Source organism: Microcaecilia unicolor, chromosome 1 (assembly GCF_901765095.1).
Source record: "Microcaecilia unicolor chromosome 1, aMicUni1.1, whole genome shotgun sequence".
Taxonomy (NCBI): domain Eukaryota; kingdom Metazoa; phylum Chordata; class Amphibia; order Gymnophiona; family Siphonopidae; genus Microcaecilia; species Microcaecilia unicolor.
In genome coordinates, this window is record NC_044031.1 from 11142801 (window position 1) to 11286979 (window position 144179).

General features: G+C 45.6%; 2 protein-coding genes and 1 long non-coding RNA gene across 3 annotated transcripts in view; all 3 read right to left on the reverse strand.

The window, feature by feature from the left end:
• Nucleotides 1-26904: 26904 nt before the first annotated feature.
• LOC115462955 (oocyte zinc finger protein XlCOF6-like) lies at nt 26905-29368 on the reverse strand (the record flags this gene model as incomplete). The annotated part of the gene is made up of 2 exons (XM_030193075.1): nt 26905-28845; nt 28927-29368. Coding segments are annotated over 2 exons (1305 nt in total), but the record flags the coding sequence as incomplete, so codon positions are not given.
• Nucleotides 29369-30337: 969 nt separating this feature from the next.
• On the reverse strand, nt 30338-101920 carry LOC115462969. Its single transcript, XR_003940978.1, has 3 exons — nt 101882-101920; nt 100337-100447; nt 30338-30465 (listed from the first exon to the last, which is right to left on the reverse strand). It is a non-coding gene; the product is annotated as an uncharacterized LOC115462969 (long non-coding RNA).
• Nucleotides 101921-143619: 41699 nt separating this feature from the next.
• The window catches only part of LOC115460749 (oocyte zinc finger protein XlCOF6-like), a 19686-nt gene continuing 19126 nt past the window's right edge, over nt 143620-144179 (reverse strand). Inside the window, exon 4 of the mRNA XM_030190499.1 lies at nt 143620-143834. Within this exon, the coding sequence (XP_030046359.1) occupies nt 143620-143834 (215 nt within the window). The remainder of the gene's footprint in view (nt 143835-144179) is intronic.

Genomic DNA, 144179 nt, shown 5'->3' on the forward strand with positions numbered 1-144179 from the left:
ACGGATTGAAAGGGGGGACAGATGGCTAAGTGGGAGGCCGGTGAGGAGTAAGGTGCAGTAGTCAAGGCGAGAGGTAATGAGAGCGTGGACGAGAGTTCGGGTGGTGTGTTCAGAGAGGAAAGGGCGAATTTTGCTGATGTTAAAGAGGAAGAAGCGACAGGTCTTGGCTATCTGATGGATATGCGCAGAGAAGGAGAGGGAGGAGTCAAAGATGACTCCAAGTTTGCGGGCAGATGAGACGGGGAGGATGAGGGTGTTATCAACTGAGATAGAAAGTGGAGGAAGAGGAGAAGTGGGTTTTGGTGGAAAAACGATGAGCTCGGTCTTGGACATGTTCAGTTTCAGGTGGCGGTTGGACATCCAGGCAGCAATGTCGGATAAGCAGGCCAAGACCTGTCTCTTCTTCCTCTATAACATTAGCAAAATTCGCCCCTTCCTCTCTGAGCACACCACCCGAACTCTCATCCACTCTCTCATTACCTCTCGCCTTGACTACTGCAACCTACTCCTCACCGGCCTCCCACTTAGCCATCTATCCCCCCTTCAGTCCGTTCAGAACTCTGCTGCACGTCTTATCTTCCGCCTTGACCGATATACTCATATCACCCCTCTCCTCAAGTCACTTGACTGGCTTCCGATCAGATACTGCATACAGTTCAAGCTTCTCCTACTAACCTACAAATGCACTCGATTTGCAGCCCCTCCTTACCGCTCTACCCTCATCTCCCCTTACATTCCTACCCGTAACCTCCGCTCTCAAGACAAATCCCTCCTTTTAGTACCCTTCTCCACCTCCGCCAACTCCAGGCTCCGCCCTTTCTGCCTCGCCTCACCCCATGCTTGGAACAAACTCCCTGAGCCCATACGCCAGGCCCCCTCCCTGCACATCTTCAAATCATTGCTCAAAGCCCACCTCTTCTATGTCGCCTTCGGCACCTAACCACTACACCTCTACTCAGGAAATCTAGACTATCTGAACTTGACATTTCGCCCTTTAGATTGTAAGCTCCTTGAAGCAGGGACCGTCCTTCTTTGTTAATTTGTACAGCGCTGCGTAACACTAGTAGCGCTCTAGAAATGTTAAGTAGTAGTAGTATGATTTACTTTTCCAAAAGGAGACACCTATCCTAAATACTGGTCAGTTTCATACCTTCCTTAGCCTCTCTTATTTAAAGGCCTTAGGCCTTTCTTTGTCAATATAAAGAGGCCTGCAGTAAACAATTACTTTTATTTATTACTATTAACATTTATATCCCACATTAGCCTGAGTAGAACTCAGATTCAATGTGGCTTACGTAACAATTAGAAAATCATGAACATGTTCAAAATATATAAACAGAACGTAAAATACATCGTATGTTATTTTTATTATTTTATTTATTGCATTTGTATTCCACCTCTTTGCAGGCTCAAAGAGCCTTACAATACATCATGAGTAGTGGAGGAATGTTAATTGATAAGCATTTGTTATTGCAGGATCTTGGTCAGCATGATGATAGTAAAACAAACATAATAAACAAAATCATAGTGTACAAGCAGATATTATGAAACAAGTTCTGAATATAGGTATTCACAATTGTTGATCTTTGTGGTATGCTTTATTAAAGAGATGTGTCTTCAATAGTATGCGGAAGTTTGTTCTTTCGAATGTCGATTTCAAGCTGCGTGGCAGTGCGTTCCATAACTGTGTGCTCAGGTAGGTAAAGTTTGACGCATGCATTATTTGTAAACCATGAATTAGAAACAGATGTCATTGAATACTTAGTGATTGGTACATTCTGCCCTTCTTTTTACAATATAAAGTGGAATCTGCTAAACTAGCATTTGTCAGTAACTCGCTTAAGACAATCTTAAAATTAAAATGTTAACTCTTCCAGTCCCAAGGTAGCAAGATTTAGTGGCTTCCCCCATGTCTATCTCAATAGCAGACTTTGGACTTTTCCTCCAGGAACTTGTCTAAACCTTTCTGAAACCCCAGATATCCTAACTGCTGTTATTACTATTAGAAAGCTATATCTTGAGTACTAGAGGAAGCCAGTGCTGTGGGAATGCACCAGTCCAAATGCACTATGCAATGGAGACCCACTACTTATGGCCCAGGTGCAGCTCTTTTGGGGAGTGAGTGGGGGCTTTTCTCCTTTGCAAATAGTGGCTCTCAGACAATCTGTCCACCAGCACCACATACAACACTAAAGCCAATGACACTTGTGCACAACACAAACTAGACAGAAAGAAATTCAGCTTTCCTTACGGTCTTTGAATCTCTGCAGACTCCAAAAAGCCTCGGAAACAGATACAGGAAGAGAAACAAACCAGAGCGAGGCTTGGAACACAGTAAGAAAGACTATTGGACATCACAGTGAGGCTTGAAAGAAGTGAGAAAGGCTATTGGACGATCAGAGTGAGTCTTGCAACACATTGCGAAAGACAATTGGACCATCAGAGAGACGCTTGGAACACAGTAAGAAAGACTATTGGACCATCACAGTGAGGCTTGAAAGAAGTGAGAAAGGCTATTGGACCATCACAGTGAGGCTTGAAAGAAGTGCGAAAGGCTATTGGACCATCAGAATTACGCTTAGAACACAGTGAGAAAGGCTATTGGGCCGTCAGAGAGAGGCTTGCAATACACCGATGTCTATTGGTGCACGAAAATGAGGCTTGGAATCGAAGTAAGCCTCTAGTCCATTATTATGTGAGCTGAGCTGAAGCCCAACCAAGAAGGTTTAAGAAACAGGAGTGGAAGTGAGCCAGGAAGCCAATTCGGACAGTCTGAGTTTCCCTTTCCCAGCGCAGCCGTCATCCCCGTTTATTGCCTAGGCAGTGCCTTAAAAGGTGGAGGACAAAAGGTTTAGTTTATTTCAGTTTTTTTCATTGGATAGCTTTTAATTTATTTGAAATAACAATTAAATATTCGTAAACCAGCTTTACAATTATTATAGCTGCTAGAAACAGCAATTTTAAACTCTGTATTTTCTCATTTTTCTTCACTAAAATCTAAATAAATAAATAGACTGTATACAATACAGATTGCAAGATTTTAATGAGGATATCCTGCTTCCTGATGGGTTCATCTTACCTGTTGCTGTAATCTGCCTTGGGAAGCCGCCTGGTGTTATAAAGGAATACATGGAAGTAGAATTAAGCTTTCCTTTCATTGGGGCACATGAAATCACATCTTCATCTGTTTTGTAGAAGCTGACATTTTAGATACACAAATGGATTATTCTGTTTTGAACATGTTGCAGGGGCAAGTGGTTTTATACCTCCAAATAAAAATATTTTGTTTCATGTAGACCTCTTTTGTTTAAACATAGCTATAAACTCCTAATGCAGCCCATTGGTTTTCTTATATTTTGTTCTTGTGATAACTTATATTGTGCCAAAACTGAAAACTCTTCTCTCTATCTGGTCAATAATAAAAGGACTCATTCTGAACACTGTCCACCCTAAAAGGTTGTTTTGCGGCTGTACATGAGGAATTGTGCTATTGAATAAATAAGTGTATGTTTGTGGCCCTAGTCATGCATCCTACATTTATATAATCCTTTCAACAAATCCAGTTAATCTTTGAACTTATTAGTGGAACATAACCACAGAGGCATAGTATGGTCGCATTTTCAATATGGTAATACTAGGGCCCAGCTAAGGAGCAGGTTATTTTGAGTTAGTCTGCCCTGGACCAAACTTGCTTTCCTTGTGCCATCACTATCCAGCAGGTAGGCCGTGTCTTAAAAGGTGGAGGATAAAGTATTTGGGTGTTTTTTTTTTTAACATTTATATCACACATTATCCCAAGCAAAGTTGGGTTCATTACATAAGTAATGCCATACTGGGAAAAGACCAAAGGCCCATCAAGCCCAGCATCCTGTCCCCGACAGCAGCCAATCCAGGTCAAGGGCACCTGGCAGCTTCCCGATTGTCTCACTGTATACAGTGAGATAGAATAATAGAATTAAGTTATATCATGGGAACAAATAGATGGATATGTCTGAAACATTTAAAGTTGAGATTAGAATATATATCCAACTGGGCTTTTAAAAGTTTGTCCTTAATGATACCACATGTTCAGAAATCCGTAGCCATTAGTATAGGCAGTTATTCAAAGATTATCACATGCACACACCAGAACAGGCATCTATCACATTGCAAAGCAACAACTTCTACAGAGTACATCCAAAATTTAATTTTTATTTCCTTATTTCTATCTTCCAAAATTCCAGACAGATGTACAGACCCGTATATTGCACAAGCCGGCATGTTTGAAAATATAGTGAGATTAATAAAAATGCTACCAGTAATAACGAACGACAACTTGGATGCAGCAGCTCATAGGTTTACTTGCTTTGTTTTGAGTGTATGGGGATGACGACTGCTTGGGGAGGGGGAAACGTAGACAAAGTTGAAGCCACTTAGGTTATTCTCTGTTTCCCCTTACCCGCGCAGCCGTTCTTCTCTGTACACTGGCTCAACATCATCTGAAACTTAACATGGCCAAAACCAAGCTTCTCATCTTTCCCCCTAAACCCACCTCTCCTCTCCCCCCCTTTCTCTATTTCTGTGGATAGCACTCTCATTCTCCCTGTCTCATCAGCTCGTAACCTTGGGGTCATCTTCGACTCCTCTCTCTCCTTCTCTGCTCACATTCAGCAGATTGCCAAAACCTGTCGTTTCTTTCTCTATAACATCAGCAAAATCCGTCCCTTCATCTCTGAGCACTCTACCAGAACCCTTATCCACACTCTTATTACCTCTCGCCTAGATTACTGCAACCTGCTTCTCACTGGCCTCCCACTTAGCCATCTCTCTCCTCTTCAATCAGTCCAAAACTCTGCTGCGCGACTCATTTTCCGCCAAAGTCGCTATGCTCACATTAGCCCTCTCCTCAAGTCACTTCACTGGCTCCGTATCCGTTTTCACATTCAATTCAAACTTCTCTTAGTGACCTATAAGTGCATTCACTCTGCCGCTCCCCAGTACCTCTCCACTCTTGTCTCTCCCTACACCTCCCCTCAGATACTTCGCTCTGTAGATAAATCTCTCGTCTGTCCCCTTCTCATCTACTGCTAATTCCAGTCTCCGTTCCTTTTATCTCACTGCACCTCACGCCTGGAATAGACTTCCCGAGCCTGTATATCTAGCCCCGTCTTTGGCCGTTTTCAAGTCTAGGCTAAAAGCCCACCTCTTTGACACTGCTTTTGACTCCTAACCTCTAATCACTTGCCCTGTACCCCACCTCTTTAATCCATTACCTCTTAGTTGTTCTGTCTGTTTACCTGTCTTATTTAGATTGTAAGCTCTTTGAACAGGAACTGTCTTTTTGTGTATGGTGTACAGCGCTGCATATGCCTTGTAGCGCTACAGAAGTGATAAGTAGTAGTAGTACACTGAAAACAAACAAACCTATGAGCTGCTGCATCCATGTTATTTTCAGGGTCAGTCTTAGGCATGGGTGGCAGGGGCGGTCGCACAGGGCCTTGCGCTTCCAGGGACACCGCGGCACTCCCTATCCTATCCTCCCCTCTCTCTCTTCCCACCAACCTACCTATCTACTTACCTACCTATTCCAAACCTCCTCACCTGTCCCCGGAGCCGCAGGGTGCCCTCCATGCGCTAAAATTAAAAGTAATGGCCTGAACATTCCGGACTCCTGGGCAAACTCATTCCAACTGAAACTGAACACGGAAACACACACTGCCTCATCCTCTCTTCTCTTTTTTTTTTTTTTTTATTTATCAGAATTTTACATTAATTACAAGAACGTATCTTGTTTGGCAAAGATGATTTAACAAAGGAAAAATAAAATAATAGCAAATTCCCTTCTTACATTGAAATAGCAAAGGGTCAAAGGACAAAATAAGTTACAAGAAATTTATATTACAATATAAGCTGAGATTTTTAAACATATTAATTATTCATCTATAGTCCACAAAACAGGAGGCATACTAATATTTTCAGGAAATAGCAAAAGAATAACCTACAAATTCATTGCATAAGGAACTGGAGAATGAGAGGGAGTTCCGGGAGTCCTAATAATTCACAGAGTTCATGTAATTTGTCTTAACTGATCAGAGGGTAGTAAGGCTATTTTTGCATCCAAAAAGGAGCCAAATTGCATAGGGTCAAAAAATATATATTTGACCGAATGCAACTTAACTACACATTTACATGGAAAATTCAACCACCAGATAGCGCCCAACTGTTGAATTTTTGGGCGAAGTTTAAGGAATTCTTTATGCCGTTTTTGGGTAGCCCTAGAGACATCTGGAAACATTCTTATTTTATAGTTCATAAAAAGCTGTTCTCTATGACGGAAAAATTGGTTTAATATCCAGTCCCTATCCGGCTGTAGTACAAAAGAGACAATTAAAGTCATTGGTATTAATCCCAAGTTATCATCTTCCAAGGTTTGAGTCAAATTTAAATCCAAGGTATCAAATGGGATTTCATTTCCTTGTTGTGATGTTTGTTGATTCTCTTTTCTCTTATAAAGTGGTAGAAAATAAATTCTTGAAATAGGTGGGTATGCCTTTTCCGGTATGCCCAGAACTTCACCTAAGTATTTTTTAAAAGTTATTAATGGAGCTATCATTGGTTGCTTAGGAAAATTTATCAGTCGAAGAGTATTAGCTCTCTGTGCATTCTCTAAGGTTTCAACTTTGTTCTGTAGATATTGATTCTCTTTAATTAGATTGGTTTGCACTTGCTGTAAATTTCGTATTTCTTGCAAATTATTTTCTACTAAATTGTCCACAGTTTGTATTCGTCTTTCTAGGACTGGTATTTTATTCAACAACAGCTGAGATTGATCTGATAAAGGGGTAAGCTTTTGTACAAACAACGCTTCCAGTTTCTTTAGTGCCTCCCAAATGGCGTCTAACGTTATATTTTCTGGTTTCTCAACAAGTAAAAACTTACTTGATACTTCCATCTGGGTAGGGTGCTCCAACAGCCCCGCTCCCTCTGAAGAATGGTCTCGAGTCAAGTCCTTCCCGTCATTCAGTCCCAACAGCTCGTGTGTTGTTACTTTCGGCAGAATTTCAACCAGGGTGGGTCCCGCGCCGAGTTTCCCTTTCACCTCCTGGGGTTTCTCGGTCCCTTCCTGGCGTATCTGCCGGCATAGGCGGGGCAAACCGCTGCTCAGGGCTCAATGTTGTTTCACTTTCCAGACGGTGAGGCGGCTCTCCTTCTTCCGCTCTCTCCGTCAGCGGAGTAGAGGCTCCCGACATTGCTCCCGGAGTGAAATAACGCTCCAAAGTTGAAACCAACGGCAAAGCTGGAGCCGCGGGACCAACTCTTTGCCTGCCCCTCCTCTTGGGCATTGCCGAGCAGGAGTTTAAGAGGAAAATAGGTAATAGATCTGGAGCGTCTTTTCAAAGCTCCCTCTCAGACGCCATCTTGCCTCCCTGACTGGTTCTCATCCTCTCTTCTCAACATAACAAGTACAAACCCACAACTATAACTACCCCAGGACACACTCTCCCTACCTCAGACAGCTTGAAAATACTCGGCGTCGCACTCGACCGCAACCTTACTCTCGAGAGCCAAGTAAACTCTGTAATAAAGAAAATGTTCTATTCAATGTGGAAGCTCAAACGACTAAAACTTTTCTTCCCAAGGGAAACCTTTCAAAACCTAATACAATCAATGGTCCTAAGTCATGCAGATTACTGTTATGGAATCTATGCAGAATGCAAAGAAGAACTAACAAAAAAACTCCAGACCGCCCAAAATACTGCAGCCAGGTTGATATTCAGCAAAACACGCTTCGAAAATGTCAAACCCCTCCGAGAAAAATTGCATTGGCTCCCAATCAAAGAACAGATCAGTTTAAAAATCTGCCCTCTAGTCCACAAAATCATATATGGCATAGTCCCAGGATACATGATAGACCTCATAGACCTACCAATAAGAAACAGAGTCGGGTCTGCAAGATCATACCTAAACCTACACTACCCAAATTGCAAAGGATTGAAATACAAAACAACCTACACATCCGGATTCTCCTACATAAGCGCACAACTATGGAATGGCCTCCCAAAAGCTGTGAAAACAATCCATAACCACCTAAACTTCAGGAAATCACTAAAAACCAACCTCTTCAAAAAGGCCTACCCCAACGATCCTACGTAAACCTCTTCACTCAAAACACAGCATGCCTAATGATCGTACTGGACAACACACAATCTTCATCCCTTCCGACCCTCCACACATACTTCATTCAATCACTATACAACCTTGTATTTGTTAACAACCAACTGGGTAAACGCCTTAATGGTACTATGTAAGCCACATTGAGCCTGCAAATAGGTGGGAAAATGTGGGATACAAATGCAGCAAATAAATAAAATAAAAAAACGAATGTAAATGGCTTAACGACACTTATTATATGGCTCTATGAACCTCACGAGAGCGAGTGGCTGTTGTTGGTGTGATTTCGAAGGGCACGAGGAATTGGAATGCAGGTGAAAACGCTGAGGTCGGGGAAGGAGAAAAGCAGTGTATTGAAAAACAAGATGGCGTCGCCTTTCTCACCCCAACAGCAATCGGAATCGGTGCCAGTGCCACTACATAAAGACACGGTACAGGTGTCCATGAGGCACATGTCTCAGCTCCTGGACAACAAGTTAGCTGAGTTGCATGCAGGCATGGACGAAATAAAAGACTGTATTGCCAGCCATGCTACCAGAATACAGCACACGGAGGAATGATTCTCCGCCCAGGTGGATCACTTGGCGTCGGCGGAGGGGTGAATCGGAGAACTAGAATTGCGGATCCGATCACTACTAGACAGAGTAAAAGACCAGGAGAATCGGGGAGGCGAAACAACATTAGGATCATTGGTGTCCCTGAATCTGTTCCTAACGTGGAGCTGAAAGGGCTGGCGGAGGGCTGGTTCCCTGGACAACTGGGCCTCAACTAGGAGGTAGAACGGGTTCATGTGGAAAGGGTGCACTGAATTGGACCGACAAGGGAAGATCCTGGGAGACCGAGGGCAGTGATGGCAAGGTACTTGAATTATGCTGTTAAAGCTAAAATACTTGAGCTATACAAGAAGTAGCGCATGGTGGAATACAAGGGACATCAGCTAATGCTATTCCAGGACTTCTCTGTTAGAGTAATGGAGCAGAGGAAATTACTGGTGCCATATTGTTCCAAGTTGTTTGAGAATGGAATTAAATTTGCCTTTAAGTACCCAGCGAGGGTAAAGATCACCCATGATAACTGCACTTTCACTCTGACAAAGGCAGAGGAGTTGCAGGCTTTCCTGGGAAAGATCCCACCTGGCTAAGAGGAAAGGGCCGCGGAGATGCAGTGAGCGCCTGGAGGCGGAGGATCAGGAGTGTTACAGTCTACCAATCTGCTTAGACACAAAATGGATTAACATTTAGCTCACATTAAGTACAGGGGCGGCCATGTGCGCTGCTCAGACTGGACGGTGTGTTTTGCAAGTGGTCATGAACACCCAGCTGCTCAGCAGGGCAGGAGATGGGACAGCTAAGGAGTGGGCCTTGCTGGGCTGAATGGAGTGACTCGTATTTTGTGGTTGGGGGCAGTTATTGCTTTTCTTGCAGGATGGTGTGTTTGCCTGATTCAGGAGAGATTGGCGCACTGTCCTGCTTATAATCAAAAGAGAAAAATGCGTATGTTGCGACCCAAATCGGGAGATGGGCATCTTTCTCCCACGGGCGCCCAAATCGGTATAATCGAAAGCCAATTTTGGGCGTGTCCAACTGCAATCCGTCGCGGAAACAGGTAAAGTTGATGGGGGCGTGTTGGAGGCGTGGTGAAGGCGGAACTGGGGCATGGTTATCGGCCGAGGAGAGATGGGCGTCTTTAGCTGATAATCAAAAAAAAAAGGCGTTTTTACCGCCATTTTGGGTCACTTTTTTTTTCACGAACAGGTCCCAAAAAAGTGCCCCAACTGACCAGATGACCACTGGAGGGAATCGGGGATGACCTCCACGGACTCCCCCAGCGGTCACTAACCCCTTCCCACCAAAAAAAACCCACTTTAAAAACTTTTTTCCAGCCTCTATGCCAGCCTCAAATGCCGTACCCACCTCTATGACAGCAGAATGTGTTCTGTGACAGCCTTTCCCTGGTTCTGATGTGGCTCTCGGGTGAGTGTGACACCTTTTCTGTTATGCGCACTGCAGAATCACATCAGCAATGCATTGTGGTGGGTGTAGGGTATTGGGCTACGTGATTCCACTAGCTTGTGGCAAATGCTCACGATGTTGGTAGTTGGTAGGCACTACTCCCATGGTGCTTTTCCCCCTGCTTACTGGGTCAGAGTGTGCCCTGTTTTGTTTCCGGTAGTCCATGAGGTACTGGCCATTTTTGTAAGCCTGTTTTAGATCCCTTTCACGTGTTAGCCACGTTACAGAACTTAGTTCTTCCCTTGAATGTGGCTGAAAGAGGGCATTATACAGCGTTCTGCCAGCTTGGACCTACTGCTCATCTCAGTACCAGGGAGACTCGTTGCCAGTGGGGCACAACCTCTGATCTGCAGTTAACTGTGAGTAAGCGTGCTTATTCCAATAAAGGACGTTTTCGGAGAGATTAGTCTTTAGGTGTCAACTGCTGTGCCAATGTTATATAGCAACAACAAGTCCTAGAGGCCTGCGTGTATGCGGGTCCATGGAGCACTTTTAGTGGGTACTGCAGTGCACTTCAGCCAGGCGGACCCAGGCCCATCCCCCCCCCCACCTGTAACACGTACTGGTAAATGGGAGGCCTCCAAAACCTACTGTACCCACATGTAGGTGCCCCCTTCACCCCTAAGAGCTAAGGTAGTGTTGTACATTTGGGGGTAGTGGGTTTTGGGGGAGGGGGGTTGGGGGCTCAGCACCTGTGGTAAGGGAGCTATGCATGTGGGAGCGTTGTCTGAAGTCCACCGCACTGACCTCTAGGGTGCCCAGTTGATGTCCTGGCATGTCAGGGGGGGCAAGTGTACTACGAATCATGTGCTCTAGATTGATGTGTATATTCTTTGTCTAGTGGATGTAAGGTCCGCCAGCTATCAAGTAAGTCAAGCGTTGTACAAAAATCCGGCAATCCCCTAGTACCTATCCTTTTTATAGTAGTTGGAGGGTGTGATCTATCTAGTATTGGATCCCAAGTCATATTAAAATCTCCTCCAACCAATATGGGTAATGTTTCTAACTACGTAATGTGCTTAAGCAACTTCTTATAACATTTTAAATCCATTACATTAGGAGCATAAATACTGCCCAAAATTATTTTTTTGCCTATTTAGTGTAACAATACAAAGAATAAATCTGCCCTCCGGATCTTTTATTGTTTTATGCACCTGAACTGCTATCCCTTTTCTAAATAATAGTGCCACCCCTCCTTTCCGGCCAAGGGCCGCTGATGCCACGCAGTCAGCTACCCACCATTTAGCTAATTTGGTATGTTCAACATCTGACAAATGTGTTTCCTGAAGCATCACAATATCCGCCCCAATACGTTTGAGATGCCGCAAAATCTTTGATCTTTTAATTGGGGAATGTATTCCTCCTACATTCCAAGATGCTACTTTAATCTGTTACCCTCCTGTGTCCAACCATTCTGTCCGCTATCCATTACATCTAAGAGAAGCCAGCCCAGCCCCTCTCCTTTGAATACCAGTCTCTCTCTACTTTTAGCAGTAAATTTTCTGATTCATAATGAGTTAATCCCCTCCCCCGCCCCTGCTGTAGCCCTAGACCACCCTTCCCCCCCCCCCCCACCCTTCCCATTCTCCCCAACCCTATCCCTCTTGTTCCCGAAGGAATCAGGTCACTTTCAATGCCCCTCCTCCCATCATCTATAGCCTATATCTCCCTTAATCACTCACCCTCTACTATTCTGTTACTTACATATTCATTCTCCCAACACACAGCCCTCTTTCAATCTGAATCTTAATACTTTTAAACCAGTGTCCCTACCAGTAATGCAGAGCTTAATCAGTACAATCCTACATTCCCCATTCTCACTCTAAGTACGTCTCCACTTCTTTTAGCCATTCCCTGATCCATCTGCTATCAGATGCTTCTAATCACCCACACAATCTGTTATACATTTAGCAGAGTTAGTAACCTGTCACCAGTGCGTCAAGTTTATTAGGTTACCATCCACGGGAGTCTTTGCATTTATACAAGTACTTGTGAAAGCAGCGAAGTCTCTTGCAGCTACTAAAATATTATTGAAACTGTCTGTTTTCAACTTTCTCCATGTCGCTCAGCCAGCATCAGCTCGATTTGTAATCCAAAACACAGATCTCTGCTAAATGGCTCCCTTCCTGTCCACGTTGTCTCCAAGGACCATCAATAGTCAAAACGCTCAGTAGGTGTCCTCTCTGTGCAAGCCAACTGCTCTCACATCTCCACTTCTCTCTTTGTTGCTCAATTATAACGTGCCGGCATATAATGTCTCTTAGCAATCTTCCCGATGCTCGTGAGCTCATGCAAATTGAACACACCCGGTACTAGTTTAACAAGATTATTACCGGATGCTGCACATCATTAGTTTCCACATGTCCGGTATCCTTCGAAGCAATCTTTTGACAGGTAGTCCGTATCACCAAAGCATACCAGGGATATTATTGCCCCGCTTCTAGTTGTTGTATAAAAGTCTGCGCCTCCTCCACTGTATTAAACATCTTTGTACTCGATTGATGAATTACTCTCAATTTCGCCGGGTATAACAGCGCAAATGTAATTTTTCGACTGACCAGCTCAGTACACACTGGCGAAAATGTTTTCCTTTGCACTGCTACCGCCAACGAGTAATCCTGAAAACATAATACTTTTCGGTTCCCACTGTGCAGCTCTTTTCCACTTCTCAAAGCTTGCAAGATAGCGTTTTTATGTGCAAAGTTGAGGATTTTACATATAACCACCCATGGCCTGCCATCCGACACCTGCTTCTGGCCCAAGCGATGTGCTCTTTTGATTTTTAACAGCCCTAGCGTCTCCGGCAACGCCAGTTCTTCTGCCAGCCACTTTTCCAGGTACTTGCTCAGATCCCGGTCTCCTTGCCCTTCAGCCAATCCTACAATGCGAAGATTGTTTCGTCGGGACCTATTTTCTAAGTCCTCAAGCTTATCATCATAAGAGGCAATTGTCTTTTTCAGCTGTTTTATTTCAGAATCTAAGGTGCAAACCCAATCTTCTGTGTCACTGGCTCTTTGTTGATAACGTGTCATATCCAGCTGTATTTGAGCTACGCTACTATGCAGCGATTTTAATTTAGTGTCCAGTGAGCTGAGTTTGTTTTCCAAAATAGATTCCAGCGCATGGGTAACTTCGCCCACAATCTCAGTGGCCCATGTGGATCCTACCGCTAATGTTCCCGGGCTCGCCGGCGCCGCCATTTTGTCTCCAATCGGCCGACTTTTGTCTTTCTCTTTTCTAACAGATTTAGTCGTCATACTCAGTATTATCTGCGATTAGCAGGTCTGCTCTCGGTTCACACTATGATCCTCTCTCAGATAACGAGATAAACTCTCTTTCTGGGTGATTTTTTTGTAGCGATTCTTGAGGAGAAGGTAGGAGCAGTTCGTCTAGCGTCTGCTCCTGTTCATAGAGTCACGTGACCAGCGCTAGGCACACTTTTAAAGAGTTAAAAAATAAGATCGATGACAACTTGAATAAACGGGCGCTGAGGGACATTCAACTTTAAAAATACCAACTCCATAGATGGGGGAATAAAACAGGTAGGCTCTTGGCCACTCTGGTTCCTAATAGACCAGCAAAACAACTGATAACTCATCTTAAATCTATGGAGGGGAAGCTGTTAAAGAGGAATGAGGAGTTTCAAGAGGTGTTCGTGGTTTTTATAAATCTCTTTATAATTTGGGACAGTGCGAAATGAAACAGAGGGAAGCACTTTTCCAGGGACTTCGGCTCCCCTCTATGGCCCAAAAGCAATTGGACCCCTTAAATATACCTGTTCAGGGAATTGAAATGCAAACCGCCATAAAGAAACTTATAGGAATCCCACAGCGCAAATCCTGATCAATAGTGTTTTGTCCCCTTCATTCATATTGCAGAGGGGCACGAGGAAGGGATGCCTTTTATCATCTTTGTTGATTGTTCTTGCCTTAGAGCCCCTAGCCAGTAAGATTCGGCAATCGTTGGAAATCCAAGGGGTGAAAGTAGTGCAGTAAGAATATATAAAATTAATATCTTTGCAGATGATATGTTAATATTTTTGGGACACACGTCCAGAGGGATCCCCATTTTGATAGACCTCATCCAGCAGTTTGGGTCCTTTTCGGGGCTGAGAATTAACTTTGATAAATCAGAAGCAATGGCGTTGTCCGCTAACTGTGCATGCAAGAATTGGCCTAGCTTTCCTTTGACCCGGACAGTGGGTCCAATGAAGTATTTGGGGGGTTATCTGCATCTAGATTTCGCCTGCATGTACAATGATTGTGATAAACTAGAGTTGGTTAGAACTCTTTGATGTAAATGGATGGACCTACCTGTCTCATTCTTGGGGCGGGTGGCGCTTAAGATGGTTCTGTTCGCTAAGATTCTTTATCCTATTCAAATGATGCCAGTGTGGATTCATAGCAGAGATGAGAGAATGTACAGGGGAGTGATCTTGTTTTTTATTTGGGGAGATTGACGGGCTAGAATTGAGTACAAGCTTATTCGAGTTAGAAACGAAGGAGTCAACTTACCTGATCTTAGGCTTTACACCTGGCAACTTTGGCTCTAAGATGGAGGTGTGCAGAGAAAGAAGAAGAAGAAACAAAGGCAGCCCAGCAGAGTCCTGTGCCCTGCGGGCTCAGAGACCAAGCGAGAAGTGCCCCCCTGTGCTCTGCTTTATACCTACTAAGAACAAAGCGCGGGAACAGGAGCAGAGAGAGAAATCAAAAACTTCTCTCCTTCCCAGTTATTTCCTTTACAGAACTCCAGATACTTTCTGAAGTCTGCAAAGGTGACAACTTTCACAGGTTGTCCTGTTTGAAGTTACTAGTCATGGAGCCTCACTGTCTGGCTTCCTTTGTTCTCAGAGCTCTGGTCAAAAGGTATGTTAATCAGGAGCAATTAAGAAAACAGGGCTAGCAGGCCCTGAGAACCATTTTGCTATCCTCTGATTCCCGAGGGAGGGGGTGGTTCTCAGAGGTCAGAAGCTGGTTTAATATTGTCAAGCTGGTTTCATATTAATATAAGTATGTCCAGCAATAATTTTGACTTCCAGCACTCCTGACAGATGACATATTAACTCAAAGGGCAGAGAGGGATATCTATTTCCAGTGGTTTAAATTATTTAAATAGGGCAACAAGGCCGGGAAACTATTAGCTAATCTGGTTAGACCTCACCGTAAGAAGCAAGTTATCACCTCCATTAAGGATGATAAGGGGAGGGTACACACTGAAGAAACTCACATTACTCAGCAATTTGTTAACTTTTATAGCTCTTTGTTTTCATTTTCATTTTTTTATTTTTATTTTCATACCCGTGTGGTCTTCTTCATTATTCTCCATCATCAAAACAATTTTTTGGGATCCCTGTCCATATATTCTATGTTTCACTTTTTTCAGTATCATTTCATTTTGTTGTATATGTATGTATGGAGAGTATGTAGTGATTTATGCCTTCACTTACATATTTATTATAGATATCGTTGTTAGCAGCTTTAGTGCTTTTTTTCATCTGATCTACAAGGTACTTTTTTCTACAGATAATACTAGGTATGTCCTCTATATTTATACTTTATTATGTTGTGTATTTTATTCCATGCCTTGTCCTCATTATCTCTATGTGGTATAATTTCATATCTTTACATAATTCAATATTCTTTATTCTTTTAAAGTCATATACTCTTATATTTTTATCATATATTTTTTATTATATATACTTTGCATCTTTCATTCTGATGTTTTATTTGTCTAAATTTGTACAAGAAATTGTATATGGATGTTCAAGTTTTTATTCATGTTTTTAATTATAATTGTATTTTTATGCATGTCTTTGTATATTATATTATTTTATAGACCCCTGACGCAGGCCTCACGGCCGAAACTTGTTACCAAAGATTCTATACCCTCTGCAAGCGACTCCCATCTGGTTCTTGAGGAGGGAAGAGCGTATGTTTCGCTCTATAATTCGATCCTTTATTTGGAATGGGAAGGGGGCAAGGATAGGACATCAAAAACTTTCTCTCATCAAGGGGAAGGGGGGATTGGACCTGCCTGAGCTTCCTTTATACAATGTGGCAGCGCTTATGCGTTTTATTTTTGAGGGTATGACTGGCCATTACCGTTTTCTGTCCAGCAGGGGGTTGGAAGACTGGAGTAACCCATGGTCCTTTATAAACTTAATACACATGAAGCCTAGTAGCGTTTTTGAAATTAAGGGGAAGTTGTTTTTTTACAGCCATTGCGGAGGGCCTGGGTCTGGTGGAGAGGGCATCAGAATCGTGTGCCAGATGTCTCTCCTTTTTTGGGCATGACAGGTAACGCGGACTTTCCAGCAGGTGTGGGGTACTCTGTGTTTGGTAAATGGAAGGAAAAGGGGTGTGTGATGCTGGGTCATCTTCTGGTGCAAGGAGAGGAGTATTTGGAATCCTTTGATCAGTTAAAAGAAAGATGGGATAATCCTAATAACCATTTGTTGCAGTATCTCCAGGTACGGCATTATTGTTCCTCTCTAAAGAAGGCTTGCAGGGATTAGTGGTTGTGGGGATCCTTAGACAAGATTTTATTGCGCACTCCATACAAGGCGAATAGCCTCTCTACATGGTATAAAATTTTAAACATGAATATGTCAGTGGGGGGGATGATCAGACTGTTGGATCAGTGGAATGGCGAGTTGAATACGAGCTATACAATCCATAAGTTTCGCAGGCTCTTCTCCACCATATATGAAATGGTTAAGGCAGCGGATCTGCAGGAAACACAATATAAGATACTGCACCAAGCATATATCACCAGGGCCAAAGGGGCCATCATGGGTCTTTGGGCAGATGGTCAGTGTACCAGATGTAAGCAGGGATGGGGGACCCTTGTTCATTCCTTCTTAGAGTGCCCAGCTCTCTTTGTGGAACATGGCATTTCAGCTGCTTAACACGGTCACAAATAGACAAATAGAGTGGGATTATGCAACTCTGTTCTTGGGGGACCAAACACTTAGCTCAGGGTCTTACTCAGCCATACAGGAAATTTATATACATCTCATTATTGCTGATAAAGAAAACAATACTACAATTCTGGACATCCTCTGAGAGTGTTCCTAGCGATGTGTGCTATACAAAGATGAGAACAGTAGGCAAGCATGAATATCGGACCTACTCCAACTCTGTAAAACTTGAAAGTAAGCAGTATCTCAACTTGTGGACAGGCTGTTTAAATGTGTTATCCTAATGGGGAAGGGTTGGGGGGGGTGGGAAGGGGTGGTAGGGTCATGGAAGGGAAGTGTGGGGGAGAATGGGGTATGGATGTTGTGTCTATGGTATGGATAGAGAATGGTCTGATAGGGAGTATGAATGGATGGGGCTCAAAGGGAGGGAGAGGATAAACAAAATGAAAATACAATACGAAATGTGTTCCACATATTTGAGCTCAAAGAGACTCCATTTGTTGTCTGTGTTTAAGATTGTGTATTTGAGATTGCCACGGGCTGTTGCATGTGGCCACAGTTCTATTGTGTTTATAAAAATAAATAAATAAACAAACAAAACAAAGATAAAGTACAAAAAGAAAGTGTAAACAGAATTAAAGTTCTAAGACAGATTTATAAGTCCCTAATACAAACACTTACATAGTAACATAGTAGATGACGGCAGAAAAAGACCTGCACGGTCCACCCAGTCTGCCCAACAAGATAAACTCACGTGTCATTTTTTGTGTATTCCTTACCTTGATTTGTACCTGTCTTTTTCAGGGCATAGACCGTATAAGTCTGCCCAGCACTATCCCCACCTCCCAACCACCCGCCCCGCCTCCCACCACCGGCTCTGGCACAGACCGTATAAGTCTGCCCAGCACTATCCCCACCTCCCACCGTCGGCTAAGATTCTGGGGATCCCTTCCTTCTGAAGAGGATTCCTTTATGTTTATCCCACGCATGTTTGAATTCCGTTACCATTTTCCTCTCCACCACCTCCCGCGGGAGGGCATTCCAAGCATCCACCACTCTCTCCGTGAAACAATACTTCCTGACATTTTTCTTGAGTCTGCCCCCCATCAATCTCATGTCCTCTCGTTCTACCGCCTTCCCCTCTTCCAGAAAAGGTTTGTTTGCAGATTAATACCTTTCAAATATTTGAACGTCTGTATCATATCACCCCTGTTTCTCCTTTCCTCCAGGGTATACATGTTCAGGTCCGCAAGTCTCTCCTCATACGTCTTGTAACGCAAATCCCATACCATTCTCGTAGCTTTTCTTTGCACCCCTTCCATTTTTTTCACATCCTTCACAAGATACGGCCTCCAAAACTGAACACAATACTCCAGGTGGGGCTTAGAATAATAAAGTAAACAGAAGTTGGATGGAATAGTAACACACACTCCCTAAGGCCAGTAGCCACCTGTAACCCATAATAAATAAATAAATAAATAAATAAATAAGAACATAAGAATAGCCATAACGAGCTAGACCAGTATCCTGTTTCCAATAGTGGCCAATCCAGGTCACAAAAACCTAGCAGTAACTCAAATAGTAGAATAATTTCATGCTACCAATCCCAGGGAAAGCAGAGGCTTCTCGAAGTCTGACTCAATAGCTGACTATGGACTTTTATTTATTTTTATTTGTTACATTTGTACCCCACATTTTCCCACCTATTTGCAGGCTCAATGTGGCTTACATGATACCGTAAAGGCCAGTCGGTTGATAACAAATACAAGGTTGAATTGTGGTCGAATGAGGCAGGTGTGTGTCAGGCTCTGTGAAGGTTGAAGGGAATGAAGATTGAATACTGTCCAGTACGATCATTGGTTGTGCTGTGTTGCTGGGTGTGGGAACTTGTCCAAACCTTTTTTAAACCCAGATAAGCTAACAGCTTTTGCAACAGCTGCCGGCAGACAGTTCCAGAACTATGCATTGAGTGAAAAATTATTTCCTCCTATTTATTTTAAAAGTATTTCCGTATAATTTACCTGAGTGTCCCCTGGTCTTTGTACTTTTTGAAAGAGTAAAAAATTGATTCACGTTTACATATCGTTCTAAACCACTCAGGATTTTGTAGATCTCAATCATATCTCCCCTTAGCTTTCTCTTTTCCAAGCCAAAGAGCCCTAACGTATTTAGCCTTTCCTCAAAGAGGAGGAGTTCCATCCCCTTTATCATTTTGGTCAATCTTCTTTGAACCTTTTCTTTTCTTTTTTTATTGAAGTTTTTAAACCATTGCATATTGACAACCTCCACATAACAGTCATATATCACATATAGAATGTTTAAACATCAAAAACAGAAAGCAGTGTATCCCCCCTTCATCCCCTCCCCCCTATCCCTTGCCGCAAACCCCCCTCCCCCCTTGTTACTAGTGAAATATCATAATATGAAGACTGTGTTATAGCAGTCATAGTCTTGGTATAATCAATTTAGGTGCATCTAAATCTATCCCATTTTGTAATCGCCAGGCTCGATATTGTTCCCATTGCAAATTAAATTTTGTTACATGTCCCAATCGTAAAGCTGTCATCTTGGACATTTGATATAGATAGTCCATCTTGTGCATCACCTTTATCGCTTGTGGAGCCAACTGGCTTTTCCATGCTGATGCCAGTGTGATTTTTCCAGCTACCAGCCAAACTGTCGTGAGCCTGTGAACAGACAGCCGAACTCCTGGGGGCCGAATATGTAGCAAACAGATCTCCGGTTTAGTTGGGTATCTTACCCCAGTCACCATAGCAAATAGGTCCAACAGTTCTGTCCAGTATGATTGAATCTTAGGGCAAGACCACCAGATGTGTAGCATATCACCCACCATTGAACAGTTTCTCCAACACTGCGCAGACCCCTGTCCATACATTTTTACCAGTCTCTGTGGTGTGTAGTACCACTGATATAGTATCTTATAACTATTTTCAATCATTGAACTAGATATGGAAACCCGCAGCAAGTGTTCCAGTGCTTTTTCCCATTGTGTGTAGTCTATGGTGACCTGCAAGTTTCGTTCCCATCGTTGCAAATAATATTGTATGGGCCCCTTGTCACTAAGTAGTGCAGCATATATGCGAGAAATACATCCCCTGTGACTTCCCACTCTCACTGCTCTTTCTAGGGCCGTCTCTTCTATAAGTAATTCTGCTTTGGCTCTTTTGTTTATATAGTCTCTAATGCGAGTGTAGTGAAATAAATGTGATAGTGGTAACCCATAATCTTCCTGTAATTCTACGAATGAGAATACCTGACCCTCATCCCATAGCTGGCCTAACGTGTTCAAACCTCTCTTCTCCCATTGTCTATATATTAAGTTATCCATCCCCAGCGGACAACCTGGGGCCGTTTTTATTGCCATCTGGTGGAAACAAAGGCGGTTAGGAAGATACTTCCCCCTTATGGCCAACCATGTCTGTAAAGGGTATTGCACCGCTAGGGGGGCTCTCTTGATATATGTCTGTAGTTGGCCCTTTGGTATCCATAGTAGAGAGCCCAAATTGTTTAGTCCCATCCAATGTTGCTCTATTTGGCCCCATGCTTTTGCACTACCAGCGCTCCATCCCGCCAGCACCCTCAGCTGTGCCGCCTGATGGTATAATGTAAAATTTGGCACCCCCATACCTCCCATCTTCTTGGACTGATACATTATAGCTGCCTTCACTCTGGGTGGTTTATGTTGCCATATGTATGCGAAAACCTTCCGTTTGAGTTGCCTAAAGAACCCCTTCGGCATTGGTAGAGGCAGTGCAAGAAATAGATATAGCAATTTGGGTAGTATCATCATTTTTATCGCCGCCACTCGTCCCAGCCAAGATAATTCTAGGCCCTCCCATCTATCCAGATCTTCAAATAGTTCTTTGAGTTTCAAGGGAAAGTTAGCTTGGTATACAGTGGGGGAAATAAGTATTTGATCCCTTGCTGATTTTGTAAGTTTGCCCACTGACAAAGACATGAGCAGCCCATAATTGAAGGGTAGGTTATTGGTAACAGTGAGAGATAGCACATCACAAATTAAATCCGGAAAATCACATTGTGGAAAGTATATGAATTTATTTGCATTCTGCAGAGGGAAATAAGTATTTGATCCCCCACCAACCAGTAAGAGATCTGGCCCCTACAGACCAGGTAGATGCTCCAAATCAACTCGTTACCTGCATGACAGACAGCTGTCGGCAATGGTCACCTGTATGAAAGACACCTGTCCACAGACTCAGTGAATCAGTCAGACTCTAACCTCTACAAAATGGCCAAGAGCAAGGAGCTGTCTAAGGATGTCAGGGACAAGATCATACACCTGCACAAGGCTGGAATGGGCTACAAAACCATCAGTAAGACGCTGGGCGAGAAGGAGACAACTGTTGGTGCCATAGTAAGAAAATGGAAGAAGTACAAAATGACTGTCAATCGACAAAGATCTGGGGCTCCACGCAAAATCTCACCTCGTGGGGTATCCTTGATCATGAGGAAGGTTAGAAATCAGCCTACAACTACAAGGGGGGAACTTGTCAATGATCTCAAGGCAGCTGGGACCACTGTCACCACGAAACCATTGGTAACACATTACGACATAACGGATTGCAATCCTGCAGTGCCCGCAAGGTCCCCCTGCTCCGGAAGGCACATGTGACGGCCCGTCTGAAGTTTGCCAGTGAACACCTGGATGATGCCGAGAGTGATTGGGAGAAGGTGCTGTGGTCAGATGAGACAAAAATTGAGCTCTTTGGCATGAGATCAACTCGCCGTGTTTGGAGGAAGAGAAATGCTGCCTATGACCCAAAGAACACCGTCCCCACTGTCAAGCATGGAGGTGGAAATGTTATGTTTTGGGGGTGTTTCTCTGCTAAGGGCACAGGACTACTTCACCGCATCAATGGGAGAATGGATGGGGCCATGTACCGTACAATTCTGAGTGACAACCTCCTTCCCTCCGCCAGGGCCTTAAAAATGGGTCGTGGCTGGGTCTTCCAGCACGACAATGACCCAAAACATACAGCCAAGGCAACAAAGGAGTGGCTCAGGAAGAAGCACATTAGGGTCATGGAGTGGCCTAGCCAGTCACCAGACCTTAATCCCATTGAAAACTTATGGAGGGAGCTGAAGCTGCGAGTTGCCAAGCGACAGCCCAGAACTCTTAATGATTTAGAGATGATCTGCAAAGAGGAGTGGACCAAAATTCCTCCTGACATGTGTGCAAACCTCATCATCAACTACAGAAGACGTCTGACCGCTGTGCTTGCCAACAAGGGTTTTGCCACCAAGTATTAGGTCTTGTTTGCCAGAGGGATTAAATACTTATTTCCCTCTGCAGAATGCAAATAAATTCATATACTTTCCACAATGTGATTTTCCGGATTTAATTTGTGATGTGCTATCTCTCACTGTTACCAATAACCTACCCTTCAATTATGGGCTGCTCATGTCTTTGTCAGTGGGCAAACTTACAAAATCAGCAAGGGATCAAATACTTATTTCCCCCACTGTAAGTCTGTCAATTTGGATGTTAAGTGCACGCCTAAATATTTAAGGGATCTCGTGACCCATTTGACCGGGAATTGTTGTCGTATTGAAGCTTCATCTCCCAGTGTTAGCCCCAGTCCTAGAGCTTCTGATTTGTCCATGTTCACTCGAAACCCAGAGAATTTACCGTATCGATTTAGTTCCTGCATTATCTGGGGCATGGAGTCGCTCGGGTCGACCAAGGTTAGTAAAATATCATCGGCAAATAGCATGATTTTATACGTCACACACCCTACGGTGATACCATGAATACGTGGGTCCTGTCGAATATGCTGAGCTAGTGGCTCCATTCTCAGAGCGAACAAGAGCGGCGATAAAGCACAACCCTGACGTGTCCCGCGTTCTAATGTTATTGGGTCTGAACTTTTCCCGTTGATCCTCAAGGCAGCCATTGGTCTGGTGTAAATCAATCGAAGCCATGTTATAAAACGACCCGCAAATCCCATGTGTTCTAAGACCCTGAACATGAAACCCCAGCTAACCCGGTCAAACGCCTTTTCGGCATCCAAGGAGAGAAGCAACATGGGTTGTCGGGTGTTGACTGCCTCGTGGATCAAGTGGAGTGCCCTCCTAATGTTATCAGTTGCTTGTCTGCCTGTGATAAATCCCGCCTGATCCTCATGCACTAGCTTCGGCATTAGCTTTTGTAATCTCTTGGCTAGTATTTTAGTAAAGATTTTATAGTCAGAGCCAAGGAGGGAGATTGGGCGGTAAGAACTGCAATATTGTGGATCTTTCCCTGGTTTGCAAAGGACCACTAGATCTGCCAATCTCCAAGAATGGGATAATTCCCCCTGGAATTCCAACTCATTGAACGCCCGGACCAATAGAGGGATTAGCAACTTGCTATAACGTTTGTAAAATTTATTCGTGAACCCGTCTGGTCCCGGTGCTTTCCCATTAGGTAGATCTTTAATTGCCCATGCCACCTCCTCATATGTAATGGGGGCTGAGAGCATCTCCTCCTCTAGTGGTGATAATTTTGGGAGCTTGGCTTGAGCCAGGTACCTCCCGGATTCCTGAGGATCCGGGTCCCCCTCGGCCTGATACAACATTGTGTAGAAGCTTGTGAAGGCTGCCCTAATATCCTCTCGTGTGGTGTACATTTTCCCCTCTTTGTCACGTATAGCTGTGATATGCGTGTTGGTGGACCATTTTTTCAGCTTGAATGCCAATAGCCGAGAGGTCTTGTTCCCATACTCATAGTGTGCCTGTCTCACCCGTTGAAGTTGTTCTGCTATTTCCGCCATTTGGATTTCCCTGAGTTCCATCCTCAATGCATGCATGCGGTGATGTATGTTCTCCTTATCTCTCTGTCATGTTTCCTGTGCATTGAGGATTGTCAGCTCTGCATGTATTTGTTGGGCCCTCGCTTGCGTCTGGCGCGCAAGATGTACCTGTAAAGCTATTACTTTCCCTCTTATCACTGCCTTGCAGCCCTCCCATAAGATTCCTGAGGTCACCTCTCCATTATCATTGAGAGCGATGTACTCTTTAATGGCCGCTTCTAGACTGGCGGCGATAGCTGAATCTGCTAGTAATTTGTCATTGAAGCGCCATTGCGGCGCCTCAGGGCTCTGTACCCTCAATTTCAACTCTAGCACCATTGGTGTGTGATCCGACCATGTTCTCGGCTGTATCTGAATATCTATAATATCTGTCATTAAGGTTGGTGGGCCCATCCAATAATCTATGCGAGAGTGTGAGTTATGAACTGCCGAATAGAATGTGTAGCCTCTGGTTTGGGGATTTCTATGTCGCCAAATATCTATTAAGTGCCATTGCCTCATAAATTTGTGCAGTTGAGATCGAGCGGATTGCGAGTAGCGAACCCCCTGTGTGGTATTATCTAGTGTTGGGTGCAGCGTCAAATTGAAGTCCCCACCTATTAATAGTGTGCCTACTATGTGCTGGGGGAGGAGCGCTGACAGTTCCAAATAGAATGCACCTTGCTGGTCATTAGGCGCGTATATGTTTAGGAGTGTGAGTGTTTCCCCCTCTATTTGTACTATCATTAGCAGATATCTACCCTTTTTGTCCCTGATCACTCTCTGGACCCGCCATGGATATTTTTGGGATAGCATGATCATAACACCATTCTTTTTCTTTTCTAGCAAGTTAGATGCACAGAACACCTGTTGCAATTTTGTATTTTGACAGAGCCGCTCAGCTGACTGGAGCAAGTGGGTCTCTTGAATAAATGTTATGTCTGCTTTTAGGCGTTGCACTTCTTTGAACATGAGTTGACGTTTACCTGGGGAGTTAAGGCCCTTTACATTAAGGGTCATACATTTAACAACACTCATCTAAGCTGTAAGGTTGCTCCCCTTAGCTTTAATTCCTGCTTAGTCTTCCAGGTTATCCCTTCGTGTAGTGTTTTTATTTCCCCCTTCATGTGGTGTTTAATCATGGTCAGTCCTTTCCAACTAGTAACCCTCTTACCCTCCCTCCCCATTTGAAGACATCCTCGTGTTATATACATAAGGGTGTCAAGAAGGATAGTGACCCACCCCCCTATATATCAACTTTAAGTAACTGGTCCCCACATCATTAACTGATACATTGCTAATTGCACATCATGTATGTATCTCCTTTCAACATTGAGTAACGCACTCTTAACAACATCAACTCTACAAAATTCTGTTATATAGTCACCAAATTGCGGCCTACATCTGAAATCCGACGCCAAGGATACAGGCTCTGTTTATTTCTTTGCTCTGGCGTCTACTTTTGTTAATTGCGTGTCTGATTGCTGGCGTTGTAGTCTGCCTTTTCCCGCGGTGACTCTTTGCCAACGTGGTTTATCGCCCATCGTGGATGGATGTTTCTTTAATGTAGTGGTTTCTCCCTGTGGTCCTTCTTCTGGGAATATCTCAGCTGCTTCTGCTATGCTTCGCACTTGATACTGCTTCCCTTCTTTATAGAATCGTAGCACAAATGGGTGGCCCCATCGATATTTAATGCCCTTGTCTGTCAGGAATTTAGTGAAGGGCTTGAGCTCTGCTCTTCTTTTCAGTGTGGCTGCAGCCAAATCCTGGTAGCATTCAATGTGGTAGGAGTCCCACTGAAATCCAGGTGTTGATCGTGAGGCCCTCATGATTTGTTCCTTTAATTTAAAGTCATTGAAACAGGCAATAATATCTTTTGGACGGTTAGTTGTGGTATTTCCTAGGGCTCTATGTGCCCGTACAAGTTGAATTGTTGCTGGATCTTTAGATATCTGCAATTCCTTTAGTAGGGCGCTTGCAATACTCTGTACTGTCGTTTCACAGTCAGTGTATAGCGGCGTGTCTGGAAGGCCGCGGAACCTCACATTGCAACGTCGACTCCGATTCTCGAGATCTTCTACTTTGTCCCAAATTTGTTGTGTTTCCTGTTTGGTCTCCCGCATCTGGGAATCTATAGCCTGTATTAATTGTTTGTTCATCAATGCGATCTTCTGTCTCTGCGACTCTGATGCCCAGCGCGCCTATTTCTCCTCGGAGCTCCGCCCCCATCGCCACGAGGTCTGCTCGCACTGCGGCGATAATTTCGATTTTTACTTCTTGTAACCACCCGCGGATCTCTTGCATGCGAGTTTCCTCTGGGTTATGTCCCTCTCCCGTTACAAAAAGCGGCGGAGAGAGTAACGGAGGACTGTTTTCATGAGGGCTGGTCGGGCGTAGCTCGGGGGTCGGCGCGCTCATATTCGCGGCTGGGCCCGTGTATGCAAAAGCTTGTAAGTCGATCGGGTTGGCTTTTGAATTCGACATGGATCGCTTACCCCTGGCTTCAGATGTTGCTTTCATGCAATTAACAGTTATTTTTGTGCGATCGCGTCCCTGTGGGTGTCCTGATAGCGAGGGGCTGATCGGAGCTCGTGGCTCAGGCAGCCATTTCAGGGGATGACGTCACTTCCTCCTTCTTTGAACCTTTTCTAATTCCACTATATCTTTTTTGAGATACAGCAACCAGAACTGAAATAAGTCTGGTCCGAAGGAGCTAGGATGCCATTTTGTGCGATGACGTAGTTTCCTCTTGTCCAAACCTTTTTTAAACCCAGATAAGCTAACCGCTGTTACCACAGCTGCCAGCAGACAGTTCCAGAGCTTAACTAATTCACTTCTACATATCGTTCTAATCCACTCAGGATTTTGTAGATCTCAATCATATCTCCCCTTAGCTTTCTCTTTTCCAAGCCAAAGAGCCCTAACGTCTTTAGCCTTTCCTCAAAGAGGAGGAGTTCCATCCCCTTTATAATTTTGGTCGATCTTCTTTGAACATTTTCTAATTCCGCTATATCTTTTTTGAGATACGGCAACCAGAACTGAAATAAGTCTGCATGGATTTGAGGAATCTGAGAAAAAGGGACAAAAGCTGCAGTAAGGATTACTCCACTATACGAGCCCAACTGTATTCCCACATTAATTGGCTGTTAGATTTAGGGAATGTATAATTGTGGTCTCATAATCTTCTACCACATGCTGTAGCAGAGATTCATGGCCAAGATTAACTAAAGCTGATGTGGAGATGGACTCTGAGCCCTGGAAGCATTTGCCTGGTGAAACACAGCAGACTTTAGAGAATACGACAGTGACGACAAATTCACCTTAAGATGCTGGGGAAGTAAAATTTCAGGTACCTATTGATTTTCCATTAAAGCCAGAAAGAAAACCTATATATACAGCACAGTATAAATATTCTCCAGTAAGTAGGAGTTATTAAGGAAAAGGTGTCCCCTTTTAATTCTCTTATCTTTCCCATAATCAAGGCTGACAGTATAAATTTTAGGATACCCATAAATTTTAGAAAGATAAATGGAGAGCTCCATTTGTAATTACAGCAAAAGATAGATTGTCACAATTGAGACCGGAACATTCTGTGTTTACTGTCATAGATTAAAATTTCTGAGCAAACCAAAGAGACTACAGCATTCTCTCATAATTCCAGACAGTCTGTTTTTACACATCTCCTTCAACCTCTGAAACATAGTTCAACTGAATGTCATTGGGTAGTGGAAGCAACCCTAGGGGGACTGGACAGTGAGAAGACCCGCGTCCTCCACTATGACATTATGATTGTAGGATCCACAGAGAAGGAGGTGATTGAAAAGTCAGTGGAGACTTTACAGTGTTTGCAGAAAACACATTTAAGATAATCCCTAAAAAGGGAAACCTCAGTGCATTATTTGGTACATTTTCAGCAATGATGTAAAAGGCGTCTTTCTGCTGTGGTTTATTTGGTGAATTATCAGATATGTTGAGCGACTGAAATATTTATTACACTCAGTACATGTAAAAGATTTCTTTAAACTGGTGCAACTTCAGCTGTGATGGCTCACTCAAACGTTTACCACACTCTATACATGGAAAAGGTTTCATGACATTGTGGAGTATTTGGTGAATTTCCCACTGTGCACGTTTTGATGCATTTTAAGATCTGATAACAAAGCAAAACTTTTATTACACTCAGCGTATGTAAAGCGTTTCTTTCCACTGTGGATCATTTGATGTTTTTTCAAGTCAGATGAACGTGTGAAACTTTTATTACACTCAGAGCATGTAAAAGGTTTCTTTCCACTGTGGATCATTTGATGTTTTTTCAAATCAGATGAGCGCGTGAAACTTTTATTACACTCAGAGCATGTAAAAGGTTTCTTTCCACTGTGGATCATTTGATGAGTTTTCAGCTCAAATGAACGCGTGAAACTTTTATTACACTCAGAGCACGTAAAAGGTTTCTCTCCCCTGTGGATCATTTGATGAGTTTTAAAGTACGATGAACAAGTGAAACTTTTATTACACTCAGTACACGTAAAAGGTTTCTTTCCACTGTGGATCATTTGATGAATTTTCAGGTGTGATGAAGAAGTGAAACTTTTATTACACTCAGTGCACATAAAAGGTTTCTTTCCACTGTGGATCATTTGATGAGTTTTCAGGTGTGATGAAGAAGTGAAACTTTTATTACACTCAGTGCACATAAAAGGTTTCTTTCCACTGTGGATCAATTGATGAGATTTAAAGTATGATGAAGAGGTGAAACTTTTATTACACTCAGAGCACGTAAATGGTTTCTTTCCACTGTGGCTCATTTGATGAGCTTTCAGGGGTGATGAAGAAGAGAAACTTTTATTACACTCAGTGCATGTAAAAGGTTTCTTTCCACTGTGGATCATTTGATGAGTTTTAAAGTATGATGAAGAAGAGAAACTTTTATTACACTCAGTGCATGTAAAAGGTTTCTTTCCACTGTGGATCATTTGATGAGTTTTAAAGTATGATGAGGTGAAGCTTTTGTTACACTCAGTGCATGTAAAATGTTTCTTTCCACTGTGGATCATTTGATGAGCTTTCAGGGGTGAGGAAGAAGTGAAACTTTTATTACACTGAGTGCATGTAAAAGGTTTCTTTCCACTGTGGATCATTTCATGAGTTTTCAAGTTTGATGAACGAGAGAAACTTTTATTACACTCAGTACATGTAAAAGGTTTCTTTCCACTGTGGATCATTTGATGAGTTTTAAAGTATGAGGAGGAAGAAAAACTTTTATTACACTCAGTGCATGTAAAAGGTTTCTTTCCACTGTGGATCATTTCATGAGTTTTCAAGTTTGATGAACGAGAGAAACTTTTATTACACTCAGTACATGTAAAAGGTTTCTTTCCACTGTGGATCATTTGATGAGTTTTAAAGTATGAGGAGGAAGAAAAACTTTTATTACACTCAGTGCATGTAAAACGTTTCTTTCCACTGTGGATCATTTGATGAGTTTTAAAGTATGAGGAGGAAGAAAAACTTTTATTACACTCAGTGCATGTAAAAGGTTTCTTTCCACTGTGGATAATTTGATGAGTTTTCAGCTCAAATGAACGCGTGAAACCTTTATTACATTTAGAGCACGTAAAAGGTTTCTTTCCACTGTGGATCATTTGATGAATTTTAAAGTATGATGAACAAGTGAAACTTTTATTGCACTCAGTGCATGTAAAAGGTTTCTTTCCACTGTGGATCATTTGATGAGTTTTCAGGTGTGATGAACGAGAGAAACTTTTATTGCACTCAGTGCATGTAAAAGGTTTCTTTCCACTGTGGATCATTTGATGAGTTTTCAGGTGTGATGAACGAGAGAAACTTTTATTACATTCAGTGCACATAAAAGGTTTCTTTCCACTGTGGATCATTTGATGAGTTTTCAGGTATGATGAACAAGAGAAACTTTTATTACACTCAGTGCATGTAAAAGGTTTCTTTTCACTGTAGATCTTCAGCTGTGACAGCTCACTGAAACCTGTACCACTCTCACTACATGGAAAAGGTTTCTGTCCACTGTGGATTACATCGTTCCTTTTCAGACCTGAGGATAAACTAAAACTTTGGTCTAATTTCAAATTTATCTTCTCTCTGGAACTCTTTTCACACTGAGAGCAAGAAAAGGATCTCACCCTACTGTTGGTTCTCTTATCCAATAGGAAATTATCATTCATATTGAAGATTGTTCCACAGATGTCACACAAAAAGGATTTGTTCTCTGTCCTCTCTTCTTGGGGGAGTTTAGAAGGCTCTGGATCACTGTTACTATCTTGGAAGGGACTCTTTGTTCTCAAGTGTCTCTGATGCTCAGGGATGTTTATGAGTTCCCTGTCACTTCTCTCACTCTCAGTAATTCCAGAAGGTGTTTCTCCGGCAGGGACTCTCTGCTCCTTCTCCAACTCCTGCTGATGATTCCTTGCGTGTGTCCTCTCCATCCCTTGGGAAATGTTCTCACAGACATTTTTTGACTGTCCTGGTATTTGTTCCATTTCGACAGGAGTTTCTTCGTGATTTTGCTCTTGCTTGAGCTTCTGTAGAGCCTCATCAACTGTGGATATGAAAAGAAGACATTAGTCATGTATTACTTATATGGACAACTATTATTGATCAAGAAACAGAATTTTCTGGGCTCACAGGCAGGAAAGTGCATCAGAGGATCCAAAATTGGTAAGAATATGCAAAAGTTCACCAGGCACCATTCTGCCTGAACTTCATTTCCAAGCATTTTATTTTTTAACAGAATGGAGCTCCGAACTTCAAGAATGCAAAACAATCAAGCTTTTAATGAATGAAACTCCAGAATTAATTAAGCCAACAGCTCAGTGGCGTTCAAGACATCAGGAATGTGTCAAGGTTGAAGGACAGCACTTTGAACACAAATTATGAATTAACTAATGTATTTTCAAAGGTCATACTAAGTGTGTTCCTATAAGGGGCAGTTCTTATGTATAACTTGGCTCCTCCAGTGAGGGGCGCCAAGTTATACATAACAACTGCCCTTCACATGAAGACACAAAGTGCGACTTAGGAAATTTCAAAACACTGAGTAGGTCATTGGCAGATGTGTCAAGAGAGAAAAAAAAAACACACCTCAATGGCCCTGTCTACATTCATTTCAGGAAGATCAAGCAGCTGTTGAGAAGCATTTGGGAAAGTGCCTGCATGAACCTTAGGAACGGTAATTTGGGAGGGGGAGGGGGGGGGGACACTATTTCTGGTTCTCCAGAAGTCAGAGAACTCTTTATGTAGTACCTGGTGTTATTCTAGTAAAAACAATGAGCGGGAGTACGGCTGGATTCACCAACAGATTTCTTCCGTCATACAAACTTCCTTTGTAAATCTACAATTACTTCATGCTCATGTCACCTCTAGAATGGATTACTGTAATTGAGTTCTGCATTGTGGCCTCACAAACTATCAATTAAAGAGACTGCTGTTCCTTTATTAATGAATAAAAAAAAGTCTTTAACATATTACAGCATGAACAAATTTGATGATAACTCTGCCATTGTACTCAAACTATCAGGGAAAACTGAAGTTTTCAACCTCAATCTGGACCCTTAGTTTACTTATTTATTAACTGTCCTTATGAAGAAATTGTGAGTGCTTGTTGCAGTTCCAGCCCTGCTAGTTCTTGTCTTTAGCTTCAGTTCCCCTCCGGCTTGTATCTGCCCTGTTTGTCTTTAGCCCCAGTTCCCCTCCTGCTTGTGGCTGCCCTGTTTGTTTTCAGCTTCATTCCCACCTAGCCTGTTTCAACATCCTGAATCCTGTTCCAGCCAAGCCAAGTCCATTCCAGCACCTGGTCCCAGCCGAGCCAAGCCAAGCCTGTTACAGCCTCGTTCCAGGCAAGCCAAGCCGAGTCTGGTCCAGCATCCGGTTCAGGCCAAGCCAAGTCCGTTCTTGCATCTGCTTCCAGCCAAGCCTAGCTAAGTCCGTTCCAGCCAAGCCAAGTCCGTTCCTTCATCTGATTCTAGCCAAGCCAAGTTTGTCCCTTCCTCTGGTTCCAGCCAAGCTAAACCAAGTCCGTTCCTGCATCCAGTTCCAGCCAAGCCAAGCCCATTCTAGCCTTTGGTTCCAGCCAAGCCAAGTCCATTCTTGTATCCAGTTCCAGCCAAGCCAAGTCCGTTCCAGAATTCTGTCTAGCCAAGCCTGTTCGAGAGCCCTGAATCTTGTTCCAGCCTGTCTGTGTTTAGCTTTGCTTCCAGTTTGGGTGGTTCACCTGCTGTTGCTGGTCCCCGGCAGTGGCCCAAGGGCTCACGACTCCGCATTTCATGACAGACTGTGACAGATTGCAAAGGCCATGAGCTCGGCAAAACCACCCGCTTTGCAGAGGCTTCAGGAGCACTCTCTTCAGCTTTCACATCATTACAAACATCGAAGGTTTGTCCGCATGCATAGACCAGCTACAGAAATTTATGGAGGCATTCCAGGACTGCTACCTGAACCCAACAGATTCTGAAGCTTCAGTTACTCTGAGTTCGGATCAACTACCGGCAATAGCTCCTGTAATGTCAGGTATCCATTTTAAGGCACCACCAAGATATGACGGTAATCCCAAAGACTATAGAGGTTTTCTCAACCAGTGTGAAATAATTTTTGAGCTTCAGTCTTGAGACTTTCCCTCCGATAGAACCTGGGTAGCTTATATTATTTCTCTGCTGTCCGGTCAAGCTTTAGCATGGGCCTCTCCTGTTTGGGGAAAGGAATGACCCGGTGCTTCATGACTTCCATAGTTTCCTGGAACAATTTAAACGAGTCTGAAGAGCCTGGGAAGGTTACATCTGCAGCTTCTGCGCTCCTGAGATTAAAACAGGGAATGCGGACCCTGGGCGATTATGCCATTAGGTTTCGCACTCTGGCTTCTGAACTGGCTTGGAACAACGAGAGTCTGGTTGCAACCTTCTGGCAGGGGTTGGCACCCCAAATTAAGGATCAGTTGGCCGGACGTGAGCTTCCGACCAGACTAGACGACCTGATTGGGCTCTGTAATATGATAGATATTCGATTTCAGAAGCATAGCTGAGAAAGGCACTCCTCAGAAAAGATAGGCATTAAGAGGCCGAGTTATCGGTATATGGCACAGGATCCTATTCCTAGGGAGGCCTCTCCCCTGGAAGCTGTAAGAGCCCATGCAATTGGGTCATACTCTACATTCGATGCAAGAGAAGTAGAGGTGTCGGACCCTCAATCTATGTCTGTATTGCGGTGATACGGGACACTATGCAGGGAGGTGCCCAAATAAACCGGGGTCCTTGGATCAGGGTCTGACCGCAGGCACCATAGTAGGCTTATCTTCTGGTTTTTCGTACTCAATTTTTAATTCCAGCAGTGCTTGATCTAGGTCAAAGAAAGGAGCATACTAAAGTCTTTCTGGATTCCGGGGCTGGTGGAAACTTTATAGACGAATCCCTGGTCCATCAATTTAACATTCCTACACAAGAGTTACCTAAGACCATTCCGCTCTTTTCAGTCTATGGCCACATTCAAGGACATGTAAGCACACAAACGGTTCTGGTGCGCTTGTGTATTCGTGATCACAAGGAAGACACCATCCTATATGTTGAAGCAAGATGGCTGCCGCTTAACGGTCATAAGAACACCAGGCTCCGTGACCATTTGGCGAATCCAGGATCATTTATCGAATCAGGCCATAGAGTGGCTGCAGATCAGTCTGACCAACCTGGTCTTGTGGATGACCGTAGCAAGAAAAGAAAAAGAATAAGAATCGGAGCCCAATCTGTGTGTGGTTTGCAGTGCCGGACCGGGACATCGAAAGCATCGTGACACTGAAGACAGCAAACCATATCAACCCCGCATCCATCCCCTTACCAGAGCCACATTTATTGTCTACCGCATCCTCTGCGTCTGGGAAAGAAACTCCGATTCGGCTCGCCCACCTCCTGCAAAAATAGACCACCTACCTACCGACTGCACTCTTCTCCTGTGTTGTTAGCGTCCTGACAGAGGTGCCGCTGCTATTAAGTGCCCACCGAAGACTGGGGTTGAATCTGATGCCTGACCCGCCTAAGAACGGACGGTAAACGGTCCCAACCCGGGTGACTCAGATACTGCATTTAAGACTGAGACTGGGTGGAGATCTACGCTCATCAGTGCTTGTTCGTGCCACGAGGTAAGGCCCTAATCAACCTCCCGACAGTCAATCACCGAAGGCGACGCAGAGTACGCAAAGGCTGTCCGGTATTCTGGCACGAGTGCAGCGGATTCAACACGGACAACCCACATGTTCGACCGCGCTTTCAAACCAAGCAGTATCACTGATTAGGGTCGTCACTAATATCTCAGGAAGCTGACCAAAACTGTTACTCAGCTCAGCTCACGGCCAGCGAATCCTGCTCATCTGAACACACCAACAGGACCACAGTAGTCGAGCCCGCAGCTGAGAAACCATAAGTCTAATTCGTGGCCGGGTGTGTGGAACCCCTTCTCTGACCATCCAATCCAACCCGACGGTAAGCACCATAACAACAGACATGTCAAGACCCACAAGACCAGTTGGAGGCCAGCGCCCTGCTTTGGTCGTCTCCATCTGTGAACTGTGGAGGTAACTGACCGTTATTACCGCGGACTGATCACAACACGCCCGTGGTACTAAGTGACTGATATTCAATTCCAGCCCTCTGCTCCAGCCTGCAACTTCAAACCCAGTCCTGCAACCTCTACTCCACTGTTCCTGCATTCTATCCTCCAGCCTGCAACTTCAACCCCAGTCTTGCAACCTCTACTCCACAGTTCCAAGCCTGCATCCTCTGCTCCAGTCTGCATCCTGCGCTTAAACTCCAGTTCTGCAACCTCTGCTCCTCTGTTCCAGCCTTCAGCCTCAGCCCACTGCCTCACCTTTATTCGTGACTATTGCCTAGCCTGCATTATCTGCTCTAGCCTGTATCCTCTGCTTCAGCCTGCGCTTAAACTCCAGTCCTGCAACCTCTGCTCCTCTGTTCCAGCCTTCAGCATCAGCTCCTGCCCACTGCCTCACCTTTATTCGTGACTATTGCCTAGCGTCTGGACTGCCTGAGTCACTACGTATGGCTCCATTTCACATTCTCCTCCTAGTGCTGTCCCTTCCCAATCTACTCCTACGCACCAATCTACTCCTCCACCCGAAGCCACTGTGCACTACACATACATTTCCCCTTCGTTGATTTCATTACCTCACCATCTCTCTTGTCCTCTTCCTCCCTCCTTGCTTTCTGCCTTCAACATTTCATCCCTTCCATTGTAACTTCCCCTTTCTATCTGAGTTCATCTCGCCTTCGTCGCCTTCATCGCTAGTCCTCTCCTACTCTCCTCCACACTCTCTTACTCCTTTCTTCTTCTTTCTGCTGGTGACATCAATCCCAACCCTGGTCCCCCTCACCAACCCTCATCCTATTTGTGCAGGTCGCACCGTGACCTTTCAAATCTCATCTCTATTCCTCTCCTCCCCCCCTCTTTGCCCTTTTCAGGCGCCCTATGGAATGCCCGCTCCATCTGCAACAAACTTTCTTATATCCATGATCTTTTTATCTCTCGCAGCCTCCATCTGCTCGCCATAACAGAAACTTGGCTTTGCCCTGAAGACTCTGCTTCAGTCGCAGCTCTCTGCCATGGTGGTTATTTCTTCTCCCATACTCCTCGCCCTACTGGCCGCAGTGGTGGTATTGGACTATTACTCTCACCCTCTTCCAAATTTCAATCTCTTTTGCCACCTCAGTCTCTCTGTTTTTCCTCCTTTGAAGTTCACTCCGTCCGCCTATTCACTCCTTTGCCTCTTCGAATAGCAGTTATTTATCGTCCCCCTCATCCTCTCTCAGCGAATTTGACACTTGGCTTTCCTTCTTTCATGTTCCTTCTTCCCCCTCCCTCATCCTTGGCAACTTTAACATTCACGCTAATAATCCCTCCAACTCTATGTTCCACTTCCCCTACTCACCAAAATGGTCACTGTCTTGATCTTATCTTCTATAACTGCTCTCCCTCCAATTTCTTTGCCTCAGATCTTCCCCTCTCTGACCATCATCTAATAACCTTAACACTTAAACTTACTCCCGCCCAATCCCGTCCAATCTTAACCAATTTATCTAGGAATCTCCAGGCCATTGACCCTAATACCCTATCCTTCAATGTCTCGAACCTCTTCTCTACCACTGCACCATCTAAATCTGTCAATGAAGCCATCTCTTCCTACAATACTATCCTATCCTCTGCTTTAGACACTCTTGCACCTCTCTTGCCCCGTCCTATAAGGCGTACCAAACCCCAGCCTTGACTGACCTCTAAAATCCACTACCAACGTTCCTGTGCCCTCTCCGCCGAACACTTCTGGCTGAAATCTCATGCCCTTGCTGACTTTATACACTTCAGGTTCATGCTGACCTCCTTCCACTTTGCTCTTTTGCTTGACAAACAGGACTATTATATCCAACTGACTAATTCTCTCGGCTCTAACCCTCGACTTCTCTTCGCCACACTGAATTCTCTCCTCAAGGTGCCTCCTTCTCCAACTCCCCCCTCACTATCTCCTCAGACCCTAGCTGAGTTCTTACACGACAAGGTTCAGAAGATAAACCTCATCCAAGCCACCCCCACCTCTCCCTCCCCTTTCTCCCCAGCCCCCCCGTCCTTTTCCTCCTTTCCCGAAGTCACTGATGAAGAAACAACTCATCTTCTCTCCTCCTCAAAACAAACTACCTGTTCCTCTGATCCCATTCCGACCCAACTTCTTAACACCATCTCTCCTACTCTCACACCTTTTATCCGTCATATCCTCAATCTTTCACTTTCCACTGCGACCGTTCCTGATGCCTTCAAACATGCTGTGGTCACACCACTCCTTAAAAAGCCTTCACTTGACCCTACCTGTCCTTCCAACTATTGACCCATCTCCCTCCTCCCCTTCCTCTCCAAGATACTTGAACGCGCCGTTCATCGCCGCTGTCTTGACTTTCTTTCATCTCATGCTGTTCTTGACCCACTCCAATCTGGCTTTCTCCCTCTTCATTCTACTGAAACTGCATTTACAAAAGTTTCTAACTACCTGTTTCTGGCCAAATCCAAAGGTCTCTATTCTATCCGCAACCTTCTCAATCTATCCGCCGCTTTTGACACTGTTGATCACAGCCTACTCCTTGATATGCTGTCTTCACTTTGGATTCCAGGGCTCTGTTCTTTCCTGGTTCTACTACTACTTATCATTTCTTTCTTTCTCCTCCTACCTCTCGCTTTGCACATTTAGTGTACACTCTAGTGGATCCTCTTCCACTTCTATCCCACTACCAATCGGTGTACCTCAAGGTTCTGTTCTCGGTCCTCTCCTGTTCTCCATTTACACTTCTTCCCTTGGCTCTCTGATATCATCCCATGGCTTTCAATACCATTTCTACGCTGACGACTCCCAGATCTACCTCTCTACCCCCAAAATCTCAACCAGCATCCAGACCAATGTTTCAGCCTGCTTATCTGATATCGCTGCCTGGATGTCTCAACATCATCTGAAACTTAACATGGCCAAAACCGAGCTTCTCATCTTTCCCCCTAAACCCACCTCTCCTCTCCCCCCTTTCTCTATTTCTGTGGATAGCACTCTCATTCTCCCTGTCTCATCAGCTCATAACCTTGGGGTCATCTTTGACTCCTCTCTCTCCTTCTCTGCTCACATTCAGCAGATTGCCAAAACCTGTCATTTCTTTCTCTATAACGTCAACAAAATCCGTCCCTTCATCTCTGACCACTCTACCAGAACCCTCATCCACACTCTTATTACCTCTTGCCTAGATTACTGCAACCTGCTTCTCACCGGCCTTCCACTTAGCCATCTCTCTCCTCTTCAATCAGTCCAAAACTCTGCTGCGCGACTCATTTTCCGCCAAAGTCGCTATGCTCACATTAGCCCTCTCCTCAAGTCACTTCACTGGCTCCCAATCCGTTTTCGCATTCAATTCAAACTTCTCTTACTGACCTATAAGTGCATTCATGCTGCCGCTCCCCAGTACCTCTCCACTCTTGTCTCTCCCTACACCTCCCCTCAGATACTTCGCTCTGTAGATAAATCTCTCGTCTGTCCCCTTCTCCTCTACTGCTAATTCCAGACTCCGTTCATAGTAACATAGTAGATGACGGCAGAAAAAGACCTGCACGGTCCATCCAGTCTGCCCAAGAAGATAAATTCATATGTGCTACTTTTTTTTATTTGTACTGTCCTCTTCAGTGCACAGACCGTATAAGTCTGGCCAGCCCTATCCCCGCCTCCCAACCACCAACCCCGCCTCCCAACCACCAGCTCTGGCACAGACCGTATAAGTCTGCCCAGCACTATCCCTGCCACCCACCACCGGCTCTGGCACAGACCGTATAAGTCTGCCCAGCACTATCCCCGCCGCCCAACCACCAGCCCCGGCACAGACCGTATATGTCTGCCCACACTAGCCCCGCCTCCCAACCACCAGCTCTGCCACCCATTCTAGGCTAAGCTCCTGAGGATCCCTTTCTTTTGCACAGGATTCCTTTATGTTTATCCCACGCATGTTTGAATTCCGTTACCGTTTTCATCTCCACCACCTCCCGCGGGAGGGCATTCCAAGCATCCACCACCCTCTCCGTGAAAAAATACTTCCTGACATTCTTCTAGTCGTTCCTTTTATCTCGCTGCACCTCACGCCTGGAATAGACTTCCCGAGCCTGTATGTCTAGCCCCATCTGGCCGTTTTCAAGTCCAGGCTAAAAGCCCACCTATTTGGCACTGCTTTTGACTCCTAACCTTTACTCACTTGCCCTGTACCCCACCTCTTTAATTCCCTTGCCTCTTAATTGTTCTGTCTGTTTGCCTGTCTTATTTAGATTGTGAGCTCTTTGAGCAGGGACTGTCTTTTCGTGTATGGTGTAAAGCGCTGCGTATGCCTTGTAGTGCTATAGAAGTGATAAATAGTAATAGTAGTAGTAGTAGTAGTATATTTAGATTGTAAGCTCTTTTGAGCAGGGACTGTCTTTCTTCATGTTCAATTGTGAACCGCTGCGTACGACTGGTAGCGCTATAGAAATGATTTATAGTAGTAGTAGTAGTAGTAGCAGTATATGTCCTCCAGACAGCAGTGCAACCCATCGTACTGTGTCTAACCTTGACTACAGAGACACAATCTGATCCTAGACTGGGGAAGAGGTGAGATCACGGACTGGAGCAATTCTTGCACAGAACTTTGTCTCGCCCCCACTGCATGCAGTATGGTTGGCGAACAGCAATACCTAGATTCTGACGCTTGGACAGATATTAGTGACTCACAGTCTCAGGACTCTGATGCCTCTGCGGTTCTTCTGGCCACCGCTTGTGTTTCACCCCAGACCAGACTGCACTACATCCAAGATTAAGCTTCCCTCCAACGGAGGTTCTAAGAAGACTCCTCAAAACTTATTATCTCATACCATGTCTACAAAACAGAACCTGGGTTTTAGGGTTCAGGACATTCCTGTTACCAGGGGAGCTTATGATCTCAAGGACAGGCCACGGTCATCCATGGCTTGTAGTACTGCTCTAGCACTGTGTGCAAGATCCAGCTGTGTTGAAAAAATCCAGCCTTGTCTTCCACCTATAGGCTTGATATCAACTTCCAGTTCTGTGGTTCCTGTTCATTCACCTAAACTCACTAGAAGGTTCCACCGAAGATATCCCTGGAAGCCCAAACCTCCCGTGGGGACCAGGGGAGCCTTGAGGGGGAGGTACTGTCACGATTGTGACCGTATTCCATACCTACACTCACCTCGCCTCCGGGTGACCAGGCCCTATGGCTCATGTGGACTGTCTTCTTCCTGTTTCCCAGACATGTTCCAGAGTTCATTCCAGTCCTGATGTTCCAGTACTCCAGACTTGCCCTGGTATTTCTGCTGCCAAGTTGGCGACTCAATCATTAGGCATGTAGATAGCTGGGTGGCTGGTGGACGTGAGGATCGCCTGGTGACTTGCCTGCCTGGTGCGAAGGTGGCGGACCTTACGAGGCACCTAGACAAGATTTTAGATAGTGCTGGGGAGGAGCCGGCCGTCTTGGTACATGTGGGTACCAATGACATAGGAAAATGTGGGAGAGAGGTTTTGGAAGCTAAATTTAGGCTTTTAGGAAGGAAGCTCAAATCGAGATCCTCTAGGGTAGCATTTTCTGAAATACTACCTGTTCCACGCGCAGGGCCCAAGCGCCAGGCAGAGATCCGGAGTCTCAACGCGTGGATGAGACGATGGTGTGGGGAAGAGGGTTTTGGATTTGTCATGAACTGGTCAGCATTCTGGGGAAGGGAGAGCCTATTTCGATCTGATGGGCTTCACCTTAACCAGGGTGGGACCAGGTTGCTGGCATCAACTTTTAACAAGGAAATAGAGCAGCTTTTAAACTAGAAACGGGGGGAAGGCCGATAGTCGCTCAAAAGCGCATGGTTCAGGATAAGGTATCTTTTGAGGATATCACCCAGACAGGGAAGAAAAGGTTACTTGTAAGTAAGGATGTCAAAGAAATTGTAGTAGATCAGATGGCCTTAAATAAAATTAATAACGACCACACAGAAGATAACGTAACAATAATGCCATGTATTAAACGTAATATAAAACAGAACAACAAGCATGCATTGAAATGTCTATATGCAAATGCCAGGAGCCTGAGACACAAGATGGGAGAGCTGGAGTACATTGCACACAATGAAAAATTGGATATTATTGGCATCTCTGAGACCTGGTGGAAGGAAGATAACCAATGGGACACAGTCATACCGGGCTACAAATTATATCATAGCGATAGGGTGGATAGGATAGGAGGAGGGGTAGCACTGTATGTAAATGAGCACCTTGACTCAGATAGGCTGCAAATATTGCAGGAGACAAAACCACTATTGGAATCTTTGTGGATTGAAATTCAACGTGAAAGGGGGGAAAAGGACGGTGATAGGAGTGTACTACCATCCGCCTGGGCAGGATGCAGCAATGTCAAAGGAAATTAAGGAAGCTAATAAATTGGGCAATGTAATATTAATGGGTGATTTCAATTATCCACATATAGACTGGGTTAATGTAACATCGGTACACACTGATGAAATCAAGGACAGCTTCATGGAACAGCTGGTTCAGGAGCCCACAAGAGAAGGAAAAATATTAGACTTAGTCATTACTGGAGCTCATGATCTGGTACGGGGGGTAACAGTGCGAGGGTCGCTTAATAACAGTGATCATAATATGATCAGTTTTGATATTGGCATTGAAGTAAGTGAACTTAGGAAATCAAATACACTAGTGTTTAACTTTAGAAAAGGTGATTACGACAAAATGAGAAAAACGGTGGAAAAAAAGACTGAAAGGTGCAGATCGCAGGGTAAAAAACTTGCATCAGGCGTGGATGCTGTTTAAAAACACCATCCTGGAGGTACAGGACAAATACATTCCGCGTATTAGAAAAAGGGGAACAAAGACCAAACGTCAGCCAGAATGGCAAAACAGTAAGGTAAAGGAAGTCAATAGAACCATAAAACAATCATTCAGAAAGTGGAGAAGAGAACCGACTGAAAGTAACAAGATAAAACATAAGGAATGCCAAGCCAAATGCAAAGTGGAGATAAGGAGGGCAAAAAAGGACTTTGAAAAAAAGTTAGCGTTAGAAGTGAAAATACATAGTAAAAATTTTTTTAGATACATTAAAAGCAGGAAGCCAGCTAAAGAATCCGTTGGGCCGTTGGACGAAATGGTGTTAAAGGGGCGATCAGGGAAGACCGAGCCGTAGCGGAGAAATTAAATGAATTCTTTGCTTCGCTATTCACCGAGGAGGATTTGGGAGGGCCACCGGTGCCGGAAAGCATATTTGAAGCAGGCAAGTCGGAGAAACTAAACGAATTCTCTGTAAACTTGGAGGATGTGATAGGTCAGTTCTGCAAACTGAAGAGTAGTAAATCACCAGGACCGGATGGTATTCATCCCAGAGTATTAATAGAACTGAAAAATGAACTTGTAGAGCTACTGTTAGTAATATGCAATCTATCCCTAAAATCAAGTGTGGTACCAGAAGACTGGAGGGTAGCCAATGTTACGCCGATTTTTTAAAAAGGTTCCAGAGGTGATCGGGGAAATTATAGACCAGTGAGTCTGACGTCGGTACCGGGCAAAATGGTAGAGGCTATTATCAAGAATAAAATTACAGAGCACGTACAAAAACATGGGCTGATGAGACAAAGTCAGCACGGATTTAGTGAAGGGAAGTCTTGCCTCACCAATCTACTGCATTTTTTTGAGGGGGTGAACAAACATGTGGACAATGGGGAGCCGGTGGATATTGTGTATCTGGATTTTCAAAAGGCGTTTGACAAAGTGCCTCATGAAAAACTCCTGAGGAAACTGGAGAGCCATGGGATCGGAGATAGGGTATTACTATGGATTAAGAGCTAGTTGAAAGATAGGAAGCAAAGAGTAAGGTTGAATGGTCAGTATTCTCAGTGGAGAAGGGTAGTTAGTGAGGTCCCGCAGGGGTCTGTGTTGGGACTGCTGCTTTTTAACATATTTAAAAATGACCTAGAGATGGGAGTGAGGTAATTAAATTCGCAGATGACACAAAATTATTCAGGGTCGTCAGGTCGCAGGAGGAGTGTGAAAGAATACAGGAGGACCTCGCGAGACTGGGGGTTTGGGCGTGCAAGTGGCAGATGAAGTTCAATATTGACAAGTGCAAAGTGATGCATGTAGGTAAGAGGAACCCGAATTACAGCTATGTCATGCAAGGTTCTGCATTAGGAGTTACAGACCTAGAAAGGGATCTGGGAGTCATCGTGGATAAGACGTTAAAAACGTCTGCCCAGTGTGCTGCGGTGGCTAAGAAAGCGCACCTGAATGTGGAGTACCACAAGGATCACCCCTCTCACCAACCATTTTCAACCTAATGATGATCCCCTTGGCAAACCTCCTATCAAACCATAACCTCAACCCATATATATACACGCCGATGATGTAACAATATACATCCCTTTCAAACAAGACATTAAAGAAATCTTCAATGAAATCAACCAAAGTCTACACATCATGAACACCTGGGCAGATGCATTTGGCTTGAAACTAAATGCAGAAAAAACTCAATGCCTGATACTCACTTCCCAGTACAACACGAATGAATTCACCGCTATAAACACACCAAAACTAAACCTTCCAATCTCAGAAACGTTAAAAATCCTTGGAGTCACTATCGACCGACACCTAACACTCGAAACTCATGCAAACAACACAACCAAAAAGATGTTCTACTGCATGTGGAAACTGAAAAGAATAAGACCATTCTTCCCAAGATCCGTCTTTCGCAGCCTAGTGCAATCCCTCGTACTCTGCCATCTGGACTACTGCAACTCCCTATACGCAGGTTGCAAAGAGCAACTACTGAAGAAACTTCAAACAGCCCAGAATACAGCAGCCAGACTCATCTTTGGAAAACCAAAATATGAAAGTGCAAAACCCTTACGAGAGAAGCTACACTGGCTCCCACTCAAGGAACGCATTACTTTTAAAGTATGCACATTAGTCCACAAAATCATTCACGGTGAAGCCCCAGCCTACATGTCTGATTTAATAGACTTACCACCCAGAAACGCTAAAAGATCATCCCGAACTTTCCTCAACCTCCACTTCCCTAATTGCAAGGGCTTCAAAATACAAGGCGCTGCACGCGTCAACCTTTTCTTACATGAGCACGCAGTTCTGGAATACACTGCCGCACAACCTGAAAACGATCTACGAGCAAGCCACCTTCCGCAAACTATTGAAGACCCATCTTTTTGAGAAAATTTACGGAAAGAACCAAAACACATAAAGCCCACACTCACTGTTCAGTAATGCATCAATACAGCCACTTCTGAATTCTCATCCCCCGTAATCTCACCACACTCATACCTTTACTCACAGAAAATGTATACCAAATGTTTTCCTGTTAATATATATTGCCCCTTTTTGTTTCCGTTATTTCCTTCCAATGTTTCAGTGCTCTTTTCCATTATTATATTCCTTATCGATACTTTGACTTTGTCTCGCATAACTCATCACAATGTAATCCATAACCGAGTTGTAACAAATTGTATTTCCATGATTCATAATATATTGTAAGCCACACTGAACCCACAAAAAGGTGGGAAAATGTGGGATACAAATGCAATAAATAAATAAATAAGAAAGGGATGGAAAACAAACACGAGGATGTTATAATGCTGTTGTATTGGAGGAGACCACGTGAGGACATGAGCTGAGCAGCAGTGTCTGCTGGAGCTCCGAGACTCCCGCCCGAAATTGGTCTTAACGTGCAGTTATTTAAAAGGAAATCTTGAATCAGACCCGACAATCGAGACTGCCTCAGTATATGGACAAATATCTGCGGAAATCGACTGGCGCGATGGCACAGCAATCCGTGAAAAAAGAGAAAGCTAAGGCGAATGAAACAGAAACTAAAATGGCGGACGAACCTGACAAACAGCCCGGAGGGTTCACAGAGGCGCAGCTCATGCAACTCACATGGCGGTCACAAAAGCTTGGGACCCGAAGTAGGCAGAGATGGAACAGAGGCTAGAGGTCCTGGCCACGCAGATGGACGGCGTAGGGACGAGAGTGGGGGACCTCGAGGTGCACGTGTTGGCCCTGGAAGATGAAGGGAGAGGCTACGGCCCTGACATCGCCACCTTAACGCAACAACTGAAAGACTGCCATGAGAAGCATCCTTCTTGATCGTTCCGCTGCTTTTGACACTGTCGATCACAGCATACTCCTCGATATCCTGTCCTCACTTGGATTCCAGGGCTCTGTCCTTTCCTGATTCTCTTCCTACCTCTCCCTCCGCACCTTTAGTGTTCACTCTGGTGGATCCTCTTCTACTTCTATCCCTCTGCCTGTCGGCGTACCTCAGGGTTCTGTTCTTGGTCCCCTCCTCTTTCTATTTACACTTCTTCTCTTGGTTTATTAATCTCATCCCATGGCTTTTCCTACCATCTCTATGCTGATGACTCCCAAATCTACCTTTCTACCCCTGATATCTCACCTTGCATCCAAACCAAAGTTTCAGCGTGCTTGTCTGACATTGCTGTCTGGATGTCTCAACGCCACCTGAAATTAAACAAAACCGAGCTTCTCATTTCCCCCCCCCAAACCCACCTCCCCACTCCCCCCGTTTTCTATTGCTGTTGATGGCTCTCTCATTCTCCCTGTCTCCTCAGCTCAAAACCTTGGGGTCATCTTTGACTCTTCTCTCTCCTTCTCTGCTCATATCCAGCAGATCGCCAAGACCTGCTGTTTCTTTCTTTACAACATCCGTAAAATACACCCCTTTCTTTCCGAGCACTCTTCCAAAAGTCTCGTGCACACGCTTGTCACCTCTCGTTTAGACTACTGCAATCTGCTTCTTGCTGGCCTCCCACTTAGTCACCTCTCCCCTCTCCAATCGGTTCAAAACTCTGCTGCCTGTCTCGTCTTCTGCCAGGGTCGCTTTACTCATACTACCCCCCTCTCCTCAAGTCACTTCACTGGCTCCCTATCCGTTTTCGCATCCTGTTCAAACTTCTTCTACTAACCTATAAATGTACTCACTCTGCTGCTCCCCAGTATCTCTCCACACTCGTCCTTCCCTACACCCCTTCCCGTGCACTCCGCTCCATGGATAAATCCTTCTTATCTGTTCCCTTCTCCACTACTGCCAAATCCAGACTTCGCGCCTTCTGTCTCGCTGCACCCTACGCCTGGAATAAACTTCCTGAGCCCCTACGTCTTGCCCCATCCTTGGCCACCTTTAAATCAAGACTGAAAGCCCACCTCTTTAACATTGCTTTTGACTCGTAACCACTTGTAACCACTCGCCTCCACCTATCCTCCTCTCCTCCTTCCTGTACACATTAATTGATTTGATTACTTTATTTTTTGTCTAATAGATTGTAAGCTCTTTGAGCAGGGACTGTCTTTCTTCTATGTTTGTGCAGCGCTGCGTACGCCTTGTAGCGCTATAGAAATGCTAAATAGTAGTAGTAGTAATCTTGAGAACCACTCCCAAAGGAACAACATTCGGGTGGTGGGACTCTCTGAAAACATTCCGGAGCGAAACTTATCAACTTAGCTGGAGAATTGGCTGGGTAAAGAACTGGCGATTTCAGACGCTACAGGCCCGCTGGTGATAGAGAGGGTACATAGTGTAGGCCGCAAGCCCGAAGGCAAGGCACGCCCGAGGGTGGTAATGGCCAAAATATTTAACTATCACCACAAAATGAAAATTATGCAAGGCTTCAGAGTGCGCAGGGATACCCTGACGCATGAGGGACATAAGGTGCTAATATTTCAGGATTTCTCGGCCGAGGTACAATCACAAAGGAAGCAGTTCCACCCACTTACATAGTAGATGACAGCAGAAAAAGACCTGCATGGTCCATCCAGTCTGCCCAAGACAAACTCATATGTGTATACCTTACCTTGAATTTGTACCTGTCCTTTCAGGGCACAGACCGTATAAGTCTGTCCAGCAGTATTTCCCGCCTCCCAACCACCAGTCCCACCTCCCATCACCGGCTCTGGTACAGACCGTATAAGTCTGCCCTCCCCTATCCTAGCCTCCCAACCACCAACCCCTCTTCCCCCCACCTGCTCCGCCACCCAATTTCAGCTAACCTTCTGAGGATCCATTCCTTCTGCACAGGATTCCTTTATGCACATCCCACGCATGTTTGAACTCCGTTACCGTTTTCATCTCCACCACCTCCCGCGGGAGGGCATTCCAAGCGTCCATCACCCTCTCCGTGAAAAAATACTTCCTGACATCTTTCCTGAGAATGCCCCCCTTCAATCTCATTTCATGTCCTCTCGTTCTACCGCCTTCCCATCTCCGGAAAAGATTCGTTTGCGGATTAATACCTTTCAAATATTTGAACGTCTGTATCATATCACCCCTGTTCCTCCTTTCCTCCAGGGTATACATGTTCAGGTCAGCAAGTCTCTGTTCATACGTCTTGGAATGCAAATCCCATACCATCCTCGTAGCTTTTCTTTGCACCCTTCCATTTTTTTAACATCCTTCGCAAGATACGGCCTCCAAAACTGAACACAATACTCCAGGTGGGGCCTCACCAACGTCTTATACAGGGGCATTAAAACCTCCTTTCTTCTGCTGGTCACTCCTCTCTCTATACAGCCTAGCAATCTTCTAGCTACGGCCACCGCCTTGTCGCACTGTTTCGTCGCCTTCAGGTCCTCAGATACTATCACCCCAAGATCCCTCTCCCCGTCCGTGCCTATAAGACTCTCCCCGCCTAACACATACGTCTCCCTTGGATTTCTACTCCCTAAGTGCATCACTTTGCATTTTTTCGCATTGAATTTTAATTGCCAAATGTTACACCATTCTTCTAGCTTCTTCAGATCTTTTTTCATGTTTTCCACTCCCTCCGGGGTGTCCACTCTGTTGCAAATCTTGGTGTCATCCGCAAAAAGGCAAACTTTACCTTGTAACCCTTCGGCAATGTCACTCACAAATATATTGAACAGAATCGGCCCCAGCACCGATCCCTGAGGCACTCCACTACTCACCTTTCCCTCCTCCGAGCGAACTCCATTCACCACCACCCTCTGGCGTCTGCCCGTCAACCAGTTCCTAATCCAGTTTACCACTTCGGGTCCTATCTTCAGCCCGTCTAGTTTATTTAAGAGCCTCCTGTGGGGAACCGTGTCAAAAGCTTTGCTGAAATCTAAGTAGATTATGTCCATAGCACGTCCTTGATTTAATTCTCCTGTCACCCAGTCAAAGAATTCAATGAGATTCGTTTGGCACGATTTCCCTTTGGTGAAACCATGTTGTCTCGGATCTTGCAACTTATTGGCTTCCAGGAAATTCACTATCCTTTCCTTCAGCATGGCTTCCATTACTTTTCCAATAACTGAAGTGAGGCTTACCGGCCTGTAGTTCCAGCTTCTTCCCTATCACCACTTTTGTGAAGAGGGACCACCTCCGCCGTTCTCCAATCCCTCGGAACCTCTCCCATCTCCAAGGATTTATTAAACAAATCTTTAAGAGGACCCGCCAGAACCTCTCTGAGCTCCCTCAGTATTCTGGGGTGGATCCCGTCCGGTCCCGTGGCTTTTTCCACCTTTAGCTTTCGAAGTTGTTGATGCATACTCTCTTCCATGAACGGTGCTCTATCCACCTCATTCTCAGGTGTACTTTTGCCAGCCCCTCTCGGTCCTTCCCCAGGATTTTCTTCAGTGAAAACAGAACAAAAGTAACTATTTAGCAAATTGGCTTTTTCTTCATAATTTTCTACATAGCGTTTCGTTGTATCTTTTAGTCTCACAATTCCCTTTATAGTCTTTCTCCTTTCACTAATATACCTGAAGAAGTTTTTGTCTTCCCTCCTTACATTTCTAGCCATTTGTTCTTCCGCTTGCGCCTTCGCCAGACGTACCTCTCTCTTGGCTTCTTTCAGTTTCCTCCAGTATTCCTCCCCGTGTTCCTCCTCTTGAGATTTTCTATATTTCTGGAACACTAACTCTTTAATCTTTATTTTCTCAGCCACTTGCTTTGAGAACCATATCGGTTTCCTTTTTCTCTTGCTTTTATTTACTCTCCTTACATAAAAGTCAGCTCGCTTGAAATCCAGGACTGAGTTTAGAGTGGCCGCCATCCACATGAGCCGTTATATCAAAACAAACCGTTTGATGGTCACTGCTTCCCAGGTGTGCAGCTACTCGGACATTTGACACACTATCCCCATTCGTGAGCACCAGATCCAACGTGGCTCCCTCCCTCGTGGGTTCCGTCACCATTTGTCTGAGCAGAGCACTTTGGAAAGCATCCACAATCTCTCTACTTATTTCCGATTTCACAGACGGAACCTTCCAATCTACATCCGGCAGATTAAATCTCCCAACAACAGCACCTCTCTTTTCTTCTCCAACTTTTGAATATCAGCGATCAGATCTTTATCTAGTTCCTCCAATTGTGTCGGGGGTCTATAGACAACACCCACGTGGACCAAGGTTCTATCCTCTCTTTTTAAGGTGATCCATATCGCTTCTTCCTTTCCCCAGTTCCCTGTCATTTCAGTTGCTGCGATATCATTTCTCACATACAGAGCTACTCCTCCACCTTTACGTCCCTCTCTATCCTTCCTAAAAAGATTATAGCCTGGTATGTTTACATCCCATTCATGGGAACCATTGAGCCATGTCTCTGTGACTGCAACTATGTCCAAGTCAGCCTCCAAAATCAGGGCTTGAAGGTCATGAATTTTATTGCTTACCTTCAAGCCCTACTTTGCTTAGCATTAGCCCTGAAGGGCGTAAAGTTTTCATTGCAATTTCCAGCAACCCTGCGAATTTTGATACAAGGACAATGGAAAGCGTTTAAAGCAGTGACGGAAGCAAAGACGGCAGCACTGGAAGCGGGCCTGATAGATGCAATATAAAGAAGGTAATGCTGTGGACAGGGCAGTTATAAGTGGACTTGAACATTTCACAAGGGTTAAAGTCATGTAAACGGGCGGGGGTCCCACATGCTCGGTCTCTGTGCTTCATCTCCTGGGGTGCTGGAAGATGGAGGAAGGGTATATTTGGGTTAGGGGAAGAGATGTAAAGGTGGGGCGGAGGAGAGGGAAAGGGGGATGGGGAAGATTAAAGGAAGTTAAAATGCAGGGGAAGCAAATGCAAAAGCAGTTGGATAAATTAGGAATAACGGAAGACACTATGACACGCACACAACTACTCATGGGACACAGTAGTCAAATGGAGTACAAGGGTTTTACAAGAGAGATGGTGGGCCTGCGGGGAGCCAAGACGTTGATAAAGAGGTCAGTGGGTAAGTGCCTGTCAGAATAACGACTTGGAATGTGGGAGGGGGGTGAACTCCCCAATAAAAAGAGCAAAGATTCTCACAGCCTTGAGGAGGCACAAATCTGATATTGCGTGCCTACAAGAGACACATTTGTCAAACACAGAACACAATAAACTAAAGAGGTTGTGGGTGGGAGAAACCTTTTCAGTGCCTGCAAAGGGGCAAAAAAGGGGCAAAAAGGAGGGATAGTGATCCTTTTCCGCAAAGGGCTGACTTACAAAGCGACACAGGTGGCTATAGGGAAGGAGGGGAGGTATATTATAGTGAGGGTCTGGATGCCAGGCCTAGAGATTATTTTGGTAGTATTATATGGCTCCAATATCTATAACCCAGAATTTCTTAGATCATTAGTGGGTAAATGTGTCAGCAGTGGTAATCAGAGGCTGGTAGTGGTGGGAGATTTTAATCTGGTGCTCAACCCGGCATTGGACTGCTCTAATAACACCTCACCCCATTATTCAGGGAAGAGGGCCAAAGAAATGGCACTATTTGTTACAGAGCTCAATTTAACAGACACTTGGAGAGCCTTGCACCTGGCAGAGTGGGAATTTACTCACAGGTCCAGGGCCCACAGGACGCAATCCAGGTTGGATTATATATTAGTAGATCGAGCAATGTTTTCACAGGTGACAGCAACAGACATAGGCCCAGAAACAATATCGGACCACTCGCCGGTGTGGGTGGATCTGGAGTTGCAAGAGGATATAGGTAATTTTAATTTAATTTTTAATTACATTTGTACCCCGCGCTTTCCCCACTCATGGCAGGCTCAATGCGGCTTACATGGGGCAATGGAGGATTAAGTGACTTGTCCAGAGTCACAAGGAGCTGCCTGTGCCTGAAGTGGGAAGAGGGTGGAGGTTCCCAGCATATCTATTTCAAAAATACCTTAACCATAAATGGGCAGATTACGCTCACAACAATAGTGCCCATGCCCAGGAGCAACCCGTCTTATTTTGGTCAACTTCCAAAGCAGTCCTCAGAGGGGACATCATTGCTTTTTGCAGTAAACATAATAAATGCAGAGCGGCGGGGATCCTGTTGCTGGAATCAAGATTAAAAAGGGCACAAAACACATACTCGCGTAGGCCGACAAAGGTCAACCTAGAGAATCTGAAATCGATACAGATTGCTCTAAACTCACTGCTGCATGAATTAGAGCAGAGATTGGCGCTATTCTATAAATATAAATTGCATAGGTATGGGAATCGGGCAGGACGCATGCTGGCAAGAGAAATAAAGAAATGGGGAGGGCCTAGGACAGTACCCACCCTTAGAGACAAAAATGATACATTGACCAATGATCATCTGCAAATAGGTCAAATCTTTACGGAGTATTTTGTCACCCTATATAAAAGTCAGGGAGGGTTCCAGGGGGAAGAACTGGCCGCATACCTTCAAGAGGCGCAGCTACCACAAATGCATAAGAACCAGATAGAGCACTTAAATGCGTCATTGACAATGGGAGAACTACAAAAGGTGGTGAAGGCATTGAAACTGAGGTCAGCCCCCGGCCCAGATGGTTTTACAGGGGAATATTATAGGCTACTACCCCCTGGAGCACTGGTGAATTTGCTAAGTTATTTTGAAGAGGTGGTAGAGGAAGGTAATTTGCCACTGTATGCCAATTCAGCCCTTATAACGTTAATTCCAAAAGCGGGCAAGTCGCCAGAAAGGCCAGGGTCATATAGACCAATATCCCTGCTGAATGTGGAGATAAAGCTATTAGCCAAGATTTTAGCAGCGCGACTAGCGCAGTGCCTGCCAGATCTGATAGGTCCAGAACAGGTTGGGTTCATAAAAAAAAGGAGAGCAGTTCACAATGTTAGGAAGTTGCTGCTTGCAATGGCGACGTGTAAACTGAAAGACATACCTATGTGGATGTTAAGCCTAGATGCCGAAAAGGCATTCGATCAAGTAAACTGGGGGTATTTATTTCAAGTTATGGCGGCGGTAGGAATATCAGGGTGGTTCCTAAAGGCAGTGAAAATATTATATAAAGATCCTAGAGCTAGTGTATTTGTTAATGGAAGGCGGAGAGAGAATTCTCAATAATGCCGTTGTATCGCTCCATGGTGTGACCGCACCTCGAGTATTGTGTCCAATTCTGGTCGCCGCATCTCAAAAAAGATATAAAGGAATTAGAAAAGGTGCAGAGAAGGGCGACAAAAATGATAAAGGGAATTGAACGACTTCCCTATGAGGAAAGGCTGAGAAGGTTAGGGCTCTTCAGCTTGGAGAAAAGGCGGCTGAGGGGTGATATGATAGAAGTCTACAAGATAATAAGTGGAGTAGAGCGGACATATGCGAAGCGTTTGTTTACACTTTCAAACAACAACAAAACCAGGGGACACAAGATGAAGCTAGAATATGGTAGATTTAAAACAAACAGGAGAAAGTTTTTCTTTACTCAGCGTGTAGTTGGACTTTGGAACTCATTGCCGGAGAATGTAGTGACAGCAGCTGGCCTTACGGAATTTAAAGGGAGTTTGGACAGATTCCTGAGGGAAAAGTCCATTGAACATTATTAATTTTTTTTTTTTTGGGGGGGGGGGGGGGGGGGGTTGTCGGGTTTTTGAATCCTGGATTGGCCACTGTCGGAGACAGGATGCTGGGCTTGATGGACCCTTGGTCTTTTCCCAGTATGGCGGTGCTTGTGTACTTGTGTACCTGTGTCCTCATCTGTAATTGCCTGTATTAAGCACCTGGGAACTTTCAGACTTGCCTTTGCAACAGAAGTCTTCAGATGAGCTTTCATCTGTGAGTGCTTGTTGCAGTTCCAGCCCTGCTAGTTTTTGTCTTGTCTTTAGCTTCAGTTCTCCTCCTGCTTGTATCTGCCCTGCTTGTCTTTAGCTTCAGTTCCCCTCCTGCTTGTACCTGCCCTGCTTGTCTTTAGCTTCAGTTCCCCTCCTGCTTGTATCTGCTGCTTGTACCTGTCCTGCTTGTTTTTAGCTTCAGTTACCCTCCTGCTTGTATCTGCCCTGCTTGTCTTTAGCTTCAGTTCCCCTCCTGCTTGTATCTGCCCTGCTTGTCTTTAGCTTCAGTTCCCCTCCTGCTTGTACCTGCCCTGCTTGTCTTTAGCTTCAGTTCCCCTCCTGCTTGTACCTGCCCTGTTTGTCTTTAGCTTCAGTTCCCTTCCTGCTTGTATCTGCCCTGTTTGTCTTTAGTTTCAGATCCCTTCCTGCTTGTGGCTGCCCTGTTTGTTTTCAGCTTCATTCCTGCCTAGCCTGTTTCAGTATCCTGAATCCTGTTCCAGCCAAGCCAAGTTCATTCCAGCACCTGGTCCCAGCCAAGCCAAGCCCGTTCCAGTCTCTGGTTCCAGCCAAGCCAAGCCCGTTTCAGCCTTTGGTTCCAGCCAAACCAAGTCCGTTCCTGCATCCGGTTCCAGCCAAGCCAAGCCTGTTCCAGCCTTTGGTTCCAGCCAAGCCAAGTCCGTTCCAGCATCTGGCTCCAGCCATGCCAAGTCCGTTCCACAATCCAATTTCAGCCAAGCCAAGTCCACTCCAGAATTCTGTCCAGCCAAGCCCGTTCGAGAGTCCTGAATCTTGTTCCAGCCTGTGTTTAGCCTCACTTCCAGTTTGGGTGGTTCACCTACTGTTGTCGGTCCCCGGCAGCGGCCCAAGGGCTCACTACTCCTGATCATTCCTCACAGTTGTGACAGAAATTCATCCAAGGCGGTGTAATGCAGGTATAGCTTGAATTACTGAAAATGATTCAAGGAACAATTCTTTTAAATAGGGAAGTAAATATATATTTGTACGACTTCACTGTGCGACAAACTACAGTAAAGTCATCATGAAAGTGAAACGAGACTTAAGCAATCTATTTCCTTTGGTTTGGTAGAAATGCCCCTATCAAAATGAATATTTTTCCAAGACGGTTATGTTTGGTTCAAATGCTTTCTATTCATATAACAAGGTTTTATTCTCTCTTCAGAACACTGGCTTTACATTTTTAGGGTAAAGTGACCCACTGCATGTTTTCTGGTCAGCTGGCTCAAATAGTTACAGCTCAGGCCACTGCCTTCTCCTTTGTTGACTTTGAGCTTTGAAAACACTTCACTGAAGTTTAGAGGCTGAAGCCTTCAGGCGGCAGCTTCCAATTTTTTTTTTTTTTTTTTAACATGCAGAGGTGAAAAAATGTTAGATTTTCCAGGTTTTATGATCAGGTATGAGTTTTTATAAACGTCTACATGTGTGGTAATACTGAAGGTGTTTTTTATTCTGATTTTTGTATATTACTGTACAGTTTATCTAATATTAGAAACATAGAAACATGACGGCAGATAAAGGCCATATGACCCATCCAGTCTGCCCATCATCCTCTGTAACCCCTAATTCTCCCTGTTCCTAAGCGATCCCACATGCTTATCCCGTGCCTTTTTATAATTCTGGAACAGTCCTCGACTCCACAACCTCCACTGGGAGGCCATTCCACGCCTCCACCACCCTTTCTGTGAAATAATACTTCCTTGGGTTACTCCTAAGCCTATTCCCTCTTAACTTTGTCATATGCCCCCTCATTCCAGAGCTATTCTTCATTTGAAAAAGGCTCTCTTCCTGTTCATTATTTATTATTATTATTATTATTATTAATTATTTGTTACATTTGTATCCCACATTTCCCCACCTATTTGTAGGCTCAATGTGGCTTACATAGTACCGGAGAGGTGTTTGCGGTAAGATAAAGTTCATGTGGCATAGCCACATTATGGAATCGTACAACGGAAGAGTTGTATTATGTCCATTACGTACTTTGGTTTTGTTGTGTTGCAGAGATCAGGCATTTATGTTGGATTGGTAGGGTATGCCTTTTTAAACAGGTTAGTTTTTAGTGTTTTCCGGAAGTTTAGGTGGTCGTACGTAGTTTTCAAGGCTTTTGGTAATGTCTTCCACAGTTGTGTGCTTATGTAGGAAAAACTGGATGCGTAAGTTGATTTGTATGAGTCCTTTGCAGCTTGGGTAGTGCAGATTTAGGTACGTTCAAGTTGATTCGGATATGTTTCTGGTTGGTAGGTTGATCAAGTCTGTCATGTATCCTGGGGCTTCACCGTAGATAATTTTGTGAACCACAGTGCAGATTTTGAAAGCAATGTGTTCTTTGATCGGAAGCCAGTGTAGTTTTTTGCAGAGGAGTTTTATTTATTTTGTTACATTTGTACCCCGTGCTTTCCCACTCATGGCAGGCTCAATGCGGCTAACATATTGTATACAGGTACTTATTTGTACCTGGGGCAATAGAGGGTTAAGTGACTTGGCCAGAGTCACAAGGAGCTGCCTGTGCCTGAAGTGGGAATCAAACTCAGTTCCTCAGTTCCCCAGGACCAAAGTCCACAACCCTAACCACCATACATAAATGCCCTTGAGATATTGAAACGTCTCTATCGTGTCTCCTGTCTCCCTCCTCTCTTCCAGCGTATACATGTTGAGGTTCATAAGCCTGTCCCTATAATTTTTGCGTTTAAGACCGCTTACTAATTTTGAAGCCGCCCTCTGGACTGACTCCATCTTGTTTATATCTTTCCGTATGTGCCGTCTCCAGCACTGCACGCAGTACTCCAAATGGGGCCTCACCAGAGACTTATACAACAGCACTATCACCTCCTTTTTCCTGCTGGTCATGCCTCTCTTTATGCACCCAAGCATCATTCTGGCTTTGACCGTCGCTTTTTCTACCTATTTGGAAGCTTTAAGGTCATCAGACACAATCGCCCCAAGTCTTGCTCTTCCTTCGTACACTAAAGCACTTCACCCCCTATACTGTACCGTTTCCTCAGATTCTTGTGACCCAAGTGCATGACCCTGCATTTTTTGGGATTAAACCTTAGTTGCCAAATATCGGTACATTCCTCCAGCTTCGCTAGGTCCTTCCTCATGTCATTCAAACCCTCCAGGGTGTCCACCCTGTTGCAGAGTTTAGTATCGTCCACAAAGAGACAAACCTTACCAGACAGCCCTTCTGCAATATCGCTCACAAAGACATTAAAAAGAGCCGGCCCTAGGACCAATCCCTGCGGTACTCCACTGACGACATCCTTTTCTTCAGAGCAAGTTCCATTTACCACTACTCTCTGTCTCCTACCATTCAAACAATTTTTAACCCAATCAGTTACTCTAGGTCCCATACCGAGGGCACTCAATTTATTTATCAGTCGCCTGTGCGGAACTGTGTCAAAGACTTTGCTGAAATCCAAGTATACTACATCAAGCCCCCCTCCCACATCCAACTGTTTGGTCACCCAGTCGAAGAAGACAGTCAGATTCGTCTGACACGACCTGCCAGTAGTGAAGCCATGCTGCCTCGGGTCCCACATTCCATTTAGTTCAAAAAATCTCACAATCCTCCTCTTTAGAAGTGTTTCCATTAACTTACTCACCACCGAGGTCAGACTGACAGATCTGTAATTCCCAACCTCCTCCTTACTTTCACTCTTGTGGAAAGGAACCACATCCGCCCTTTTCCAGTCCACCGGGACCACTCCATTTTCTAAGGAAGCATTGAAGAGGTCCGTTAGCAGAGCCGACAGAACTTCTCCAAGTTCCTTAAGCAACCTCAGGTGTATCCCATCTGGCCCCATCGCTCTGTCTACTTTTAGTTTGGCAAGCTTCTAACAAACACAGTCCTCCGTAAATGGGTCTTGCTCTACCATACATCCATCCCCTTTAGCCTTTGTTTTCTGCGGCCCTACCCCTGGTCTTTCATTCGTGAACACAGAGCTAAAATAATCGTTAAGCAGTTCAGCTTTATCCTTATCATCTTCCACATATTTCTCTCCCTCAGCCTTGAGCCTCACAATGCTATTATGGCATTTCCTCTTGTCACTTACATATCTGAAAAAGGTCTTATCCCCCAATTTTACCTTATTAGCTATCTTTTCCTCCATTTGCCGCGTCGCTTTCCTGATAGCTTTTCCAGCTTCTCTTCGCTTATTTAGGTATTCTCTCCTGTCTTCATCTTTCTGAATCGTCTTATAACATGCAAAGGCTAGCCTCCTTTCCCTTATCTTTTCAGCTACTACATTCAAGTACCAGAGAGGCCTTCTTTTCCTCTTACTTTTATGTAATTTTCTAACATAAAGGTTAGTTGCCTTTAATATAGCTCCTTTCAGCCTTGTCCATTGCTGTTCTACATCCTTCAGCTGTTCCCATTACGCTAACTGTTCCTTGAGAAATTTCCCCATCTTGGCAAAGTTAGTTCCTTTGAAATCCAGGACCTTCAATCTCGAATGAGCCCTCTCTTCTGTTTTAATATTGAACCATACCATACGATGATCACTAGATGCCAAATGGTCTGCCACCTTGACATAAGAAATGTACTCTCCATTCATAAGCACCAGGTCCAGAATAGCTCTATCCCGCGTCAGTTCCATTACCCACTGCTGGAACAATTCTCCCTGTAGGGAATCTAAGATCTCTTTGCTTCTAGATGACCCCGCAGCAGGGACGCCCCAATCAACATCCGGCATACTGAAGTCACCTATCAGTAGTACTCCCCTTTCCTAGCGGATGCCTTCAATTAAGTCCCTGTCCATTTCCTCCGACTGTGAGGGAGGTCTGTATATCACTCCGATATAGATACATTTTCCTTTCCCTCTTTCCAGTTTAACCCACAGTGCTTCTTCCATACAAAACATGTCCTGCAGTTCTGTCACTTGGATATCATTCTTAGCATATAATGCCACACCTCCACCCTTTTTTCCTACTCAGTCCTTCCTGAATAGATTATAGCCATGTATAGCAACATCCCAGTCATGGTTCTCCATGAACCACATCTCTGTGACCGCCACTAAATCCAAGTCCGCTTTCATCATTGTAGCCTCAAGATCTAGAAGTTGGTTTCCCATACTACAGGCATTGGTATACAAGGCTCTCCAGATTTTACTCTTTTTATTATCTTCTTAGAGGCATTAGATGTCCTACCTTCCTTGGGGTTAATTATGGCTTTGTGGCCTTTTATACCCATCCCCATCAATTTGTTTAAAGCCCTTTTTAGTACTTTAGCCAGTCTGTTGCTGAAGACACTCCTTCCCTTCCTTCACAGATCGACACCATCGCTCAGTACCTCTTGGAAAATCATCCCATGGTCTATGAAACCAAAGCGCTCTTGTCAGCACCAACCATGCAGCCATGCATTTATCTCCAAGATGCGAGCTTCTCTCATTTGACCTTTACCTTCGACAGGGAGGATCGATGAGAACACCGCCTGCGCATCTAGATGCTTCACCCTCTGACCCAAAGCCACGAAGTCTCGTATGATATGTTCAGTAGGATATTTATATTATTAAGGTTGATTGGGAATCTGCTTCAATGAATTCTATCTACTTAAGTGGAATATAAATACTTAAAAAGTTACAAGATCAAAGCATGGACACTCAGGGGAGGACACGGATTTGGTAATCTGTTACTCTTCTGTATTCTTTACAATGTGTCCTACTTTAGTCGTTGGTGAAGCCCCACCTGGAGTATTGTGTTCAGTTCTGGAGGCCGTACCTTGCTAAGGATGTAAAAAAAATGGAAGCTGTGCAAAGAAAAGCTACGAGAATGGTATGGGATTTGCGTTACAAGACATATGAGGAGAGACTTGCGGACCTGAACATGTATACCCTGGAGGAAAGAAGAAACAGGGGTGATATGATACAGACGTTCAAATATTTGAAAGGTATTAATCTGCAAACAAACCTTTTCCGGAGATGGGAGGGCGGTAGAACGAGAGGACATGATATGAGAGTGAAGGGGGGCAGACTCAAGAAAAATGTCAGGAAGTATTTTTTCACGGAGAGAGTGGTAGATACTTGGAATGCCCTCCCGCGGAAGGTGGTGGAGATGAAAACGGTAGCAGAATTCAAGCATGTGTGGGATAAACATAAAGGAATCTTGTGCAGAAGGAATGGATCCTCAGAAGCTTAGCCGAGATTGGGAGGCGGGGCTGGTGTTTGGGTGGTGGGGCTAGTTCTGGGCAAGACTTCTACGGTCTGTGTCCTGAAAATGGGGCTAGTTCTGGGCAAGACTTCTACGGTCTGTGTCCTGAAAATGGCAGATACACAAGAAGTAGCACATATGAGTTTATCTTGTTGGGCAGACTAGATGGACCATGCAGGTCTTTTTCTGCTGTCATCTACTATGTTACTATGTTTTAGGGATGCTGCACTACTTCCCATCCCCCATCTTTCTTTTCTGTATGTGGCTGTTGGTCTTTGCTGTTAGCCATATGCAGGAATGCAGAATTTCTGGCTCATCACAAGCTCTGATAAGCTTTCGTTACTATGGCAGCCCAGTGTCTTGTTACACATAACGATTTTTCCGTTACGAGATGGTAAAGACAAAAGAACCAATGGTGTATTTGCAGGACACCTATGCAACCTTTGATTGGTGTAGGGGAGGGGAGAGGTGACGACATCATTATTACTATAATAATACCTGCAGACAAAGAAATCCTTAGAATGAGCCTTTTTGCAAGAGAGTTTTCTGTCCTGATTCAGGGCATTATCATTGCTAATTGGCTAGTCTCCAGGAAATATATTATTTTTCCATAATTTTCTTTGTCTGTTTCGGCTTGTTTCGAGTAAGAACTATTTCTTTATAACAGATAACTATGTACTATTCTCTTTTCTCTTTATATTTTATTTCCCTTCAGGATCTATGATGTCTCCTGTTAAAGGTTCCCTTCTCTCTCATTTTCTTTCTTCTCCTTACAGCTGTTCTTTATCTAATTAGTCTGATTGCTTATCATTACCAAAGCTACTGATAATAACTTCTGTGTGTTGTTATTTTTCCATAACTTCCAAACTGATATCTGAAGCTGTGCTGGTGCATAAGAATAAAAATAAACTTTTAATTCTCTGATTCCTGTAAACATTTTCTATGGTAATTTATGACATTTTGTAAAATATTGTGACTGGCATCCAAACGCAGCCATGATATCCGTTTTCTTGTTCCAAGTTTTGCATTTGCTGTTTGTAGCTATTGCAGTGGAGATCAGGAATTGTTCTTTATGAATGAATGTAAGTGAAGTGACAGCTGTCTCATCAACTCTATCCAAGCCCATTTTGTCCCCCAGTTTCACCATAATTCGTAAGTATATAATTGCTATTCTTCTGTTGAAAGTTATTATGTTTTAAGACCATCTTCTTATAAGGGTGACAACTTCTCTTTCTGAATCTATTTTACTTTAGTTTTCCAACTTCTTTATTGTATTTTGTGCTTATTCTCGCCATGCCAGAATCCCCTTTGAAAGTTGTATGTGCTCAGAATTAACTGTATAATAAAAAGTGGCACAATGCTTCCAAGAAAAATGCTACCTTCTCTTGGTCACAAGAAGGATCCCTTGATTCATGTACTCTTAAATGCCTTTGTGAATGTTTGTCATTAAAAGATGACAAAAAGAGTAAAAATAAAATTACCCATTTACAAATTTTGGATTTGTGGCTCAAAGCTGCTGATATGGCAACCCCACAAGTCACATCTATAGCAGCTCCAATACTTCTGGGTTACCACCGCCTTATAACCTCTCGAATCCTAGCTGTCCCACTGAACCTACTGAGGTTACTCCGGGACTGTATCCGGATCTACAAGCCACAGTTATCAACTCCTCATCGACTGTAGCTGTTGGCTATAAAGCCTTACCGCCAAAAACTACTGTACAGGAGAAAAAGGTTTCTATACCGGCACCGTCTGAGTCTACTCCGGTGCATCTCCCTGCTACACCCGTGCGTTGTAAGCCTAATAATCCTTTTGTGTCTCCGCCTGCTGCATCACAAAAAGAGACAACTTATAGTTACCTTTCTGGTGCTGTTGCTCTCACGCCCCTTACAGACCCTGTCAGTTATTTTTCCCAGTTGGAAACTGAAGCCCTTCACAATCCTAAGTATCATCATACGTACGGTGATCGCATCCCTTTTGAGCACCTCACCGCTCCTGGTGCGGTTTCCCGAGTACCTACAGACCTTAAACAGGGGGATCTGCTGGAAACCCTGCCTCATGCCTTATTCAATTCTTTTTCTGAGAAAGAACAAATGCCTTTAGCTAATTTACATTCTGCAATTTCTGAAGTTTCTCACCTATCTGAGGAATTCAAGAAAATCAATGAGCAAGTCCGTAGTAGTCCCGTATTTACCCAGCTCCAAGCGGCTAAACAACGTGATCTTCCACGAGATGAATTGAAAAATGATCTCCCAGAACTTGAGGCATTAATGTTACCCACAAACCTCATGCCTAAACAATATGTTGCCCAGAAGGAGGGTACTGCTTTTTACGTGGACCCTTGGGTAGATAATCTGGCCGGATGGTCAGAACAGTTTTACCCACAGGTTGATCCCTATCCCAGAATAGGATCACTTGCTTCTTCTCATATGACTCTGGCACGTAAATGTATTTGTCAAGGTTTGGGAGATCCCAAGTGGGACTATTGTTGGTGGAGGTGTACTTTGTACTTATGAAGGCCTGAACCAAGCAGTTTCAGTGCTGCTAAGTATCTAATATCTAAGAATTAATGTACAGACGATGAGAAGTGGAAATTTCTCTTTTTTCTGTAAATTACAATGATATTAAGCAGGCCAGGTGGAGCAAGTACCCCCCACCTCTTTCCCCCACCTTCCTCTGACCAAGCAAGTGAAAGACAATGAGCTCCTGCCATTTGTTGTCCATCTGCTATTCACATGAATGTGTGTATTAGCCTTTGAGAGACTTTTAGGATGCAGATCAAAGGAAGTTCCAGGTGTAGGGGGCAGGGTTGACAAAGGAGAGAGAGAGAGAAATCCTGTAATAAGGACTGGATAAGAAAACATTATTGCAGAAGGGGGAGAATCTCTCCCTTTGAATATGGCCAAGAGACAGAATTCTTTCCCATGCCCTTGGAAGTAAGGCTACTATCCAGGACAGAAGGTAAAATTATGTATCATACCTGATAATTTTCTTTCCATTAATCATAGCTGATCAATCCATAGACTGGTGGGTTGTGTCCATCTACCAGCAGGTGGAGATAGAGAGCAAACTTTGCCTCCCTATATGTGGTCATGTGCTGCCGGAAACTCCTCAGTATGTCGATATCAAAGCTCCATCCGCAGGACTCAGCACAGAGAATTACACCCACAAAGGGACACTCTGCCCAGCTCACCACCGCCGAAACGGGGGAGGGGAATTAACCCAGCTCATCCCCACACGTGGGGGAGGGGAATCCGTCCAGCTCATCCCCGTGGAGCGGGGGAGGGACACCACCCCTCCGATGCGGGGGGATCTGGCTTATCCTGCAACCGCAACCGTGGGAGGAGCTGACTGACCCTAACACCGCCGAAGCGGGAGGGGTACAAAGCTGCCCTACAGCCGCACGAAGCGGGAGGGAGTGCCGGCAGAATTTAAGTCTCAATCCAGCCCCGTAAAACGGAGGGGAGAGGAATGCAGCAGCTCACTGTAACACAAACTCGTCTCAACTCTTGAAGAATCCAAGTGAAAAAACTTGAACACGAAGTCCTCCTGAAGTAACTGAAGACTAAACTTGAACCTAAAATTCAACCAGAATATAAACAGTACAGATATCTGGGAGGGGCTATGGATTAATCAGCTATGATTAATGGAAAGAAAATTATCAGGTATGATACATAATTTTACCTTCCATATCATCAAGCTGATCAATCCATAGACTGGTGGGATGTACCGAAGCAGTACTCACCCAGGGCGGGACATAGAACTCCCTGACCGCAACACTGAAGCTCCAAACCGGGCCTCCGCCCGAGCAGCCACAGTCAAGCGGTAATGCCTGGAGAAGGTATGGGCCGAAGCCCAAGTTGCCGCCTTGCAAATCTCTTCCAAGGAGACGGACCCGGCCTCTGCCATCGAGGCCGCCTGAGCTCTAGTGGAGTGAGCCTTCAGCTGGATAGGCGGCACCTTCCCCGCGGCCACATAAGCCGCTGCAATGGCTTCCTTGACCCATCTTGCCACTGTAGGCTTAGCAGCCTGCAGACCCTTACGAGGACCTGCAAACAGGACAAACAGATGATCCGATTTCCGGAAATCGTTGGTCACTTCCAAGTATCTGATGATAACTCGTCTCACATCCAGATATTTGAGAGCAAAGTATTCCTCTGGGTAGTCCTCCCTACGAAAGGAAGGGAGACAGAGCTGCTGATTCATATGGAAGCGAGAAACAATCTTGGGCAGGAAGGAAGGCACTGTGCGAATAGTCACTCCTGCCTCAGTGAACTGCAGAAAAAAACTCTCGACAAGAGAGTGCCTGGAGCTCGGAAACTCTTCTGGCTGAAGTGATAGCCACCAAAAAGACTGCTTTCAACGTCAGGTCTTTCAGAGATGCCCTCGACAAGGGTTCAAAAGGCGGCTTTGTAAGGCTCTTAGCACCAGGTTGAGATTCCACGCAGGCACCACTGAGTGCAGAGGAAGGTGCAGGTGATTAACTCCCTTTAGGAAACGCACCACATCTGGCTGCAAAGCCAGGGAAGCACCCTTCAGGCGGCCCCTGAAGCAAGCCAGGGCCGCTACCTGGACTTTCAGGGAACTGAGCGACAGGCCTTTCTCCAGACCTTCCTGCAGGAACGCCAGCACTGAAGAAATTGGAGCAGTAAATGGAGAAAGTGAACCTGCTTCACACCACGCTGCAAAGGTACGCCAAACCCTGGCGTAAGCAGTAGAAGTAGAGCGCTTCCTCGCTCTCAGCAGAGTGGCGATGACCTTGTCTGAGAAGCCCTTCTTCCTCAGACTCTGCCGCTCAATAGCCAGGCCGTAAGACCAAAGGGGGAGGGATCCTCCATCACCACGGGACCCTGATATAACAGGCCCTGCTCCACTGGCAGTCGCAGAGGTTCGTCCACTGAGAGCCTGATCAAGTCCGCATACCAGGGTCGTCTGGGCCAATCCGGACCCACCAGGATTATCCGGCCCGGATGCTTTGCCACCCGGTCTAGCACCCTGCCCAACATGGGCCAGGGCGGGAACACATAGAGAAGCTCTTGTGTCGGCCACTGTTGGAGAAGAGCATCTACTCCCAGGGATCGAGGGTCCCGTCCTCTGCTGAAAAAGCGCGGCACTTGGCAATTGGCCGATGACGCCATCAGATCTAGGCTCGGCTGGCCCCAGCGCTTCGTGATGTCCAAGAACGCCTGAACAGATAGCTGCAACTCTCCGGGCTCCAAGGTATGGCGACTGAGAAAGTCCGCCTTGACATTCATGACTCTGGCAATGTGGGCCGCTGACAGCTGTTCCAGGTTCACTTCCGCCCACTGGCATAGATTCATGGCCTCCTTGGCTAGAGGGGCGCTCTTGGTACCTCCCTGGCAGTTGACATAGGCCACAGCCGTGGCATTGTCCGACAGGACCCGTACAGGCTTCAACGCCAGTACCGGGATGAACTCCAAAAGCGCCAACCGAATGGCTCTGAGTTCCAGGAGGTTGATAGACCACTTTACCTCAGCAGGAGACCAGAGCCCCTGCGCTGTCCTTCCCAAGCAGTGGGCTCCCCAGCCCGACAAAGAGGCGTCCGTCGTGACGACAATCCACTCCGGGGTCACCAGAGGCATTCCTGCAGACAACTTGTCTGTCTGCATCCACCAGCTCAGCGCCTTGCGCACTGCTGGGTCCAAGGGAAGGCGCACAGCATAATCCTCCGACATCGGAGTCCAGCGCTGCAGCAGAGAGTGTTGTAGTGGTCTCATATGAGCCCTGGCCCAGGGCACTACTTCCATCGTGGCCGTCATAGAGCCCAACAGCTGCACATAGTCCCAAGCCCGAAGAGGAGAGGCTACTAGGAACTGGTCCATCTGAGCCTGAAGCTTGACAATCCGATTGTCTGGCAGGAACACTCTGCCCACTTGGGTGTCGAATCGAACTCCCAGATACTCCAGGGACTGAGTTGGGCGCAGCTGGCTTTCCTCCCAGTTGATGATCCACCCCAGGGAGCTCAAAAGAGCAACCACCCGGTTCACAGCTTTGCCACACTCTGCATAAGAGGGGGCTCGGATCAACCAGTCGTCCAGATAAGGATGGACTTGTACTCCTTCCTTCCTCAGGAAGGCCGCGATGACCACCATTACTTTGGAGAAGGTCCGCGGAGCAGTAGCCAACCCGAACGGGAGGGCTCTGAACTGGAAGTGTCGGCCCAGTACTGCAAATCGCAGAAAGCGTTGATGAGGAGGCCAGATGGGAATATGCAAGTACGCTTCCTTGATGTCCAAGGATGCCAGGAACTCTCCTGCCTGCACTGCCGCTATAACAGAGCGGAGGGTCTCCATGCGAAAGAGCCTGATTGACCCCTTGAGGTCGAGGATAGGCCGTACAGAACCTCCTTTCTTTGGTACCACAAAGTAAATGGAGTAACGTCCCTTGCCAAGCTGATTTTCTGGCACCGGAACGACCGCACCCAGGCGGATCAGATTGTCCAAGGTCTGCTGCACTGCCACAGCTTTGACCGGAGACTTGCAGGGAGAGAGTACAAACCCGTCTCTTAAGGGTCGGCAGAACTCTAGCTTGTAGCCGTCTCTGATGACTTCCAGCACTCAAGTGTCTGAAGTTATTGTGATCCACTCGCCCAAAAACGAGGACAGCCGTCCTCCAATCTGCACTGGGGCGTGGACCAAGGCCCCGTCATTGGGTACGAGACCCTAGGGGAGGACCGGAGGGAGTACCTCCAGGACGGCGGTCTCTGCGAAAGGAATGCTGCTTGGGGGAGAATTTCCTCTTGAAGGAAGAGGGGGCAGAGGAGCCCGACCTGCCCGGGCGGTACCGACAGGCTTTCTGAAACCGTCCTCTGGAGGTACCGGGGCGAGCACTAGCCCGAGCCCTGACCTCTGGTAACCTCTTGCCCTTAGACGTGCCGAGATCGGTCACAATTTTGTCCAGCTCGACCCCAAAGAGCAGCTTGCCTTTAAAAGGCAATCTAGCCAGGCGGGATTTAGAGGCGTGGTCAGCAGACCTATGCTTCAGCCAAGCCACCGCCGCGCAGAGATTGTCTGAGCCATGCCTTTAGCTGAGGCCCTCAAGACATCATACAGCAAGTCTGCCAAATAGGCTAAGCCCGATTCCAGGGCCGGCCAATCAGCCCTCAAGGAATGATCCGAGGGGGAAGCCCGCTGCACCATAGTCAGGCACGCCCTGGCCACATAGGAGCCGCAAACTGAGGCCTGCAAACTTAAAGCAGCCGCCTCAAAGGACGACCTTAAGGCCGCCTCCAATCTTCTGTCTTGGGCGTCCTATAGGGCCGTGCCACCTTCCACCGGCAAAGCCGTTTTCTTAGTCACCGCAGTGATTAAAGAAACCACGGTAGGCCACAGATAGGCCTCACGTTCACTTTCAGGCAAAGGATAGAGGCGGGACATAGCCCTAACCACTGTAAGGCTCGCTTCCGGGACATCCCACTGAGCCGAAATTAAGGTGTGCATGGCATCATGCACGTGGAAGGTTCTATGCGGGCGCTTCGTCCCCAGCATAAAGGCAGAGCCAACAGGGGCTGAGGGAGAGACGTCCTCCGGAGAGGAAATCTTCAAAATGCCCATGGCCTGCATTAACAGGTTGGGCAAATCCTCTGAGCTAAAGAGCCGCGCTGCAGAGGGGTCATCCGCTCCATCCGAGCGGGGATCCGTCTCCTCCAAGGAATCCGCAAAGGACCGTTGGGAGAACACAGATACGCTGCCCTCATCTACATCGGAGGAGACAAAGTCCTCCAAGGCCTGGGAATCAACCCGAGTGCGTTTACCTCCGGGGGCCTCAACCTCTTTACCAGACGAGGGAGCAGGGGCAGCGTTTTGCATAAGGAAGGCCTGATGCAGCAGCAAAACAAACTCGGGGGAGAAACCCCGCATACTGTGCACTTCCGCAGCTTGGGCTACAGCCCTAGACGCACCCTCAACCGGCGCTCGCAAGAGCGGGGGAGAGACATGCTGCGCATCCAAGATGGCGTCCGGCGCGACACTCCGCGAAGGAGCCGCGCGGGAAGAACGGCGCTTAACTTTAGCCGCTTTTGTGCCGTCGCCCAAATTAAGGGCGTTCATGGCATCAATGTCTCCCACCTCAAGGGCGGCCCAAGAAGAAGCCGTCCGAGCCGCGTGGCCGGCCAATATGGCGGAGGCGAGCCGCGGGAGATGGGCGTTTATGGCGGGAAAAACCGCCACACCGGAGGAAGGACCGGGACACTCATCGGTCACGAAACTGTCACCCAACAAGGGCGAATCAGACTTTAAGACCCCCGCATCCCCACTGGAAGCGCACACGCGATCCGGGGAACGACTCTTTGCGCCCTCGCCCTCCGACGCCATAGGCCACGTGGAGACCAATCGGGGAACCCCCTGCCCGCTATAAAAGGTAAAAATTACCTGCTGTCCGCTCCGAGCTGTAACGACCTGGTGTCCCAGTGAGTAGCTGCAATAAACGTTTAAATAAACGTCGAAATAAACGCCTTTAAGGACGTTCAACATTTTTTTTTTTTTTTTTTTTAAACGGAGCCAGCGGGAGGGGGGAGAAAAGGAGGGACCTGGCGCCACCAGGTTTGCACTTGCTCAAGAAGAGCCCTCAACCCCAGGCACTCAACAAAACCTAAAAATTAGGCTTGGAGGCCTAGCCAGAGCTGCTGCTGTGTGTGACCACCACCTGCTGAGATAGAGAACATACTGAGGAGTTTCCGGCAGCACATGACCACATATAGGGAGGCAAAGTTTGCTCTCTATCTCCACCTGCTGGTAGATGGACACAACCCACCAGTCTATGGATTGATCAGCTTGATGATATGGAATTACCCTTTCACAACCACAATCAGGTAACACCTTATTTCCTTCTCTGCCTAGAACAATTCAAACACTATCTTCCTGACAAGAGAAACATAACACCTCTATAACAACTCTATAAGGAAGCAATAATTAACTTTTGTCTCCTCTTTTAGAATAGGAGAAATACTAATTAAAGGTTTGAGAAATGTATGTCCAAGACACTTGGACAACAGACCAAATGCATCTTCAAAAGGAAATATAATCAGATGCTGTGTATTTTATTGATACTAGAGATCCTGACTGACTGTAAGGTGCTAATTAAGGGGGTGTGACAACCCCTCCCCCTTGTGCTCCCTTTTTGTCTTGTAAGGGAAAAGAAACCCTATATAATATTTCTGTGCCAGATAGGAGGTGGGGCAGTGTACATCTCTTTTGGCTCCCAAGCCAGGGAGTTTGAAAGAATGTCCTGCTCCCACTTTCCATTGTAATTTTCCATTTCTATATATGTTCTCATTTCTGTCATATTCTAGACTATTTCTATGACTATTTTTCTTAATTTTTTTATCCTAATCTCTGGATAATTAAATAAACCAGTGTTAACCCCGAGAAGCGCTTCTCTGGTCCTTTTTTCTTTGTTTCAGTCTAAATAAGTTTTATCCGCTGTCCAGCTCTTAAGATATCGATTGGGAGGAATTGTATTGTGTAAGTAGTGCTGACCGTGATTAGAGACTCTGGAGGCTGCACGAAAAGGCACAAACACTATGCTTATATGCAGAAGCGTCTCCTGGTTTGGGAAAAATATGAACAAAAGCCCAAACCTGTTCAATGTTGTCCTCTGTTTTACGGCAAACCTGATCCCGCCAATGCAGAAGTTGTCCCTGCTAAGTATATCCCTTGGAATTTTGCAGACATTCACATCATTGTTCAGCAACTACCCCCGATTATTAAGGGTGCCGCCCCATGGATTACTATTTTTGAGAGACTTGCTGGACACTATAAACTTTGTCTTGGTGACATCAAAGCAGTTCTGGCCAAGCTGCCTGGTGTTGACGCGGACACTGTATTTGCCCGTGCAGGATTGGATCAGGTTTCTACGGAAAACTCTGATTATGATGGTATCTCCTTTGATACAATCAAAATGCTATTTGGGATACCATGAGTCTCTTGTTTCCAACCCAGAGGGATTTTTCCCGTCTTATGAGTATGTGCTGGGACCCCGCGAAGGACAGTGTTGAAGTTTATGTGTCCCAGTTTATTGACAACTGGAAGCCTGACACAGAACTTGATTATTTTGACCCGAATGTTTCACCTTTATTTTATCAAACCTTGTGAGACACTCTTCCTCCTCCTGTTAAATCTAAACTTGATTCCATCCTTGCTCTGGAACTCAAACCATGGTCAGAGATTTCCATGCACATTTATCATCTTGCCCATCTTTTTGAGAAAGAGTGTAAGAAGTCCCAAGACGACATGCTAAAAACCCAGCAAAGATTCTATGCCATGCAATTGTCTAAAGACAATATCCCTGTACCTAAAGCTCCTGCTCTTTATTGCACTGGTAGAGGACGCCCAGTTGTTAGAGGAAGAGCTGCGCCCCCTATGCGAGGCCAACCTCTCAACAGTCCTAATCGGAGAACCAATATAGAATGCTGGAACTGTGGCAAGTATGGCCATTACCAGGATGAATGTAACGCTCCCCCATTTAATCGCAATTCTACTACCTCTCGTTCTTACCTACAGTGGGACCCTTCTCAGAGAGTGCAAGAGTTTCGTTGGAGATCTGCCCAACAGCCACAACGGCTAATCTCCACATAGCTGTGGGAACCTCTAAAACCATGGTTCAAGTGAAAGTTAATGGAACTTATGTCCCTTTTCTTTTGGATACTGGAGCTACATGCTCTGTTCTTAACTCTTTGCCACCTTCTGTGACCCTCTCCTCACATACTCTTTCTACTCAGGGCTATGAGGGTATGAATAAAACTGTGCCCCTCACCCATCCTGTCACAATGTCATTTCATGGACACACGACAACAGCTTCACTGCTCTATTCTCCGTCTTGCCCTGTTAATTTACTGGGACGAGACCTCCTTTCTGATTTTCAGGTTTCCCTTTCTTTTCGTCCATCATTTATAGATACTCATCCTGAGTTCTCCTTTCTGGTCAATGCTGATTTAGAGCAGTCTTTCCCTTCTGTTCCTATTGATGTCTGGGCTACGGATGATCAGCCTTATGGTCATCTCTCCCATGTCTCTCCTCACAAAATTGAATTAAAAACCAGGATGTACAGGACCATGTGTACCCCAATATAATTTGTCCCAAGCAGCTAGAGCTGGTTTGCAGGACGAGATTGATTCCCTTCTGCAACATGGTATCATTGAGCAGAGTACTTCTTCCTATAATACCCCATTGTACCCTGTGCCTATGCCTAATGGTAAGCGGCGCTTTGTTCATGATCTTCATGCCCTTAATGACCGGGTTCAACCTCTTTATCCCTGTGTTGAGAACCCTGTAACCCTTTTATAGCATACTACCGGACTTCCGGTGGAGGCATGGAGCAGTGAGGACGTGACACAGAGCTGCTCCGGGGCACCTATTTAAATCTGCGCTCGAAAGAATCGCGCACCCACCCAAAAAAAACGGAACAATAAACCAGCAAAGGCATAGTGATCAAGAACTGGCTGTTGGTGGCAGCTAGGGTGACACGGATGGCTGCAAAAACGACCCATAAAGACCTGAAGGAAAAAGCCCGCGCGGAGAACAAAATGGCGGACAGGGCCGCTCCAGCATCGCCATCGCCTGGTCCATCGTGGGCGGCCGAGCTCACGGAAGAAGTGAGGTACGCGGTAGAGCAAGCGGTGGGTAATAAACTACAGCTAATATTGGACAAATTAGAAGGGCTGACGGAGAAGCACACACAACTGTTTAATGAACTTCAGGCGGTGCAGCAGAGAGTGGGGCAGGCTGAGGAGGATATACAAAAGGTCTCAGAGGAACAACCCAGAATGCAGGCGCGGTTAGCGGAGGTGGAGGCAAAGCTCGACGACCTTGAAAATCGCTCGAGAAGAAATAATTTACGCCTAGTAGGGCTGCCTGAAATTTTGTCTGAGCGGAACCTTTGCGTATTCCTGGAAAAATGGCTCCCAGAGGCGCTTGGCAACGCGGAGTTGGCGGTGGCATTACGGGTAGAACGAGCACATAGACTTGGCACGAGGAGGGAGGACACAGAAAGATCCCGAGTGGTGATTTTTAAGATTCTGAATTATGCCCATAAAATACTTATCTTACAAGAGCTGCGGGCAGGCAAGCAGCTGGAATATAAAGGCAAAAAAATCCTCTGTTTTCAGGATTACTCAACTGCAGTGTCTGCAGCGTGAAAGGGCTTTGCACCGCTGTGCACAAAACTTTTTGGGCTCAAGTACAGATTCAGCCTCCTTTACCCAGCCAAGCTCAAACTATTGGAAAACGGACAAGCAGTATACTTCGACAAAGTAGAAGATGCAACTAAGTATGTAGACCGAATGCTGGCAAAGGGGCGTGAGAGCTGAGACTGAGAGGGAGTTTGAGATCCCGGAGCATCGTTCACAAGTTAACAACACCAGCGGAGGTTGACTGCAGTCTACAAACGAAAGTTACTGACATGTTTTGGGTTAAGGAGTATTGATATTCAAGTTGCCAGTTGCAAGTTACAATACAGTTTGACTGGTTGATAATGGGGAATACCGCCCTCTGGGACGATGCCTACCCCTATTGATTGTTTGTTTTTTGAGAATTTGCAGTCTGCAGTGGGGCCAGTTGCTGGCAACAGTAAGGATACTGGGCATAGCAAACAGAGGCTAACAGGACAAGTCAAAGGAGCAATGGGCAAGGCTGATGTGGACTGTGATTACTTGGACCACTGGTTTGTCGTGTTTTGAGCTGCCCGGGCTAGGATATAGGATGGGTATCCGCTATTTAACCAGCCCAAATTGACGTAATGAGACATACAATACCTGAGAGCAGCATGAGGGAATGGAGTCCAAACGATGGAGACACCACTACAAAGCTTTGGGGAAAAAAGCAGTCCTGAGTACCTTACCGAGAGGAGAGCTGGTGGTCTGCAGGGACTCGACGTTGTTGTTCCAAGTAAAGTGGATAACTGTGGTTGTTAGCATCAGGAGACATGGAGTTAGTTGGGCCACATCTACCAGCTGGACAGAGAGGGGCTGGTATGACTACTAGCCTGAGGAGAACTGGGTATACCCACGATGACATGAATAGAAGGGACAATATAATGGACCTTGACTAAACACAAGAGGTTTGGTGAGCAGAGCCCTGGAGAGGGGTTGGGTGGGTGGGGATAGTTATAGATCCAGGAGGTGCCTTAGCCTTGAAAAGCTGGAAGTATGCCAACAGGCAAGGGGAGACAGATGGTGGGTATAGAGGGGGAAAGAGAGATGGTGGGTGGGGGGGAGGGGGGTGGACGGGAAGGAGGGAGGGGGGATAGGAGGGGGATATTTCTGTGTGCATGGGGCGAGAAAGAAAGAAATGTGAAAGGGAATCTAAGGGTGACCCAAAGGGGAACGATGGAGGAATCTTTGGGTGCAGGAGGGGCGAAGGCTGGGACGCTCTCTCTGCACGTAAGGAAAAAGAGTGTTTATGAAGTCTCACAATTAAAATATAGAACAGAGAGAGGAGTGACATGACTACTTTGCAGTGTATAACATGGAATGTGGGAGGTATTCACTCCCCGATTAAGAGACAAAAAATATTGAAAGTGTTGAATGATAAAAAAGTGTCTATAGCATTTTTGCAGGAAACGCATCTTACAAAGGATGAGCATGAGAAATTGAAAACTTGGTGGGTGGGGGAGCTATATGGTGCACCAGCAGTCGGAAAGAAGAGAGGAGTGGTGATATTGATACGGAAAAATCTAAATGTAGAGGTCAGGAAGGTGGTGGCCGATAGAGAGGGAAGGTATGTGCTAGCCTCAGTGGTTGTGGAGAGGCAACCACTTCTGCTGTGCAACATCTATGCTCCCAATACATATGATAAGAAGTTTGTTGATCACATCACACGTAAAATCCATATAATGGGTGATATCCCCATAGTGGTGGGAGGAGATTTGAATGACGTGTTGGATCCGGCATGGGATAGGTCTCACCCAACTGGGAGGGACCTGGCTAGAAGGGAGAGAGGTAACTCTAGAATCTGTGATATGTTAGAACTAGTGGATGTGTGGAGAACGCTACATCCGACAGACAAGGATTTCTCACACCTCTCCAGAGCACATCAAACATTGTCTAGAATAGATTACATTTGGATCTCAAAGGAGCTACTCACAAAAGTGGAGGAGGCACAGATAGGCCCCATCACGATCTCTGATCACGCTTGGGTGAGAGTACAAATTACAGTAGGAGAGGGAGGCTTTCAGATGGGGGCATGGCGTTTTCCAGCCTATCTCTACCGGGATCCCCAGTTCCTGCCTTTCTTAGTGGAGAAGTGGAGGGATTATAGTAGTACCAATGCACAACATAGGATAGACCCTGTGCTCTTTTGGGAAACGGCGAAGGCAGTGCTTCGGGGAGATATGATATCTTATCTAGCTTTCAAAAAATGGATCAGAAATAGAGAGGTGATGAGACTGGAAAGAAAAGTAGTAGAGTTGCGGAAGAAATATGGGGTACATCATGAGTTGCGATTCAAAAGACAATTATTGGAGGCGCAGCAAGCCCTAAATGAACTTTTACATGAGAAGGCACAAAAAACGAACATATACTATAAGTATCAGTTATACAGGTTTGCTAATAAAAGTGGTAGATTCCTAGCCAGGATTGCTCAAAGGCGATTCAATGCCAAAAAAATACTCGTGATGGAGGATAGTATGGGAAAGCGGGTTACTAAGGATGAAGGTATAGTAAAAATTCTGGAGGATTTTTTTGGTCGTCTGTATGCAAAACAAAAAGACCTAGTGAGACCAAGCGAGACTTATCTTCATAGTGTAGAACTGCCGCAGATCTCAGAAGAAGATGCAGAGGTGTTAAATGCCCCAATTACAGAAGAGGAGGTAGACCTAGTAATTAGATGGAGCAAATTGGGGAAGGCACCAGGGCCGGATGGTCTGAGGAACGAATTCTATAAGCTTCTGAATAGTGAGATCAGGCCCGTATTGACTGTAGTGTTTAATGACACCATACAACAGGGACAGATGCCCAGGCATCTTAATAGAGCACAAATTAGTGTACTACCAAAATCAGGTAAGCCAGCAGATAAACCAGACTCGTATAGGCCGATATCATTGCTGAATACTGAATTGAAACTATTTGCAAAGATAATGGCAAATCGGCTAGCCAGATTTTTACCATCCTTAATAATAGATTCACAAGTGGGATTTACATGTGGGAGAGTCATAGCAAAGAATATGCGTAGAATCTGGGTTGCTCTGGAGAAAATTAGACACGATAGGAACCCAGCTCTTCTTATTAGTTTCGATGCCGAAAAGGCATTTGACCGAGTAGATTGGAACTATTTATTCGCAGTGTTGAAGGCTTATGGGATCACAGGGCTATATGCGAGGGCAGTCAGAACTTTGTACACGGGCCCGCAGGCGCAGATATTTGCAAATGGTTTAAGGTCCGACTGGTTCCCAATAAAGAGAGGTACGAGGCAGGGGTGCCCATTATCGCCACTACTTTTTATATTGGCATTGGACCCCCTCCTTAGAGAAATCCAGCATAATACAGATATTCAGGGAGTTATGATACGAGACCATAGCTTTAAAACAGCAGCTTTTGCAGATGATCTGTTGGTATTAATCACTGACCCAAAGCGATCACTGCCATATCTTATGGAAAGTTTGGAGGAATATGGGGACTTCTCAGGATTCCGGCTGAACCTCATGAAATCCGAGGCCCTAGCTAGCAATGTAGAACTTGAGGGGGAGTGGAGAGATAGATTCCCGATAAGGTGGGCAAGGGGTTCCTTTAGGTATCTGGGAATACAGCTCCCTATGGATACCAGGCAAATTTATCACCTGAATATCGCCAAATTGCTAAAGGACACTCAGGAACAATTATCACGATGGTCAGGGCTACCTGTGTCACTTATGGGTCGGATACAGCTATTTCGAATGATAGTATTCCCGCGTTGGCTTTATGTACTACAAGCATTACCGTTACGCCTGGGAAGGCGGGAGCTGGTGGCATTGCGAAGCTTAGTAGTGAAATACTGCTGGGCTGGTAGGAAACCTAGGATGAAGTGGCAGTACCTTATTGGGAATTGGAGACAGGGAGGGTTGGGCATCCCAGATATAAGGACATATAATCAGGCCTGTCTCTTGAGGCATTTGAGGGATTGGATCCTTGATGCGCACACATACACAGATGTAGGTCTAGAAAGGGCATACTTTTATCCTTGGCACCTGAATTATTTACTACATGTTAGGAGAAAAGGACAAATACCTGAAAAGTTTAGAGATAGCATGTTGTTGGGACCATTATGGCATACATGGCGGGATCTGGCACATCGGTGGGGCCAGGACCCAGCGGCTAGTCGACTCCTTCCCCTGATTGGGAATAGGGATTTCACACCGGGAAGTGATAATGCAGTATTTCGCAAGCTACATGGCCAAGGTGTGGAACTATTGGGCAGTTTTCTTAAGGATGATGACACTGTAATCTCCCTAGTTGACTTTCAAAGTAAATACTCAGGGGGGTCTTTAGGAATCTTGGCTTACCACCAGCTTTCTCATTACATACATAGTATCCCCAAAGAAGGGCTGACCCATAGATTTGAGATTAAATTGCGGGAGTTTTTGGAGGGGGATGCGTTGGGACAGGTATCCATATCTTGGTTTTTTAGAGAACTAGAGAAGGGGCAACCGGAGAAGCAGGTGACAGAGGTAGCGATGAAGTGGGAAACTGAGACTCATAGGCCTATTTTTGAACGCAAATTACAACACTCACTGAGGGGCATACAGAGGGTAATATACAGTGCAGAATTGCAAGAATGCCAATACAGAATACTACATAGGGCTTACCTCTCTCCCAGAAGGGCATTCCATGCACGGGTAACAGGGACAGATGAGTGCCTAAAATGTGGGCAGGGCAATGCCAACCTAGCGCACTGCATATGGCAGTGTAAGCCCATACAGGCATTTTGGCGGAGAATAGGAAAATTCGCAAGGGAGGTTTTAGGCACACAGGTTTTCATTACATTTGATAGGATGCTGCTGAGTGTACCTGAACAGTGGGGTGTAGGGACTCAAGGAGATAGAGTGTTCCTGAGCAAATCCTGTATAGTGGGGAAAAAATGTATTATGAATCATTGGATATCGGGCACACCCCCCTCTTACTGGTACTGGAGGAATAAGATGCATCAAATAATGTTATGGGAGGCGAGAGGGGCGAGAGAGACGCCAAAACGGCAAGCAAGGTTTTTGACTGTCTGGAGACCATATATAAATATGATTTCACCGAGAGCAAGAAGTCAAGTGCTCAATGGGTTGCCTTGGGAAGTACGGAAGGTAGATTGAGTTAAGGCTGAACCATGCTAGCAGACGGGAGGGGGGAGGGGGGGAAAAGGGGAAAAAGGGAAAATGAAACATAGGATCTGGTTAATAAAATTGTGGCTATGACGTGATAAGAGATGAGGGACTGTAATAAAACTGTCATTTTCCTAGATGTATATTGACGGAGGTGGAAGGGAGGAGGGGAGAAAATGGATTAAGGTTAATCTAATCTAGATTATCATGGTGGTGACTATGTTAACATTAAGGATGGGGGAGGGGGAGGGAAAGGGGAAGGGGTGAAAAATGTTAAAATTGTTTGATGACAGATGTTATCCTTTAGTTCGATTATGGATGTTCTGATGCTAGCATTTCTGTTTAGACCAAAATTTGAATGTTCTGTAACAAGATTGTCATCAATAAAAATATTGAAAATTATAGCATACTACCTTGTCTGGCTTTTTTTCAGTCCTAGATCTCTCTAATGCTTTTTTTCCCCGTCTCACTCCATTCATCTAGTCGCCCCCTAATGTCCTTTTGCCATGAGGGCCAAGCCTATCAATGGACTCGTCTTCCCAAAGGGTTCCTTAATAGTCCAACCATGTTTTCTCGATGTCTCACTGCTGATCTGACTCAATTGCGTCCTACACTGCCCCCTTCTGTTAAGATACTACAGTATGTGGATGATCTTTTGTTGTGTGCCCCTACTGAAATTGCTTGCCGTGATGCTACTGCTTCACTTCTAAATTTCTTGCACAGAAAGGCTATAAAGTCAATGCTAAGAAAGCCCAGATTGCCCAATGGCAAGTTACCTTTTTGGGTACTACCATTGGGGATGCTGTCAGGGGTTTGCCCCCTGAGGTACATGCCCATCTGTCTTCATTCTCTGTGCCTTCTACTGTAACTGAACTCCGTGCCATTTTAGGCCTACTCAATTTTTGTCGTTTCTGGATTCCTAATTTTTCTCTCCGTTCCCATTCTTTGCACCGGCACCTTAAAGGAAATCCGGTGGGGAAAAAGTCCATCTCACTATCTTCCGAAGATAAACAGATTCTTAGTGATCTTATTAATGATGTTTCCTTGTCCTTGCCACTTGCTCTCCTAGATGTTACTCAGCCTGCCCATATTTGGGTCCAAACTTCTTCCTCCGGCCAGTCTGCTGTTGTTTCTCAAGAGCCTCACCCATTGCTTTTCTATCTGCTACTTTTAGCCTTGTTGAAGCTTCTTTTACCCCCATTGTCGCTGCTGCTCTTCAGAAATTATACTTGTTTGCTCCTCCCTGTCCTGTTCTTTTGCATGTTGACCACTCTGTTGCTTCACTTTTCAAAAATCCTTCTCTTACATTTTCTCCTCCATGTTTAAGTTCTTATGTTGGTCTTCTTCTTCGCTGTGCTGTAACTTTACCCCGTCTTACCACTGATGTTCCTTCTTTCTTTTCTGCCCTTCAATCTCAATTCCTCTCTTCACCACCCTTGTCCCATGTTTGTGAGGTCACTCCATTACCCCTGCCCGATGCTCTCACACTCTCCTTTACTCCCCCTTTCTACTGGCTCCTATTGGTTTACTGATGGTTCTTCCACTTCTAGAATTTCTGCCTTTGCAGCTGTCTCTTATTCTCAAGAGGGACAAATTTCCTCCCTACATCAGTTTCTTTTGCCTCCTGAATCGTCTGCACAACTCACTGAACTTTTTGCTGTTGATTTTATTCTCTCCCAGAACCTGAGTCTGTTACTATTTTTACTGATTCATAAGTACATAAATATTGCCATACTGGGAAAGACCAAAGGTCCATCAAGCCCAGCATCCTGTTTCCAACAGTGGCCAATCCAGGTCACAAATAAAAATCATTTTATACTGCTTACCCCAAAAATAGTGGATTTTCCCCAAGTTCATTTAATAATGATCTATGGACTTTTCCTTTAGGAAGCCATCCAAACCTTTTTTAAACTCCGCTAAGCTAACCGCCTTTACCACATTCTCTGGCAACAAATTCCAGAGTTTAATTACACGTTGAGTGAAGAAAACGTTTCTCCGATTCGTGTTAACATTTACTACATTGTAGCTTCATCGCATGCCCCCTAGTCCTAGTACTTTTGGAAAGCGTAAACAGACGCTTCACATCTACTCGTTCAACTCCACTCATTATTTTATAGACCTTTATCATATCTCCCCTCAGCCACATTTTCTCCAAGCTGAAAAGCCCTAGCCGCTTTAGCCTTTCCTCATAGGGAAGTCGTCCCATCTCCTTTATCATTTTCATCGCCCTTCTCTGCACCTTTTCTAATTCTGCTATATCTTTTTTGAGATGTGGTGACCAGAATTGAACACAATATTCGAGGTGCAGTCGCACCAAGGAGTGACACAAAGGCATTATAACATCCTCATTTTTGTTTTCCATTCCTTTCCTAATAAAACCTAACATTCTATTTGCTTTCTTAGCCATAGCAGCACACTGAGCAGAAGGTTTCATCGTATCATCATCGACGACACCTAGATCCCTTTCTTGGTCCGTGACTCCTAACGTGGAACCTTGCATGATGTAGCTATAATTCGGGTTCCTCTTTGCACTTTGCACTTGCTCACATTAAACATCATCTGCCATTTAGACGCCCAGTCTCCCAGTCTCGTAAGGTCCTCTTGTAATTTTTCACAATCATCCCGCGATTTAATGACTTTGAATAACTTTGTGTCATCAGCAAATTTAATTACCTCACTAGTTACTCCCATCTCTAGGTCATTTATAAATATGTTAAAAAGCAGCGGTCCCAGCACAGAGCCCTGGGGAACCCCACTAACTACCCTTCTCCATTGAGAATACTGAGCATTTAACCCTACTCTCTGTTTTCTATCTTTTAACCAGTTTTAAATCCAAAATAGAACACTACCTCCTATCCCATGACTCTCCAATTTCCTCTGGAGTCTTTCATGAGGTACTTTGTCAAACGCCGTCTGAAAATCCAGATACACAATATCAACCGGCTCCCCTTTATCCACGTTTGTTCACCCCTTCAAAGAAATGTAGTAGATTGGTGAAGCAAGATTTCCCTTCACTAAATCCATTAGTGACTCTGCTGTTTAGTCATCCTAATTGCTGTTAACATTTTATCCTTATTCTACTGCTAAATTCATTTGCTGTATCTCTTAACTTTTGTAATTCATGGAAGCCACATTGTGTCTGCATTTGTGGGAAAATGTGGGGTAGAAATGAACCGTAAATAAATAAATAAATAAATAAATCCATGTTGACTTTGTCTCATTAATCCATGCTTTTGAATATGCTCTATAATTTTTTTCTTAATAACACAGTCTCTACCATTTTGCCCGGCACTGACGTCAGACTCACCGGTCTATAATTTCCTGGATCTCCTCTGGATCCTTTTTAAAAAATCGGCGTTAAATTGGCCACCCTCCAATCTTCCGGTACCACGCTCGATTTTAAGGATAAATTACATATTTCTAACAGTAGCTCCGGAAGCTCATTTTTCAGTTCTATCAGTACTTTGGGATGAATACTATCCGGACCATGAGATTTGCTAGTCTTCAGTTTGTAGAACTTCCCCATTACATCCTCCAGGTTTACAGAGAATTCATTAAGTTTCTCCAACTCGTCAGCTTCGAATATCATTTCCGCCACTGGTATCCCACCCAAATCTTCCTCGGTGAAGACCGAAGCAAAGAATTCATTTAATCTCTCCGCTACGGCTCTGTCTTCCCTGATGGCTCCTTTTACTCCTCGGATTCTTTTGCCAGGTTCCTGCTTTTAATATACCTAAAAAAAATTTTACTATGTGTTTTTGCCTCCAACACAATCTTTTTTTCAAAGTCCCTCTTAGCCTTCCTTATCAGCGCTTTGCATTTGACTTGACATTCCTTATGCCGTTTCTTATTATTTTCAGTTGGTTCCTTCTTCCATTTTCTGAAGGATTTTCTTTTAGCTCTTATAGCTTCCTTCACCTCACTTTTTAATCACGCCGGCTGTTGTTTGGTCTTCCATCCTCCTTTTTTAATACGCGGAATATATTTGGCCTGGGCTTCCAGGATGGTGTTTTTGAACAGCATCCACAAATGATGTAAATTTTTGACCCTCGCAGTCGCTCCTCTAAGTTTCTTTTTCGCCGTTCTTCTCATTTTATCATAGTCTCCTTTTTTAAAGTTAAACGCTAACATATTTAATTTCCTATGTATACTTACTTCAAAGTTAATATCAAATCTGATCATATTATGATCACTGTTATCAAGTGGCCCCAGCACCATTACCTCCCACACCAGATCATGCGCTCCACTTAGGACTAGGTCTACAATTTTTCCTTCTCTCGTCGGCTCCTGTACCACCTGCTCCATAAAGCTGTCCTTGATGTCATCAAGGAATTTTACCTCCCTAGCATGCTCTGATGTTACATTTATCCAGTCAATATCGGGGTAATTGAAATCACCCATTATTATTGTGTTGCCCAGTTTGTTTGCGTCCCTAATTTCCTTTAGCATTTCTGCATCTGTCTGTTCATCCTGGCCAGGCGGACGGTAGTACACTCCTACTTCTATCCTTTTCCCCTTTACACATGGAATTTCAATCCACAGTGATTCCAAGAAGTGTTTTGTTTCCTGCAGAATTTTCAATCTATCTGATTCAAGGATCTCGTTAATATACAATGCTACCCCTCCACCAATTCGATCCACCCTATTACTTCGGTATAATTTGTATCCCGGTATGACAGTGTCCCACTGGTTATCCTCCTTCCATTAGGTCTCAGAGATGCCTGTTATATCTAATTTTTCATTTAGTGCAATATATTCTAACTGTCCCATCTTATTTCTTAGGCTCCTGGCATTCGCATATAGACATTTCAAACTATGTTTGTTGTTCCTAGTTACATCATGCTTAATACTTGACAGTATTAATTTGCAATCTTTTGTCTGATTTTTATTTTTATTTAAGGACACCTGATCTACTACAGTCTCTTTTGACACCTCACTATCTTCCCTGTTTTGGTGATATCTTTGGAAGATACCTTATCCCGAACCATGCGCTTTTGAGCGACTGTCGGCCTTCCCCGTTTCTAGTTTAAAAGCTGCTCTATCTCCTTTTTAATTGCCGATGCCAGCAGCCTGGTCCCACCCTGGTTAAGGTGGAGCCCATCCTTTTCAAATAGGCTGCCCCTTCCCCAGAATGTTGCCCAGTTCCTAACAAATCTAAAACCCTCTTCTCTGCACCATCGTCTCATCCATGCATTGAGACTCCGGAGCTCTGCCTGTCTCTTGGGCCCTGCGCGTGGAACGGGTAGCATTTCAGAAAATGCTACCCTAGAGCAGTGATGGCGAACCTATGGCACGTGTGCCATAGAGGGCACGCAGAGCCCTCTCTGTTGGCACGCGCGCTGTCGCTGGTCCGCCCACCCTTCCTCCCTCCGTCCCTCCGAGCACCGGGTCAGCCTCCCTCCCTCCCACCAAGCCGCCCGCTCACCCTCCCTCCCTCCCTCCAACCAACCAAGCACCAGGCCGCCCGCCCTCCCTCCCAGCACCAGGGCCCCCCCTCCTCCAAAATTTAAAAGGTGTACCTCGGGGTTAAGGCGGCGTCGGCAGCGAAAAGCGTGTTCTTTGCTTGGCGCGCCTTCGGCCTTCCCTTCTGTTCTCAAGCTCTGGTCCTGCCCTCATTTCCTGTTTCCGTAAGGGCGGGACCAGAGCTTGAGAGACAGAAGGGAAGGCCAAAGGCGCGCCGAGCAAAGAACATGCTTTTCGCTGCCGCTGCCGACGCCAGCTTAACCCCGAGGTCTGTCTGACCTTTCAGATTATCTGTACATTTGTCTTTTAGATTGTAAGCTCTTCGAGCAGGGACTGTCCTTCCATGTTAAATTGTACAGCGCTGCGTAACCCTAGTAGCGCTTTAGAAATGTTAAGTAGTAGTAGTAGAGAGGTTCTGGAAACCAAATTTAGGCTCAGGTAGAAAGCTCAAATCCAGATCCTCTAGGGAAGTGATGGCGAACCTTTCAGAGACTGAGTGCCCAAACAGCAACCCAAAATCTAATTATTTATCACAAAGTGCCGGTACTCATTTTGGGTGGGGTCACCACATATGACTCCACCCCTATGATAGCCACACCCCTTACACCAGCCATGGCGCATATAAACAGACATCATTGAAATTATTATACTAGTATAGGAGAAAAAAATAACATGATTTTTTTTTATTATAAATCATTTCTGTAAGCTGTTACAGCTCCAGTATACCCAGTGCAAAATAAGACAGCAGATGTAAATTCTAAAATTGGACATATTCCAAACACTAAAATGAAAATAAAATGATTTTTTCTACCTTTGTTGTCTGGTGATTTTGTTTTTCTATCCATATTGGTCCTAGTCTCTGATTCTGCTGCTCTCTATCTGTTTTCTTAACTCCGTTTCCAGGGATTCCTTTCCATTTATTTCTTTACTTTCCTCCTTTCTTCTTCATTTCTTGCCCTCCATCCATGTCCAGCAACCCTCCTCTCCCCTCCAGCCACAAATGTCCAGCCACCCTCCTCTCCCCCTGCCCTCTCCTCCAGCCACCCTCCTCTCTCACACATTTTCCTATGTCATTGGTACCCACATGTACTAAGACAGCCGGCTCCTCCCCAGCACTATCTAAAATCCTATCAAGGTGATGCGTGAGGTCCTCCATCTTCGCACCAGGCAGGCAAGTTACCAAGCGATCCTCATGGTGACTTGCCTGCCTGGTGTGAAGGTGGCGGACCTCAAGCGCCACCTAGATAGGATTCACATTGTTTTCACATCTTTTATCTTCTCACATTCGTAAATGCAATCATCGTGGTTTTGTTTCTGCTGCTGGTGAACCCATTGCTCACCATCATACATGGGATATTATTCTTTCTGGTTTAGATGATCGTCACTCCCATGACCTCCCTACTGCTTTATGTTGGGTCCGTGCACATCAGCATGTTCACACTTGGGTACAAGAGGGAAATTCCTTAGCTGATTTTCTTGCAACAGAAGCCTCTTCTATGTCCCATCCTACCTCCCGATTCCCCGTCACAACTCGTTCTACTTTGCCTATTGATGTTTCTGTTTCCCCTAATACTTCTCAAGAATCTGTCCATGATTCTCAAACTTGCTCCACTAACTTAGATTGAACACTGGATTAATTTGGGTTGCACTAAAATTCAAGATGTCTGGATGCATCCCTCAGGCCTACCTTGTTGCCCCTCCTCTCATCTCCAACTTCTGGTTCATGATTTACACTATTCCTCCCATCGTTCCTCCTCTTCTATGCAAAATGACCTAAGTCACATTCTTTGGTCCCCTCTCATTACCTCTACTTGTTCTCGGGTTGTTACTCAATGTTCTGTCTGTACTAAGAATTTGCCTTCTAAACCTCTTAAGATTCCCCCTGGACATATTCCCAAACCTACTGGACCTTTCCTTGAATGACACTGTAATTTTACTGATATGATTACTCCTTGCACTGGAAAACGTTATCTCCTCGTTTTTGTTGATCCTTTTTCTCGGTGGCTCAAGGCTCTTCCTTGCTCTCATGAAGTTGCCCGCACTATGGCCTATGCTCTTATCCCACGCTTTGGTTTTCCACAACGTATTGTTACTGACAATGGTACTCACTTCCGTAATGCTTTACTTACTTTTCTTTCTTCCTTTTTGATGTTTCATCACAGAACTATTTCTGTTTACAGGCCTACTTCTAATGGTCTGGTTGAATGCTGTAATGGTCTCTTGAAGCAACGCCTACGACTTCTGATGTCATCCACCTCCACTTCCTGGTTGGAAGTCCTGCCCACTGCCCTTCTTATGCTCCATTCCTCTCCTGTCCGTTCCATTGGACTCACTCCTTTTGAACTTTGTACAGGACGTACAATGAGTTTTCCTGTTCCTTCTCTGGACACATCCCTTTCTCATCCAGATTCTCTTTCTACTTACATCCATAACCTTAGGATTGCCCTCCAACACATTACTGCTGCCCGCTCCTCTTTAAATCACCTTGTTTCTTCTTCTTTTCCAGCATATCAAGCAGGTGACCTAGTCTACCGGAAGAACTTCACACACAAGACCTGGAAAGATCCCATCTACACTGGACCTTACCAAATTTAAGACTGCTACCCCTACTGCTACATTACTTGAAGGAGCTTTCTCATTCCCCACCTGAAGGATCTTTGACCCTGTCCATCTGACCTTTCCCCGACATCATCTGCACTTCCTGTTCCCCCTCCTCTGCTATCAGAAGACTCCACAGACTCTGTCACTCCTGAATAACTACCTTTTGGACTTTGTACATTTACATTTTTTCTGTTACTCAGCATTACTCCTTTGCCTACATTGGGACATTACTATCACCTTTCGGTTTTTTTTTTTAATGAACTGTGTACTACTTCTTTGGACATTTTTCTTTGATACGATATTCCCCTTTACTCCTGAAGATCAAGGCTCCTGTTTCAAACTTATTTTTTCTTCTTTATGACCTTTTTATTCCTCATTTTCCTTGTTCCCCTTTCTTCAGTGTTCCTATTTTGAATTTTACATTTTAATCTCACCACATTTTTACAATTTTATATCTTTTTTTGCATTACCTGATATAATGTATTCTCTGCTATTTTTATTTCTATCTTTCTGTCTCTCTTTCTCTTCACCTCTTCTACCTTGGGTTAATCTTTGGGAACAGTCTCTTCTAGATCTTTCTAAAACTCTCCGTACCTCTTCCTATCTAGTCTGCACTCCTCTCCTGTCTCATGCTACTGATATCCCTGCCAATCCTTTTCCTGTCCTTTTCCCTACTCTTTTTCGAATTCGACCCTCAGACCCTTACTATACCTCTAAGATTCCTGGAATTCCTGATTCCCTTACTTGGGCTGAATACTATGGTTTACATTACTGTAATGCTTCCCTTCCTCCTTCCCATACTGCCCCATATCCGTCTTCTGGCTATTTTTGCTTATACTCCTCTGCGACCTCTTTCCCTATCCCTTGTAATTTTACTCGTGTTACAGCTTCTCCTTCTCCTTTTTGGATTCTTGGCCCTTCTACTTTCTACCCATCCAACTTCTCTCTTCTCCTCTCCCCCTCTAATACTTCCATTGTTATTCCTTATTTTAATTGTACTCTGGTTTTTGCACCTTCTAATACACCTCCTTTTCGAGTTCTTAACTTGCCCCATCTTCAAGATGCTCCAGAGCCACGTGTTTTCCATTCTTTTCTCTCTCCTATATCTCACTAGTATTCTCCTCATCCTTGTCCTTTACCAAGATATCCACACCTTATGCCTTATCATGATCGCTTTCCTACTTTCCGTACCTTTCACTATCCCCTTGTTGGTCATTATAGAATTTGTGACAAAATGAAGATATATACCTGTAATAGGTATTCTTCCCAACTGCAAAAGACTAAAGTACAAAACCTACCCATGCATCTAACTTCCCCTACCTGGGATCCCAACTCTGGAATACTCTACTTAGATACATTCAGTCAATTAATGAATATCTTCCCTTTAGAAAAACTATTGAAAACCCATCTATTCAAACAGGTTTACCCAAGTGACTTGACCTAACATAAGCAAACCTAAGCAAACCATCTATCTACCAGTTCAAATAACCATTAACAACAATGACTCAGAAAATATCTCCTACCAACCTTCTTATCCTCCATGCTCTTCCCATCTTCTCCTTTATTGCTCCACCGCCTCACCTATCCCTCTTCTCTGACCTCTTCTATCCCATTTACTCCTTGTTCATTTATCCTATCACATACCTCCTTTGTTGATTCTGTTACTATAGATTGTATTCTCTTGTTACCATGTAAGCCGCATTGAGCCTGCGAGGAGCGGGAAAGCGCGGGGTACAAATGTAATAAATACATAAATATTCTCTGAGGACAGCAGGCTGATTGTTTTCACAACTAGGTGACATCCCCGCAGAACGGAAATCTTCCTAGCAACAAACGTTTGCTTGAGACTTCGAGCACGTGCACCGCGCATGCGCAACCATCTTTCTGCCAGTCGCGCGAGAGTCCCGCTTAGTTCAATAACAAAGCAAAGAGGAAAAGACAACTCCTAAGGGGAGGTGGGTGGGTATGTGAGAACAATCTGCCTGCTGTCCTCGGAGAATACCTGCTACAGGTATGTATCTCCATTTTCTCCGAGGACAAGCAGGCTGCTTGTTCTCATGACTGGGTATCCCTAGCCCCTAGGCTCACTCAAAACAACAAAGAGTCAATTGGGCCTCGCAACGGCGAGGACATAACAAGAATTGACCTACGAAGAAACATCTGAGAGTGCAGCCTGGAACAGAACAAAAATGGGCCTAGGGTGGTGGAGTTGGATTCTAAACCTCAAACAGATTCTGCAGCACCGACTGCCCAAACAGACTGTCGCGTCGGGTATCCTGCTGAAGGAAGTAGTGAGATGTGAATGTGTGGACTGATGACCACGTTGCAGCCTTGCAAATCTCTTCAATAGTGGCTGATTTCAAGTGGGCCACTGACGCTGCCATGGCTCGAACATTATGAGCCGTGACATGACCCTCAAGAGTCAGCCCAGCCTGGGTGAAAGTGAAGGAAGTGCAATCTGCTAGCCAATTGGAAATGGTGCGTTTCCAGACAGCAACTCCCCTTCTGTTGGGATTGAAAGAAAAAAATTTGGGCGGACTGTCTGAAGGGGCTTGTCCGCTCCACATAGAAGGCCAATGCTCTCTTGCAGTCCAATGTGTGCAACTGATGTTCCGGGGAGACACCCTCAGAAAGACCCAAGGAGGCGAAGTCTACGTCCTCAACATCCAGACCGTAAGAGCCAGAGACTGGAGGTTGGGATGCAGAAGCACCCCCTCGTTCTGAGTGATGAGGGTTGGAAAACACTCCAATCTCCACGGTTCTTCGGAGGACAACTCTGAAGAAGAGGGAACCAAATCTGATGCGGCCAAAAAGGAGCAATGAGAATCATGGTTCCGCAGTCTTGCTTGAGTTTCAGCAAAGTCTTCTCCACCAGTGGTATGGGAGGATATGCGTACAGAAGACCCTTATCCCAATGAAGGAGAAAAGCATCCGACGCAAGTCTGTCATGGGCCTGAAGCCTGGAACAGAAGTGGTTGAGCTGAGTGGCAAAAAGATCCACCGAGGGGGTGCCCCACACTCGGAAGATCTTGCGAACTACGCCCAAGTTGAGCGACCACTCGTGAGGTTGCATTATCCTGCTCAATCTGTCGGCCAGACTGTTGTTTACGCCTGCCGGATACGTGGCTTGGAGAAGCATGCCATGCTGGCGAGCCCAAAGCCACATCTGAACGGCTTCCCAACACAGGAGGTGAGATCCGGTGCCCCCCTGCTTGTTGATGTAGTACATGGCAACCTGACTGTCTGTCCGAACTTGAATAATTTGATTGGACAGCCGATCTCTGAAAGCCTTTAGAGCGTTCTAGACCGCTTGCAACTCCAGAAGATTGATCTGAAGACCTGATTCCTGGAGGGACTAAACTCCCTGGGTGTAAAGCCCTTCTACATGTGCTCCCCACCTGAGGAGGGATACGTCCATTGTCAGCACTTTTTGTGGCTGAGGAATTTGAAAAGGACGTCCCAAGGTCAAATTGGATCGAATCATCCACCACCGAAGGGAATTGTGGAAATCGGTGGACAGCAGGATCACATCCTCTAGATTCCCTACAGCTTGATACCACTGGGAAGCTAAGGTCCATTGAGCCGATCTCATATGAAGACAAGCCATGGGAGTCACATGAACTGTGGAGGCCATATGGCCTAGAAGTCTCAACATTTGTTGAGCTGTGATCTGCTGAGATGCTCTGGCCATGGAAACAAGAGACAGAAGGTTGTCTGCCCTCGCCTCGGGGAGATAGGCATGAGCCGCCTGTGAGTCCAGCAGGGCTCCTATGAATTCTAGTTTTTGAACTGGAAGTCCATAAACCACTACTAAATGGACTTGGAAAAAATCCACAATTCCAGGAATAACATGTATAGAATGTTTGTACGTTTGGGAAGCTTGCCAGGTGCCCTTGGCCTGGATTGGCCGCTGTCGTGGACAGGATGCTGGGCTCGATGGACCCTTGGTCTTTTCCCAGTGTGGCCTTACTTATGTAGTTAAGATGGGACTTTGGATAATTTAGAATAAACCCTAATAGCTCCAGGAGTTGAATAGTCATCTGCACGGACTGTAGAGCTCCTGGCTCAGAGGTGTTCTTTACCAGCCAATCGCCGAGGTAAGGGAGCACATGCACCCCCAGCCTGCATAGCGACGCTGCAACCACCGCTAGGCATTTTATAAACACCCTGGGCGCAGAGGCGAGACCAAAGGGCAGCACACAATACTGGAAGTGTTGTGTTCCCAGACAGAATCGAAGATACTTCCTGTGAGCGGAAAGTATCGGGATGTGTGTATAAGCATCCTTTAAGTCCAGAGAGCATAGCCAATCGTTTTCCTGAATCATGGGAAGAAGGGTGGGCCCAGGGAAAGCATCCTGAACTTTTCTCAAACCAGGAATTTGATCAGGGCCCTTAGGTCTAGGATGGGACGCATCCCCCCTGTTTTATTTTGCACAAGGAAGTACCTGGAATAGAATCCCAGCCCTTCTTGCCCGGGTGGAACGGGCTCGACCGCATTGGCGCTGAGAAGGGCGGAGAGTTCCTCTGCAAGTACCTGCCTGTGCTGGAAGATGAAAGACTGAGCTCCGGGTGGGCAATTTGGAGGTCTGGAGATCAAATTGAGGGAGTACCCTAAACGGACTATTTGAAGAACCCTCCGATTGAAGGTTATGAGAGGCCACCTTTGGTGAAAAAATTTTAACCTCCCCCCGACCGGTAGATCGTCTGGCACAGGTACTTTTATGGCGGCTATGCTCATCCGGAGCCAGTCAAAAGCCCGTCCCTTGCTTTTTTGGGGGAGCTGCAGGGGCCGACCTGGGCGCATGCTGTTGACGCGAACGAACGCGCTGGGGCTGAGCCTGAGAAGGCTGTCGGGAAGGTGAAGTGTACCTTTGCCTATTGTAAGTATAGGGAACACTACTCCTTCCCCGGATAAAACGAGAGGTAAATGCTGAAGGCACCCGGTGGGAGAGCTTGTCGAGGGCGGTTTCCCGCTGGTGGAGCTGTTCTACCACCTGCTCAACCTTCTCGCTGAAAATATTATCCCCCCGGCAAGGGACATCCGCAAGCCGCTGCTGGGTCTGATTGTCCAGGTCAGAGGCCATGAGAGTCTGCGCATCACTATACCTTGAGCAGCGGACCTGGATGCAACATCAAAAGTGTCATAAGCACCCTGGACAGGAATTTATGACACGCCTTCAGTTGCCTGACCACCTCCTGAAAAGGCCTGGTGTGCTCCACAGGGAGCTTGTCCACCAAGTCCGCCAGTTGCTTCACATTGTTCCGCATATGAATGCTCGTGTAGAGCTGGTAAGACTGAATTTTGGACATAAGCATAGAAGACTGGTAGGCCTTCCTCCCAAGAGTCCAGGGTACTAGATTCTCATCCCAGGGGCGCCGAGGCAAAATCCCCAGAACTCCTGGCTCTCTTGAGAGCGGAATCCACAACCATAGAGTCGTGAGGTAACTGCGTCCTCATCAACTCAGGTTCTCCATGAATCCGATACTGGGACTCAGCTTTTTGAGGAATGGTGGGATTAATTAATGGTTTCATCCAGTTCCTAAGCAATGTCTCCTTAAGGACATTATGCAAAGGAGCAGTGGACGACTCCTTAGGTGGCAAAGGATAGTCAAGGACCTCAAGCATCTCAGTCCTGGGCTCATCCTCAGTTACCACAGGGAAGGGAATGCCCACAGACATTTCCCGGACAAATGAAGAGAAAGACAGACTCTCCAGGAGGAAAAAAAAAGCTTTCTTTCTGGTGAAGGAGTGGGATCAGAGGGAACACCACAAGACTCCTCAGACGAGAAATATCTGAGATCCTCCTCTTTGCCCCACGAGGCATCCTCCTCGGTGTCGGAGAAAAGTTCTCGAACTGCAGTCCAAAGCCGGGCCCGTCTCGACTCCAAGGAACCACATCCTCGATGACAACGTCGAGAGGTCGACTCCCATGCTGGTGGCGATGAAGCTCCCTCCAACGACATCGACGGGGAGTCGACCTGGGTGGCAGCCGAAGCCGATGCTGCAAGCAGCACCGGCGTCGAAGACCTCACCACGGGCAGAGAGCCAGCCAGCCAGTGCTTCCATCAACGGTACCGAGGGTGCAAGCACCCCCAGTACCGGCACAAACTGGCGCAGCGGCCCTTCCAGAAGGCCTGGAAGGATGGCTCGTAGGCTCATCCAGAGTGTTTGCCGGGAAAGGCTGTGGAACCGGTGCAGGAGTCGGAGGCAGAATCTGCAGAGGGCGAGGAGGCAGTACCGGGCTGTCTGACGACCGACGCACCGACACCTCTTGAATGTAGGGCGAGTGGTCCTCCTGGCGTCGACGCTTCTCGGGTGCCAAATCCTTCGACGCCCCAGAGCTCCCGGTACCGTGTCTAGAAGGAGACCGATGGCGATGCTTCTTAGCCTTCGCTCGAGGTATGCCATCGGTACTCCTCAGTACCGACGAGGAAGACGTGGAATCCACGCACCTCTACGGGGTCGGGTTCGAAAGAGGTCGGTCCCGATGGGCCTGCACAGCAGGAGCCATCGAGACAGTTGGAGACCCACTCGATGGCTCACTACTCCCAGCGTGAGGTGGTCTCCAAACAGCCATTACCTGCACTCCCGATGTCGATGCCATCTCTGGTGCCGACATCGATACCGCTGTTGACATTGACGCCGAAGTGCCGGGCAAAGCTCCAAACAGACTGTCCCGCTAAGCTTTTCTCGATGCCTGTGTCCGCTTTTTAAGGCTGAGACACAACTTACATGTGTCTGGGTGATGGTCGGGCCCAAGACACTGGATACACCACGCTTGGGGATCGGTACCCGAGATTGCCCAGCTGCACCGACCGCACTTCTTGAAGCCATTGGGAGTCCTCTATGTCATGGATGGAAAAATAGTGGCGGCGAAGTCAAAGTTCTCGATGTTGCCAAAAAAGAAGGGCATAAAAATGAGAAGCGCATACGCGCGACCTAAGAGGGCTGCAGCGGCAACGAAAAGAAACTTAAGAAGGGACACAAACCTCAAAAAAATATAAGGGGTACTCTCTCTTTTTTTTTTTTTTAAACAGTTCAAACAGAGCAAAAAAAAGAAAGAAATTAAGTAAAAAGGCGGAAAAACTCGCGAAAACCGAAGGCTCTTTTACAGGGGCACATAGAGAGACCGTAAAACAGCTACTCCCTGCCGTGGAAAGAAAAAGACTAGGCGGGAAGATGGCTGCGCATGTGCACGCTCGAAGGCTCTAGCAAACTTTTGTTGCTAGGAAGATTTCCGTTCTGTGGGGCTGCCGTGGACGTCACTCAGTCGTGAGAACAAGCAGCCTGCTTGTCCTCGGAGAATCTCCTTTACCTGACTTTACCTTCCACTTATTCTTTTTGCGTACTCTCTACACTCAATTATTTTTCTGTTATTGTTCCTCTTAATACTTCTTCCTCCTTCCCCACTCGTTCTAAATGTTCCCTCTTTGTCCCTTCTGCTGTAGCCCCTGAACATGAAGCTATTAAAAAATCTTTGGAATATATTAATTCTACTTATCCCTTGACTAAAGTTAGATTTCTATTAGATTGTAAGCTCTTTGAGCAGGGACTGTCTTTCTTCTATGTTTGTGCAGCGCTGCGTATGCCTTGTAGCGCTATAGAAATGCTAAATAGTAGTAGTAGTAGTCTCTTGTAACCAGAGCTAATATTGTGATGTCATAATGCCTCAGGCCACCAATAAGAGCCAACCTCATCAGTGATGTCACAATGGCTTGATTGTCCTATACTTGGCTCACTTTTATTACATAGCTCTTTGAGCAGGGACTGTCTTTCTTCTATGTTTGTGCAGCGCTGCGTACGCCTTGTAGCGCTATAGAAATGCTAAATAGTAGTAGTAGTTGATGCCCTCTCTGCTACTTCTTGGATTCCAATTTTTGCTGCTCCTGCTTCCACAGCTGAATTTGGAATGTCTATTAGACAACTTCAACCTCTTTTACACGTATTGAATCATGAATTGAATATTGCCTTTAAGACCAAATTGACGAAATTACTATTTGTACTCGCTATAATGAGTTTAAATTACTTGCTTGCAGCACAAGGTGGCTTATGTACTGTTTTAAATAGTCCTGACTGTTGTACTATAGTTGTTAATCGGTCACATATTGTTAGAAATGCTATGGAAACAATTGTTAATTTGGCTAAAATTTCAATTTCTGATTACTTTTCTCCTCTTGATGCCTCTTCTTGGTGGTCTACTATCACTACTTGGTTTTCTAATCTTCTTCCCTCTGTTCGAGGTCTCCTTGGTTTTCTAGCTTTTCTCCTTATTCTCTTTTGCTCTCTACCCTGTTTTCTCTCTCTGTGTAAGAAATTGTTCTCACACCTTTTACTACCAAAATTTTGTTTAATGAAATTTCTGCCCCAAATTATTCTACGTCTCCATTTTTTGCTCCCTCTCGCCACTCCCACACTCTACCACCTTTTCCTGCTTAAGAACCTACTGTTAGGCTTCTCACGGACACACTGGGTTGTGAGCCCTTGGACCACTGCCAAGGAGTGGCAGCGGTAGGCAAAACCACCCCACACCAGAGACAAGGCAGAACTCTGACAGGAACAGCTAGACTTCACCTGCACTTGACCGCCGTTCCCCAGGAGTTGAGCCCCTGGGTGCAGGTGGCCGGCAGGACTTACTGGACAGGGCAGGAACTAGATACCAACAGGATACCCACAGGGTCTAGAATACACAAGGGAGACTAGGCAGGATACTAGACTAGGACTCTCAGACAAACAATACCACACTAGGTAGAAAGCAGACAATCAAGACAGAGGTGCCCACAGGCACCCAGACAAGAACAAAGCTGCAGTGCTAAGCACAAAGGATTCAGGGTTCTCAAACAGGAGGGAAAAGGAAGCCAAAAGCAGACAGGGTTGGGATCAAAACAGAGGTGCCCACAGCACGCAGACAAGACAAGGTTGAAGTGCAAATAGCTGACCAACACAGACAGAGAGCGCTCTGCGGCGTTCTCTGTCTGTGTTTGTCAGTTACTGGAGCTTCAGCCAGTGCTCTACTGGCTGAAGCTCCAGTAACTGACAAACACAGGCAGAGAACGCTGCACTGACTGAAGCTCCAGTAACTGACAAACACAGGCAGAGAGCAGAGCACTGGCTGAAGCTCCAGTAACTGACAAACACAGGCAGAGAACACCGCACTGACTGAAGCTCCAGTAACTGACAAACACAGACAGAGAGCAGAGCACTGGCTGAAGCTCCAGTAACTAACACAGGCAGAGAGCAGAGCACTGGCTGAAGCTCCAGTAACTGACAAACACGGGCAGAGAACAGAGCACTGGCTGAAGCTCCAGTAACTGACAAACACAGACAGAGAACAGAGCACTGGCTGAAGCTCCAGTAACTGACAAACACGGGCAGAGAACAGAGCACTGGCTGAAGCTCCAGTAACTGACAAACACGGGCAGAGAACGCCGCACTGGCTGAAGCTCCAGTAACTGACAAACACGGGCAGAGAACGCCGCACTGACTGAAGCTCCAATAACTAACAAACACAGGCAGAGAGCAGAGCACTGGTTGAAGCTCCAGTAACTGACAAACACGGGCAGAGAACAGAGCACTGGCTGAAGCTCCAGTAACAGACAAACACAGGCAGAGAACGCCGCACTGACTGAAGCTCCAGTAACTGACAAACACAGGCAGAGAGCAGAGCACTGGCTGAAGCTCCAGTAACTGACAAACACAGGCAGAGAGCAGAGCACTGGCTGAAGATCCAGTAACTGACAAACACAGGCAGAGAACGCCGCACTGACTGAAGCTCCAGTAACTGACAAACACAGGCAGAGAGCAGAGCACTGGCTGAAGCTCCAGTAACTAACACAGGCAGAGAGCAGAGCACTGGCTGAAGCTCCAGTAACTGACAAAACACAGGCAGAGAGCAGAGCACTGGCTGAAGCTCCAGTAACTGACAAAACACAGGCAGAGAGCAGAGCACTGGCTGAAGCTCCAGTAATTGACAAACACGGGCAGAGCACTGGCTGAAGCTCCAGTAACTGACAAAACACAGGCAGAGAGCAGAGCACTGGCTGAAGCTCCAATAATTGACAAACACGGGCAGAGCACTGGCTGAAGCTCCAGTAACTGACAAACACGGGCAGAGAACAGAGCACTGGCTGAAACTCCAGTAACTGACAAACAGACAGAGAACAGAGCACTGGCTGAAGCTCCAGTAACTGACAAACACGGGCAGAGAGCAGAGCACTGGCTGAAGCTCCAGTAACTGACAAACACAGGCAGAGAACGCCGCACTGACTGAAGCTCCAGTAACTGACAAACACAGGCAGAGAGCAGAGCACTGGCTGAAGCTCCAGTAACTGACAAACAGGCAGAGAGCAGAGCACTGGCTGAAGCTCCAGTAACTGACAAAACACAGGCAGAGAGCAGAGCACTGGCTGAAGCTCCAGTAACTGACAAAACACAGGCAGAGAGCAGAGCACTGGCTGAAGCTCCAGTAATTGACAAACACGGGCAGAGCACTGGCTGAAGCTCCAGTAACTGACAAAACACAGGCAGAGAGCAGAGCACTGGCTGAAGCTCCAATAATTGACAAACACGGGCAGAGCACTGGCTGAAGCTCCAGTAACTGACAAACACGGGCAGAGAACAGAGCACTGGCTGAAACTCCAGTAACTGACAAACAGACAGAGAACAGAACACTGGCTGAAGCTCCAGTAACTGACAAACACGGGCAGAGAGCAGAGCACTGGCTGAAGCTCCAGTAACTGACAAACACAGGCAGAGAACGCCGCACTGACTGAAGCTCCAGTAACTGACAAACACAGGCAGAGAGCAGAGCACTGGCTGAAGCTCCAGTAACTGACAAACAGGCAGAGAGCAGAGCACTGGCTGAAGCTCCAGTAACTGACAAAACACAGGCAGAGAGCAGAGCACTGGCTGAAGCTCCAGTAATTGACAAACACAGGCAGAGAGCAGAGCACTGGCTGAAGCTCCAGTAATTGACAAACACAGGCAGAGAGCAGAGCACTGGCTGAAGCTCCAGTAACTGACAAACACGGGCTGAGAACAGAGCACTGGCTGAAGCTCCAGTAACTGACAAACACAGGCAGAGAGCAGAGCACTGGCTGAAGCTCCAGTAACTGACAAACACGGGCAGAGAACAGAGCACTGGCTGAAGCTCCAGTAACTGACAAACACAGGCAGAGAACGCCGCACTGACTGAAGCTCCAGTAACTGAACACAGGCAGAGAGCAGAGCACTGGCTGAAGCTCCAGTAACTGACAAACACAGGCAGAGAGCAGAGCACTGGCTGAAGCTCCAGTAACTGACAAACACAGGCAGAGAGCAGAGCACTGGCTGAAGCTCCAGTAACTGACAAACACAGGCAGAGAACGCTGCACTGACTGAATCAAAGTAGGGTATACACAAAAAGTAGCACATATGAGTTATCTTGTTGGGCAGACTGGATGGACCGCGCAGGTCTTTTTCTGCTGTCATCTACTATGTTACTATGTAACTGACAAACACAGGCAGAGAGCAGAGCACTGGCTGAAGCTCCAGTAACTGACAAACATGGGCTGAGAACAGAGCACTGGCTGAAGCTCCAGTAACTGACAAACACAGAGAGCAGGGCAACCAAGAACTAGACAAGGAATACAGACCAGAAACAAGACTAGGAAGTAAGCAATAAAACCAAAGCTAAACTACACACAGGCAAGGAACAGGACCAGGCAGAAGTGCATATAGCACACCAACAACCCAGAGACCTTAGGCAATGCAAAGGCAAACACAGAAGGTTCCAGATGGTTAATAAAGCCCATCAGCAGCTGAGGCTCAGCTGTAGCAATCTCAAGACAGCTATGGGTGCTGTTCAGGCACAAACAAGAAAAGCAAGGCTGGCAGCCTGGAAGATCTGGACCGGACTGGGCTGAAGTCTGGAACGGGTAGGGACAGCAAGACGTCTATGGCAGTCACCGGTTCTGGCCACCAGAGGGCAAGAGGAGCACAAACCAAGGAAAAAGTCACAAACGTGACACCTATCATCGCCTAAGCTTCTGGTTTTGTCTCCCTTTTCCCTTTAACAGGAGCCAAGGGGAAAGATGTCCTACTTTAGGGATGCTGCACTACTTCCCATCCCCCATATTTCTTTTCTGTATGTGGTTGTTGGTCTTTTGCTGTTAGCCATATGCAGGAATGCAGAATTTCTGGCTCATCACAATGAATTCTATTAACGTACGTGGAATATAAATATTTTTTAAAAATCATGAATTATGTCTCCCAAAGTTATAATATCAAAGCACGGACACTCAGCGGAGGACATGGATTTGATAATCTGTTACTCTTGACTAAATACTATTCTGCCTCCTTTTCTGAAATCACTGAAGAGGAAAATACACATCTTATTTCCTCCTCGAAACTAACTACCTGTTCCTCTGATCCTATTCCCATCCATCTACTTAACACTATCTCTCCTACTGTCATCCCTTTTATCTGCCATATCCTCAATCGTTAACTGTCCGAGTGCTGCGACTGTTCCTGATGCCTTCAAACATGCCGTAGTCACACCACTCCTTAAAAAACCTTCATTGGACCCTACCTGTCCTTCCAACTATCGCCCCATCTCCCTCCTCCCTTTCCTATCCAAGATACTTGAACGTGCTGTTCACCGCCGTTGCCTTGACTTTCTTTCATCTCAAGCTATTCTTGATCCACTTCAATCTGGCTTTCACCCCCTTCATTCAACTGAAACAGCGCTCGCTAAAGTCTCCAATGATCTGTTCCTGGCCAGATCCAAAGGTCTCTATTCTAGCCTCATCCTTCTCGATCTGCTGCTTTTGACACTGTTGATCACAGCCTATGCCTTGATACGCTGTCCTCACTTGGATTTCAGGGCTCTGTTCTTTCCTGGTTTTCTTCTTATCTCTCCCAGCGTACCTTTAGTGTATACTCTAGTGGATCCTTCTTTACTTCTATGCCACTGTCAGTTGGTGTACCTCAGAGATCTGTCCTGGGACCTCTTCTTCTCTCCATCTATATTTCTTCCATTGGTACTCTGATCTCATCCCATGGTTTTCAGTATCACCTTTACGCTGATGACTCCAAGATCTACCTCTCCAGACCAGAAATCTCAGCCGAAATCCAGGCCAAAGTATCAGCCTGCCTGTCTGAAACTAAACATGAGCAAGACTGAGCTTCTCATCTTTCCCCCTAAACCAACCTCTCCTCCTCCCCCATTCTCTATTTCTGTGGATAACACTCTCATCCTTCTTGTCTCATCAGCTCGTAACCTTAGGGTCATCTTCGACTCCTCCCTCTCCTTCTCTGCACATATTCAGCAGACTGCTAAAACCTGTAATTTCTTTACCTATAATATCACCAAAATTTGCTCTTTCCTTTCTCAGCACACTACCAGAGCCCTCATCCACACTCTTATCACCTCTCGCTTAGACTACTGCAACTTGCTTCTCACAGGTCTCCCACTTAGCCATATCTCTCCTCTTCAATCTATTCAAAATTCTGCTGCAAAACTAATATTCCGCCAGTGTCATTATGCTCATATTAGCCCTCTCCTCAAGTCACTTCACTGCGTTCCTATCCATTTCTGCATACAGTTCAAACTCCTCTTACTATAAGTGCATTCACTCTGCAGCTCCTCAGTACCTCTCCACTCTCATCTCTCCCTACATTCCTCCCCAGGAACTCCGTTCACTGGGTAAATCTCTCTGATTTGCACCCTTCTCCTCCACTGCTAACTACAGATGCCATTCCTTTTATCTTGATGCACCATATGCTTGGAATAGATTTCCTGAGCCGGTACGTCAAGCTCCATCTCTGGCCGTCTTCAAATCTAAGCTAAAAGCCCACCTTTTTGATGCTGCTTTTAACTCCTAACCCTTATTCACTTGTTCAGAACCCTTATTTTATCATCTTCACTTTAATATTCCCTTATCTCTTGTTTGTCCTGTTTGTCTGTCCTAATTAGATTGTAAGCTCTGTCGAGCAGGGACTGTCTCTTCATGTTCAACTCTACAGCGCTGCGTACGTCTAGTAGCGCTATAGAATGATAAGTAGTAGTAGTACTCTTCTGCATTCTTTACAATGTTTAATTCTCACTTGTGCTCTGTAATATGTCCTCTTACTCTGTACAGTATTACTCAACTGTACTGTGTAACAAATCCTCAAGCTTGGCTTTGCTCCATAATACCTCCTTTTATTCAGTAGAATATTACTCATCAGTAGTCTGTAATTTATTTTTTAAACAAGCCATAAAGCCCGTTACAACGGGCAAGTTTTTTTGTTTCTGAAATGTAAAGAGAGAGGGAGTGAGAGTGTGTATATGTATGTGTATGTGTATGTGTGTGTGTGTGTGTGTGAGCGAGTTCAGAGAGAAAGAGAGTGTGTATATGTGTGTGTGTGTGAGAGACAGAGAAAGTGTGTGTGTGAGCGTCTGTGTGAAAGAGAGAAAGTGTGTGTGAGAGAGACAGAGAGTGTGTGTGTGTGTGTGTGTGTGAGAGAGACAGAGAGTGTGTGTGTGTGTGTGTGAGAGAGACAGAGAGTGTGTGTGTGTGTGTGAGAGAGAGACAGAGTGTGTGTGTGTGTGTGAGAGAGAGTGTGTGTGTGAGAGAGAGACAGAGAGTGTGTGTGTGTGTGTGAGAGAGTGTGTGTGTGTGTGTGAGAGAGACAGAGAGTGTGTGTGTGTGTGTGCGAGAGACAGAGTGTGTGTGTGTGTGTGTGTGAGAGAGACAGAGTGTGTGTGTGTGTATGAGAGAGACAGAGAGAGTGTGTGTGTGTGTGTGAGAGAGAGACAGAGACAGTGAGACAGAGAGAGACAGAGAGTGTGTGAGAGACAGAGAGTGTGTGTGTGTGAGAGAGACAGAGAGTGTGTGTGTGTGAGAGACAGAGAGTGTGTGTGTGTGTGTGCGAGAGAGAGAGAGAGACACACAGAGTGTGTGTGTGTGAGAGAGAGAGAGATAGTGTGTGTGTGTGAGAGAGAGAGAGAGAGACAGAGAGAGCGTGTGTGTGAGAGAGAGAGAGAGATGGAATAGGATAAAGTGTTGTGATATCAGTACTGTAATTATAACACGCAAGATTTTTTATCTCTGAGAGAGAGAGAGAGAGAGAGAGAGAGAGCCTGAAAGAGAGCGAAAGAGTGTGTATAAGTGTGAGAGAGAGAGAGAGAGCTGGTAGGAGTCCCTGTGACAGTGGAGGGTCAGTTGCTCCTTATAGGCAGTTTTTTATTGTTCTAATATGGTGTGTGTGTGTGAATGAGAGAGTGAGAGAGACAGTGTATGTGTGTGTGCGTCTGTCTGAAAGAGAGAGAGAGTGTGACAAATCATTTTCCCTCTAATCAGTACCAACCGTTCGGTAATAATTACAGTACTTGCCATCACAGGAATCAACTCTGTGGGTGCTCAAGCACCCCCCACTTCAAACTGAGCAACACTCGTTGACTGTGTCCAGGGAAGGGTGATTTCCATTTTGTTAGCACCCCCCCCCCCCCCCCCAATCGTTCAGAAAAGTTAACTGCTATGCTTACTATTGCACGAATCCCTCCTCCATAAATCAGCATATCTAATCTGTGGCTCGAACAAAGCTTCCCAAATCCGTTCCGGTGGCTATTCTCAGTGAATGAGATTAACTACATACACAGGTTGAGTAATGTATGCAGTTACCTTATGCATACCGTGACCAAAGCTTGCGACCTTCCCCCGAACAGTTGCAAAGAAGCCCTCTCCCTGCACGCAGTGCCAAGACAGCCTCTAGACAGCTGTGCTGTTCTGCGCATGCATGGCACATCAGTCACTCTTCATTTATATAGTACAATATTAGGATTTATTTACCACGTTTGAAGAAATTCACTCAAGGCTGTGTACAATAAGAATAGATCAAACATGAGCAATAGACAATTACAGCAGTAACAATATTCAAATAACAATACAAAGTATGGCATAGTATACTACTTACAATGTCAACACAATACGTAATAGAACATTTTAATCGATAGTGAAGGGTATAAGCAAAGATGGAACATATAGATAGGTAGAGAGTAAGAAGAGTTAAAAACTAAGGTGACTGATTTAAAGAAAGTTGCACATGAGGTCAGAGAGATGGCTAGATATTATCTCAGCTAGGGTAGGAGTAGACCAACATGTCCTGCTGCAGTATGTGCAGCCCGTATCACTACTGGGGTGTGCGAGTGAGACTAACAAGTTAGTTACTTCTTCCATTAAAGACCTGGTCGTAATACCTCCTCTTGCTCTGTATGGTAATTTTATTCATTTGTATTCTGTAATACCTGCTCTTACTCTGTACAGTATTATTACATACCTGTGTCTGAGTGAATAACTTCTCTCTCTCTTGACTCATGGGGATTCCAGACATATGGTTCTTCCTCCTGTTTAATCCTTGATAAAGTATCAGGACTGACCTTTTCAAAGCCTGTTTCCAGGAATAAAAAATAATATTAGCTGTATTTTCCTTATATTCACAGAAAAATAAACAGAAGTAGTTCTCAAGGGAAAAGAATATGACGGATCTATTCCTGCCACCCATCATAATGCAGAGGGATCTGGGCGTTATTATACCTCGCTTCAAGTACTCTGGTAAAGGAACAGGTCACAAGTTTTTTATTATAAAAATGTCTATCACTTAAGAATAGGGGGGGGCTGTGATTCTTTGAAATTGGCCAAGTATATTTTCAACAAGCTGGCACATTATAAAATTCCTTAATATAACTGTTTTGGGAGATCCTAGTGAGTTGTCTTAAAGGGTGACCGCTTAGCCCTTCAGCTCCCTCTCCCCTCAAATTCAAATCAACATTTTTACATTCCCATCCCTGCTGTCACAGTATAAAATTATACAAAAACTGAAGAGGAGAAATACCTGCTGATGAAAGGAGAGGTTTAGTGCAGGCAAAGGCTCATATCTCACTTCCCCCACGGACACTCCTGATGCCGGGTAAGACACGGCTATCAATTCTGTAATTATGCGCCTACGGTTACGTGCCCCTGGCACACATAAATAGAAAGATAATTTGCACTTACTCACATAAGCACCCTAAGCACGCTTCTATAAATGTGCGTATAAATATTATAGTGTAATTTCAAGGGGCCATTACACATGGTCAGAGCATGGGCAGGGCTCCCAGCTTTGTGTGTAACTTACATGTGCAGTCATATTTAGACACCTGCTAGGTCTATGGCTGGTCTAACTGTAGCTGCCTAAGGAACGATGATATAAAGTTACGCTAGTATTTCCATAATGACACCTGGGTGCCCTCCAAACAGCTGCTGGTGTGGAGGATAACAACTCACTGGCAAACACAGATGTTTCATACCTAATACTGTGGAAGACCCGCTCTATGAATGTTGAAACGAGCAGGAACAAAGACTGATCCTTGTCATGATCTGGTACACTCCTCTCTAGTTAACACATGAAATCAGCAATTAATGATGATTTCTTGTATTACTCTTATCATGTGTTGATCCTGGAGACAATTCTGCAGCTTCACAGTGTCAAAAGCTGAGGAAATGATCAATGAACACAGCATCACACTTTTGACTGGTTTCAGTAGCTATTTTAACACACTCTGTTACATCCAAGTACTGAGTGTTTGTGATGCTCTTTTTTCAGTCATGATAGAAGAACAAGAGGAAAATCTCTCTCTGATTGGAAGAGGAGGAAACTTGTAGGACACACAGGAAGGTCTTAAGATAAGTGTGAGGATCAGGACTGAGGCACCCTAAGACAATCAGCAGAGCGGAGACACATTCTGATCAGAATTCAAAGTGCAGAAGGTACAGAAAATGTGCCAAATTTCTATTAAATCAGACGTTGTTCCTCTTAAGAAAATTCAGACAAAGCAATTCTTACCTAGGGAGATCAGGATCTCATAATTCTCCTTCATCACCTCCCTGTAAAGCTCCTTTTGCCCTTCATCTAAATACTCCCACTCCTCCTGGGAGAAAGAGACAGCGATATCCTCAAATGTCACCCGCATCTGAAACACAAATCAGAAACACACTCAGGGAAACGTGGGGGTGCTCAGAAAGCATTAGATTTCAGCTACCTTTACTAGTCTAACATTTTGGGAATGATCTAGAATGTAGATGCCATGTGCAGGTGTAAGACACCCAATTGCATGTGTAAAGACCTTTATAAATTAAAAAATAATAATAATAATAATACTACAGTTTTACATATACAGATCTATCGATCTATACAGCACAGTGAAAATAAAAAGTGTATTTTTGGGGGACACACATCAGACAAAGTCATTTTCCAAAAGTACACATTCAAAAAAAAGAGCAGCATACCTCAGGGATGTGGGAAATTTCTACAGTATACAGTAGTGCCATTATATAATATAAAATACTCATGTACTGTGAAGGATCAACCAAGCCACACCCTGAACATGTCTCTCTAAAATATCTCTATGCTTCCACTTCCATGTAGAAGTAGCTGCCTTTCCTAAAATGGCTGCTTTATATTTTCACTGTGCTATATAGATTGATAGATCTGTGAATGTAAAACTGTAGTAGCATTATTATTTTAATTTATAAAGGTCTTTATTAAGCATTGAAAAAACAATACATCAGCCCATGGTACAAAACAGTAAGGGCAAAATACAATACAATGTACACACAACCTTGATCCATAAGGCATATTATTGAAAAACGCATAATCTCTCTATATAAAAGGCAACCCCAACGTCCTAATGAAGCCTCCACGGAAGTTGAGGCGCCCGAGATATCCAGTGTGCCCCTGAGTGTCTGTACCGCCTTCGCGTCAAAACGTGATGACGTCGAGGGCAGAGCAATAACACTCGAAGGCCGAAACAGAAACGGCACAGGCACGGAGGCGCAGCAAAAAAAAAAAACCCTCCCCACACAGAGCGAACAACGTCCGACGGTCACACGGAGGCAGGCAAGCAGCTTGGAGGGACGGAGAGAGGGGGCCCCTACCGTTATAGAACCTTGCTAGCGCCCGTTTCATTGCGCTGAGAAACGGGCCTTTTTTCCCAGTAAACAATAATCAATGCTGCAATGAGTATCAATTGAACCTCAATTTTTTTACCGTATTTTCAATCAACACCCCCCCAACCCCCCCCCAATCCCCTATACCTCCCCCAGCAATCCTCAAACCCCCACAACCCTTCCAAACATCCATCCATAATCAAACAAATAGACGTACCAATCACGCTGAACAGGCTGACACAAAAGGATCCCACACCATCTCCCACTTAGACAATGTTTTCTTTTTCACCACAGTCAAGCGCTCCATCTCACATATATACCAAACCTTCGATATCCAACTCACAACCGAAGGAACCTTAGACGATTTCCAACTCTTCGTCAAATTAATGCGGGCCGCATGCAAGACTCCCTTTATCAACATAAATTGAGTAGCTGTAAGTCCCTCAGGTCTCTGCCCAAGTTAAAAAGGCTGCAGGATGCCACTGCACAGATCTACCCACCCAAACTTGGATACGAGACTGCACCCCTCTCCAATAAGCCCTTGCCTTAGGACACAGCCACCAAATATGACCCACAGTCAATATTGAATCCAGACTGCCCCAATTTGACTGCCCCTATCGGACCGACCGTTCACTTGTCTATTAGATTGTAATCTCTTTGAGCAGGGACTGTCTCTCTTAGTTAAATTGTACAGCGCTGCGTAACCCTAGTAGCGCTCTAGAAATGTTAAGTAGTAGTAGTATAGTCCCCAACTCCCCACATCCTCTCCAGCCGATTTCGTGCCAAACATATGGTGTAATCTTACCGGAGTAAGATACCACCTATAAAATACCTTAATGGCATTTTCCTTCAGAGCAACCGATAAAGAAGATTTCAAAAGACTTTTTTCTAAGTGCATCCAAGAATCATCTGACAAAGTAAAATCCAACTCCTTCTCCCAATTCCTCCTATGCAAAAGACACATCACCAAATATCCATATCAAGTGCTAGTGCTCCTGTTGTCCACACACATCTCTTCCAAAAGAGTAATCTCTCGAGTCAAAGAAACTTTGCAACTCGGGAGCTGCAAAAAAAATGTTTCAGCTGTAAATAAAAAGTTTCAGCGTGCTTGTCTGACATTGCTGTCTGGATGTCTCAACGCCACCTGAAATTAAATATGACCAAAACCGAGCTTCTCATTTTCCCCCCCCGCTCCCCCCGTTTTCCATTTCTGTTGATGGCTCTCTCATTCTCCCTGTCTCCTCAGCTCGAAACCTTGGGATCATCTTTGACTCTTCTCTCTCCTTCTCTGCTCATATCCAGCAGATTGCCAAGACCTGTCGTTTCTTTCTTTACAACATCCGTAAAATCCGCCCCTTTCTTTCCGAGCACTCTACCAAAACCCTAATCCACACCCTTGTCACCTCTCGTTTAGACTACTGCAATCTGCTTTTTGTTGGCCTCCCACTTAGTCACCTCTCCCCTCTCCAGTCGGTTCAAAACTCTGCTGCCCGTCTCATCTTCCTCCAGGGTCGCTCTACTCATACTACCCCTCTCCTCAAGACCCTTCACTGGCTCCCTATCTGTTTTCGCATCCTGTTCAAACTTCTTCTACTAACCTATAAATGTACTCACTCTGCTGCTCCCCAGTATCTCTCCACACCCGTCCTTCCCTACACCCCTTCCCTTGCACTCCGCTCCATGGATAAATCCTTCTTATCTGTTCCCTTCTCCACTACTGCCAACTCCAGACTTCGCGCCTTCTGTCTCGCTGCACCCTACGCCTGGAATAAACTTCCTGAGCCCCTACGTCTTGCCCCATCCTTGGCCACCTTTAAATCTAGACTGAAAGCCCACCTCTTTAACATTGCTTTTGACTCGTAACCACTCGCCTCCACCTACCCTCCTCTCTTCCTTCCCGTTCACATTAATTGATTTGATTTGCTTACTTTATTTATTTTTTGTCTAATAGATTGTAAGCTCTTTGAGCAGGGACTGTCTTTCTTCTATGTTTGTGCAGCGCTGCGTATGCCTTGTAGCGCTATAGAAATGCTAAATAGTAGTAGTAGTAGTAGCAAATAAGCATAGCGGTCACTCGGCCGAAGCCTGTAAGATGCCACTAAAGTCTCAAAGGAGACAAACTCCTCCCCCTCATAAAGCTGCCCCACAAGTCCAATCCTAAGGTCGCCCAACGCTGAAAAGCCGTATTCCCAATACCCGGCTCAAATAAGGGATTATCTCCAATGGGCACAAGCCTAGACAACAAAGGCTGTCGAGCCGGAAACAAAAGATTCCAATAATAAAATGTGGCCTGTACTGTAGGTAGAAACCGCTCAACCCGACCCCTATATGCTTACAAGGAAGCCACATCAAGTGCCCCAATGGATGAGTACCAACCAAATCCTGTTCCATATGTACCCACAATTTATGATCTTCCTTCCGAAACCACTCTATTGTCGATCACGACTGCACCGCACAGTAGTACCCCCCATCTCGCTTACACTTATACAAAAAGGTTTGTGGCAAATGCGGACGCTTTTGATTCCAAATAAAGCAAATTAAACTATCTTGCAAGCTGGAAAGAAAAGACCGCGACAAACGCAATGGAAGCACCTGAAACAAATACAATAAACGAGGAAAGATATTCATTTTAAGCGCAGCAATCCGCCCAAACCAGGAGAGACCAATGGAAATCCAGCGATCCAAGTCCCTACAAATCGCCTGCTGAAGCGCCGGATAGTTAACTACAAACAAATCTGATAAATTCCAAGGAATCTGAACCCCAAGGTAACGAGTATCTCTTGCAGCCCACTTGAATGCAAAAAAAGTCTTCAAGGTAGCCATCAACTCAGGTGGTATCCGAACCACCATCCCTAACTCGCATTCAACTTGTAACCAGACACAACCGAATAAGCCTCAATCTCCTTCATTACATTAGGAAGCGATAACGATGGTTTAGTCAAGGACAAAAGGACATCATCAGCAAATAGGGTTATCTTGAATTCCTTGCCTCTCACCGATACGCCTGAAATATCCCCATTGTCCCGAATAGCAGCTGCCAGGGGTTCCATTGCCAAGGCAAAAAGAAGAGGTGACAACGAACACCCCTGCATAGTACCACGTTCCAAAGTAAAAAGTCCCGAGTGACCCCCATTGATTCGCACACAAGCCTTGGGAGAAATATAAAAAGCCCTTATCCAGGAAGTATAGAACGGGCCCACCCCAAATTTATTCAAGACCTTATCAAGATATCCCCAATGAACCCTATCAAAGGCCTTCTCCGCATCGAGCCCCAACAAGACAACAGGCAGATCCTTCACTTGAGATACATAAAGTAAATCCAAAGTCCTCCTGATGTTATCCATAGCCTGTCTGTTTGCTACAAACCCTACCTGGTCCGGATGAATCAATGTGGGGAGCACAAGCGCCAAACGATTGGCAAACACTTTTGCCACTATTTTAACATCCGTGTTCAAAATAGAAATAGGACAATAGGATGCATAATCAGTCTTATCTTTTTCCGGCTTCGGAATAACAGTCAACCACGTCTCCATCATAGGTGGTGGCAAAGGTGCCCCATCTCACACTGAATTATTTACCAACACCAAATCTGGAACCAACTCCCTTGCGTAAGTCTTAAAAAACTCTTTCGTAAACCCATCCAATCCAGGAACATTACCTGTCGGCAACTCCTTAATAACCCTCAAAACCTCCCCCACTGTCACCGAGGCTTCCAACTCCTCCCTCTGGTGATCAGACAACACCGGCAAACCATGTGCAGCCAAATAAGTATCAATCGCCCCATCTCGTACAGTGGTATACTCCTTATACAAATTCTGATAAAACTATGCAAAGCGCTCCAAAATTTGAGTGGAATTCTGTATCTGTGCACCCCCTATATCACGTACTCTCAAGATTTGCCTATCAGCTCTCATCTGTCTCAACTTAATTGCCAATAAACGCCTTTGTCGCTGTCGTCGTACCTCTCCTACTCTGCTCCGTACTCTCTTACTCCTTCTCCTGCTCTCCTCTGGGGACATTAATCCCAAACCGCATTGAGCCTGCCATGAGTGGGAAAGCGCGGGATACAAATGTAATAAAAAAAAATCCTGGTCCTCCACATCAGCTCTCGTCCTATCCATGCAAACAATTCCGGGATGTCTCCAATCTCATCTCTATTCCCCTCCTCCCCCCCCCTCTTCATGTGCCCTGTGGAATGCCCGCTCAATCTGCAACAAACTTCCCTTCACCCATGATCTCTTCATCTCCCATTCCCTTCAACTGCTCGCCCTAACTGAAACTTGGCTCACCCCCGACGACTCTGCCTCAGTCGCGGCCCTATGCCATGCAGGTTATCTTTTCTCCCACACTCCCCTGCCCAGTTGGCCGCGGAGAAGGCGTCGGGTTTTTACTTTCGCCCTTCTGCAGTTTTCAACCCCTCTTCCTACCGCAGTCTCACTGCTTCTCATCCTTTGAAGTTCACTCCATCCGTCTATTCTACCCGCAGCCACTCAGAGTTGCAGTCATTTACCACCCCCCTGATAAGTCCCCCTCTTCCTTCCTTACTGACTTCGATGCCTGGCTCTCCGTTTTTCTTGAACCCTCATCTCTGTCCCTCATTCTTGGAGACTTCAACATACACGCCGACAACCCATCCGATTCTTACGCTTCTCAGTTCCTCACTCTGACATCCTCCTTCAACCTCCAGCTGAGCTCCACCACCCCTACTCACCAAACTGGCCATTGTCTTGACCTCGTCCTCTCCTCTACCTGCTCACCCTCCAATTTCTGCACCTCTGCTCTTCCTCTCTCAGATCATCACCTGATCACCTTCACACTTCATCACCCTCCCCTTCAGTCCCGCCCAACACTAACCACTACTTTCAGGAATCTCCAGGCTGTCGACCCTCCCACCTTATACTCTAGTATCTGTAATCTCCTCCTGTCCATCATTTCCTCCGAGTCTGTCGAAAAGGCTGTCTCTACTTACACTGCCACTCTCTCCTCTGCTCTGGACACCCTTGCACCATCCATCTCCCGTCCGTCCCACAAGGCGTACTAATCCCCAGCCCTGGCTGACCCCTTGCATCCGCTACCTTCGTTCCTGCGCCCGATCTGTCGAACGCCTCTGGAGGAAATCTCGCACCCATACCGACTTCATTCATTACAAATTCATGCTATCCTCCTTCCAGTCCTCCCTATTCCTTGCCAAACAGGACTATTACACCAAATTGACTAACTCTCTTGGCTCCAACCCTCGTCATCTCTTCGCCACCCTTAACTCCCTCCTCAAAGTGCCCTCCGCTCCCACCCACCCCCTCACTCTCTCCTCAACCACTGGCTGACTACTTCCGCGACAAGGTGCAGAAGATCAACCTTGAATTCACTAGCAAGCCACCTCTTCTTCTTCACCCTTTAACCCACTCCCTCAACCAACCAACCCAGGCCTCCTTCTCCTCTTTTCCTGATATCACCGAGGAGGAAACCGCCCACCTTCTTTCCTCCTCGAAATGCACCACCTGTTCCTCTGATCCCATCCCCACTAACTTACTAAACACCATCTCTCCTACTGTCACCCCCCCATCTGTCATATCCTCAACCTCTCTCCACTGCAACTGTCCATGACTCCTTCAAGCATGCTGTAGTCACACCACTCCTCAAAAAAACATCACTAGACCCTACCAACTAGTTGCCCTTCCAACTACCGCCCCATCTCCCTCCTACCCTTCCTCTCCAAGATACTTGAACGCCGTTCAGAGCCGCTGCCTTTTCTCTCCTCTCATGCCATCCTCGATCCGCTTCAATCCGGTTTTTGCCCTCTACACTTGACAGAAACGGCACTCACTAAAGTATGTAATAATGGATCGGGTGGATGTGAAGCGACTGTTCACGCTATCCAAAAATACTAGGACTAGAGGGCATGAGTTGAAGCTACAGTGTGGTAAATTTAAAACGAATCGGAGAAAATTTTTCTTCACCCAACGTGTAATTAGACTCTGGAATTCGTTGCCGGAGAACGTGGTACGGGCGGTTAGCTTGACGGAGTTTAAAAAGGGGTTAGATAGATTCCTAAAGGACAAGTCCATAGACCGCTATTAAATGGACTTGGAAAAATTCCGCATTTTTAGGTATAACTTGTCTGGAATGTTTTTACGTTTGGGGAGCGTGCCAGGTGCCCTTGACCTGGATTGGCCACTGTCGGTGACAGGATGCTGGGCTAGATGGACCTTTGGTCTTTCCCAGTATGGCACTACTTATGTACTTATGTACCTGTTCCTTGCCAAATCCAAATGTCACTACTCCATCCTCATCCTCCTCGACCTATCTGCCGCTTTTGACACTGTCAATCATAATTTACTTCTTGCTATACTGTCCTCATTTGGGTTCCAGGGCTCTGTCCTCTCCTGGTTCTCCTCTTATCTCTCCCACCGTACCTTCAGAGTACATTCTCATGGATCTTCCTCCACCCCCATCCCGCTCTCTGTTGGGAGTTCCTCAGGGATCTGTCCTTGGGACCCCTTCTTTTTTCAATCTACACCTCTTCCCTGGGCTCGCTGATCTCATCTCATGGTTTCCAATATCATCTGTATGCTAACGACACCCAGCTTTATCTCTCCACACCAGACATCACTGCGGAAACCCAGGCCAAAGTATCGGCCTGCTTATCCGACATTGCTGACTGGATGTCCAATCGCCACCTGAAACTGAACATGGCCAAGACCGAGCTCATTGTCTTTCCACCCAAACCCACTTCTCCTCTCCCTCCACTCTCTATTTCAGTCGATAACACCCTCATCCTCCCCATCTCATCTGCCCGCAACCTCAGAGTCATCTTCGACTCCTCCTTCTCCTTCTCTGCCCATATCCAGCAGACAGCCAAGACCTGTCGCTTCTTTCTCTATAACATCAGCAAAATTCACCCTTTCCTCTCTGAGCACACCACCCGAACTCTCATCCACTCTCTCATTACCTCTCGCCTTGACTACTGCAACCTACTCCTCACTGGCCTCCCACTTAACCATCCCCCTTCAATCCGTTCAGAACCCTTCTGCGTGTCTTATCTTCCACCTAGACCGATGCTCACATCACCCCTCTCCTCAAGTCACTTCACTGGCTTCCAATCAGGTACCGCATACAGTTCAAGCTTCTCCTACTAACCTACAAATGCACTCAATCTGCAGCCCCTCTCTACCCTCATCTCCCCTTACGCTCCTACCCGTAACCTCCGCTCACAGGACAAATCCCTCCTCTCAGTACCCTTCTCCACCACCGCCAACTCCAGACTCCGCCCTTTCTGCCTCACCTCACCCTATGCTTGGCATAAACTCCCTGAGCCTATACGCCAAGCCCCCTCCCTACCCATCTTCAAATCCTTGCTTAAAGCCCACCTCTTCAATGTCGCTTTCGGCACCTAACCATTGTACCTCTATCCAGGAAATCTAGACTGCCTCAATCTTGATTGACTGCACTTTTTGTCCTTTAGATTGTAAGCTCCTTTGAGCAGGGACTGTCCTTCTTTGTTAATTGTACAGCACTGCGCAACCCTGGTAGCGCTTTAGAAATGTTAAATAGTAGTAGTAGTAGGTTTATTAGTGCACTCAAAATGAATTTGATTCAAACGTGCATGCACAAACTTCAAACTCTCATCATGCAGCGCGGCTAATTCCAACCTCACAGCCTGGAGCTCCCTAAGGCTAGACACAGAGCCAGAAGCCCTATATCTGTCCTCCAAAACACCCAGTCTCTCCATACATTCTTTCAAACGCACCCTTTGATCTCTATCTCGCTGACTTGCACACTTAATAAAGTGACCCCTAGAAACTGCCTTAAAAGCATCCCACACCATACCCAACGATGGCCCCAACCCCAGATTAAGGTCAAAGCACTCTTTTAAGATAGGAACAAAATTCTTAACAATCTCAGGATCTTGTAGTAAACAATTATTGAACGACCATCTCCGATCTTTAACCTCCTCTCTCAAAGATGGAATAATAGCCAAAACCGGAGCATGATCAGATATAGCAATATGACGAATAAAAGAATCACCTCCCCCATCTGACAAAGTAAAAACATAATCCAATCAGGAATGGGAAAGATGAACATGAGAGTAAAAAGTATAATCTCTAACCCTCGGGGTGTCCAACTCTCCACATATCATATAGGCTCAAGGATTCCACAAAACTCCCCGAGCCTTAGAAACCTTGTAATCAGTCGAAACAGGAGGAGCCGTTTTATCCAATCTGGGCTGCAAAGTAGCATTAAAATCCCCTGCTACCAGCAATTTACCCTGGACAAAGATCTGCAAATCCCTCTGGAGCCGAACAAAGAACTGTTCCTGATGCTCATTTGGGGTATAAACACAGACCAGAGTGAACTCCTCCTGTTCCAAAAGAACATACAAGAAGAGATAACGACCTTCAGGGTCCCTCTTTAGATGCAAAAGCTGCACCTGCACATCCCTATGAAACAAAATGGCCACCCCCCTCTTCTTAGCTCCCTGTGCATCAGAAGCACAATACACATGCGGATATTGCGCGGAGGATAAGAAACCCTCATGTTTTTTCAAAAAATGAGTCTCCTGAAAAAATACCACATGCGGTTGCACCAAACGCAACTCCGTGAATAAGGAGTGTCTTTTAAAGGGAGAATTCAAGCCCTTAACATTATAAGTCAAAATCTTAACTTCAGCCATCTAAATGTTTTCCTGCTTTGATACTTTAAGGGTATAAGGAAACAAGCCAATCCCCCAGCCCCCACCCAAGCCCTCCCTCCTCCCACCCCCAAACTAACCACCAGGCAGCACACTCCACTCTGCCTACCTGGGAACACAGAAGGAAGAATCGTCCCACCACCAAAACACTACCCAAACCTCTAACCCCCACACCACTCAGCAAACATACACACACCCCCTCTGTTACCCCCCTTATCCTAACTCCACATTCACCTAAACACACCCATCTCATCTCAAACTACCCTCATACCACCCCTCCAGCTAATCAAAACTCCTAAATAACCACCTTACCTACCTCACCCTATATTAATGGCAAGCCCCCCAAAGTCCCAAAACAGTCCAACATCTCAAGTTTTCTTAGGCTTATGCTCAACTCTCTTCCATCTCTGGAGCTGGGCTCTAGTTGTAGAACTCACACCAACTGGGGGGGGGGGGGGGGGGGGGGGCCTCAGCTGTCATCAGCCCCGCATCCTTTATGTTTTAACTTTTCTATTGATGTCACAGTTTACAACATGTAAAGGTCAATAAACATGTACTTAATACAAATCTCTGTCTTCTTTAACAAAACCTTTGACTGAAGTGTCATCAAACTTTTGCTGTAATTTTTCCTCCCTCTCCCCACCCCCCCATCCCCACTATACCCTTGCTTTAATGTTTAATCATTCTTATTAAAGCCATCACGTTGTAAAATAAACGATATCAACTATCAACTGACTCCCAGTCACATCAACAGAATTCAAAAGAGACATACAGATCGTTTTTAACTTTCCATCCCTCCCCCCCCAACCTCCTCATAATGCCCCTTAACGACTCAATACCCGTAACTCTAAATATCATAACAGCCAAGTGATACCAATCATATCGATCTTGAATCTCCACGCCCCGCATCCTTTAAAAGCTTCCACGCTTCCTCCAGGTGCTTGGTTCGTTGCCATTTCCCCCCTATAATAAAACAAAGTGCAAAAGGAAAGGCCCACCTATAAGGGATCTTATTCTTAATCAGGATTTCAATAGCAGGTCTCAGCAAACGCCTCTGAATGAGAGTGAACTGAGACACATTCTGATATACAGTAATTTTGGCCTCATTATACTCCAGAAATTACACCTGGCAATTTCTGCAGCACCTGTTCCCTCATCACATAAGAAGCAAAGCAGACGATAATGTCCTGGGGCTAATTATCCACCTGTTTGCCCAAAGCCCTGTGAGTTTTCTCTATAGCCACTTCCACCTCAGAGCCAAGCAGTTTCCCACAGAGCAATTTAACAATGGATCTCACATCCTCCTTATCTCCTGACTCAGGGATCCCCCGAAAGCGGAGATTATTCCGCCTCCCTTGATTCCCCAGGTCATCCATCTGATATCGCATATCCTCCAATGAAGGCCGCAACTGAGCTAAACGATCTTCCACCCCACTCAGCTGTTCCTCATGGGCCTCCGCACGTTGTCTCCAAATCCTCCACTCGACCCCCCAACTGACGCAGCTCCACACTAATCTCATCCATTCGCTCCAGGATCTCCTCCTTTGACTGCTTAATTTCATCTCAAATTTCCTGGAGGCAACTAGTCAGATCCGCCGGTATTCCACCAACCACTCCAGACAGCACTGAATCCAAGTCGGAGTGCAAAAGGCGCGCAGGAGAAACATGGCATCTCTGCACCTTACCAGATGGCTTAGCCGGCTGCCTCACCGACTCTCTGTGCACCACAGCCATATCCACTTGCCAGCAGGCTCCACCGGTGCTACAAACTCTCAGCACCAATTTCGCCTGACTGCAAACCGAAAACGAGGGGGATGGACGCCTATGTCACTAAAGAAAAGTAAGGGTGAAGCACAGCGAAGCGCCTAGGCGGCCATCGATGATCGTGACATCACTTCCTCCCCAACTGTAGTATTATTTTTTATATTGCTCAGTAAACACTCCTGGAGGCACAACTATCTAGTCAGGTTTTCAAGAGAGAACTGTTGATAGAATGAAAGCCTCTTGTTTCAAATTGCTCTCATATATATGCATTCTGGAAATCAGGAAAACCCAACCCATACAGAATCCGCAAGAGAAGATGCCACTCTCAAAGAGATGCAAGACTCCATGCAGAATCTCAAAATTATTAAGATTCTATGTAGAAGCTCAAAGAAGATAAATAATCTATGCAGAATCTCCAAGAGAAGCAAGATTCTATGTAGAGTAGTAAGATGCCCTGCAGAAACTCAAAGATTAGTAAGATTCTATGAAGAATCTCCAAGAGAAACAAGATTCTACGTAGAGTAGCAAGATGCCATGCAGAATCTCAAGGATTATTAAGATTCAATGTAGAATCTCAAAGAGAAAGATTCAACACAGAATTTTTGAGAAGCAAGATTCTACGTAGAGTAGCAAGATGCCATGCAGAAACTCAAAGATTAGTAAGAATCTATGAAGAAACTCCAAGATAAGCAAGATTATATGTAGAGTAGCAAGATGCCATGCAGAATCTCAAGGATTAGTAAGATTCTATGAAGAATCTCCAAGATAAGCAAGATTATATGTAGAGTAGCAAGATGCCATGCAGAATCTCAAAGATTAGTAAGATTCTATGAAGAATCTCCAAGATAAGCAAGATTCTATGTAAAATCTCCAAGAGAATCAAGATTCTACGTAGAGTAGCAAGATGCCCTGCAGAATCTCAAAGATTAGTAAGATTCTATGTAGAATCTGCAAGAGAAGCAAGATTATATGTAGAGTAGCAAGATGCCATGCAGAATCTCAAGGATTATTAAGATTCAATGTAGAATGTCAAAGAGAAAGATTCAACACAGAATTTTCGAGAAGCAAGATTCTACGTAGAGTAGCAAGTTGCCATGCAGAATCTCAAAGATTAGTAAGATTCTATGTAGACTATCTAAGAGAAATTAGATTCTACGTAGAGTAGCAAGATGCCATGCAGAATCTCAAAAGATTAGTGAGATTCTATGTAGAATCTCCAAGAGAAGCAAGATTCTACGTAGAGTAGCAAGATGCCATGCAGAATCTCAAAAGATTAGTGAGATTCTATGTAGAATCTCCAAGAGAAGCAAGATTCTACGTAGAGTAGCAAGATGCCATGCAGAATCTCAAAGATTATTAAGATTCAATGTAGAATCTCAAAGAAGAGAAAGAATCTACATAGAATCTTTGAGAAGCAAGTTTCTACATAGAGTAGCAAGATGCCATGCAGAATCTCAAAGATTATTAAGATTCAATGTAGAATCTCAAAGAAGAGAAAGAATCTACATAGAATCTTTGAGAAGCAAGATTCTACATAGAGTAGCAAGATGCCATGGAGAATCCCAAAGAATAGTGTGGAAAGTAAATACACGTTAAGAAATAGCATAGTACTACAAGAGATCAGTAAAACTTTTCTTTTATTACAACTGCATAATATATCCTGTTAACAAAGAGGGACGACTAAGAGAGAGAGATCTTCCTCTGCTTCTAAGTCCCTCTGAAGTTTGGCAACCCAAATGCTCACATTTATTGCCTCAATCACATATGAGGTAACTGATCCATCTAGACAGAATTCCATACCATCAGTAAAGTATCTTTTTAGAATTCTGAACTTAATTTAAGTAAATATGCTAAAAGTCTAAAGTATTAGGGCATAGTACAATGGAAAAAGACAATTACGTAGTATTTCTCATCTAGAGTCAGAAGACTAAAATTTATAACCTGTTCTCTTTAGTTAAACACAGAGTACGATTTACTTTTACAAAAGGAGACACCTATCCTAAATACTGGTCAGTTTCAGACCTTCTTTAACCTCTCTTATCTAAAGGCCTTTCTTTGTCAATATAGAGAGGTCTGCAGTAAACGACTTCTATTTATTATTATTATTGACATTTATATCCCATATTAGCCTGAGTTGAACTCAGATTCAATGTGGCTTACGTAACAATTAGAAAAGCATGAACATGTTCAAAATATATTAACAGAACATAAAATACATCGTATGTTAGACCAGTAAAACATGAGTTAGAAACAGATGTTATTGAATACTCAGTGATTTGTACATTCTGCCCTTCTTTTTACAATATAAAGTGGACTCTGCATTTGTCAGTTTTTCACTTACGATAATCTTAACATTTTTTCTAGAGAAAATATTAACTCTAACTTTCCCAGTCCCAAGGTAGCAAGATTTAGTGGCTTCCCCCATGTCTATCTCAATAGCAGACTCTGGACTTTTCCTCCAGGAACTTGTCTAAACCTTTCTGAAACCCCAGATATCCTAACTGCTGTTATTACTATTAGAAAGCTATATCTTGAGTACTAGAGGAAGCCAGTGCTGTGGGAATGCACCAGTCCAAATGCACTATGCAATGGAGACCCACTACTTATGGCCCAGGTGCAGCTCTTTTGGGGAGTGAGTGGGGGCTTTTCTCCTTTGCAAATAGTGGCTCTCAGAAAGTTCACTTGTTGTCTCCAAGCGAGGACTTTGTGTGGCACCAATGAAACTTGTGCATAATACAAATCTAGACAGAAAGGAATCCAGGTTAACTTACGGTCTCGGAAACGTTAGCAAAATGCATCTCTCCAGCCTCCAAAAAGCCTCGGAAATACAGGCAGGAAGAGGAACGAATGGTGAAAACCAGAGTGAGGCTTGGAACACATTAAGAAAGACTATTGGACCATCACAGTGAGGCTTGAAAGCAGTGCGAAAGGCTATTGGACCATCAGAGCGAGGCTTGAAACACATTGAGAAAAGCTATTGGACCAACAGAATGACGCTTGGAACACAGTGAGAAAGGCTATTACACCATCAGAGAGAGGCTTGGAACACACTAAGGTCTATTGGTGCATGAAAATGAGGCTTGGAGTCGAAGTGAGCTGAAGCCCAACCAAGAAGGTGGAAGTGAGCCAGGAAGCCAATTAGGACAGCCTGAGTTTCCCTTTCCCAGCGCAGCCGTCATCCCCGTTTATTGGCTAGGCAGTGCCTTAAAAGGTGGAGGACAAAAGGTTTGGTTTATTTCAGTTTTTTTCATTGGACAGCTTTTAATTTATTTGAAATAACAATTAAATATTAGTAAAACAGCTTTACAATTATTATAGCTGCTAGAAACAGCAATTTTAAACTCTGTATTTTCTCATTTTTCTTCACTAAAATCTAAATAAATAGACTGTATACAATACAGATGGCCAAATATTTGTGAGGATATCCTGCTTCCTGATGGGTTCATCTTAACTGTTGTTGTAATCTGCCAAGTTGGGAAGCCTGGTGTTATACAGATGAAGGAATATATTGAAATTAAATGGAAGTAGAATTAAGCTTTCCTTTCATTGGGGCACATGGAATCACATCTTCATCTGTTTTGTAGAAACTGACATTTTAGATACACAAATGGATTATCCTGTACTTTTGAACATGTTGCAGGGGCAAGTGGTTTTATACGTCCAAATACAAATATTTTGTTTCATTCAGATCTCTTTTGTATAAACATAAATAGGCTATAAGACCCTAATACAGCCTGTTGATTTTCTTATATTTTGTTCTTGTGATAACTTATATTGTGCCAAAACTGAAATTTCTGTCTGGTCAATAATAAAAGCTCACTGTGAACACTGTCCACCCTAAAAGGTGGTTTTGTGGCTGTACATGAGGAATTGTGATATTAAATAAATAAGTGTATGTTTGTGTCCCTAGTCATGCATCCTAAGTTTATATAATCCTTTCAAGAAAGCCACTTAATCTTTTAACTTATTAGTAGAGCATAACCACAAAGGCATGGTATGGTCGCATTTTCTATATGGTAATACTAGGGCCCAGCTAAGGAACAGGTTATTTTGAGTTAGTCTTCACTGGCCCAAACTTGCTTTTCTTGTGCCATCACTATCCAGCAGGTAGGCAGTGTCTTAAAAGGTGGGGGATGCAGGATTTAAAAAAAAAAAAAAAATCATTTATATCACACATTATCCCAAGCAAAGTCAGGTTCAATGCGCTGACCCTGTTGCTACCATATACTATCCTATCCTATCCTCCCCTCCCACCTACCTTTCTACTCCTCCCACCCACCCACCTACCCCTACCTACCTCTCACAACCTCCCACCCACCCACCTACCTACTTACCCCTACCTATTTCATACCTCCTCACCGCTCACCTGGTCCCCAGAGCATCAGGGTGCCCTCTCAGCACATACCTGAAGCCACCCTGGTGGTCAAGTGGAGTCTTTTTTCATCAAAAAGAATGTCCAAACACACCTGCATAGGCTGCCTGTACATGTTACATTTTATGAACCCCAAAGGAAGTTCTCTGTGGTATGATGGAAGTTCTAAGGCGAATGTTAGCAGTAAACTTGAGGGACTGAAATCCTTCTCCACATAGCCTGGCCTAGGAGTGAGGTCCATTCCTGTCATGGTATGTGGAAAACTAACTCATCTGGAGAAACTGCCCTGAGTGAAACTATATGTATGTACTGAGTGTGGTAAAATCTTTTGATAGAAGACAAAACTTCCATTCCACCCATAAATCTACACAAACATAAAATAATTTATGGGGTTGTTTTACTAAAGTGTACTGACAGATTTAGTGCGTGCTAAATACTGATGCCCATTATATTCCTATGGGGGGGTCTTAGCATTTAGTGTGCACTACATCCATTAGTGAGCCATAGTTAAAGGACCCCTATATCTACTAAGGGGCCTTTTTACTAAGCTATAGTAAAAAGTGGACTGTGGTAGTCTGGACGTGTGATATTGGCATGGGCTGGACCATTTTTTACTGCAGCTAGCCACCAAGCTGCCAATTACTGCTGGGAACACCCCCATGGTAGAAAAGAAGAAAAATATTTTCTACCACGGGTAACAGTGTGCGCCAACTTCAAAATTATAACTGGATGCCCGCGCTAACCCTGAAGTAGTGTCGATTTGGTGGATGGTACCCATGCATTAGCCCTATAGCATCTTACTAAAAGGCCTTTCAGTGTGGTAAAGGCTTCAGGAGTGAAACCATGTACATGCACTGAGTGTGATAAAGCTTGTCGGAATGTACAAATACAGTGGGAAAGATAAGCGTCACTAAAAGGAGCGTGCAGGACGTAAGGGGAAGACAGAGCAGGGAAGACAACGCGGTAGCGCCGGAGAACGGCACTGGACAACACTTAGCCAAGGTATTTCATGCGGCAGTGAGAGACCAAAGTGTGCCCCCCACCTCTAGCCTGCACAATATCTGAGTCTTGAGCTGAAACATCCGGCCAGAGGTGGCAGCAGCTGTTTGTGTCAGGATAAAGAGGAAATTGGTGTTGTCTCTCTCACACACACACCAATGAGCCAGGAAAAGACTCTCCGGCTCATTTTCGAAAGAGAAGGGTGTCCAAAAAGCGACACAAAAGGCACATGGGCAACTCTGTGCAAGAAGGTCATCCAAATCCAATAATCAAAACAGAGCCGTAAAGACGTCCTCAGCGCGAGGACGCCCATCTACGGTCGTCCCCGCAGAGGGCGTGTTATGGGTGGCGTTACGAGATGGGCACCTCCAACGTATAACGGATAGCAAAATGGTTTCGCATGGGAGGGAACATGGGCATCCTTAGTTAGACCTGAAATAAAAGTGACCAGGGTAAGGAGGAAGTCGTCTTTAGACCCATTAGCGATTTTGTAGAGTTGGAGAGTGGCGAGATCGTTGTTTGGAGAGAAAGCTGAGAGTTTGTTGAGTACCTGTTACCTTTGTCTGTGTGCCCTAGTCGGAACATTTTCACCCTCACCTGCCTCATTTGTGTTTTACCTTTTCAGTTTTCCCTATACCTTCTAGCCCCCAAACCCAGACACCACTACTCCTTCCTCTATCTCCCCCATTCCCTACCCCTATCCCTCTCCATTCACTGTACCCAAGTTTATATTTCATTCCCTTACCTGTTTGTAGTCTCTGTTTGTCTCTTTGTCCTGTGTACTGCCGCAGCATGTTTGTGAAGACTGTCGTTTGTGCTTGGAGAGTGAGTGGCTAGAGGGTGTGGCAGGAGAGTTTGTACTGGGTCAGAGAGTGCTTGCAGTGTGGCTCTGCTGTGTGTGACTGCATTGTCAGTGGTGGGAGAGTGAGTGTCAGCTTCTGTTTGTTGCTGCTGTGTTTCACCAGGTTGGTAGGGAGAGGTTAGCACTAGTGTCATTGTGTTGCACCTGTAGTGTGGGGAAATGGAGGCACTGAATGCACAGGTGGCTTACATGTTGGAGGAAGAGGGGAGGCACTGCAGGAGGTACTCACGCCCCAGAGTTTTCAGGCCCCATAGCAGTTTCCTAGACCTCACTGACCTGCAGTGTCTCACTAGGTACCGGCTTGATAGGGCTGCCAATCAGCACCTTTATGACCAGCTCCAACCCCTCCTACAGCCCAGGACCCGTAGGAACAACCCCATCCCTGTGCACCTAAAGATCACTGCTTCTCTATCTTTTCTGGCCACTGGGAGTTTCCAGTCTGTCCTATCTGTGAACACAGGTCTCACACAGGCTTCCATTTCTAACTGCCTCACCCAGTTCCTTGATGCCTTCCTTACCCACACCTCTGAGTATATCACCTTCCCCACCACCCCCCAGGCTCTGCAGAACAACATGGCTGACTTCTACACCGTAGCTCGCTTCCCCTCGGTCATAGGCGCCATTGACTGCACACATGTCACAGTCAGACCCCCAGGGGCACGAGAGGCCACTTATAGGAACAGGAAAGCATTCCATTCACTCAATATGCAAGTTGTGTGTGACGCCCAGGGGGAGATTCTAGATGTGTGTGCCCGATATCCAGGTTCCACCCATGACGCCTATATATTGCAGCACTCAGGAATCTTCCGTAGGTTTGACCGAGGGGAGATCACCGGCGGATGGCTCCTAGGTAAGTGCAGCATGGATCTGCCCAAACTGTACCTCCTCCACCGGGCAACCCTCACCACTGTCTCCCTTCAGCTCACTCCACAACCCACTGTTCCCCTCCCCCACCTTCACAAGGTACCCACTCCAAACAATACACACTCATCGTTCTCATCCTTTTTCTCCCCAAAGGTGACAGAGGCTACCCACAGAGCAGTTGGCTCATGACCCCCATAATGCACCCACAAACAGGGTCGGAGAAGAACTACAACAGTAGACATCGGACCACACGTGGCATCATCGAGCGCACCTTCGGACAACTTAAGAATAGGTTCCGATGTCTGGACCGTTCTGGAGGGGAGCTCCTGTACAGCCCCCAAAAGGTGGCAAAGATATTCCTGGCCTGCTGCATGCTACATAAATTGGCAATGCGCAGAGAACAGGCTCTCCCAGAAGAGCCACAGCAACCACAGCAGCAGGCCCCAGATGAAGAGGATGAGGAGCCCCATCTCCCGCCCACAGAGCAGAGCAGAGTGCACACCAGCCGGGGGTCAGAACCAGGCAAAGACTGATCGAGACAAGTTTTGTGTGAGAGTAAGTTGACATTTATTTCTACTACATACTACTTACACACCACCACCCCCCTCCCACCACCATCACCGGCTCTGTGCATATTCCCCTCCCTCCAACCCTCACACTCCCTCCTCCCCCCCCCCAACATGTCCCATCATTTTCCCCGCCTCCGTCCCCTCCTACCCCTCCCACCGTGCTCCTTTGCAGCTTGTACTGCAGGGGAACTCTGTTGAGAGTCCTCCTCTGATGAGCTCCCACTGTCCTCCTCTGTGTCCACAAGGCAGCCTGCTGCCTCGGCTGCCCTGTGGAATTCCAGCCATCTTGTGGTCTGTGGCTTGCCCTGCAACCTGGGTACAGAACCCAGAAGGGGAGCTGGTGTGGTGGCTGCTGGACCAGTGGCTAGGGGGGGGGCTGAGGATCTCAAGCTCCTCTTCTTTGTGGGTGGTTGCTGTGCAGTGGTGGAAGTAGACGACACTTGTTGCTGCATCAGGGCTGTACTAGGTGCTTTCATAGTAGATGACGGCAGAAAAAGACCTGTACGATCCATCCAGTCTGCCCACAAGATAAACTCATATGTGCTACTTTATGTGTATACATGACCTTGATTTGTATCTGCCATTTTCAGGGCACAGACCGTAGAAGTCTGCCCAGTACTAGCCCCGCCTCCCAACCACCTGGTCTGCCACCCAATCTCCGCTAAGCTTCTGAGGATCCATTCCTTCTGAACATGATTCCTTTATGTTTATACCACGTATTTTGGAATTCCCTTACGGTTTTCATCTCCACCACCTCCCGCGGGAGGGCATTCCAAGTGTCCACCACTCTCTCCGTGAAAAAATACTTCCTGACATTTTTCTTGAGTCTGCCCCCCTTCAATCTCATTTAATGTTCTCTAGTTCTACCTCCTTCCCATCTACGGAAAAGGTTCGGTTGCGGATTAATACCTTTCAAATATTTGAACGTCTCTATTATATCACCCCTGTTTCTCATTTCCTCCAGGGTATACATGTTCAGGTCAGCAAGTCTCTCCTCATACGTCTTGTAACGCAAATCCCATACCATTGTTGTAGCTTTTCTTTGCACCACTTCAATTCTTTTTACATCCTTAGCAAGATATGGCCTCCAAAACTGAACACGCAGGTGGGGCCTCACCAACGACTTATACAGGGGAATCAACACCTCCTTTCTTCTGCTGGTCACACCTCTCTCTATACAGCCTAGCAACCTTCCAGCTACGACCACCGCCTTGTTACACTGTTTCGTCACCTTCAGATCCTCAGATACCCCAAAATCCCTCTCCCCGTCCGTACATATCAGACTCTCACCTCCTAACACGTACGTCTCCCGTGGATTTCTACTCCCTAAGTGCATCACTTCAAATTTCTTCGCATTGAATTTTAATTGCCAAACCTTAGACCATTCTTCTAGCTACTGCAGATCCTTTTTCATGTTTTCCATTCCCTCCTGGATGTCCACTTTGTTACAAATCTTAGTATCATCCGCAAAATGGCAAACTTTACCTTCTAGCCCTTTGGCAATGTCACTCACAAATATATTGAACAGAATCATCCCCAGCACCGATCCCTGAGGGACTCCACTACTCACCTTTCCCTCAGCCGAGCAAATTTCATTAACCACCTCCCTCTGGCGTCTGTCCGTCAACCAGTTCCTAATCCAGTTCACCACGTTGGGTCCTATCTTTCAGTTCACGGTGTAGGCCCTCGATGCTGTTCTCCAGCCGTTGGAGCTGCTGTACCACTTCACATTGGGCCTGTACCGCTTCCTGTTGCACCTGTAGCGCTTCCCGTTGCAGCTCCAATTTCTGGCGCCGGTAATCTTCCAGGTGCACATTGTGGCCCAGCACTTGTGCCGCGAGGCGCAGTAGCTGCCTCCTCTGGCTGGATGGCCTTTGCTGAGGATGTGCCCACCCCTTCTGCATCTTCTTCCTCTGTGCCACCATCGGCAAAGGCTGAGGGTGGTGGAGGGAGAGCCTCTGCTGTTGCTGGGTCCTGTGGTTCCACCCCATGTGACTGGTCCTGCATGCATTCTTGTGCAGGCACACCTCCAGGCCCACTGGTTTGCTGCTTTGTGTCATGTTCAATTGTGAAGCGCTGCGTACGACTAGTAGCGCTATAGAAATGATTTGTAGTAGTAGTAGTGTTGTTCAGTGTGCTAGGGCTGGTGGCCACTAGGGCCAGCTTCTGACTCTGACTGGCTGTCATCACCTGCATAGCAAAAGGGGAGGAAGTATGTTGGTCAAAATAACCCACTTTTGTTTTTCAGCATTCATATACATAGCCCCACACACGAAGACCCAGCAAAGAGATGGCGAGGAATGGGATTGGCAGGCAAGCCACAGATGTCATTGTACATGGTACAGAGCTGGAGACGAGGAGCACAGTGTACTTCAGAGACTGATGTGCAAGAGAGCCACACAGGCAGGTGGGTAGACATAGAACTGTGGAAGCAGTGCAGAGGACACAGTGGCTACAGCACAGAGGTGTGGGAAGGAGATACACACAGTTTGGTGATGGGAAATGAGGGAGTGGGGAAGGCCCCCAAAGCTGTGAAACGGTGGTAACCTACACACACATAGCTGGAAACCCTCCCCCCCCCCCCCTCCACCTGGCTATTCCCTGTCATGGTCTGTAATGAATAGTGATTTGTATTGCATGTGGTGTTCTCACTCCTTCCCCTACTTAGGAGCACCACACTGTCCCCCACTTGTGTAAAACAGAGTGTAGTGCAGCACAACAGATACCCCCAGCTTCCTAATGGTCAACCTACCTGAGCCCTCAGGCTGTACTGATGTGTCCAGGGACCCAATGCCGTGGATTCCCTCCTGGGGCAAGAGCTCATGAATGATGCACTCTAGGGGGGTCCCCTCATAACATCCGTAAGGGGGAGAGAAACAAGATTTTGATCAGAAAGGAACAGAAATGGATTTATTCTCTACAATCCCTTGAACCACGTGGTTTAAATTCCCAAATAGAATTGTCTGTGTTTTTCTAATTACTTTATATCAGGTATTTACATCTCCAATCAAGCACATGTGTTGTTAATTATTTTCATGGTTTAAATACTCCAGTACTCCTTCCAGTAGGTGCTTTTCACTACCGGTGTCACATGAGCAAAGGACGCCATTGCTTAAGGTTTGTCTGTGGTTCTTTATTTCCATTTATTTTCATATATTTCACTTTACATTTAGCGTTTTCACTAGAAATATTCAATTGATTATTCTGTGGTATTGCTTTGGGCTGTAGGTATCGTGATTTGCTATTAGTTACTTGGCCCCCTGATGAAGCTAGATTGCAGAGTGAAACGGAGAGTCCCATTGGCCAAAATTGCAAAAGCTAAGTAACATTATTTGTTTAAGCAACTGTTAAACATCACGATTCTGACTATCCTTGATGGATTATTTCATTCTTAGCCCACATTTACATACAAGTGGAGTTTTTTATGACCAGTGATAATAACGGAGTCAATGAAATGCTGGCATTGATTACATATACTACTACTAACAAACATTTCTAAAGCGCTACTAGGGTTACGCAGCGCTGTACAATTTAAACATAGAAGGACAGTCCCTGCTCAAAGAGCTTACAATCTAAAAGACAAGAGAACAATCTAAAGACAAGTGAACAATCTAGAGGACGAGTGAACAGTTAATCTGATAGGGTGGATAGATTGGGGCATTTTACATTTCTCGAGCGGTTAGGCGCCGAAGGCAGCATTGAAGAGGTGAGTTTTAAGCAGAGATTTGAAGATGGGTAGGGAGGGGGCATGGCGTAAGGGTAAAGGAAGATTTTTCCAGGCGTAGGGTGAGGCAAGGCAGAATGAGCGGAGCCTGGAGTTGGCAGTGGTGGAGAAGGGTACTGAGAGAAGGGCTTTGTCCTGTGAGCGGAGGTTGCGGGCAGGAACATAGGGGGAGATGAGGGTGGAGAGGTAGTGAGGAGCCGCAGACTGAGTGCATTTGTAGGTAAGGAGGAGGAGCTTGAATTGTATGCGATATCTGATCGGAAGCCAATGAAGTGATTTAAGGAGAGGGGTGATATGAGTATATCGGTTTTGGCAGTATATAAGACGTGCAGCAGCGTTCTGAACGGATTGAAGGGGGGATAGATGGCCGAGTGGGAGGCTGGTGAGGAGTAAGTTGCAGTAATACTGTTTTATTACCATATGATGGCTATTGAGGTCTTTCTCTCCACAATCAACAGAAAAAAAAGCCTTCAAACTGACTTACATTTCAACATTTAGGTTGTTCTAAACTCCATTCAGCTTTATATTAGTATATTTGCTACATTTTTTGCTGAATTTTTGTCAGATACTAATCAAGGTCAGGCATGCACAAAAGGTAGCACATATGAGTTTATCTTGTTGGGCAGACTGGATGGACCATGCAGGTCTTTCTCTGCCATCATCTACTACGTTACTATCCAGCTCATTTTCGAAAGAGAAGGGCGCCCATCTTCTGACACAAATCGGGAGATGGGCGGACTTCTCTCAGGGCTGACCAAATCGGCATAATCGAAAGCCAAGTTTGGCCGCCCTCAACTGCTTTCCGTTGCGGAGCCGGCAAAAGTTCAAGGGGGCATGTCGGCAGTGTACCAAAGGCGGGACAGGGGCCTGGTTAAGAGATGGCCGGCCTCGGCCAATAATGGAAAAAAGAAGGGCGTCCCTGATGAGCATTTGGCCGACTTTACTTGGTCCATTTTTTTCACAACCAAGCCTCAAAAAGGTGGCCCAACTGACCAGATGACCACCGGAGGGAATGGGGGATGACCTCCCCTTACTCCCGCAGTGGTCACCAACCCCCTCCCACCCAAAAAATAAATTAAAAAAACATTTTTTGCCAGCCTCAAATGTCATACCCAGCTCCATGACAGCAGTATGCAGATCCCTGGAGCAGTTTTTATTGGGTACAGTGCACTTCAGGCAGGCAGACCCAGGCCCCCCCTCTGTTACACTTGTGGTGGTAAATGTGAGCCCTCCACCTCCCCCCAAACCCACTGTACCCACATGTAGGTGCCCCCCTTCATCCCTAAGCGCTGTGGTAGTGGTGTACAGTTGTGGGTAGTGGGTTTTGGGGGAGATTTGGGGGGCTCAGCACCCAAGGTAAGGGAGCAATGCAGCTGGGAGCAATTTGTGATGTCCACTGCAGTGCCCCCTAGGGTGCCCAGTTGGTGTCCTGGCATGTCAGGGGGACCAGTGCACTACGAATGCTGGCTCCTCCCACGACCAAATGCCTTGGATTTGGTCGTTTTTGAGATGGGCGCCCTCAGTTCCCATTATATTTATTTATTTGTAGCATTTATACCCCGCTCTTCCCGTTGTTTTTGCCCAGCAGATAAGTGGCTCACAGGTACATATTATGTTGCCTAGCCCGATGCCACATCTGGACGGCCTCCTGACACAGAAGGCATGATCCGGTGCCCCCCTTGCTTCTTGGTGTAATAGATGGCAATCTGAATGTCCATTTGAATGAGAACAATTTGGTGAGACAGCCAATCTCTGAAAGCCTTTGGAGTGTTCCAGATCGCCCAAAGTTCCAGGAGATTGATCTGAAGATTCATTTCATGGATAGATCAAACTCCTTGAGTGCGGAGCCCATCTACATTCGCTCCCCAATCCAGGAGTGATGCATCTATTGTCAGCACTTTCTGTGGCTCCTGAAAACTTATCTCTTCGACAAAATATATCATAAAGAACAACATGCGTAACTCTACTTTCTTCAAGACATCCAGGAATGTTCTTTAATGTCTTTTGCTTTCACACCTTCTTGTACCTAATGCCTTTGGCTCTAACACTATCATGTATATCACCATCATGTAACCAAAACGTCTGCTAAAACAAATGTATACTCTTTTCTATTCCCAATATTATGTATTTCACCATCATGTACCCAAAACTTGCTGTAAAACCAAATGTACATTCTTTTCTATTTCCAGTATCCATGATGAATTGTAAGCCACATTGAGCCTGCAAAAAGGTGGGATAATGTGGGATACAAATGTAATGTAATAATAATAATAATTTGGAATGGAAGTCCCAGAGTAAAATTGGATCGAATGGTTCACCAGTGAAGTGAGCGCACAAGCTCTGGGGACACTCAGATGACATCTTCTAGACACCCTGTGGCTTGACACCACTGAGAAGTCAGGGTCTATTGGGCTGATCTCATGTGGAGATGTCACGGGTGTGACGTACACTCTGGATGCCATGTGACCCAACAACTTCAACATCTGCTGAGCTGTGACTTGCTGAGAGACTTGAACTTGAGAAGCCAATGCGACTAGAGTGCCTGCTCTCGACTCCAGGAGAAAAGCTCAAACCTTCCTTATGTCGAGCAGGTCTTCAATAAATTCCACTTATTGGGCACGGTGAATATGGGGCTTGGGGTAGTTTAAAATGAACCCTAGTAGCTTGAGCACCCAAATATTCCTCCAATATGCTTTTCACCAGCCAGTCGTCGAGGTAAGGGAACACATGCACCCCCAGCCTGCGTAACGACAATGCAACTACTGCTAGTTATTTGGTGAAGACCCTACGTGCTGATACGAGGCCAATAGTCAACATGCGGTACTGGAAGTGGTGCGTTCCCAGCCAAAACTAGATACTTCCTGTGGGCTGGAAGTATCAGGATGTGAGTATATGCATCTTTCAAGTCAAGAGAGCATAGCCAATCGTTTTCCTGAACCATGGGAAGAAGGATGCCCATAAAAACCACCCTGATTTTTTCTTTCCTTAGGAATTTGTTCAGGGTCCTTAGGTCTAGGATGAGACGCATACCTCCCCCCCCCCCCCCCCCCCCCCCGGTCTTCTTTTGTACAAGAAAGTACCTGGAATAAAATCCCTGCCCTTCTTCCCCTGGTGGAACGGGCTCGACTGCATGGTCCTTCAGAAGGGTGGAGAATTCCTCTGTAAGTACTCTTTTGTGCTGAGAGCTGAAGTAATGAGCTCACCTTGGGCAATTTGGAAGTTTGTGAAGCTAATTGAGAGCATATCCCATTGGTCAGAGGTTATAAGGGGCCACCTTTCATAGAAAAATGTAAGCCTCCACCCAACCGGCAAATCATCCAGAACAGACACTTTGACAGTGGCAGTGCTCTGCTAGAGCCAGTCAAAATCTCATCCCCTGCTTTGACTGGGGAGCAGCAGGGGCCTTAGGTACATGCTGTTGACGAGAATGAGTGCACTAGGGTTGAGCCTGAGCAGGCTGGCGAGAGGAGGTGGCATACCTACGCTTCTGAGAGTAGTAGGCACCTCATCTTGACTTCCTAAAAGACCTCATGGAAGAAAAGGCAGATGCAAAATATTTACTCTCAGAGATGTTTCTCCCAGTTATTGGCTGATTTAGCACCGCTTCAGGATTATCAATTGGTTGTGGGAGGAGATTTTAATATAACTGCAGACCCACTAGTTGACTGTAAGCCATTGAAAACGCGGCCCAAGGGGATGTAAGATAAGGGAATGGGGCTTCTACAGAAAGAACTGGGCCTAGTGGATGTCTGGAGGGTCTTCAATCCAGATGCCAGGGAATACACTTTCTACTCCCATGTCCACAAAACCCAGGCTAGATTAGATTACAATCTGTTGCCACCCACTCTTTTTTCTGTTAGTTGCTCTGCAGAGATTGAGCCAGGAGTGGCGTAGGATCATGGTCTGGTGAGGGTGGATCGGAGCTTCGTGAGTAGTAGGAATAAAGCGGGCTGGTGGATGAATCCCACCTTAATGCGAGAGTCGGAATTCCGGAAATTTCTCCAGAGGGAATTATCTCAGTGATAATGAGTCAACTGACACTGACCCGGTCACCTTTTAGGAAGCAGGGAAGGCAGTAATGAAAGGGAAAATCATAGCTTATACAGCCAGAACTCGCAAGCAACGAGATGAGGAACTCCTCGCTCAGTTTCGGCTGCTTCAGGATGCCAGGGTGCTGCTGGCTCGTGGTGATGAAGCAGCTAGGAACATTTTTAAAGAGTTCAAAAATAAGATCAATGACAACTTGAATAAACGGTTGAAGAGGGACATTCAACTTTATAAATACCAACTCCATAGATGGGGGAATAAATCAGGTAGGCTCTTGGCCACTCTGGTTCGTAAAAGACCAGCAAAACAACTGATAACTCATCGTAAATCTCCAGAGGGGAAGCTGTTAAAGAGGAATGAGGAGTGCGATATGAAACGGAGGGAAGCATTTTTCCAGGGACTTCGGCTCCCCTCTCTGTCCCAAGAGCAATTGGACACCTTAAATATACCTGTTCAGGGAATTGAAATTCAAACTGCCATAAAGAAACTTGAGCTAGCAAAAGCACCGGGCCCAGATGGGCTAGGGCCCGAGTACTACAAAATATTGGGGGTTCATATAGTGGGGCCATTTAGTGATCTATGTGGGGCGCTGTGCATGGATGGTCAGCCCATGGCCACTATGACGCATACCTCTATCATAGTGTTACCTAAACCGGGATGCAACAAGGAGCTTTTGGAATCATATCGTTCTATTTCTTTACTGAATCAGGACATAAAATTGTTTGCTGGCATTATTGCTGTCCGTCTGGGTAAGGTGCTTTACTTTTCTAGCCATTCGTTCTTCCGCTTTCGCCAGACGTATCTCTCACCTTGGCTTCTTTCAGTTTCATCCGATATTCCTCTTTGTGTTCCTCTTCTTGAGTTTTTCTGTATTTCATGAACGCCAACTCTTTAGCCTTTATTTTCTCAGCCACTTATTGGAGAACCCTAGCAATGCTAAATAGTAGTAGTAGTAGCAGCAGTTTCCCTTTTTTCTTATTTACTCTCCTTACATAAAGGTTTATAGCCATATTTATAGCTTCTTTCAGCCTGGACCACTGCCCTTCCACTTCTCGTATGTCCTCCCAGCCCATCAGTTCCTTCCTTAGGTATTCCCCCATTTTACTAAAGTCAGCATGCTTGAAATCCAGGACTTTGTTGAGTGGCTGCCCTCCACTTCAGCTGTTATATCAAACCAAACTGTTTGATGGTCACTGCTGCCCATTTGACACACTATCCCCATTTGTGAGCACCAGTTCCAGCATCGCTACTACTACTACTACTACTTAGCATTTCTATAGCACTGCCAGGGTTATGCAGCGCTGTACAAGTTTAAACATGGGGAAGGACAGTCCCTGCTCAAGAGAGCTTACAATCTAAAGGTAAAAACTATGTAGTCAGTGTAGGTATCAGGAATGGGAAGGTGGTTAGGCACCAAAAGCAAGGGAGAAGAGATGGGCCTTGAGTAAGGACTTGAAAATGGGCAGGGAGGGCGCATGGCGTATGGGCTCAGGAAGTCTGTTCCAGGCATAAGGTGATGCGAGGCAGAAGGGGCGGAGTCTGGAGTTAGCGGTGGTGGAGAAGGGTACAGAAAAGAGTGATTTGTCCTGAGAGCGGAGGTTACGGGTGGGAACATATGGGGAGAGGAGGGTAGAGAGGTAATGGGGGGCTGCAGATTGAGTGCACTTGAAGGTCAATAGGAGAAGCTTGAACTGTATACGGTAGCGGATCGGGAGCCAGTGAAGCGACTTGAGGAGAGGGGTGATATGAGAGTATCGGTTCACGCAGTAGATAAGACGTGCGGCGGAATTTTGGACAGATTGAAGGGGGGATAGGTGGCTAAGCGGGAGGCCAGCGAGGAGAAGGTTGCAATAGTCAAGACAAGAGGTAACGAGCGAGTGGACGAGGGTTCGGGTGGTCTGTTCAGAGAGGAATGGGCGAATTTTGCTAATATTATAGAGGAAGAAGCGACAGGTCTTAGCTGTCTGCTGGATATGGGCAGAGAAGGAGAGGGAGGAGTCAAAATGACTCCGAGATTGCGGGCTGAAGAGACGGGGAAGTTGAGGGCGTTGTCAACAGAGACAGAAAGTGGGGGAAGAGGAGAAGAGGGTTTGGGTGGAAAGACAAGGAGCTCAGTCTTTGCCATGTTCAGTTTCAGATGCCGGTTGGACATCCAGGCAGCAATGTCTGAAAGGCAGGCCGAAACTTTGACCTGGGTTTCAACTGTGATGTCGGGAGTGGAGAGGTAAAGCTGGGTATCATCAGCATAGAGATGGTACTGGAAACCATGTGATGAGATCAACGAGCCCAGGGAAGAGGTGTATATCGAGAAAAGAAGCGGTCCAGGGACAGATCCTTGAGGGACCCCAACAGAGAGCGGGACGGGGGTGGAAGAAGAGCCATTAGAAAATACTCTGAAGGTGCATTGGGAAAGATACGAGGAGAACCAGGAGAGGACGGAGCCCTGGAACCCAAATGAGGACAGTGTGTCAAGAAGTAAATTATGATTGACGGTGTCAAAGGCGGCAGATAGGTCGAGGAGGATGAGGATAGAATAGTGACCTTTGGATTTGGCAAGGAACAGGTCATTGCAGACTTTAGAGAGTGCTGTTTCTGTTGAGTGTAGTGGGCGAAAGCCGGATTGAAGCGGGTCGAGGACGGCCTGAGAGGAGAGGAAGTCAAGGCAGCGGCTGTGGACAGCACGTTCAAGTAATTTGGAGAGGAAGGGTAGAAGAGAGATGGGGCGGTAGTTGGAGGGACAGGTGGGGTCAAGTGATGTTTTTTTGAGAAGTGGTGTGACTACAGCGTGCTTGAAGGTGTCGGGACAGTGGCAGTGGAGAGAGAGAGGTTGAGGATGTGACAGATTGAGGGGTTAACTGTAGGAGAGATGTTGGTAAGCAGATTGGTGGGAATGGGATCAGAGGAACAGGTGGTGCACTTAGAGGAAGAAAGAAGGCGAGCAGTTTTCTCTTCGGTGATCTCAGGGAAGGAGGAGAAGGAGGCCAGGTTAGGTTGGTTGAGGGAGTGGGTTAAGAAGTCACAGGGAGGAGAAGGCTTGGAAGTGAATTCAAGGTTTATCTTCAGCACTTTATCGCGGAAGTAGTCAGCTAGTGTTTGAGGAGAGAGAGAGGGGGGGGTGGGAGCGGAGGGTACAAGTAGGGAGTTGAGGGTGGCGAAGAGGCGACGAGGGTTGGAGCCAAGAGAATTGGTTAATTGAGAATAATATTCCTGTTTGGCAAGGAATAGGGAGGACTGGAAGGAGGATAGCATGAATTTGAAATGGGTGAAGTCTGACAGGGTGCGAGATTTCCTCCAGAGTCGTTCAGCAGAGCGGGTGCAGGAGCGAAGGTAACGGATGCAAGGGGTTAACCAGGGCTGAGGATTAATGCGCTTAGTGGGGCGAGAGACAGATGGTGCTAGGGTATCCATAGCAGTGGAGAGAATTTCATTGTAGGTAGAGACAGCCGTGTCGACAGATTCGGAAGACGAGATGGAAGGGAAGAGAGTGGAGATGTGAGAGGATAGGGTAGGGGGGTCGACAGCTTGGAGATTCCTGAAGGCAGAGGTTATAGTTGGGCGAGGTTGAGGGGGAGGGTGATGAAGAGTGAGGGTGATTAGGTGATGATCTGAAATAGGAAGGACTGAGGTGCAGAAATTGGAAGGTGAGCAGGAAGAGAAGAGAACGAGGTCAAGACAATGGCCATCACGGTGAGTAGGGGTGGTAGAGCATAGTCGGAGGTTAAAGGAGGATATCAGAGTGAGGAATTTAGAAGCGTAGGAGTTGGATGGGTTGTCAACGTGAATGTTAAAATCACCAAGAATGAGGGATGGAGATGCGGGATCAAGAAAGACGGTGAGCCAGGCGTTGAAGTCAGTAAGGAATGAAGAGAGGGGCTTATCAGGGGGGCGGAAGATGACTGCAACTCTGAGTGGTAATGGGTAGAATAGCCGGATGGAGTGAGCTTCAAAGGACGAGAAGCAGTGAGACTGCGGTAGGAGGAGGGGTTGGAAACTACAGGAGGGCGAGAGAAGTAGCCCGACGCCTCCACCGCGGCCATCTGGGCGGGGAGTGTGGGAGAAGAGATAACCTCCATGACAAAGGGCCGCGACTGAGGCAGAGTCGTCAGGGGAAAGCCAGGTTTCAGTTAGGGCGAGCAGTTGGAGAGAACGAGCGATGAAGAGATCGTGGGTGAAGGGCAGTTTGTTGCAGATCGAGTGGGCATTCCACAAGGCGCATGAGAAGGGGAGGGAAGAGGGGGGGAGGAGGGGAATAGAGACGAGGTTGGAGATATCACGGAATCGTTTGCATGGATAGGAGGAGGATAGGTGAGGGGGGCCTGGATTAGGATTAATGTCTCCCGCGGATAGCAGGAGGAGGAGCAAGAGAGTGCGGAGGAGGGTGGGGGAGGTCGGGCGACGAAGGCAACGAAGACGAGGTGCACTTAGGAGGAATGGTGAAGGGTTAATGGTAGGAAGGAGGTGTTGGAGATTAAGGGCTAGGAAGGAGGAGGGGGACAAGAGAGATGGTGAGGTGGTGAGGGATGGGGGTGAATAGGGTATTGCCGTAGCGGGCAGGACGGGAGGGAACACAAGTGGGCAATGAGTTCCAGCGGTGGACGGCGGTAAGGGGAGGGGAAAAAGATTAGGAAGGGACAGGGCAAGGAAGAGGATGTGGACAGGGGCCATAGGTAGTGATTGCTGATTGCGGTTTGACAGGTGTAAGTGTAGTGACTGAGGTGAGAAGCAGATAGAGCGAAGAGCCGGAGGCTTGGAATTGGAGGGATTGATGGACTGGAGAGTGGGTAAGTTAGCAGGCAAGCAAGTGAGGCAGTGGCTGCCAAGCTTGCAGGCAGGGTGGAGCAAGCTGGTGCGGATGGACAGGAACGAGCAGGGAGAGGCAGGGGGGCAGGTAAGTCAATGGCTGTCAAGTTAGCAGGTTGGCAGGTAAATAAATGGTGACAAGCTAGCAGGCGGGTTGGGGCATGATGGGGCTGGAGAGCAGGTAAGTCAAGGGCTGACAAGTTAGCAGGCAGGCAAGCAAGTCAATGGTTGACAAGCTAGCAGGCGGGCTGGAGCATACTGATGCAGAAGGACAGGAACCAGCAGGGAGAAACTGGAGAGCAGGTAAGTCAATGGCTGATGAGTTAGCAAGCTAGTAAGCTAGTAGGCAAGCAAGTAAGTCAATGGCTGACAAGCTAGCAGGTGGGCTGGAACAAGCTGGTGCAGATGAACAGGAACGAGCAGGGAGAAGCTGGAGCAAGCAGGCTGGAGCAGATGGACTGAAACAAGCAGGGAGAAGCTGGTTCAGGTGGATTGGAACACGCTGGAGCAGATGTACTGGAGCAGGCAGGCTGGAGCAGGTACTGGAGTAAGCAGGGAGAAGCAGGTAGAGGCAGACTGGAGCAGGTGTACTGGAACAAGCAGGGAGGAGCTGGATCAGGCGGACTGGAACATGCTGGAGCAGATGTACTGGAGTAGGTAGGCTGGAGCAGATGGGCTGGAACAAGCAGGGAGAAGCTGGTTCAGGCGGACTGGAACACGCTGGAGCAGATGTACTGGAGCAGGCAGGCTGGAGCAGGTACTGGAGTAAGCAGGAAGAAGCTGGTTGAGGCAGACTGGAGCAGGTGTATTGGAACAAGCAGGGAGGAGCTGGATCAGGCGGACCGGAACACGCTGGAGCAGATGTACTGGAGTAGGTAGGCTGGAGCAGGTGTACCGGAGCAAGTAGGCTGGAGCAGATGGGCTGGAACAAGCAGGGAGAAGCTGGTTCAGGCGGACTGGAACACGCTGGAGCAGATGTACTGGAGTAGGTGTACCGGAGTGTACCGGAGCAAGTAGGCTGGAGCAGATGGGCTGGAACAAGCAGGGAGAAGCTGGTTCAGGCGGACTGGAACACGCTGGAGCAGATGTACTGGAGTAGGTGTACTGGAGCAAGTAGGCTGGAGCAGATGGGCTCGAACAAGCAGGGAGAAGCTGGAACAGTCGGACTGGAACACTGGAGCAAGCAGTGGAAGCTGGATCGGCGGACTGGAACAAGCTGGGATCGGGCGGACTGGAACAAGATGGGATCATACAGACTGGAACGAGCTGGAGCAGGCGGACTAGAACACACTAGAGCATTTGGACTGGAACAAGCAGGCTGGAGCAGATGGACTGGAACAAGCAAGGGGGAAGCTGGATCGGCGGACTGGAACAAGATGGGCTCAGGCGGACCGGAACAAGCTGGGATCAGGCGGACTGGAGCAAGCTGGTGACAGGCGGACCGGAACAATCTGGGATCAGTCAGACCGGAACAAGCCAAGCTGGGATCAGGCGGACTGGAACACGCTAGGGCAGCTGGACTGGAACAAGCAGGAACTAGTCACACCCACTAAGTTTGAAAAATGTGGGGGAGGGGAGGTCAAGAGCCTAAGAGACAGAGCTGTTCTCTGCAGGGAGACTATCTCCCTCCCTCGTGGGTTCTGTCACCATTTGTCTGAGCAGAGCACTTTGAAAAGCATCCACGATCTCTGATATAAATTTTAGGCTACCCATAAATTTTATAAAGATAAATGGGGCGCTCCATTTGTAATTACAGCAAAGGACAGATTGTCACAATTGAGACCGGAACATTCTGTGTTTACTGTCATAGATTAAAAATTTCTGAGCAAACCGAAGAGACTACAGTATTCTCTCATAATTCCAGACAGTCTGTTTTTACACATCTCTTTCAACCTCTGAAACATAGTTCAACTGGATGTCATTGGGTAGTGGAAGCAACCCTAGGGGGACTGGACAGTGAGAAGACCCGCGTCCTCCACTATGACACTATTATGATTGTAGGATCCACAGAGAAGGAGGTGATTGAAAAGTCAGTGGAGACTTTACAGTGTTTGCAGAAAACACATTTAAGATAATCCCTAAAAAGGGAAACCTCAGTGCATTATTTGGTACATTTTCAGCAATAATGTAAAAGGCGTCTTTCTGCTGTGGTGTATTTGGTGGATTTTCAGATATGTTGAGCGACTGAAAGTTTTATTACACTCAGAGGGGCATAATCGAACGCAAACGCCCATCTCCATGGACGTCTATCTCTGAGAACAGGTACGTGAAGGGGAGGGACAGACTGTATTTTCGAAAAAGATGGGCATCCATCTTTTTTCGATAATACGGTTTGTGCCGGGCAAATGCATCGGATTTGTGCAGATTTGAGCTGGGCGATATCGTTTTTCAGCGATAATGGAAAGTGAAGGCGCCCAGCTCAAAAACGAACAAACCCAAGGCACTGGGTCGTGGGAAGGGCCAGGATTCGTGGTGCACTGGTTCCCCTCACATGCCAGGACACCAACCGGGCACTCAAGGGGGCACTTGTAACAATTAAAAAAAAAAAGTAAAATACCTCCCAAGTCCATAGCTCCCTTCCCTTGGGTGCTGAGCCCCCCCAAAACGCACTGCCCACAACTCTACACCATTACCATAGCACTTATGGCTGAAGGGAGGCACCTAGATGTGGGTACAGTGGGGTCTGGGGGCGGTTTGGAGCGCTCCCATTTACCAGCACAAGTGTTACAGGTAGGGGGGATGGGCCTGGGTCCACCTGGCTGAAGTCCATTGCACCCACTAACAACTGCTTCAGGGACCTACATATTGAGCTGGGTATGACATTTGAGGCTGGCATACAGGCTGGAAAAAAGTTTTTAAAGGTCTTTTTTTTTGGTGGGAGGGGGTTAGTGACCACTGGGGGAGTCAGGGGAGGTCATCCTCGATTCCCTCCGGTGGTCATCTGGTCATTTAGGGCACTTTTTTGGGACTTGTTTGTGAAAAAAAAGGGTCCAGAAAAAGTGACCTAAATTCGCGCTTAAAACGCCTTTCTTTTTTCCATTATCGGCCGAGCGCGCCCATCTCTCCTCGGCCGATAAACACGCCCCAGTCCCACCTTCACCATGCCTCCGACATGCCCCCGTTAACTTTGTCCGTTTCTGCGACAGATTGCAGTTGAGGAAGCCCAAAATCAACTTTCGATTATACCAATTTGGGCGCCCATGGGAGAAAGACGCCCATCTCCAGATTTGGGTCGAAATATGGGTGTCTTTCACTTTCGAAAGTAAGCTGGTCAGTGCATTTAAAAGATTTCTTTAAACTGATGCCTCTTCAGCTGTGATGGCTCACTCAAACATTTACCACACACTATACAAGGAAAAGGTTTCATGACATTGTGGAGTGTTTGTTTACTTTCCCACTGTGCATTTTTTTAAATTATTTATTTATTAAAATTTTAATTTGCATCAAGCTTACATCTTGAAGTTCAGAAAAAGACAATTTAGTTTCCAATTTTTTATACGTAATAGTATCAGCAAAACAATAGGAAAAAAGATAATATAAGATAGGAAATCAATACTTGTCTATAGTCCACAATATCGGGGGGTTATCACAATTTCAAGGAAATCATATAAATCATATTTAGAAACCAACTTCTAAATTTAACTTGGCGGTTGGTATAGGCAGTTCAGGTAATATATATATTATTTATGGGGTTGAAGTTGTTAATGTCCCTGATAGTGGAAGCTGTGGGTCTCTCAGCTTAGCTTCCAAAAAGGAATTCAGTTGCTTTGCCTCAAAAAATACATATTTGATTGAATTTAACTTTATCACACACTTGCAAGGGAAGTTCAGCCAAAATAATGCCCCAAGTTGCAAAACCTTTGGTCTCAGTTTAAGAAATTCTTGTCTTTTCTTTTGGGTGGTCCTTGAGACATCCGGACACATTCTAATTTTACAGTTTAGGAAATCTGGTCTTTTGTTCAAGAAAAATTGTTTGCGTATCCAGTCTCTATCTGGTTGAAGTATGAAAATCACTTTAAGTGTCGCAGTTGTCAGGCCCTCATTGTCTCCTTCAATAATTTGAGTCAAATTTAAATCCAAAGTTTGAACATTCATTTCTTCTCTTTGCGATAAATCTTTCTTACGAAATGGTTCTACATAGAAAATCTTTGAAATTGGTGGATGTGATTTTTCTGGAATTTTTAAAGCTTCAGTTAAATATTGTTTGAAGGTTATCAATTGTAAAATGACAATCTGCTTAGGAAAATTTATCAATCTGAGGGCATTGGAACGTTGGTAATTTTCTAGTATTTGTTGAGAATTTTTTATTGCAGAGGAATTTACTTCCGTTTCTTTGCCCAGAGATATCAGTCTCTTATCCATTTCAGATATCTTTTTTGAATCAGAACTGAATTTCTTATCAAACTGAGTGAACTTTTGTGTAAATGAAGCTTCCAAACCAACAAGTGCTTCCCAAATATTGTCCAACGTAATTTGTTGAGGTTTTTCAGGTAAAAAAGACTTACTTGGAAATTCCAAGGTAGTGATTGAAGTTAAGTCCGATTGACCTCCCACTGCTCCTCGTTCTTCCATAGGGACGCCATCTCCTCCACTCGCTCCTGCTGCTTCCGCAGCGGGGTTTGCCGGCGTCTCAGGCGTCAACTCAGCGCCCATGCCAGGAAACCCTGTTGCGTCCTGCACTTCTAGGGTTCCCCGGACTGAGTTCAACGCCGCAGCTGGCATAGGAGGAGGGTGCCTCATCTCGTGTCTGAACGATGTCTCCTGGTCAAGCTGGGGAATGGAAGACCTCTCCCCAATCCCTCCGGCAGCGAACCCAGCCCCGTCATCAAACCTGGCGAAAGAAAGCGATCTATTGTTCCTGCTCCAGGTAAAAGAGGAGTAGCGGGCCCAACTCACGGTTTTCCTCTCCGTTTAGGCATAATTGAATATATAATTATAAAGAAAAGTCAGGAGTCAAGAGCGGATATCAACGGAGCTTCTTTCAATGCCTCCTACTCAGCCGCCATCGTGGGAATTCCCCCACTGTGCACGTTTTGACGCATTTTAAGACTTGATAACAAAGTGAAACTTTTATTACACTCAGAGCACGTAAAAAGTTTCTTTCCACTGTGGATCATTTGATGAGTTTTAAAGTATGATGAATAAGTGAAACTTTTATATTTCGACTGTTTTTATTGATGATTCAACATTTTAAACATTGTCAGTATATCTAACATTTGACATTGTAAATAATACAGCATACTAACTTGCATACATCAATAAATTCCATCATCAATGTTTTTGTCATTAACCCCCCCTTCCCCTTCCTACCCTCCCAAACATTCTCATTAACATCCAAACATTTATGGGGTGTTTTGTTAAATAAACATCACATTCATCTTATGCATTTTTTTACCCACCTTTCCCCCCTTCAGTTCCTCCCCCCACCCTTCCCCTTCCTGATGTTCACTAAAAGCATATTTGTACTTATGGGTTCATGTATGTGTACCATTATTCTATAGTTTTATCAGAGCGTGTTGAGTATGAGACTCCGGCCTCTCTGCGATAGTATATCCAACATAGACCCCCAGATTTTAAGCAAACATTTTTTTCGACGACAAAATCCTTTTGCATCTCTTGCTTCCCATGTCATTAAAAGATGCACTTGGTTTCGCCAATGCCAGTATTCTGGGGATTTATCCGAGGTCCAGCATTGCAAAATGCATTTTTTTGCCACTAAACATAACTTGCGACTTAGCAATATTTCGTCTGCCGTAAAGCCACGGAATGCCCCTGGGCAGTCCAATAGTAATTGCAGCGGGGTGCCCACTATGTCACGCGATGTGATTGAATTCATAAAGGCCACTATCCTTTTCCAAAAAAGCTGTATCTTTGTGCATTCCCAAAATGCATGATAGAACGAGTTTTCCTCCAGCGTGCATTTCAAACAGGTCGGTGTGTCAATCTCTCCCATTCTAAAGAGCTGGCGTTGTGTAAAATATGCTCTGTGTGCCACTCTAAATGCACATTCTCTATAATTTGCACCACTAATCAGTTTAGGGATGTTCCAAATGTAGGCTGCTATGTCCCAATTAGTTAAATCTACTTTTGTATCTGCCTCCCATCTGCGGCGAAGCAGAGACCAATCCCCACCTGGCCCCAAAGTCCACAGTTGTTTTTGGAGCTGTGAAATTGTGGGAGCTTCCTCTGATATTTCATTATAAAACTGTTTAATTTTTTCCCCCAATTGAAACTTAAGTCCTTCTACATCGAGTGTTTGAACATAGTGTTTTATCTGGCCATATCCAAATACATCCCCCCATTTTTCAGCATCAGCGGGTATAAGTTGTCTTAAAGGTTTAATTTTCCCTTCTAAATCTAATAGTGTTTTCAGACATGTGAGCCCCCTCCTTGTCCACTGCTGAAAAACCTGGTTTTCCAATCCTGGTATAAACATCGGGTTTCCACTTATGGTCAGCAATTCTGACACACTCGGTTGACCCCCCAATTTTGTCCCCAAGGTTTTCCATGCCTCTTGTAAAGGGATCAGTAGAATACGACCCTTACATTTCTTTGGCACCGAGGTATTATTGAGATGCAGCAAAGTCACTAAATTATAGGGACTAAAGTATGTTTTTTCTAATTCTAGTGGGGAGTGTGTGTTTGTAGAAAAAAATCCAGTCTCTCACCAACCGCAGCAGACTAGCCAAATTATAGTATTGTAAATTAGGCAATCCCAATCCACCCTGCTGCCAAGTCCCTAGCAGCAGCTGTAGCTTCAGCTTAGCCTTTCTCTTTGCCCAGCAGAACTGTCCCACCATTTGATAGAAACGCTTGATGTCTTTCTGTAGTAGTCTTAGCGGCAGAACTTGTAACACGTATAGCCATCTGGGCAAGATTACCATTCGTATAAGACAAACTCGGACGATCAATGGCACCGGTAACATCCTCCATGCTGCCAACTGCTGCTCTGTTTGACTTAACAATCTATTGACATTTAGTCTATATATGTCTTCCGTCTGAGAAGCAAGCAGAATTCCCAAATATTTAAAAGAACCCTCTGCCCATCTCAGCGGGAAATCGCCTCTCCAAAGGGATTTGGTACTTACTGGGATCGCCAGGGCTTCTGACTTGTCCAAATTTAATTTGAATCCTGAGTAATCTCCGAATTCCTTAATTACTTCTAAAAGGTCTACAAGTGATATTCTTGGGCTGGTAAGAGCTACTAGCAGATCATCGGCAAATGCTGCAATTTTAAATTTCATCGATCCAACCTCCACTCCTCTAATGGTTCTAACTGAAATTATGTCTCATATCAACGGATCTAAATATAATGCAAACAGTAATGGGGAGAGTGGACATCCCTGGCGTGTCCCCCTTGTGATCTCAAAATTCGCCGACAACATTCCATTTACCATGACCCTTGCTCTAGGCGTGTTATATAGTGCTTTAATTGCTTGTACAAACCATCCAGAAAATCCATATTTATCTAAAACTGAAAATAAAAAAGGCCATTCCACACGATCAAATGCCTTTTCGGCATCGAAACTGACCAATAACGCCCGTTCTGAAGTCCCCTTAAGATGTTCTAAAGATAACATTATACTTCGCAAATTCTTAGTTACAGAGCGACCCTGCACAAATCCCACCTGTGCTTCATGTATCAGGCTTGGTAGTACCGTCCCTAATCTCTTAGCTAATATTTTAGCAAGCAGTTTGACCTCGTAATTCAATAGAGAAATAGGTCTGTAGGAGGATACTCGCTGCACATCGCGTTTAGGCTTTGGCAGCACTATAATCTGGGCCAAATTAAGATTTTCCGGTAGTTTCCCCTTCACCACCCATTCATTAAATACCTCAGCTAATAAGGAAACTATGTTGTCTCCCATCAATTTGTAAAGTTCAGATTTTAGTCCATCGGGCCCTGGCGCCTTCCCTAATTTACTTTGGGCAATTGCCCAAACGATTTCATCACAACTTATGGGTTCGTTCAAATGTTGCAGTTCTGTCTGTCTCAGCGAAGGGGCTTCAATATTTTGCAGATAGAGATCATTCTGTAAGCCCAGACTTTCCCCAGCACTATATAGCTGTTGGTAATAATCCTGAAACGTTTTATTGATTTCTTTATCCTTATTTAATAACCTTCCGTCCTTGCTTTTAATAGCACCTATATATCTTGAATTAGATTGTGGTGCAATCAATTTAGCCAGGAATTTACCACTTTTATTACCATGCTTGTAAAGTTGGAATCGATAATAAGTTTGAGACTTTACTGCCCTCTCATGCAGCATTGCATTTATCTCTGTTTGGACTGAGATTATTTCTCTATGTACCTTAGGGTCGGGTTATGCCCATATTGAGTATTCAAACGCGAAAGTTGTTTTTCCAATCTCAATAGTTCTCTATCATGTTGTTTTTGGTAATTGCTAACATAACTGATAATCTCCCCTCGGATGACTGCCTTTGCTGCCTCCCAATAAGTTGGCGCCTCTAATACTGATCCTTCGTTAAAATGTTTGTACTCTTCCCATTTAGCTATTAAATATTCTCTGAATTTCCCGTTCTTATAAAGGTAACTAGGAAATGACCAATTTCCCCCTCCTTGGGGATTGTTTTCCCCCAATTGCCAGGTCATCCAAACTGTGGCGTGATCTGAAATCACGCAGGGACCTATCTCCGCATCATTTATATTTGTAAAAATCTTGCGTGATACTAACAGGTAATCAATTCTGGAGTGGGTTTGATGGGCCCTTGATTGGTGGGTGTATTCTCTCTCTGTTGGATGTAATGTGCGCCACACATCTAAAAGGTCTAATGTATTGCACATGTCTGGTAGACCTCTAGTGTTTACATCCCCTCGCGCCACTGGTGGGTGGAATTTATCGATTTGTGGATTCCATGGCATGTTAAAGTCCCCGCCCATTATCACCGGGAGTGCCTCCATTTTGGCAATGGTTGTAGTTACTTTTTTGTAAAATTTGAGGTCCAATGTATTTGGGGCGTATACACTGCCTAATATTATTTGTTTTCTAGCAATGGTAACCTTACAAAACACAAAGCGGCCTGCTGTGTCTTTATGCTGATTATGAATTTGGGTCACCACCCCTTTCCTGATAAGAATGGCCACCTCCCCCTTATTGCCCACCGCTGGGGAAGCAATGCAGTCTCCCACCCACCATTTAACCAACTTTGCATGTTCCTCATCTGATGAGTTTCTTGCAGTAGTGCTATGTCCACTCTTAATCTTTGCAAATGCTGTAAGATTTTAGATCTTTTGATAGGGGAGTGTATGCCTCCTATATTCCAAGTGACTATTTTAATCATCTTGCTTAGTATAGGTTCACATTATCCTTAATTGAAAAAAATTATACTTATATACGTGAGAAGCCGTCCCAGCCTATGGCTCCCCATCGTTTTACACATTAGCTGTTCTCCTGGCCTGATGTTAATATATTTTATGGTACACCGTGTCTGCCCTTCCACTTCATTTACATGTTTAACCCTCTGCGTCATCCCTCTCCGCTGCCAACCTCCCACCAACCCATCCCCCCCTCCCAGGTCCCCCCCTCTTCTTCCCCGTCCCTCTTTGCCATATGCTTCCTTATATGAAGCTGTCACTTTATAACGCTAACCCACCCCCTCCCCTTGTTGTTGTGAGTTCTCAGTTCTTCTAGAATCTTCTTATCATTTCACTTTTTACATTTTAGCATTTCCCAACATTTAAACTTCCTTTTATAATCCACTTCTTGAACTCCCCCCCTGTATGCTGAACATAACAATCATAACAGTATTAACATATAAAATTAAACACCATCAAAAACGGATAACAGTTCTACCACCTTCGGTTTCAGAGTCTCTCTCTTTTTTCTTCCCCTTAAGATTTCTCTTGGTTCAAGTATGTTGATGTAGGAAATCTCATCTAGAGCTAAGTTTTTTTAAGCCTCATGGCTGCATCTTCTTTTGGGCTCACGCGGGTTCTGTGTCCTCAGAAACAGCATTTTCAGGGTGTTCTAGCTGTGCCACAAAGTCTTTCGCCTCACTTTCCGATGTAAAAGAGCGCAATTTGCCCTTATGTGTCAAAATAGCAGGATATTGTAGGCTAAAACGGATCTTCAAATCAAATAATTTTGAGCATATTGGAGAGAATGCCTTTCTCTTGGCTGCAATTCCTGCCGAGTAATCTTGAAAGCAGAGTGTTTTTGCTTTTTCATAAGTCAGAGAATTATTCGATCTTGCTGCCTGTAGTATATATTGCTTGTGCTTGAGGATATGTCTCCAAGTGCTGCCCGGGAGGGAAAGGTTAGGACAGCTGTTGTAGTTGGTGATTCGATCATTAGGCATATAGATAGCTGGGTGGCTGGTGGACGTGAGGATCGCCTGGTGACTTGCCTGCCTGGTGCGAAGGTGGCAGACCTCACGCGTCACCTAGATAGGATTTTAGATAGTGCTGGGGAGGAGTCTGCTGTCTTGGTACATGTGGGTACCAATGACATAGGAAAATGTGGGAGAGAGGTTCTGGAAGCCAA